This window comes from Schistocerca cancellata, chromosome 2 (assembly GCF_023864275.1).
Source record: "Schistocerca cancellata isolate TAMUIC-IGC-003103 chromosome 2, iqSchCanc2.1, whole genome shotgun sequence".
Lineage (NCBI taxonomy): Eukaryota > Metazoa > Arthropoda > Insecta > Orthoptera > Acrididae > Schistocerca > Schistocerca cancellata.
In genome coordinates, this window is record NC_064627.1 from 600,210,858 (window position 1) to 600,325,063 (window position 114,206).

Here is a 114,206-nt window from a genome sequence, read left to right on the forward strand (position 1 = left end):
TTTTAATAGTTTAATTCATCATCAGAGTGTACTGCGATGATTTTAAATGTTCTTTTAATTCTTTTCTGTTTTTAAGTTTCCAGTCCTCTAGATTCCATTTAATTCTCAATGATAATCAATACCATAACAAAGGAAGCTTCTCGAAAAAGTTCTTCACTGAGTACTGGATGTATCAAACATATCTGTAAATACTCCATTACGAGTATGTCACCAATAGTCGTTTCAGGTTAAATAACACTCACACTGACGCTATCTTCAAGAGAGTGGAATGTTTTTCCTCATCTTGATGAACACCAGTATGTCATTTTTGATATCTTTGTTTGTTTGCGAGATACGTAGATATCCAGCCCAGTCGTTTGCTGTTACTCTGCAAGGAACCAAGTGTTGATTACAATGTGGCTTAAAGAACTAGTACATTTCACGGTGGTACTCTGCTTAATCCTGGTCGTCATAAAAGTAAGTAAATTTATTCCAAAACGTAGATTACGCTTTATTGCGCAAATGAGTTTATTTTTTTCGTGTAATGTATAAAATTTAGATAACACAGTTTTACCTAAGGACGATTTATCGATGGGATGTGAACGATATCATACGAATTTTCATACGATTAAAGGCATTTTAGAAAAAAACGTAGAGTAGGATGCTGGCTGCAGTGAATTTTCGTTTCATTACAACTACAAAACAAAAATTCACGAAAGAAACAAACAAAAATTACTGCTTTACTTTCCGCATGCCGATATCTAGACGTAATAAATTAAACTGAACTAGCTCAAGTGGCTTCGTCAGAACAATCAACGTTTCTTTTTCATCGATATGTAACAACGTAGCGTTGCCTAGTTTTGTCTTTTCGAGAAGCCCCATCGATATGTATTATTTTCGAAATCTTCTAGCTTTTCCAGATATACTTTTTCGTCAAGTAATCCGTTAAACAAGCCTGATTTGTTTCATCTGTCTCGTGGTACCATAGCCAATTGTTAAGAATACGAATACCATAATTAACAGCTGTGTAGTATACGCCTTTATATTTCGTGAATTTGTCTGGAAATGAACATAATATGCATAACAAATCGTGCGACGAGCAACAATGCATAAGAATAACACAACTTAGACATAACTATCTACTTTTGTCGTATAAAAAGCTGTGTTCATCTCTAGTTCTTCTACCACCATCTTCTTTCCAATAGCTACAGTTAGAAAAGTTAAAGTATTGTCATAACATGCAACGGAACTAAACGAATGGCGGTAAGTAATTCCTACCCAGCGAGTATTTTTATTAGCTGCAGTTCTTCGACGTCGAAGCCACTGGACACGCAATACTTTAAGATTATTAGTGCGTGTAATTATTCTTCACTTTTTTTTACATTTCCATTTTCAGTTTCTCACCAATAGCTACCGTGCATGTTTCCTTATCATTACACAACAATAATTCAGAAAACATTGCCAATTTTAGAATTAACATTCGTTAACTTCGATACCTCATCATTTTCCATCCTAGCCGGCCGCGGTGGCGGTGCGGTTCTGGCGCTGCAGTCCGGAACCGCGGGACTGCTACGGTCGCAGGTTCGATTCCTGCCTCGGGCATGGGTGTGTGTGATGTCCTTAGGTTAGTTAGGTTTAAGTAGTTCTAAGTTCTAGGGGACTTACGACCTAAGATGTTGAGTCCCATAGTGCTCAGAGCCATTTGAACCATTTTCCATCCTAGTTGGGCTACTTCGCTGGTTTTGGTTTTATTTTCCGTCTTCTCCAGGAAATTCAATGGCTTATGCTTGGAGTTTTATTTGTTACATTCCTTTGATTATGACTCACCTCCAGAGTCAAGTGAATAAATGTATTTCGCTTCCACTTACTCTGGAAGCAGACGGCACATAACTTTCGCCGTTCTCTACATAGAAGGGAATATACAAGCACACCACGTGAGTTCTTGCCCTTCACGCAAGCGCGCACACTCGGCCTTCGGGGAAAGCCCCGTGACAGGTGTCCACCCACCAGCCTACCCCAGCCCTTGAGCGGTCGGCTAACCGCCGCGAGCTCTCAGACCACCCACCACTGCCTCTCGCTGCACGACTTCACGAGCAAGCTTCTCTTAATGCCACGATGTCGGGTCTCACCGTGAATCGATTTAGGGAAATCACGGATAACCTTAATCAGGATGGCCGGACGAAGGTTTGAGCCGTCGTCCTCCGGAATGCGAGTCCAGTGTGCCTGTGTACAGATTTCATCCTTGATGTAACCTAAGTTTCGACATATACAGTATACACCGTTTCTCCTTGGAATCTGATTGAACCAACTGAAAATTTTCGGAATAACGAATTGTAAGAAGACTTTAATGAAAACTAAACAGATTCTTGTTTTATGGGGAACAGGAACGTCGAAAAAAGTTGGAGTCACTATTGTGTACTTGTAACGTTGTGTTAAAACATCCATTGAAAGCATTCCCAATCAATAGAAAAGCTAATCCCATCTTCCATTAAGAAAGTCTATTAATGTCACATGTGTGAACAATTCCTAAGTTATCTGAACAGGAGTAGGTTATCAACTCTTGATAGTATTACGTGGCCTGTCAACGTTCGCACCAAGCCATCAGCAGTAGGCATTGTGTTGCATTTTATTTAGAAATAATCTTGTTATTATAGGACGCTAAAATACACACTGGCAATATGATCGGTGAACCAGTGTCGAGCCTCCATCGGAGCGTGTTTCGTTCAAAGGCAGAAGCTTTTCAGTATTGGAAATGTGTGCCTCTAGCAACTGTACGTGTGTTGCAGTTTGTATGTGGCACTCCTACTATTCTTTACAACAATTAATATGCTTCTGCACTGTATATTACATCAGTTCTTACTCTTTTCATTACAACAGATGATTTTATGAATTACGTTTTGTGAGTGGTCTCAGGAACAGATGATTCCATTTCTGATGCATGTTAGACGCCACATCCTAATTACAGAAATAGTGGCTCACATTCTCCCGACTATCCATTTTAACATTATTTCTGATTAATGCTTCTTTGTTGATTTTCTGTCTTTTCAATGTTACCATTATTTCCTGCGTTATTTTCGATGGGGAAATTGATTTGCGGGTCCGTAACTGATGCAGTAGAAGTTGCACAGCTGAACTCCATATTTTTATTTTACATGTTGATATTTAATTCTTTGCTGCTGGTTTCAGACTCGCAGGTCCATTACCAAGCACCCGGTCTTTATTGCTGATTACACGAATAGACGATTGATAAGGGTTGCGACTCTGAAATAAGCCGAATAGTTTTAAATATAGTATAATAAAATAAAAGCAGCAAAAAATACTTATTTTAAGAGTCTCAGTTACAAATTGTCACAAATGATCATTTTTAGCTACTTGCAACTGATGCCCTTTTGTGGCATTTCTCATGACAAAATGACTTCTGTTACCAAAAGCAATGAACTGTGGGCGTGGAATTGCTGCTTCCAGAGAAAACTCAGTGTTTAATTATTCAGGGTCAGTCGGCCTTTCCACGTGTGGTTATGACACCCACTTCTGATCCAAGTGTCCTGATCCTTAAGTGTGCCTGTTATTGTTTTCGTCCTACGCACATTTATAGTAAATATAATGTTACTTTTCTTTCTGTTCCTTACAGGGTCAGGAATATGTGACAGTAGACACAGAAGAAGGCACTGTGAGGGGTCTGATTTCGCAAACATATACAGGCAAAACGATATACAGGTTTGAAGGAATACCTTATGCGGAAGCACCTGTTGGTGATCTTCGATTCCAGGCAAGTAATTATTTTAATTGCCCTGTCTAATTAACTACCGAAAAAAGGAAGCGGGACAGAAGGAAGAAAAAGAAAGTGCGGCAGCCCTGTTACCCTGCTGTAAATACTTCTCAGTTTCAACACAGTGAGCTGAAGTCACAAATTTTTTCACTATTTCGGTGCGACCTGGACAACTAATTACAGTATCTTTGAAACACAATGAATAATAACTAAAATATTGTTTACCAACAGGAACATAATATCTGCAATCTACCTAGTGTTAAAAGTTTATTAAACGGTCTATGGGCAAGTTTCAGAAGCCACCATAAATACAAGCACGTAAATCGACAAAAACCAATACATTCGCGAGTACCATATTTATCTTCCACTATTGCGCCTCATTTTGTAGTCGGGATGTAGCATAAAAATTTCAGTATGTTTCAAACAAATGTTCGTCAATCACACGTGGTCTGGGGGATAGCGTCTTTGATTAGTAATCAAAACATCCTCGGTCTCTGGTTCGAAATGCGTCAGCACTTAAATTTTGAATAAAAATCTTCAGCAACGGTGGTCGAAGACTTCCGGCATAAGAAGTCACCTTCATTCAACCAGTGGCCTTGTCAAAGAGGACGAAGAAGCGAATAGAATTTCAGGGCATTCTCTTGTCCTTGGGGTGCGGAACTCCTCCTAAAGTCGGATGAATCAGCAATGATCAACGTCATAAGAATGCATAAGGCAATGGAAATCACTGCATGAAAGACACACAACGTGTATCCACAGGACATGTGACCTGTAATTGAAAAAATGTCATTATGATCTCTCCATTGGCAAAAGATTCCCGTACAGTCCCCCATTCAGATCTCCAGGAGGGGACTGCCAAGGGGGAGGTGACCATGAGAAAAAGATTCAATAACCATCGAAAGGACAACGTACTACGAGTCGGTGCGTGGAATGTCAGAAATTTGAACGTGGTAGGGAAGCTAGAAAATCTGACAAGGGAAATGCAAAGGCTCAAGCTAGATATAATAGGAGCCAGTGAAGCGAAATGGAAAGAAGACAAGGATTTCTCAGATAAGTGTACGATAACACCAACAGCAGCACAAAATGGTATAACGGGAGTAGGATTCCTTATGAATAGGAAGGTAGGGCAGAGAGTGTGTTACTGCGAACAATTCACTGATAGGGTTGTTCTTATCAGGATCGAGAGCAAAGCAACACCGACAACAAGCTGAAGATGAAGAAATAGAGAAAGTATATGAGGATATTGAAAGGGTGATACGGTAAGTAAAGGGAGATGAAAATTTGATAGTAATGGGGGACTGGAATGCAATAGTGGGGGAACAAGCAGAAACAAAGGTTACTGGTGAATATGGGTTTCGGACAAGGAATGAGAGAAAAGGAAGACTAATTGAGTTCTGTAGTAAACTTCAGCTAGTAAGAGGGAATACTCTGTTCAAGAATCACAAGAGGAGGAAATATACTTTCAAAAGGCCGGGTAATACGAGAAGATTTCGGTTATATTACACTATGGTCAGACAGAGATTCCGAAATCAGATTCTAGATAGTAAGGTGTGTCCAGGAGCAGATATAGACTCAGATCAAAATGCAGTAGTAATGAAGAGAAGGATGAAGTATAAGAGATTAGTCAGGAACAATCAATACGCAAAGAAGTGGGATAAGGACTTACTAAGGAATGACGAGGTACGCTTGAAGTTCTCTAAGGCTATAGATGCAGCAATAAATAATAGCTCAGTAGGCAGTACAGTTGAAGAGTTAAGGATATCTCTAAAACGGGCAATCACAGAAGTTTGAAAGAAAAACATAGGTACAAAGAAGGTAACTACGAAGAAACTGGATAAGCAGCTGCAGCAGCAAGTCGTATACTCCTAGCTCACTCATTTGTTACATAGTTTAATTCTTAATTTCTTTGCGTGTTTTTGGTACTTGCATTGTTTAATTCATAAATTTCTGGCGTATTATAGTATTTGAGAGTTGTAGCATCGCGTTTTAGTACCTGAATAGTGTAAAATCGCGTAGTCTCCTTCCGCCGCCGAGCAGTGTGTCAGCAGTGCGCAAGTAGCAGCATTACTGCATATACTAGGCAATCTTGTATTTTAATAACCGTTTAAATTTTGTGTCGATTAGTTTGCGCTCTCTGTAGATTAGTTCAGACGTTCTTTGCACAACAGTTTTTAGCATGGATAGGGACTGCAACTGCTGTGTTCGGATGCAGGCTGAGTTGGCATCCCTTCGCTCCCAGCTTCAGGCAGTGTTGGCTTCGGTCACACAGCTTGAGGCTGTTGCCAATGGGCATCACTGTGGGGGTCCGGAAGGGGGTTTGTCGGGGACGGCCAGCTCGTCCCACGCATCCCCCGATCGGACTACGACTGTGGTTGCCCAGGATACTGCCCGCATTGAGGCTGATCCCTCACCTGTGGTAGAGTGGGAGGTCGTCTCAAGGTGTGGCAGGGAGCGAAAGACATTCCGGAGGGCTGAACGGAAGGCCTCTTCAGTTTGTCTGACGAACCAGTTTCAGGCTCTGTCTCAGGCTGATACTGATCTTCGGCCTGACATGGCTGCTTGTCCTGTTCCAGAGGTTGCCCCTCAGTCTGCAAGATCCGGGCAGTCGCAGAGGGTGGGCTTACTGGTAGTTGGGAGCTCCAATGTCAGGCGCGTAATGGGGCCCCTTAGGGATATGGCAGCAAGAGAGGGGAAGAAAACCAATGTGCACTCCGTGTGCATACTGGGGGGAGTCATTCCAGATGTGGAAAGGGTCCTTCCGGATGCCATGAAGGGTACAGGGTGCACCCATCTGCAGGTGGTCGCTCATGTCGGCACCAATGATGTGTGTCGCTATGGATCGGAGGAAATCCTCTCTGGCTTCCGGCGGCTATCTGATTTGGTGAAGACTGCCAGTCTCGCTAGCGGGATGAAAGCAGAGCTCACCATCTGCAGCATCGTCGACAGGACTGACTGCGGACCTTTGGTACAGAGCCGAGTGGAGGGTCTGAATCAGAGGCTGAGACGGTTCTGCGACCGTGTGGGTTGCAGATTCCTCGACCTGCGCCATAGGGTGGTGGGGTTTCGGGTTCCGCTGGATAGGTCAGGAGTCCACTACACGCAACAAGCGGCTACACGGGTAGCAGGGGTTGTGTGGCGTGGGCTGGGCGGTTTTTTAGGTTAGATGGCCTTGGGCAAGTACAGAAAGGGCAACAGCCTCAACGGATGCGGGGCAAAGTCAGGACATGCGGGGACCAAGCAGCAATCGGTATTGTAATTGTAAACTGTCGAAGCTGCGTTGGTAAAGTACCGGAACTTCAAGCGCTGATAGAAAGCACCGAAGCTGAAATCGTTATACGTACAGAAAGCTGGCTGAAGCCAGAGATAAATTCTGCTGAAATTTTTACAAAGGCACAGACGGTGTTTAGAAAGGATAGGTTGCATGCAACCGGTGGTGGAGTGTTCGTCGCTGTTAGTAGTAGTTTATCCTGTAGTGAAGTAGAAGTGGATAGTTCCTGTGAATTATTATGGGTGGAGGTTACACTCAACAACCGAGCTAGGTTAATAATTGGCTCCTTTTACCGACCTCCCGACTCAGCAGCATTAGTGGCAGAACAACTGAGAGAAAATTTGGAATACATTTCATATAAATGTTCTCAGCATGTTATAGTCTTAGGTGGAGATTTCAATTTACCAGATGTAGAAGGGGACACTCAGATGTTTAGGACGGGTGGTAGGGACAGAGCATCGAGTGACATTATACTGAGTGCACTATCCGAAAATTACCTCGAGCAATTAAACAGAGAACCGACTCGTGGAGATAACATCTTGGACCTACTGATAACAAACAGACCCGAACTTTTCGAGTCTGTATGTGCAGAACAGGGAATCAGTGATCATAAGGCCGTTGCAGCATCCCTGAATATGGAAGTTAATAGGAATATAAAAAAAAGGGAGGAAGGTTTATCTGTTTAGCAAGAGTAATAGAAGGCAGATTTCAGACTACCTAACAGATCAAAACGAAAATTTCTGTTCCGACACTGACAATGTTGAGTGTTTATAGAAAAAGTTCAAGGCAATCGTAAAATGCGTTTTAGACAGGTACGTGCCGAGTAAAACTGTGAGGGAAGGGAAAAACCCACCGTGGTACAACAACAAAGTTAGGAAACTACTGCGAAAGCAAAGAGAGCTTCACTCCAAGTTTAAACGCAGCCAAAACCTCTCAGACAAACAGAAGCTAAACGATGTCAAAGTTAGCGTAAGGAGGGCTATGCGTGAAGCGTTCAGTGAATTCGAAAGTAAAATTCTATGTACCGACTTGACAGAAAATCCTAGGAAGTTCTGGTCTTACGTTAAATCAGTAAGTGGATCCAAACAGCATATCCAGACACTCCGGGATGATGAAGGCATTGAAACAGAGGATGACACGCGTAAAGCTGAAACACTAAACACTTTTTTCCAAAGCTGTTTCACAGAGGAGGACCGCACTGCAGTTCCTCCTCTAAATCCTCGCACAAACGAAAAAATGGCTGACATCGAAATAAGTGTCCAAGGAATAGAAAAGCAACTGGAATCACTCAACAGAGGAAAGTCCACTGGACCTGACGGGATACCAATTCGATTCTACACAGAGTACGCGAAAGAACTTGCCCCCCTTCTAACAGCTGTGTACCGCAAGTCTCTAGAGGAACGGAAGGTTCCAAATGATTGGAAAAGAGCACAGGTAGTTCCAGTCTTCAAGAAGGGTCGTCGAGCAGATGCGCAAAACTATAGACCTATATCTCTGACGTCGATCTGTTGTAGAATTTTAGAACATGTTTTTTGCTCCAGTATCATGTCGTTTTTGGAAACCCAGAATCTACTATGTAGGAATCAACATGGATTCCGGAAACAGCGATCGTGTGAGACCCAACTCGCTTTATTTGTTCATGAGACCCAGAAAATATTAGATACAGGCTCCCAGGTAGATGCTATTTTTCTTGACTTCCGGAAGGCGTTCGATACAGTTCCTCACTGTCGCCTGATAAACAAAATAAGAGCCTACGGAATATCAGACCAGCTGTGTGGCTGGATTGAAGAGTTTTTAGCAAACAGAACACAGCATGTTGTTATCAATGGAGAGACGTCTACAGACGTTAAAGTAACCTCTGGCGTGCCACAGGGGACTGTTATGGGACCATTGCTTTTCACAATATATATAAATGACCTAGTAGATAGTGTCGGAAGTTCCATGCGGCTTTTCGCGGATGATGCTGTAGTATACAGAGAAGTTGCAGCATTAGAAAATTGTAGCGAAATGCAGGAAGATCTGCAGCGGATAGGCACTTGGTGCAGGGAGTGGCAACTGACCCTTAACATAGACAAATGTAATGTATTGCGAATACATAGAAAGAAGGATCCTTTATTGTATGATTATATGATAGCGGAACAAACACTGGTAGCAGTTACTTCTGTAAAATATCTGGGAGTATGCGTGCGGAACGATTTGCAGTGGAATGATCATATAAAATTAATTGTTGGTAAGGCGGGTACCAGGTTGAGATTCATTGGGAGAGTCCTTAGAAAATGTAGTCCATCAACAAAGGAGGTGGCTTACAAAACACTCGTTCGACTTATACTTGAGTATTGCTCATCAGTGTGGGATCCGTACCAGATCGGGTTGGCGGAGGAGATAGAGAAGATCCAAAGAAGAGCGGCGCGTTTCGTCACAGGGTTATTTGGTAACCGTGATAGCGTTACGGAGATGTTTAACAAACTCAAGTGGCAGACTCTGCAAGAGAGGCGCTCTGCATCGCGGTGTAGTTTGCTCGCCAGGTTTCGAGAGAGTGCGTTTCTGGATGAGGTATCGAATATATTGCTTCCCCCTACTTATACCTCCCGAGGAGATCACGAATGTAAAATTAGAGAGATTAGAGCGCGCACGGAGGCTTTCAGACAGTCGTTCTTCCCGCGAACCATACGCGACTGGAACAAGAAAGGGAGGTAATGACAGTGGCACGTAAAGTGCCCTCCGCCACACACCGTTGGGTGGCTTGCGGAGTATAAATGTAGATGTAGATGTAGATGTAAACCATGGGCAAGAGACAAAATACTTCTGTTGATTGATGAAAGAAGATAGTATAAAAATGCTCAGGGAAATTCAGGAATACCGAAATACAAGTCGCTGAGGAATGAAAGAACTAGGAAGTGAAGGGAAGACAATGTGAAGTGGTTGCATGAAAAATGTGAAGGAATCGAAAAAGAAATGATTGTTGGAAGGACTGAGATAACATATAGGATAGTCAAAACAATTTTGGGTGAAATTAAAAGCGAAAGTGGTAACATTAAGAGTGCAACGGGAATTCCACTGTTAAACGCAGAGGACAGAACAGTTAGGTGTAACGAATACATTGAAGTCTCTATGGGGGGCGGGAGGGGGGGGGAGGGGGAGATTTGTCTGATGTGTGAGAACAAGAAACAGGAGTCGATTTAGAAGAGATAGGGGATCCAGTATTAGAATTAGAATTCAAGAGAGTTTTGTAGGACGTAAAATCAAATGAGGCATGAGGCACAAGAAATAGATAACATTCCACCAGAATTTCTAAAATCATTGGGAGAAGTGGCAGCAAAACGACTATTTACGATGGTGAATAGACTGTATGAGTCTGTCGACGTACTATTTGACTTTAGAAAAAATATCATCCACATATTTCCGAAGACTGCAAGACCTGAGAAGTGCGAGAATTATTGCACAATCAGCTTAACAGCTCATGCATACAAGTTGCTTACAAGTATGATACACAGAAGAATGGAAAAGAAAACTGAGGATGTGTTAGATGACAATCTGTTTGGCTTTAGGAAAGATAGAGGTACCAGAGAGGCAATTCTGCGGTTGATAATGGAAGCAAGACTAAACAAAAATCAACACATTCATAGGGTTTGTCGTTTTGGAAAAACCGTTCGACATTGTAAAATGGTGCAAGATGTTCGAAATTCTCAAGGGAGAGACGGATAATATACAATATCTACAAGAGCCAAGAGAGAATAATAACAATGGACGACCACGAACGAAGTGCTTGGGTTAAAAGGGTGTAAGACAGGGAAGCAGTTTTTCGCCCCTCCTGTTCAATCTGTACATCGCAGAAGCAATCATGGAAATAAAGGAAAGTTACAGGAGTGTAATTAAAATTCAAGGTGAAAGTGTATCAATGATCCGATTCGTTGATGACATTGCTATCCTGAGTGAAAGTGAAGAAGAATTACATGGTCTCCTGAATGTAATGAACAGTCTAACGAGTACAGAATATGGACTGAGAGTAAATTGAAAAAAGACGAAAGTAATGAAAAGAAGCAGAAATGAGAACAATGAGAAACTTAACAGCAGGATTAATGACGTTAAGGAATTCTACAACCTAGGCAGTGAAATAATCAATGACGGACGGAGCAAACAGGAGATCAAAAGCCTATTAGCACTGGCGAAAAGGGCGTACTCGGCCAAGAGAAGTCTACGAGTATCAAATATTGGCCTTAATTCGAGGAAGAAATTTCTGTGAATGTACCACTGGAACACAGCGTTGTGTAGTAGTGGAACGTGGTGAACTGTGTGAAAACCGGAAGAGGAACGAAGCATTTGAGATGTGGTGCCACAGATGAATGTTGAAAATTATGTTGACTGATAAGGTATGGAATCAGAAGGTTCTGCGCAGAACAGGAGAGGAAAGCATATGTGGAAAATACTGACATGGAGAAGGGAGAGGATAATAGAACGTCTGACTTCCGTGGTACAACGGGGAACTGTAGAGGGCGAAAACTGCAGAAGAAGGCAGACATTTGAATATATCCAGCAAATAATTGAGGTTGTAGGTTGCAAGTGCTACTCTGAGATGAAGAGGTCGGCGCAGGAGAGGAATTCGTGGTGGGCCGCATCCAACCGGTCAGAAGACTGATGTTACTATAAAGTGTTACGTTCCGTAGGTACGTAGTGGCCAAAACCTGGTATGCGATTTCTGGAGCAGTGCCCAGCGGAGCACCAGAGTGGTGGACCAGAAACCACGCCAATTTAATTCCTACGATCGCCTCGAGATACTCTTAACATTTCAGAACAGTTAGGGCTGGTGTCCAAACTGTGCTATATGAAGTAACATCCGCAGAGCGTACGTGGTCCGGGTCTGGGCTAACAGGGATTGAAATGAAATGCGCAAAAAGAGGCAAAAGAGGAAGAATCAAGTGAGATTTGTTCTTTGATTTTCTCTGTTTTGGAGGAGTGACGTGCGCAGTCCTCTCTTCCACAGTTTCCCTATGGTAACACAATGACCGAATAGCAGGAGATGACAAACATTTTTTATTGTTTTATTTTTTTTAGTTGCAACGGACGTGAGTCTGCTTCCTAAGGTTGGTAGATACAAGAAGGACAGACTGAGCAATCGTGAAGGTGTTTTCGTTAGGTGACGTCATACCAATTCTTTTTCGCGGAAGTCTGCCACAAGGTCACTTAGCGTGACAGTAATTCCGTGCATGCCCTGGAGTGCCAGAGTAAGACAAGGTTTCTGTAGTGAACTGTCCACCATCTTCGTCAGAGTCTTAAGTAGTTGAAAGTGACATTATATCTGTACAGAAACCCTTAAGATGGTTCTCCAGTGCATACTGATACGGCTAGTCGAATTATGATCTTTCAATTGTCATCAATTTGTATGCATTCTTAATTAATCACTTCATCAAAGGTTTAATACAAGTGATTTCTTTCACATCATTCCTCAATCACTCCTTAATTTCCGTTCATGGTTCTTTCTCTGTTTTTCAGAGAAATGAAGCTTCATGATGTGTGGCTCCCATCGCGTCTCATAGGTTAGTTTAGGTTAGGTTAGGTTAGATTAGATTAGGTCTCAGACTCGCTCACCTGAGGGAGCTCCCGTTATTCTGTGACTCGTGACATTGTTCAAGAGTGAGGCGAGCTATACATCAAAACGACGACATGATCCCTACAACATTTAGGTTTGGTTATAGTGTTAGCTGAAGCTGAAGGCCAAATAATTATATCTTTCAGTGATTCATAAGGAAAAAATAAATAAAAAAGAGAGTACCTCAAAGAATGCCAGTATTTTATGCAAGTAAATAATTTTTATGAAATATTGACTGAGGCAGGTTGACATAGGGATGATACTACCGGAAACATAAAAGGAAAATTTACCATCGTATTACCAATATAAATGATACAGTCATTTTTGGAAGGATCTTACTCCAGAATCATAAGTTTTCCGGGACGAAGGAAAATATTCTTCGAGAGAGTATATGGAATGTAATGGAGGGGTTTTCCAATTTTTAAAGAAGGGGATGAAACTGATATTTTGTCGATACTGTAGTTGTTAAGCGCTGCAATCTTTTTGAAAAAAAAGTTAGTCAAATATATTGGAATAAGGTCCTTTTCTTGAGGACGTAATTATTACAGATGGTCCAGTTTTGTTTTTAGTAATGTTTTAAATTGTTACTTTTTTACTCGCACATTTTCGCTCTAACTCTAATCAAAGTACATACAAAATGGTTTCATTCATCATCATCATCATCATCAACAGCAGCAGCAGCGTTACTTACAGGTCATTTCACAAATCATCTTAGATATACTTACACTATATTCAAGCGGAATATATTCGAGTAAACGTAAAATGTCCTGGTTTTCTTCCTGTTAACAGTTACTGTTCCAGTGTAAGCCTTTTAAAAATTAAAAACAATAGACATTTTCGGAAATAAAAGATTGAATTTGTGCTCCTGTAATCCTTTTATCCCCCCCCCCCCCCCCCATGATCCATGGACCTTGCCGATGGTGGGGAGGCTTGAGTGCCTCAGCTATATAGATTAGCCGTACCGTAGGTGCAACCACAACGGAGGGGTATATGTTGACAGGTCAGACAAACGTGTGCTTCCTGAAGAGGGGCACCAACCTTTTCAGTAGTTGCAGGGGCAACAGTCTGAATGATTGACTGATCTGGCCTAGTAACACTAACCAAAACGGCCTTGCTGTGCTGGTACTGCGAACGGCTGAAAGCAAGGGGAAACTACAGCCGTAATTTTTCCCGAGGGCATGCAGCTTTACTGTATGGTTAAATGATGATGACGTCCTCTTGGGTAAAATATTTCAGAGGTAAAATAGTCCCTCATTTGGATCTCCGAGCGGGGACTACTCAGGAGGACGTCGTTCTCAGGAGAAAGAAAACTGGCGTTCTGCGGATCGGCGCGTGGAATGTCAGATCCCTTAATCGCGTAGGTAGGTTAGAAAATTTGAAAAGGGAAATGGATAGGTTAAAGTTAGATATAGTGGGAATTCGTGAAGTTCGGTGGCAGGAGGAACAAGACTTCTGGTCAGGTGAATACAAGGTTATAAACACAAGATCAAATAGGGGTAATGCAGGAGTAGGTTTAATAATGAATAATGCAATAGGAGTGCGGGTAAGCTACTACAAACAGCATAGCGAACGCATTACTGAGGCCAAGATAGACACGAAGCCCACGCCTACCACAGTAGTACAAGTTTTTATGCCAACTAGCTCCGCAGATGACGAACAGATTAATGGAATGTATGATGAGATAAAAGAAATTATTCAGATAGTAGAGAGAGATGAAAATTTAATAGTCATGGGTGACTGGAATTCGATAGCAGGGAGAGGAAGAGAAGGAAACTTAGTAGGTGAATATGGAATGGGGTAAGGAATGATAGAGGAAGCCACCTGGTAGAATTTTACTTAGAGCATAACTTACCATTGCTAACACTTGGTTCAGGAATCATGAAAGAAGGTTGTACACATGAAAGAGGCCTGGTGATACAGGAAGGTTTCAGACAGATTATATAATGGCAAGACAGAGATTTATGTACCAGGTTTTAAAATGTAAGACATTTACAAGGGTAGATGTGGACTCTGACCACAATCTATAGGTTATGACCTGTAGATTAAAACTGAAGAAACTCCAAAAAGGTGGGAATTTAAGGAGATGGGACCTGGATAAACTGACAGAAGTAGAGGTTGCAGAGAGTTTCAGGGAAAACATTAGGGAAAGGAAACAAAAGAAAAATTCGGTGTAGGAATTAAAATCCATGGAGAAGAAATAAAAACTTTGAGGTTCGCCGATGACATTGTAATTCTGTCAGAGACAGTAAAGGACCTGGAACATCAGTTGAACGGAATGGACAGTGTCTTGAAAGGAGGATATAAGATGAACATCAACAAAATCAAAATCGAGGATAATGGAATGTAGTCGAATTAAATCGGATGATGCTGAGGGAAATAGATTAGGAAATCAGACACTTAAAGTTGTAAATGAGTTTCGCTATTTGGGGAGCAAGATAACTGATGATGGTCGAAGTAGAGAGGATATAAAATGCAGACTGGCAATGGCAAGGAAAGAGTTTCTGAAGGAGAGAAATTTATTAACATTGAGTATAGATTTAGGAGTCAGGAAGTCGTTTCTGAAACTATTTGTATGGAGTGTAACCATGTACGGAAGTGAAACGTGGACGATAAATAGTTTGGACAAGACGAGAAAGAATCTTTAGAAATGTGTTGCTACAGGAGAATGCTGAAGACCAGATGGTTAGTTCACATAACTAATGAGAAGGTAGTGAATAGAATTGGAGAGTAGAGAAATTTGTAGCACAACTTGAGTAGAAGAAGGGATCGGTTGGTAGGACATCAAGGGATCACCAATTTAGTATTGGAGGGCAGCGTGGAGTGTAAAAATCGTAGAGGGAGGCCAAGAGATGAATGTATTCAGAATCCACAACATCTGACTGTAATTTACTACGTTCAAAATGTATATAGGACCATGGCTCAAACCTAAATTTCTAACATTCTGGAGCATGTCTGCTTTATGATTCGTTCGAGAAGCTGCTACAAAGAGAAACTGTTGATGTCTTCAGTTTCAATTAGCTTTATAGTGAACTTAAAGATTTTTGGCAACATTGGCATCATTTTTTGATATTCTTTTACCACATACACTATCAGCTCTCCTGGTTACCAGTTTCATAATGGAAATTTTCCTATCACATACGTTATACGAATGTCCACGAGAAGGAACAAAACTGTCTCACTTTATCAAAACGGTCAGGTCCTGCAAATACGCACACATTCGAATCATAAAGTGATTCTTGTTTTGCGCAACGCAACCACCGAAAAAAAGTACTTCTCTGACGTCTCCAGGAACATATTCTCTGATATAGTCAAATAGGAAGGAGCACACTTCATTTGCTCCTTTCTCCGCATGCCTTCTTGGCATATATACACTACTAGCTATTAAAACTGCTACACCACGAAGATGACGTGCTACAGAGGCAAAATTTAACCGACAGGAAGAAGATACTGTGATATGCAAATGATTAGCTTTTCAGAGCATTCACACAAGTTTGGCACCGGTGGCGACACCTACAACGTGCTGACATGAGGAAAGTTCCCAACCGATTTCTCATACACAAACAGCAGTTGACCGGTGTTTCCTGGTGAAACGTTGTTGTGATGCCTCGTGTAAGGAGGAGAAATGCGTACCATCACGTTTCCGACTTTGATAAAGGTCGCATTGTAGCCTATCGCGATTGCGGTTTATCGTATCGCGACATTGCTGCTCGAGTTAGTCGAGATCCAATGACTGTTAGCAGAATATGGAATTGGTGGGTTCAGGAGGGTAATACGGAACGCCGTGCTGGATCCCAACGGCCTCGTATCACTAGCAGTCGAGATGACAGGCATCTTATCCGCATAGCTGTAACGGATCGTGCAGCCACGTCGTGATCCCTGAGTCAACAGATGGGGACCATCTGCACGAACAGCTCGACGACGTTTACAGCAGCATGGACTATCAGCTCGGAGACCGTGGCTACGGTTTCCCATGACGCTGCATCACAGACAGGAGCGCCTGTGATGGTGTACTCAACGACGAACCTGGGTGCACGAATGGCAAAACGTCATTTTTTCGGATGAATCCAGGTTCTGTTTACAGTATCATGATGGTCGCATCCGTGTATGGCGACATCGCGGCGAACGCACATTGGAAGCGTGTATTCGTCATCGCCATACTGGCGTATCACCTGACGTGATGGTATAGGGTACCATTGGTTACACGTCTCGGTCACCTCTTCTTCGCATTGACGGCACTTTGAGTAGTGGACGCTACATTTCAGATGTGTTACGATCCGTGGCTCTACTCTTCATTCGATCCCTGCGGGCCTTTGTGGATACAGAAAATGTTCGACTGCTTCCCTGGCCAGCACATTCTCCAGGTCTCTCACCAGTTGAAAACGTCTGGTCAATGGTGGTCGAGCAACTGGCTCGTCACAATACGCCAGTCACTACTCTTGATGAACTGTGGTATCGTGTTGAAACTGCATGGGCTGCTGTATCTGAACACGCCATCCAAGCTGTGTTTGACTCAATGCCCAGGCATATCAAGGCCGTTATTATGGCCAGAGGTGGTTGTTCTGGGTACTGGTTTCTCAGGATCGATGCACCCAAATTGCGAGAAAATGTAATCAGATGTCAGTTCTGGTATACTATATGTGTCCAAGGAATACCCGTTTATCACATGCATTTATTCTTGGTGTAGCAATTTTAATGGCCAGTGGTGTGCATTATAGAATCATTACACTTCATACAAAATACATTTATCGACAGCTGCCGAATATAAAATACTTGTTATACAGGCAGTTTTGGCAGAGGCAGATTTTGCTTTATGTCAAAGCGTATACCACTAAGCGAATCACTATGCTTGCATTCTTTCTCAGTAATTTTCATGCTCCTGCCCGGCTCCGCAGAAGCTACCCAAAGCAGTATCGTTCAGTGTGGGGCTTTTCGCTTTTAATGTGTGTTCTTCGTATTTCATGCATGGGTCAGTTACTGGTGGACCGAATGACAAATTAAAATGTTCTGTGAAGTATTTGGCATAGTATTTGTTTGTAATGCCAGAATTGCGATGTTTTGCTTAAACAAGTCGTACATACGAGCACAGTGACACTTGCACAGGAAATTAGTCTGTGTAATCATGAAAGAGTTTCACAGATACAGTTGTCATAACACGGTCCTTATTACCAATTCCCCGCATACCTTGTGGATCCTTCTTCTGAAGCATTAATGACTGAAGTCTCGGTACTCGTTTCACTGATATACCAGATCGAGAAACGAATGCTGTACTGCACACTTCACGTCGTTCCGTGATTACTGGCACAAAAAAATCATAGGAATATGTCCGTCACTGTTTCCTAGTAGCCTTCTCTCCTGTGCCCGTGATTCTTCTGTGTACTCATTTTGCTGCAAGAAAACCATTTAACCCTTTCACGCCGGCGCCGTGACTGTTGCATCGTGTGCTGTGGCCGAGCGCCGGTCCAGCCCTGCCGTGCCCGCAGTACGGCGCACTTTTCGCGCTCCCCGCGGCGCTACCCTTTCCTGCTTTCACACTCGTAGTGCTATCGCAATTATTGGACTTTATACTATATATTTATTCGGGAAAATATTTATAAAAATCACATATGTTTATGATATTGTGTGTCATGTCTGTGCACAAATCCAAGTCTGACGACATCAGTGGATCAGCTGGAGAAGCACGTGTACCTGACGAAGAAGCAGCGGCAATAGGTGTTTCATGTCCATCGTCAGATTCGGACGATGATTCGCTTTCAGCTTCAAAGTCACTACCTAGTATGAGAGAAAGAGCTTCCTCCACAGTATATCGCTCCCCTTTAGTAGAAACGAACTGAGGTTAACAACACGTCACTTCAGATTAGAAACAAGGCGGAAAATGAGCAGTTGAGCACGTTGAACGAACTCGCTAGATGGTGCGTTGGTCAAACTTCGGCACAAGTCGAGTGTAGTGAATCGGAGAAATATGACGCGAGGCGGAGCTGCTACAGCAGTTCACCGGCTGGGCGGCACATTCGCTCCCGACTTCCACTCAAGTTCACCGTAGCGATAGGGTACAAAATACGTCCTGTTCATTTGTCGGGTTAAATTCCCGAGAGCGCCGCAGTATATCAATTACTTTCTGCGAGCTCTTCAAAACACTTGTCACGGCAACTAGAAGGAAGCAAAAGAAAGAATACATTACTTCGTCATTCTGTTTTCAGGCGCAGTATGTATCGTGATACAGCGATAAAAGCACTGTACTGACTTGTGTCATTCACCAATTCTTCTTACTGCAACATGTTTTCCTTTATGGATAGTATACTCATGGCCTTTCACACTGTTCTTATAACACTCTGTTCGTAATTTCCAACATTACGTTCTCCTTTCGTTCTTTTCTTGGTACTGTCAGTATGTTCAAACTGAATACTAAGCGCCATTTTATTTCTCACAACACATGTTCCGAAATATAGCAGTGGAACTAGAGAAGCGAAATGTAGCACATGGTACACTAGATATACGATAGACGGAATGCGAAAATGATCACTACTGAGAAGGCATTACTGCAGGAGTAAAGCCCTTTTAAAAATGACGTCGCTCTAACGAAGTCGCTAAAACACGTTTACAGAGTGTGGAATAAAGTTCTTTTCATGCAGGAAGATATCTCTATCTGTATAGAATTTGGTACCGTTCTTAGCTAATTTTTTCAGAATTTGGATTACGGCCGTTTCAAAAATGGCTGTATCAAATACTAAATGGAATTTCGTAATCGTGCATATCAAATCGCGCCTCTTGAATAACGGAAGGTTAATCTGTAATTATGCTTTCTCTAGACAAAATGCTTGCAAATGTTTTAACTGATTAGCTTTAATTAAAATATGATTTTTATAAAAAACTAGACTTCAGCATCAATGTTCCTCCTGCTGTGAGGTAGGCATTATTTGAAAGGCGCCTTTTCCAAAGTGATCTAAACCTAAGTGAGGCATTGCTCAGGTGATGGCAACTGAGCTTCCCTCTCGTCACTTGAAGAAAAGGAGAGAGAGAGAGAGAGAGAGAGAGAGAGAGAGTACTTCACAAACCAAACTAGCGCCTTGCGTCGTCAAACGGATAGACGTTCGAGTTGCGACGGTACCTAACGATAACCTGCTGCTGAGTAGTAGCTCTCTAATGAGAAGTCTATACGAGCAAACCAATTGCGACTTTACTTGATGTTGCTCGTACGTAAGGTACTTGGGCTAACCACAGATTTGTTTAAAAACGAATAGGCCGATGTACTCGTATTCATAGGGTCGAGCCATGCAGGTCTGCTTTCATATCCAGCAGCTAACTCGCTGTAAATCATAATATATATGTGTCATCCTGATATGTCATCCTGATATGTACTGGCTAGAATTACGATTTAATAAAACACACAGAAATATAAAATAAAAGATAAAAGAATAATTTAATAAAAAGTTTTCTGTTCTTAAGTCTCTAATTGATGTAGACGACAGACAATTACGTTGAATAATATTCATTCAAGAACGGATATCTCAAGTAAACGGAAAGTGGTCCTACGATACTCAAATAAAATACAAACAGAAAATAACCTTACAAAATGCAGTAAAGCTGCATTGAGACCATTGTGAGAATGGTAGTAAAATCCCTAAACTAAATAGTTATCAAAGATACGCAGAAATGAAGACCATTTCGCGATCACAATGCACGAAATTTTCACCACTCAAAGTACACTACTGGCCATTAAAATTGCTACACCAAGAAGAAATGCAGATGATAAACGGGTATTCATTGGACAAATATATTATACTATAACTGACATGTGAGTACATTTTCACGCAATGTGGGTGCGTAGATCCTGAGAAATCAGTACCCAGAACAACCACCTCTGGCCGCAATAACGGCCTTGATACCCCTGGGCATTGAGTCAAACAGAGCTTGGATGGCGTGTACAGGTACAGCTGCCCATGCAGATTCAACGCGATACCACAGTTCATCAAGAGTAGTGACTGGCCTATTGACATGAGCCAGTTGCTCGGCCACCATTGACCAGACGTTTTCAATTGGTGAGAAATCTGGAGAATATGCTGGTCAGGGCAGCAGTCGAACATTTTCTGTATCCAGAAAGGCCCGTACAGGACCTGCAACATGCGGTCGTGCATTATTCTGCTGAAATGTAGGGTTTCCCAGGGATTGAATGAAGAGTAGAGCCACGGGTCGCAACACATCTGCAATGTAACGTCCACTGTTCAAAGTGCCGTCAATGCGTACAAGAGGTGACCGAGACGTGTAACCAATGGCACCCCGTACCATTACGCCGGATGATACGCCACTATGGCGAAGACGAATACGCGCTTCCAATGTGCGTTCACCGCGATGTCGCCAAACACGAATGCGACCATATGGGGCTGTAAACAGAACCTGGGTTCATCCGAAAAAATGACGTTTTGCCATTCGTGCACCCAGGTTCGTCGTTGAGTACACCATCACAGGCGCTCCTGTCTGTAATGCAGCGTCAAGGGTAACTGCAGCCATGGTCTCCAAGCTGATAGTCCATGCTGCTGTAAACGTCGTCGAACTGTTCGTGCAGATGGTTATTGTCTTGCAAATGTCCCCATATGTTGACTCAGAGATCGAGACGTGGCTTCACGATCCGTTACAGCCGTGCGGATAAGATGCCTGTCATCTCGACTGCTAGTGATACGAGGCCGTTGGGATCCAGCACGGCGTTCCGTATTACCCTCCTGAACCCACCAATTCCATATTCTGCTAACAGTCATTGGATCTCGACCAATGCGAGCAGCAATGTCGCGATACGATAAACCGCAATCGTGATAGGCTACAATCCGACCTTTATCAAAGTCGGAAACGTGATGGTGCTCATTTCTCCTACTTACACGAGGCATCACGACAACGTTTCACCAGGCAACGCCGGTCAATTGCTGTTTATGTATGAGAAACCGGTTGGAAACTTTCCTCATGTCATCACGTCGTAGGTGTCGCCACCGGCGCCAACCTTATGTGAATGCTCTGAAAAGCTAATCAGTTGCATATCACAGTATCTTATTCCGGTCGGTTAAATTTCGCGTCTGTAGCACGTCATCTTCGTGGTGTAGCAATTTTAATGGCCAGTAGTGTAGTTCAGAGTTGATCATGACGATTTACAAATTATTAAAAACTAGATAACGGGTGGACATGGCTACTTTGTCTATCCTCTGCTCCGTAATGCAATGGGAAATGTTAGAATATCGTAGTGGCCGTTCACTGGTGAGAATCTATCAGTGTCACTACTGGAGATCAGATTACCCACAATGAGGTCTGACTTCCACCAGATCTCAACCTAAAGTGGCTTCTTCAAGATATAAACGTAAAGCGTCCAGAAAGTTAAAGTTTTGTAGCAGCCATTCACCGCCCAAAATCTATCACCTGCACAATCATATACCACATGATACCACAGGAAGGCCTGCCTTCTTTTTTAGAACAATCGCTCCCTTGAATTCTTCACTCAAAAAGTCTCAGTCTTCAATTGATCCCATAGTGTTCTGCTACTGACTGCTTTTCCATTGGCTGAAGGCTACTGTCACAAAAAATACACGTTCTTACGTTCTAGAGTCATGACTCAACGTAGCTTAATCACTTCCCACACTAAACTAATATGTTACAACAGATTTTAAATAGAGAAATGTTGTAAAAATTCGGCCACACCCACAACATGCACAATAAATATAAATAAAGATTTATTTATAAATAAATAATCCATGATTCTTGTGTCAGGGTGCTCATGTTAAACGACAAAAGATTGACGCTAAATATGGTTTACACAATTTTTTATACTTGCTTGACAGAAGTGTCTTTATGGTCTCTTTTCAATAATGCTGTCAGCTAACACGTGCGATTGACCCCTTCTTAAATTACTGCTAAATATGTGAGGAGCAATACACGCAGGAGGTGGCTACATGGGTAGCAGGGGCTGTCTGGCGTGGAGGGTTGGTTAGAGGGTCTCATGGAAACACAAAAAGGGTTCCAGTCACAAATGGTGCAGGTCGAACATTGGAAGAACATAGATCTAGGAACCATCGGTTAACAGTTGTAAATTGTCGAAGCTGTGTTAGAAAAGTCCCAGAGCTCCAAGCGCTAATAGAAAGCACTGATGCTCAAATCGTTTTACGCACTGAAAGTTGACTAAAGCCGGAGGTAAATTAGCTGGAATTTTTGCGGGCGACCTAACTGTGTACCGAAAGGATAGGCTAAACACAGTTAACGGTGGCGTGTTTGTTGCTGTAAGAAGTAGTTTATCTTGTAGCAAAACTGAAGTAGATACACTCCTGGAAATGGAAAAAAGAACACATTGACACCGGTGTGTCAGACCCACCATACTTGCTCCGGACACTGCAAGAGGGCTGTACAAGCAATGATCACACGCACGGCACAGCGGACACACCAGGAACCGCGGTGTTGGCCGTCGAATGGCGCTAGCTGCGCAGCATTTGTGCACCGCCGCCGTCAGTGTCAGCCAGTTTGCCGTGGCATACGGAGCTCCATCGCAGTCTTTAACACTGGTAGCATGCCGCGACAGCGTGGACGTGAACCGTATGTGCAGTTGACGGACTTTGAGCGAGGGCGTACAGTGGGCATGCGGGAGACCGGGTGGACGTACCGCCGAATTGCTCAACACGTGGGGCGTGAGGTCTCCACAGTACATCGATGTTGTCGCCAGTGGTCGGCGGAAGGTGCACGTGCCCGTCGACCTGGGACCGGACCGAAGCGACGCACGGATGCACGCCAAGGCCGTAGGATCCTACGCAGTGGCGTAGGGGACCGCACCGCCACTTCCCAGCAAATTAGGGACACTGTTGCTCCTGGGGTATCGGCGAGGACCATTCGCAACCGTCTCCATGAAGCTGGGCTACGGTCCCGCACACCGTTAGGCCGTCTTCCGCTCACGCCCCAACATCGTGCAGCCCGCCTCCAGTGGTGTCGCGACAGGCGTGAATGGAGGGACGAATGGAGACGTGTCGTCTTCAGCGATGAGAGTCGCTTCTGCCTTGGTGCCAATGATGGTCGTATGCGTGTTTGGCGCCGTGCAGGTGAGCGCCACAATCAGGACTGCATACGACCGAGGCACACAGGGCCAACACCCGGCATCATGGTGTGGGGAGCGATCTCCTACACTGGCCGTACACCACTGGTGATCGACGAGTGGACACTGAATAGTGCACGGTACATCCAAACCGTCATCGAACCCATCGTTCTACCATTCCTAGACCGGCAAGGGAACTTGTTGTTCCAACAGGACAATGCACGTCCGCATGTATCCCGTGCCACCCAACGTGCTCTAGAAGGTGTAAGTCAACTACCCTGGCCAGCAAGATCTCCGGATCTGTCCCCTACTGAGCATGTTTGGGACTGGATGAAGCGTCGTCTCACGCGGTCTGCACGTTGCATGGGTGCTTAATTAAAATAAAGATATACAAGAATGCAATGCAAATACTTTTTAATTTTCTGTCGCTGTATGTCCGATTACGCTGTTTCGTAAACGGCTGGCCCTGACTAGTTTTTGTACGCAATCTGACTGCATGTAACAACCACAAAGAATGAAATGAAAATTTCAGTTAATACAATTAATTAATTAAGTCCCCAGCAACTATAAAACCTACGAAACCAACAAAGCACAAGTGTAGCTGTTCTGTATGTGGTAGTATGACTCAACGCACATCTGGCACGGTTCTTCTTCAACAAGACAAGAATTTTTAAATACCAATTATACTGACGTGATAAAAGAAAATTACAAATACTATAATTGTGCAAGAAAACCAAAATTACACTCTAATACAAGAACACACGCCAGATGCTTTGTTGACTGAACCTGTAATGACACATTATTCAGGTCACTGAAAGAATAAAAGAAAATACCTCCATATATATTGACGAAATGCACTCTGACCATTACAATATCTCCATTAGAACATCATCATCTCTCCCATCAAACCACTGCATAAAACATGGAACAACACTCTCCACTACCGCATCTCACTCTGACTTCAGCTACAAGCAGTGTCCACCACAACTTCTCAGCAAGAACTGCTTGCCGCTACGTCTCAATAATCACTGCCAGTGGAGGCGGCGGAACAATACTCTCTGGCGCGATTTCTGGCGCTGTGGCTCAGTGTAGCCACCTTTCATATGCCCTTCCTCCACGGGCTAGAATTTGATGGTATTTTTGCCAGCATTGGTGGTGAAAATACCACCAAATTCGTCAAAAAAAAATACAGACAAAAATAAAAGATAATATTAATACGTAAGTATCATATAACTAGATAAAATTTTGGCTTTGGACTGACCGTACAATAGCCTAATATATAAAATACAGTAAGGAATACAAATTCTTTCATACATATGACTTTACATAATAGTTTACACAAATATCATGTGGTTAAACAATTCAATCGATAGCGTCAGCAATGACGAATATGAGCAGGTAAGAGTCTTATAACTTTTCACAAACAGTAATACACAAAAAATCAGTTTATACAAATATTCACATAAAATGTTTTCATAACAAGTGGTTGACAGTTCCAGCAGTAGCACCCAGCAATGTTGAGTAGGTGCAGACACCATCAGGTGACATCATTTCAGTAGAAGCAGTCCATCAGTGGCACCCAGCATTGTGGAACAGGTGCAGACTCCAACAGGTGACATCATTTCAGTAGAAGCAGTCCATCAGTGGCACCCAGCAATGTTGAAGAGGTACAGACAGCAAGAAGTAACATCATTTCAGTAGAAGCAGTTCCATTTGTGGTACCCAGCAATGTTTAAGAGGTACAGACAGCAAGAAGTAACATCATTTCAGTAGAAGCAGTTCCATTTGTGGTACCCAGCAATGTTGAAGAGGTACACACAGCAACAAGTCACATTTCTCAGTAGAAGCAGTTCATCAATGGCACCCAGCATTGTTGAGTAGGTGCAGACACCGACAAATGACATCATTTCCATAGAAGTAGCTCCATCTGTGGCAGCCAGCATTGTGGTGAAGGTGCAGACTCCAACAGGTGACATCATTTCAGTAGAAGCAGTCCATCAGTGGCACCCAGCATTGTGGAACAGGTGCAGACTCCAACAGGTCACATCATTTCAGTAGAAGCAGTCCATCAGTGGCACCCAGCAATGTTGAGTAGGTGCAGACAGCAGTCCATAATATTCACTATCACTGATCACACAGTTCATCAGCAGAAATTAAACATGTCCTAGTGACACCAATCATGTAGAAAAAGTACAAGTAACAGTCCATAATATTTACTATCACTAATCAGACAGTTCAAGCATGAACAGTAGTTTGAATGCACATACAAATGCTTTTACAATGCTCTTACACTAAACATACAAATCATAACAAACACACAAATGATATCAGATAATTGTCATATTACTATTACAAATACACAAACATCATTGAACCTATAATATTTATGGGTGTCAGTGCAAGCCACTACAAACAAATAAAATAATATTTAGGAGATAGGTGGGTAGGATTAGGAAAGGAAAACACACAAAACACACTCACTCATCTTTCATCCACATTAAGTACTACTGTGTAATTGAATAGTGTTAACTGTGTGAATCCACTTCTGTCAAAATTTAATGTTCATCATGTGTATCAAGTAGTAGTGACAGCAATGTATAACAGTCAATAATAGTTAAGTCAACGCCATAGTCATCATGTCAAGACCAATGTTTGCCAAGCCAGATCAAAATGTACGGTTGCTGAACAACTGTCAGTGTGCCAAGATATGCAACTTCCTCTCTCCAAAAAAAAAAGTACATACTGCTTAGTGATTTAACAAAGTGTGTGTAGACAATCTTCCTTCCATTTTAGTGTTCTAGTCTGCTATCTTCATCCTCCTTGTTCCATATAGACCAACAACAAAAAAAAATATGCACCTCACTTATTTTACCTCTTATACACCATAACTCCAATCAACTTCATATAATCTCAATACCTCAATAATACCTCTTCAATACGTCGATACATATAAACCTTATTGCCAGTATCATTTCACTTCCATAACAACTCTTTCCTCTAGTCAGTCTCCTCGATCGAGTACAGATAAAATCCTAATGCAAACCTCCTCATCCCATACAATCCGAAGACACACTGTCAACACACAACCTCTGTGTAATCCATCTGACCAAAATCTTCTCCTCATTATGAATTATAAACAAAGAATGCATACATGACCGCTAACAGACTTAGTTCGAATAACTCTCAGTAATTAAGTACGATTACGGAGTGTGAATGATCCTAATATTTCACAGTGTGTACACCACTTCAAGAATTATGGCAAACAGAAGCAAACATGTGGAGTATTTCTTGTGTCAAGTGTCACTTCCTATTTCAATTGCTCACGAAAAATGCAGTGTAATAACTGTGTTGGTATGTCATGTCGTTAGCTTCCTTCCTATTGGCATACATTTATACAGCTTTCATAAAACCTCCAGCTCATGTGACTTCTATGAAGTTTCTTGTACTAATGTCGTTCGTCGAATTATATCAGTTCATTTTCTTATCTTAAAAATATAAGGCACTGAGCGTAAGCAAGGCAAGCAATAGCGAGTAAATATACCAGTAGTGAACAGAATGTCAACAAGTGGATGCAGCACAATTCTTACAACGAGGCTCTGCCAAGCGAACAATCTGTAACTAGTACCATAGTGTAACCTAAACTCTATGTTTGTACACTGTACATCAGCATTGCTATATACCAAATTAAAGTATAGTTATGACAACAAGCAGAAATGTGTAAATGTGCAATCCATACGCATAGCAGTAAACATATATCTTACGTGCTAAACAGGTCATTAGCAACGTATCTTAATAAGTAAACATGAAGGCGCAAGCACATAAATCACAAAGTCTAACTTACATACCTAACCACATCAGCACAATTAATCAGGTGACAATTATAATTTTAATAAATAAGCACAGCAGGCACATAATAAAAAAATATAACATCAGTGAAAACGCAGTGCAGTCAATCGATGCATAATATACACAAGTTACAACCCAGTTCATTAATAATCATTGTCAAAATCAGTTAACGTATGCAAGCACGTCGCTTCACAAGTAATTTCATTGAACATGTATTTAGCACAAAGTATGAATCACGTAATCGCGAGCAGCAAATTACGTCTAAAGTACGTACCTAAGTGGAAATATGTTACCTGAAAAATAAACTCAATTAATAATTACCTTTTTAGTTTATTACTTTCTTCTTCGAAATGACATTTTTCCTGAAATTTTCTCGATAGCAAGTCGTCTTAACGTCGGACACGCACAGAATTTACCTGAAGTTCTTAAATATTTTATAGAACCGTATCCTGAAAAATACTGAATGTTAATAACAGAATTCATCAAGTCACTATAGCTTTATACTGAATTTAGTCAGAGAAATTAGACTGTGTATTTATTTACGGCTGTCAGTGCATTCGCACTGAGCGCTCGATCAGCTGTAGGCGCGTGACGTAGGAAGCAATTGTTTGCGGTCAACGACTGCCCTGTGCGGCGCGCAGACTTGACTGTTGCTTTGAGTATATGCCGCCGCCAAAACACAGCGCGGTATCCTTGTACTCTCCGTGTGTTTACATACAACTGTTAGTTTCTCAAAAGTATGTCATTCCTAAAAAAATTTTCAAAAGTATATCATTCCACAAAAATTTTAACGTTAGATATATGATGTATTCCCTTAGAGCGTCGTGATTTAAGAGTTTCTACTTCGACAGTGTTATCATGAATAATTTTGCGAATTCTATATGGACCGTTATAAAGCAGAAAAAATTTCCGACACAGGCCTTTTCCTTTGTGAGACAAACGATGAGCCTTAATTAACACCTTCTGACCAACTGACAAGATTTTTAAACGACCAGGACGCTTAGCTGATTTCTCTCTTCTAGCAGCCGCAGATGCAATATTGTGTAGAGCCAGGTTGACAACTTCAGAATGCCGCAGTTTCCGTGAAGGCGGAAAAGGAACGATTTCAGAAATGCGATTTGTTGGTGCTTTGTTTTTTAATATCAGTATAGGCGGTAAAGAAATTGAGTCATTAGGAAGTTCATTCAGAATGTTTTGAAAAATATGAAGATACTGATCCCACGTTCTGTGATTCTGATGACAATAAAGACGACACAATTTATTGATTTCCTTCATCCATCTCTCTGAAGCGTTGGATTGGGGGTGAAAAAGTGAAATGTAGATTGGTTTAATTTTACGACGCCGTAGAGTACGAAGCCAAATTTTAGAACGAAACTGTGATCCATTATCTGATATAACCTTATCAACATGACCAACTTCTTTAAGAAAATGGTTAATGAAAGCATTAGATGCTGAACGAGCTGTTGCTTTTTTGCGTAACGGTGTAAAACACACATATTTTGATGTCAACTCCACTGCTACAAAAATGTACGCAAAACCATTAGTAGATCGAACCACTGGACCGAACAAATCGACTGCAGCCATGTCCTTTAATTTCGCTGGAATGATAGGAAACAACGGTGCTCTGTGAGAAACTGTTGGCGGCTTAGCCTTTTGACATAATTTGCATTTGGCAAGAACAAATCGAATACGTTTTTCCATATTATTGAAGTAGCAATTTTCTCGTAATTTATGAAAGCATTTTCTGGGACCAAAGTGTGCATAACTGAAATGTGTATACCAAATCAGCTTATTAACCCACTTATCAGGAATACAAACTAACCAAACAGAGTTGTCGACCGATTTTCGTTTAAAAAGAATGTCATTGCGAAATAATTAATGCTGTCTAATCGCTACGCTTTCCTTTCTCCTCCACTTCTCCTTAATGTCCTTCCAGATTGGATCCTTATTTTGCTCCTTAGCAATGTCCTGGAGCGAAGATGAAATAAAGTTCTCAAACGCAACACCTTGAATATACATCAAACAATAATTGTTTTCCTTGCAGTCCTCTTCAGCACTTTGTTTCAAACCCATAGGTGCACGTGATAAAGCATCAGCAACAATATTTGAAGAACCCTGTATGTAAACAATACTAAAATCAAATTCCTGTAGGTACAACGCCCATCGTGACAATCTGCCATGAGCTAATTTTGTCGACATAAGAAATTCCAGAGCTCGATGATCGGTGTAAACCTTAGTATGTCTGCCAAACAAGAATGTCCGAAATTTTGTAAAAGCCCAAACAACAGCCAAAGCTTCAAGTTCCGTAATCGAATAGTTCTTTTCAGATTTAGAGAGAACACGACTTCCAAATACAATAGTCTTTTGTACTACAACGCCGTTTTCTTCTATCTCTTGAAATAAATGTGCACCTAGCCCTTTGTATGATGAGTCCGTTGCCAAACAAAAATCTTTAGATAAATCCGGATGTGAAAGAAGTGGAGCACCAACTAAAGCATCACGAAGTTGTTCAAATTCTGACTGAGCTTCCTCATCCCAACACCAATTAGATTTCTTTCCAGATAGTTCACATAAACGAGGTGTGGCCAAATCGTCCAATCTAACAAAGCGTCTAAGAAAATTACAGACACCAAGAAAACTACGAACATCACGTTTTGTGGTAGGAACAGCATAATTACGAATAGCGTCTAATTTTTCTGGATCAGGAAGAATACCTTCTGTAGAAATAATGTGACCGAGAAATTTCACCTGAGAACGACCAAATTCAGATTTTTCTAAGTTCACCGTAATGCCAACTCTTGCAAAAATACGTAATAATGAATCCAAAATTTTGTTGTGCTCACTCCAAGAACGTTTAGCAATAAGAATATCGTCAACATATGAAGTAATATTGTCACGAAGATAAACAGGTAAAATTTCATTTAAGCTACGAATGAATGCTGCCGAAGATACAGTAAGTCCAAACGGTAATTTCCGAAACTGGTAACAGTTACCAAAGGCTAAAAAGGCAGTATATTTTCTACAATCAGGGTGGAGTTCTATTTGCCAAAAACTTGCGCGCATGTCAATCGTGGATAAAACTTTAATTCCATGGAAATGTTGAAGAAGTTCATCTAAATTTTGTGGGCGGTCAGTTTCAGGAATGATGATATTATTTATCTGTCTGGAATCCAGAACCAAACGAATTGACCCATCCTTTTTAAGAACAACGTGTAATGGGCTAGTATAAGGACTGACTGCAGGCTCAATAATGCCCTGATCTAACATGTACTGAAGTTCATTCTTAACCTTGTCTCTGTAAGCCAAAGGAATAGCGTACGTTTTCCCGCGAAATGGTGTGTGTTCTTTTACTTTAAATAAATATTGTAAACCTTGTATAGTTCCCGTGTGATGACTAAACACTGTAGCATGTGAAGTCAAAATTTGGTGCAGCTCTTCTCTTGCAACGTCATCTGGCACTTCAGCTTTCTTAACCTTTTCATTAATCAGTTCTTCGCTATTAATTATATCATCCATCGCGTCTCTGTATATATTGTCATTGTCATGAATAAACACATTGTCGTCATAATGCTCAACGAAAACATCAGAAGTAAGAAACCTTAAACATTTTGTATCTGACTCAGATCTTGTTAAACACTCGAAAAATTTCAAACATTTCGGCATTCCGGCAACAGTCAAATTCACACTTCCTTCCTTAAAGTTCAAAATTGCCTTATGTGCGTTAAGAAACTCCATACCTAATATAATTTGTGTACTGAGTAATGGAACAATAATAAAATTAGCAGAAAATTCGTATCCTTGACAATTGAAATTTAGGTTGGTCTGTTGTTTAACTTCTACACCTTTTCCAGAAATCGCTCCTCGAATTGTAGTTTTAGAAATAGGTAACACAGGACAGGCAATAGTCCTTTCACATATACGAAAAACTGATTCACTAATGACGTTCAATGGGCTCCCAGAATCTAAAACTGCAGTGAACTTATTCTTACCCACACATACTTCAATAACAGGATGTAAAAATGCGTCTACATTATTTTCCTTTTCGTCTAACAAAATGTCTCTCATGTCTTCCAGGCGTACGTAGTGTAAAGCCGTAGTGTCATTACTTTCTGAACCGTCTATATTGCTGCCAGAAGCCGAAGCTGCTAGTCATTGTCGATTGTTTGCGTCACGTCTTTGATTATTCGCGTCATTTCGCGGATCCATTTCTACGATTTGCACTTGTCTCTCTGAAGTTCTGTCACGTGGAGGATGCCAAATTAGGTCCCTCCTGTCTGTTAGATACAAATTCTTGGTTGTGTCTGTTATTAAAATTTCTGTTTTCCTGTCTGTCTGCATAACTATTTCTTGTGTAATTTCGATTGTCACTTCTGAAATTATCGTTGTATCTACTACCCTGGTTATTTCTGTAGTAAGAATTTCTATTACTGTATGAATAATTTCTGTCTTGATGATACCGATTACTGTTTCCGTATGATTGATCATTCCGGTAGGAATTACCGTTATTATAATTGTCTGTGTAATTTCTGTTAGAACGTCTGTTATTGTCATAAGGCTGGTATCTATTGTCCTGTTTGTTACGTCTGTCATTCTCAAAGTTACCCATATAACGCCCGTTCCGATCACTATCCCTTTTCTCTGAAAATCTATTGTAATTACTGTTACTGAAAAAGTTACAAGAAGTCCCGTCGTCGTTGTCGTACTCAAGTTCTTGCAACAAAGTCTTAAAAGTCTCGATGTCGTCTTTACATCTCCCAGCTAAAGCAATTTGTCTTATGGATTGTGGCAGCTTAGTTAAACAAATGCGAATTAATTCAGTCGGGCTATAAGGGTTGGAAAGGAACTGATTCTTTCGAATCATGTCTTCAAAATATTCCGCTGGCGTGCGGAACTCAGACTGTTTGAAATTACGCTGCATAATAAGACTGTGTTTGACTCTGTCTTGCGTGTTTTCGGAACAATATGCCGATAGAAATGCATGATAAAAATCATTCAAATTATTACAATCTCTAATGAGTGCGCGCATCCGCGTCGCCGGTTCGTTTTCTAAATATCCACACATAAATTCCAGTTTGTGACTTAGTGGCCAATTTGGTGGAAGTGCGTACGTAAATTGATCTAACCATGCACATGGATGTATGTCATTCTTAGAATTGCGGAAGATCTTAAATTTCCGAACAGTCAAAAAGCCTCGTGGCGACAAAGACCTACCGCGTCTGTCCCAGTCCCAATGCCGATTATTGTCAAGTTCGCGCGCCTGGCGCTCTCTTGTTGCATCTCGTAAATGAAACAAATTATTTTCTTCAAACCCCTCTGGTATCTATGGTTCTAAATTTCTTTTGCCGTCTTTTCCTACGATTTCGCCTTCAATTTGTTTGACTTGCTTTTTTAATGCCTCAAATTCCCTTTTCACGCGTTCATTAAATTTTCCCTGATTTTCAACATGTTTACTTATGCTCTGGTACTCTTCGGTTTCTGAAAATGGCAATGGAGCTGTGTCATCTGAATCTCTGTCCCCATTTAAACTAAGATTTGTCAATTTATCTGAAATCTCCTCCACTCTTTCCGATAAGTCACCAATTTGTTCTTTCTGTTTATTTACGTCTTCCGTAAGTGTCGCGACTCGCGTTTCAGTATTAACGCATTTAGTAGTTAACTGTTCATACTGTTGTGTTAGGTTATTTAATCTGTCATTTGGTACGGATTCCTCGATTCTCTCAAATATTTCTTCCTTATCTTTTGCACGTTGTAAATTTAACTCTGAAAATTTCTGTACTATCACGCGATCTCTTTCTTCCTGTTCTCTATCCTGTTCCCTTTGTCTAATCTCTACTGCAATTAATCTATTATTGTGAGAATTCAAAATCGGTTGTACTTCTTCTCTGATTTCTTTCTTTAATTCATCTTTCATATTTTTGAAACATGTCCCTATTCGTGAGTCTAACCTTGTTTCCATTGTTCCCATCTGTGTTTTTAATTCAGATCTAAACTGTGTTTCCATTGTTCCCATATCATTTTTTAATTCAGATCCCAATGTTCCCATCTCAGTTTTAATTGTTCCTATCTCTGTTTTTAATTCAGATCGAAACTGCTCCATTGTTCCCCTATCTGTTTTTAATTCAGATCGTAAATTTAATATTGCACTCATCAACTGCTCCAGATTAACTTGTTCGAAATTCTTTTCGCCCCTAACATTTCCCGTAAAACTAACTTCCTTCGTCATAGCAGTAAAGCTATCTGAGTTCGATACTATTCCAGAATCTTCTGTCGTTAATCTCGGATTCTGTGAATTTTCTGATTGAGAAAAATTTTGAAATGGTTCCAGACTATTTTCCCGACTTATTACATTGTTTTCCACTTCATTATCCATCATACTGTTTTCCTCTGTTGGCGAGTTCGCCATGTTAACAATTTCGTCATTCTCACTATTCATCATTTTTGCCTTTTTCATCGATCGCGTAATCATTTACAAAACATACAAAACTCGTCGCTATATGAAAATTACACACAATGACTCTTTATCTTCAACAATACCATTCACACGAAATATTTCCCTCAAACAAGATTAATCGAACAATTGAAATAATTGCACCAAATCGTCAAACGCGTATACAAGGCAATAAAAATTAAATTTTGAAAAATACCATTAGAAGAATGCCAATTACCAAATCTACACATGCAAAATAGACTACAATTACTAAACTACAAATTACTACAACAATACTACTGTCTACTATTTTTACAATCAGAAGAATTCCAAGGGAAGATCCTGGCAGGGTCGCCACGTGCATGGGTGCTTAATTAAAATAAAGATATATAAGAATGCAATGCAAATACTTTTTAATTTTCTGTCGCTGTATGTCCGATTACGCTGTTTCGTAAACGGCTGGCCCTGACTAGTTTTTGTACGCAATCTGACTGCATGTAACAACCACAAAGAATGAAATGAAAATTTCAGTTAATACAATTAATTAATTAAGTCCCCAGCAACTATAAAACCTACGAAACCAACAAAGCACAAGTGTAGCTGTTCTGTATGTGGTAGTATGACTCAACGCACATCTGGCACGGTTCTTCTTCAACAAGACAAGAATTTTTAAATACCAATTATACTGATGTGATAAAAGAAAATTACAAATACTATAATTGTGCAAGAAAACCAAAATTACACTCTAATACAAGAACACACGCCAGATGCTTTGTTGACTGAACCTGTAATGACACATTATTCAGGTCACTGAAAGAATAAAAGAATAAAAGAAAATACCTCCATATATATTGACGAAATGCACTCTGACCATTACAATATCTCCATTAGAACATCATCATCTCTCCCATCAAACCACTGCATAAAACATGGAACAACACTCTCCACTACAGCATCTGACTCTGACTTCAGCTACAAGCAGTGTCCACCACAACTTCTCGGCAAGAACTGCTTGCCGCTACGTCTCAATAATCACTGCCAGTGGAGGCGGCGGAACAATACTCTCTGGCGCGATTTCTGGCGCTGTGGCTCAGTGTAGCCACCTTTCAACGTCCAGCACGAACGCTGGTCCAACTGAGGCGCCAGGTGGAAATGGCATGGCAAGCCGTTCCACAGGACTACATCCAGCATCTCTACGATCGTCTCCATGGGAGAATAGCAGCCTGCATTGCTGCGAAAGGTGGATATACACTGTACTAGTGCTGACATTGTGCATGCTCTGTTGCCTGTGTCTATGTGCCTGTGGTTCTGTCAGTGTGATCATGTGATGTATCTGACCCCAGGAATGTGTCAATAAAGTTTCCCCTTCCTGGGACAATGAATTCACGGTGTTCTTATTTCAATTTCCAGGAGTGTAGTTCTTGTGAGATAGTATGGGTAGAGGCCATTCTTGGCAACTGGAATACAATAATAATTGGATCCTTTCACCGACTTCCCAACTCAGGTGATACAGCTTTTGAAAGGTTAAAAGAAAACTGGAGTCTAATTTCAAACACGTTACTCACTCGTACAATTATAATTGGTGGTGACTTCAATTTACAATGGTTAAGTTGGCGAAAATACATGTTAAAGTTCGGAGATACGCATGAAACGTCATCCGAAATTGTGCTAAACGTATTCTCTCAAAATTATTTTGCGCAATCAGCTCCTGAGCCCACTCAAATACTAAACGTTTGTGAAAACACACTTGACTTTTTAGCCACAAGTAATCCTGAGCTAATAACGAGTATCGAAACGGATAGAGGGATTACTGAACACAGGGTTGTCGTAGAGGACTGAGTGACGTAACTCCCAAAGCCTCCAAAAATAAACGAAAAATACACCTATTCAAAAAAGGAGATGTAAACTCGCTTGACGCTTTCCTGAGAGACAATCTCCAGTCCTTCAAAATTAACAATGTAAGTGTAGACTAGATGTGGCTTGACTTCAAAGAAATACTATCGATAGCAATTGAGAGATTTATACAAAATAAATTAACAAACTAGTTACGGAACTGATCCCCCTTGGTACACAAAACTAGTCAAAACACTGTTGCAGAGACAACGAAAAAAACGTGCCAAATTTAAAGGAACGGTAAAACCCCAGGATTGGCCATCTTTTACAGAAGCACGAAGCTTAGCGCGGACTTAAATGCGAGGTGCTTATAATAGTTCCCCCAACGAAACTTTGTCTTGAAACCTAGCAGAAAATCAAAAGAGATTCTGGTCGTATGTAAAATACGCTAGGGGCGAAAACAGTCAGTGTCTTCTCTGGGAACACAGCCGAGATATCCTCGGAGTAGTGAAGCAACAAACACTTAATACGAGCAAGTCTTCTGGTACAGAAGCTACACCAGTTATGTTCCTTTCAGAGTATGCTGATGCAGTAACTCCGTATTTAACAATCGTATACAACCGCTCGCTCGACGAAAGATCTGTACCTAAGGACTGGAAAGTTGCATAAGTCACACCAATATTCAAGAAAGGTAGTAGAATTAATGCAGTAAGTTACAGGCCCATATCATTAACGTCGATATGCAGCAGGATTTTGGAACATATATTGTGTTCGAACAATATGAATCACCTCGCACGGAACTGTCTATTGACACAGTATACACGGATTTACAAATTTAGAAAACATCGTTCTTGTGACACACAACTAGCTCTTTCCCACACTAGGTGTTGAGTGCTGTTGACAAGGGATTTCAAACTGATTTCGTATTTCTAGATTTCCAGAAGGCTTTTGACCATGTACCTCACGAGCGGCTGGTAATCAAATTGCTTGCTTATGGAATATCGTTTCTGTTACGCGACTGGATTCTTGATGCCCTGTCAGAGAGGTCACAGCTGGTAGTAACTGACGGAAATTCATCTAGTAAAACAGAAGTGATTTCTGCCGTTCACCTAGGTAGTGTTATAAGCCCTCTGCTGTTCCTTATCTACGTAAACGATTTAGGAAGCAATCTGAGCAGTCGTCTTAGGTTATTTTCAGATGATGCTGTCGTTTATCTTCTGATAAAGTCATCAGAAGATCAAAACAATTGCAAAAAGATTTAGAAACGATATATATATGGTGCGAAAATTGACAATTGGTCCTAAATAATGAGAAGTGTGAGGTCATTCACATGAGCGTTAAAAGGTATCCGTTAAACTTCGGTTCCCCGATAAATCAGTCAGATCTAAAGGCCATAAATTCAACTTGATACCTATTATATACAATTACGAACAACATGAAATGGAACGAACACACAGAAAGTGTTGTGGGGAAGGCGAAGCAAAGACTGCGTTTTATTGGTAGAACGCTTAGAAGATGCAACACATCTACTATAGAGACTGCCTACTGTAATGGTCGCCTGGTCGTAGATATAGCTAATTGCTATAATCGCACTATTTCACTCCCATTTACGGAGCTTGTAAGCACTTGATGTTAGGTTGGCGCCATTAAAATGCATTGTGTTGTAGTAATCGCTGCTACTTGCTGGATCGCTGCTGTCTCTCGATGCTGATGCTGGCTCTACATCTGGTTGTCTAGGGTTAAAAACATGAGGTCCCGTGTTTTTTATGTGCTTTTGATGATAAAGAACGAGCGAAACCAACAAATATGTAAACTTCAAATATTGATTACTCTGGTGGCCATCTTAATTCCACTGTCCACCAAAGACCATGACTCAACACAAAGTAGTACTTCCGTTAGATGTTCTTTGCATTGTTTATCCACCTCAAACAAAAACACACAAACAAACTTTACCAAAGTGACATTCCGACTGCCTCCCGACCGTTCTTGCTGCTTGTATTTATAACATTGTCAAAGAACTACTAAAAAGAGATATAGTTTACAAGTCACATGTACATCTGTTATCATAATTTGTGCAGAAAAGTTATTAATTTGCATCGAGTGACATAATTTAACATGTTATTAAAATGACAGACAGATTTGTTGACTTGACAGAATAATTCTTTGTTACAAAAAGGCCGTTTTTTAGAAGTTTGTCAATTGACTTCTCTAATTTGCATAAATAAGTAAATAACATGAATTATTAAGAATTACATTGGTTTTCGTCTAAAATGGGATTGATTTCGTGAATACTGAGTGAAAACGCTCCTAGTGAACAAATAGGTTTCACTGGGTGATTTTTATTTAAGGAGATCCAAAATACCTAAGTTGGCCACTATTTTTCGTACTTCATATTAATTATTTAAGATGAACTTAGTGTTTTTACATGATGACATTTGCTGTATCAGTGATCAAGTGATATAAACTTTTGTGTGGGTCAGTTACTCAGTATAGTTTAATGGGTTGACTGTTTATGCAGACATGTTATGCAATCATTGTTAACATACACAATAACTTTTCTATAATCATAAATACTCGTTGAACTGGTTGAATTTGGAGGGTATCGCATACTTCGGTACAGTAAAGCCTTTAATATGTTCCGTTACACTACACTATGCTTGTCTGTCCTCTTTTGGATTACTATTGCGCAGTGTGGGACCTTCACCAGGTAGGATTAATGGAGTACATCCAAAAAGTTCAAAGAAGAGTAGCACGTTCCGTATCGTCGAGAAATAGGGGAGAGTGTGTCGCAGACATGATACAGGAGTTGGGGTGGATGTCATTAAAAGAAAGGCGTTTTCCGTTGCGGCGGAATTTTCTCACGGAGTTTCAATCAGCAGTTTTCTTCTCCAAATGCGAAAATATTTTGTTGATGACGATCTACATAGGGAGAAACAAACATCATAATAAAGTAAGGGAAACGAGAGTTCGCACGGAAAGATATAGTTGTTTGTTTTCTCTGCGTGCTGTTTGAGATATATTTGTTGGAATCGCATGAAGCACTTAAAATTTGTTGATTCAGGTTGATTCTGAAAATGTTTAGTCACTGTAAAACCTTAACTTCTGCAGTATCAATGATAATGAGACAGCAGATGTATTCAGATTTGCTTTAATACTTGACTATGAATTATCGAATTTTAAAGAGCTGTAAGAAGCCATCTTTCAGATTGACTGACACTCCGCCATTTCTTGGAACTCTGGCTGTTCTCTTAAGCGACCGACGGTTGTCAAATTTCTCCGTAGTGAAATTTACCCATTTCCTGTTGCTCGCTCCACATCTTCGCGTCTGGGGACGACCCAGCAAAGGTCGCCTCGGCTGGCACCACAGCGCCGTGCTGTCGGTTTCGCCGCACCGGCCAGCCATCTGCCGCACAACCAAACTCGCCTCCCCTCATACCAACTCCAGGAAGACAAATCGCTCACCTACATGCACCTAACGTTCAACAGTCCGGTTTCATTATTATGACAGCAGGAACACTTAGTGGATATTGTGTGGAGCAACAGTACCCCGAGACATTTTTCACTAAATCTCAAAATATCACCGTGAAACTAACATCACCAGTCCTTGCTGCCCCCACCCACCTCCCTCCTCCACTGACGCCTTCCTCAGACACTGGGTACGTTCTTGTATAGTACGAAATTTGAAGAGTTGGCATTCGTTGCATTTTGCCATAAGGACCACTCGCACCAAGTTAATCTCACAGGAAATTCATGAGGCGACGGGGCGTCTGGAAATTTACTGTTTTCTACTGGTAATTAATTTTTTTTGAGTCACCAGTCTCTTGACTACTTTGATGGGGTCCACCATGAATTCGTCTCCTGTGCCAAACATTTTAATCTCAGAGTAACATTTGCATCCTACATCCTCAATTATTTGTTGGATGTATTCCAATCTCTGTCTTACTGTACAGTTTTTACCCTCTACAGCTCCCTCTAGCGCCATGGAAATCATTCCCGATGTCTTAACAGACGTCCTACTATCCTCTTCCTTCTTCTTGTCGATGTTTTCCATATATTCCTTTCCTCGCCGATACTAAGGAGAAACTCCTCATTACTTTCCATAACAGTCCACCTAATTTTCAACATTCTTCTGTAGCATCACATCTCAAATGCCCCGATTCTCTTGTGTTCCGGTCTTCCCACAGCCCGTGTCCCGGTGCTGTGCTCCACAGGTACATTTCATAAATTTCTTCCTAAAATTAAGACGTATGTTTGATAATAGCAGACTTCCACTGGCCAGAAATACCCTTCTTGCCTGTGTTAGTCTGCTTTTTATGTTCTCTTTGCTCCTTCCGTCATGGGTTATCTTACTGCCCAGGTAGCAGAATTACTTAACTTTATCCACCTCCCGATAACCAATTGTGGTTTCTCGCTGTCTCAATCCATATTCTGAACTCATTAGACTCTTCATTCCGTTCAACAGATTCTGTAATTCTTCTTCACTGTCACTGAGCATAGCAATGTCAGCAGCGAATCTTAACATTGGTAACCTTTCACCTACAAATTTAACCCCACTTTTGAAACTTCCTTTTATTTCCGTCATTGCTTCTTCGACGTACAGTCTGAACAGTAGGGGAGAAAGACTACATCCTTGTCTTACACCCTTTGTAATATGTGCACTTCGTTCTTGGTCTTCCACTCTTTGATACTGGCACACTTCTCTTGGTCAGGAATGCCCTTTTCGCCAGATCTAGACTGCTTTTTATGTCCTCCTTGCTCCGTCCGTCATCTATTACATGCCACGTGTAGAAGTATGAAATCGGAATTTGGTTGCAATAATTACACTCCTGTTGTTTGAAACTGATAAACAATATTTTATTCAAAATAATCTCCATTTCTATTTATACATTTCTACCACCTCTTCACCAGGCTATGAATGCCGCGCAAAAAAAAAAAAAAAAAAATAAATAAATAAAAAACAGTTCTTCATTCAAAGCGAACCAGTCAGCGAGCCATTTTCATACGAACTGAAGCGTTGCTCAGCGATAGACAGTCCGAGTGATGCAAATAGATGATAACTGGAGGGAGCCAAGCCTGGAGATTAGCCGCATGCCCCGTAGTGTTTTCCAACTGCAGCCTCGATCGTTTCCCTGAGCCGTTTTGATGCGTGTGATGAGACATTATCACGGAGAAATATGAGTTTGTGTTGCTTTTTTCCGTATTCTGGTCGTTTTTCACGTAATCTCGATTTAAATCGATCTTTTGCTGTTCGTAGGTATCAACGTTAACGGTTTCACCAGGTTTTAGCAGTTCGTAATAGATGACTCCCTTCTGATCCCACCAAACACAGAGGATTGTCTTCTTTGCAAATTGATTTGATATCCCTTTCGATGTCGATGGTTTGCGTGGATTCAAAAAATGTTCAAATGTGTGTGAAATCTTATGGGACTTAACTGCTAAGGTCATCAGCCCCTAAGCTTACACACTACTTAACCTAAATTATCCTAAAGACAAACACACACACCCATGCCCGAGGGAGGACTCGAACCTCCGCCGGGACCAGCTGCACAGTCCATGACTGCAGCGCCCTAGACCGCTCGGCTAAACCTGCGCGGCTGCCTGGATTCACCCACGATTTACGACGCTTAGGATTCTCAAAATATATTCATTTTTCATCACCTGTCATTTTTCGATGGGGAAACGACTTTCTTTTGTATCTTGCGAACAGCAATTCACACGTGGTCTTTCTATTTGCTTGCTGCTTTCATTCAGTTCATGCAGAATACATTTTCCGACTTTCTGCACCTCTCCTACAGCTTTCAATCGAAGAGAAACAGCTTTCTGCATCACATGCAATGATTCCGCGAGTTCCTGTTGAGTGTGAGTACCATCCTCGACCAATAAGGTCTGCAATTCGTTGTCTTCGAACTTTTTCTGTGGTTTCTCACGTCAAAATCATAACTTTTAAATGTTTAAACCACTCTAAACACTGTGTTTTCCAAAGAACATGTTCGCCGAAAGCTTCGAAAAGCATTCGATGCGATTCTGCAGTAGTTTTCTTCAAATGATAATAGAACGCCAATGCTGTCCGCAAATCGTAGTTAGTAGGCACAAAGTCGACATGTGTACCTGTTTGAAACAGATACCGATGTATGGAACTTGGGTTACAGTATGCTGACATTCGTCGTAGCCGTTATAGGAAGCCGATGGCACTGCAGACTCGCTCTCACGGGCCCTACACTGACGGCTCGCATCATCTACAGGGAAATTCCGGTTTCATAGGTCTACATCTTGTACTCAGTTGTCTTTTCCATTCTTCTGTATGCTGTGCTCGTAAGTAACTTGGAAGCATGCGCTGTTTGCTGATTATGCGACAAATCTCGATCTTGTCATCTCTTGCAATTTGGGAATTGTGTGAATGATATTTCTCTCGAAAGTCAGATGGTATACCACCGGTTTCATAGATTCTACACACCAACATGAATAACCGTTTAGTTGCCACTTCCCGGAATGATTTTAGACATTCCGAGAATGTTATCTATCCGTTCTGCCTTATTTGATTTTAAGCTTTCCACAGCTCACCTACATTCTGATACTAATGCTTAATGCCTTACATCTTCCCTATTGACTCCTGTTTTTTCTTCTATCACGTAATGGAATAAGTCCTTCCCCTCTTAGATGCCACCCTCAATGTACTCTTTTTGCCTATCCACTCTCTCCTCTGCATTTAAGAGTGGAATTCCAATTGCACTCTTAATGCAGCCGCTCTTGCTTTTAATTCCACCGAACGTTGTTTTGACTTTTCTATGCGCTGAGTCAGTTTTTCCGACAATAATTTCTTTTTCGATTTCTTCGCACTTTTAATGTAACCTGGCATTAGTTTCCCGGCATTTCCTATTTATTTCATTCCTAGGTGACTTGTATTTCTGTATTCCTGAATTTCTATAAACAAATTCGTACTTCCTCCTTTCTTCATAATTACCTACCCTGTACCAAAGTTTTTCTATCCAACTTCTGTGATCGTCCTTTTTAAAGATGTCCATTCCTCTTCAACTGAACTGCTCACTTAACTGTTTATTATCGTAATATCTGTAGCCTCAGAGAACTTAAAGCTTATCGATTCACTCCTTAGTTCCTCCGTATTCCACATCTTTCCGCATTGTTTCTTTCTTACTAGTCTCTTAAACTTCATCCTACTCTAAACTGTGATCTGAGTCTACACCTGCTCCTTGGTACACCTTACTATTCAGTATCTGATTTCGGTATCTCTGCCTGACCATGATGTAGCCTAATTGAAATCTTGCTGTTTCTCTCGGCCTTTTCCAGGTTTACCTTTTCCTTTAGTGATTGTTGAATAGAGTGTCTGTTATTACGAGTTTAAATTTATTGCAGAACTGAAGTAGCTTTCCTCCTCTCTCATTCCTACTAACAAGTCCACATTCTTCCGTAACCCTTTCTTCCGCTCCTTCCCCTACAACGGTGTTCCAATTCCCCCCGTGATTATTACATTTTCATCGCATTTTACGTACTGAATTACCCTCATATGCATTTTCTATGTCTTCATCTTTTCTTATGATGTCAGCATATACATCTGAGCTTTTGTTGTGGATCTTGGTTTGCTGCTGATTCTGATGAGAACAACCACTTCACTACACTGTTCACAGTAAGTCACTCTCTGGCCTTCCTTGATATGGGCCATGGAGACAGCGGGAAGCAATAATCAACGAATGGCATCCACGAAGACGCTATGGAGATATCCTGCGAATGTTCGTCGGTAAATGTGTCAGTGTACTTTGTGTGCTCACAATCCGATTCCAGAAGTCGAGATTTGCATGTGGATTACTGCGAAAGAGGAATTCTAAAGACTGTCCTTGAAATCAGATGAGTGCGTTGTTTTTATCAAGAGGATCGTGTGAGGTCTGGCCTCCAGAAGGAGTGGTGGGAACACCATGTGCGTTAGGACCGAAAGGAGGCACGGGTGTCGAACGTGATGGAAGGCACTTGTAAAATCAATGGAGACAAGTGCTGTGCAGAGCTGACAGACGGCAGCTATTACGATGAGATAAAGACATCCTACCAAAGCCTTTTGAAGGGTAGCCCCATAGCCATGTGCAGTCTGTTCTCGTGAGAGTACCGGAGGTAGGACCTTGTATATGCGCGCTGCTAGGAGGCGCGCTTACATTTTATAATTCGCATTCATTAATGTATGGGGGCAGTATGCGAAGACATTTGTTCCTCTTGATGGCTTCACCACCAGTGAAAGAACGCCAGTTACAAGTTCGGGTGGTATGTGCAAGGATGGAGTAAAGAATTCCTGTAGTACCTCCGATCAGCATTAAGGTAGTGAACGCGTGGTAGATCTCCAAGGGAAGACCATCTCGTCCATGCGACTTATTCTTCATCCTCTTCTCACTTGCCACCTTGCCGCAGTGATCGCAGACATTCTAGGTGTCTATCTCGCAGTGATGAGCGTCCGTTCAGGAGCGGCACAGAGGCCGTTAGAAAGTGACACCACCACTGGAGCGTCGTCGTAAAAGTGGTGGCAGTGGTTGTCGAAGGCAGGTGCCACCGTAACTCGCAGTGGGTGAAGAGTACCATCAGAGGTGGTGCGGGTAGAGGCGGAAAGGCGACGCCGACGACGATAGTCAGACCGTTGACCGTGGACGATCATTCCTCGTGTAGAAGGTCCTGTCGTCTTGAATGTACCATGACGCTGTACAATTTGCCACTTTGGAAATTGAGAAGATAGACTTTAGTACACTGGCATTCCTTAAGGACATCAGGTGATGGGGGAGTACGTCACGTCGTGCTGGGAAAGGATAGTGTAGCAAAAATTTGTAGTGTCCCAATGCCTCACTGCTGCTTCCTTCTCACACTGTATGAAGAACTTTGTGATTGCAGGTTTTGCCCCCCCCCCCCCCCCCAGCCACCAATGCAGTGTGGACCTCTACTGTGCGTGGCGCTTTTCGTAGGATGCCCATGTAGTGGCAATATTTTGTCAGTAGTGCAGTGTCAAGTAGGGAAGTGTTAGGTTCCAGAACTCTTTGCTGCTCCAGAACGACTGAGTTGGTAGAGTGAGTGTAGAGATGATGGCGCAATGTTCCGAAAACGCAAGGAGCCATTTTTCTGCTTGGGAGACATTTTCAAGGTGGACAGACACATGAAACTGGTCGAGTCTGGTTGCAGGCAGTACTGTGGAACTGGTATAGCAATAGGCGTCGCCATGAAACTTCTCCTAAACGTCAACGAGATGAAAGTCATCGAACGAGGTATCCAGTGTCAGGTAGGACTTACAACCAGATGTCTGATCCTAGAGGACTGATTTGAAATCTCTGCCCACAAAGAAGCAATCATAGCGTCCAGAAAACAGGAGGGCGATGTTGTCTGTGAAGAACGTGGTCTGCTACCGACTATTCGTGGAGACAGACAGGGCATAGGTACTGACGTCACCAATTTCGAAGTTGGTTACAGCCTTGCCGCGGCTGGAAAGGAAGAGCGTCATGTCCATGATTGGGATCCCTTTGTATATGTAAAAGGCCACTTCACACCCCTACAGACGTGTACAAGTCATAGCCAAAAACTGGTGGTAGCGTAGCAACATGAAATTCGTGAAGAAGGGTGACGTCAACGTCAGAGGGCCGAAGCATATCAATGCGGAGCTGCAGCTTTGGCGGTGTCGACGATATTGAGTTGTAGTATCTGTGCTAGCAGTGGTGGATGCACATCTACCATCGCTTGGGGGTGCTGTGGGGCAGCGACTGCAAGGAGGGCCTGTCCCGTTGGCTGCTGTCCATCAACTAAGTCCTCTACTTCCGTCACCCCACGCTTCTGTGCCGAGGGTCTATCCAAAGTCATGAAGCGTTGGTAGGAAGATGGACGTCTCAAGGTGTGCACCAGTCGGTACTATATATCTGGCAGCCTCCACTGGTTGCCCTTCTTCAAAACGTGTTGGTCCGCCGACATCTGCACGGGACTGTCTGCTGGTTGGGCGGCTTCTCCATCATCTTGGACAAGAGTTCGTGAGGACCGTGGGCAAACGGCGACGACGTTTGCGTCAACGGAGCGAGCGTCGCTTTCGCGCGTGTTCCTCAGTGTCGGACGAGAGCAAGGAGGAGCGTCAACTAGGTTCAAATGGCTCTGTGCACTATGGGACTTAACTTCTGAGGTCATCAGTCCCCTAGAACTTAGAACTACTTAAACCTAAGTAACCTAAGGACATCACACACATCCATGCCTGATGCAGGATTCGAACCTACGACCGTAGCGGTCGCGAAGTTCCAGACTGTAGCGCCTACAACTGCTCGGCCACTTCGGCTGGCAGCGTCGACTAGGTTCGAAGTCCTCGGCTGGTACACAAGTTGAGCGTATGTTGTGGAGAGGTGCCCGTCTCCGTGGTGTGCGTCTCGATGGTCCTGTTGGCGGTCATGTCGTTGGGTGGAGCGACAACACCGTCCAAAGGGTGATGGGATGACAGAAGGTGTCGATCGGAGAGACCATACTGTGAAGAGGGCGAAGCCTCAGGCGTGGCGAGGACTGCCACGTAAGTTATTGGTAGGGCGGTCAGTGTGATGACACAGACACTTCTGACAACGGGAGCTGCGCGGCACGTTGTCGGACGCATTGAGGCTGCAAATGACCGTCCTTTCCGCAATCGGAACAGCTGCGGGCTGACCATCGCTCGGCAATATGTTCCAGGACGTTGCCGTAGAGTCGGAGCGCCGCAGTGACGGCGTCGGCAGGTAGTTCGAACGGCAGTCCGAATATCCGTATCGATCGTAGGTCGAGATCGCTGTGATCGACGGTAAAGGTCTCTATGTCACTGTTGGAACGATAGAAACGTAGGTCACGTTTGGCCTCCTGTAGCGCACTGTCGCAAGCTGTGCTGTTAATCATCTGGACGTACACGGTACAACTATGCACAGGTGGATTCCAACAAGATCTTGTGATGGTATTTTAACGGCGTCGCGAAGAAACCGTTCGATGTCAAGCGCTTCGAGCGGGTGAAGACTGAACAAAAGGTGAAACGTGATGTCGTTTCGCGATAGCTGTGCGCCATGTTGATCTACACTGGTGCCCAAAATTAAAACAACAAATCACTGTTTCTCCGTCCTGTTTCCAATTCACGACATAATATTCACGATGTTTGACGGGTAGTTCCACATCTACAATCGCTGCGTACACAGTTACAGACAGTGCAGTATGGCACAGAGAAGACGCCTACCGAACTCCCTGCGGTGGAGGGCCATGGGAAGAATGGAAACAGGGCAGTCGCAAACTGATGGGGACCGATGGCTTAATGTGAATCGTTCTGTTGTTTTTCGGGTATGGCGACTGTTTATAGAGATCGAAACTGCATCCAAAAGAGCAGGGCGGGCAGACCACGTGTAACATCAGAAAGAGAGAACCGTAATTTGGCTGTAAGGGCAAGACGGTACCGCCTCAGTATTGCACGGCATCTGACGTCTCAGCATCCACTGGACGTGTTGTAGCGAGGAAAACGGTGTACAGAAGGCTTCGGCATAGTAGCCTTTATTGTCGGAGATGTACTTTGTATGTACCTCTGACACGTCTTCACAGATGGGAACGTCTAGAGTGGAGCTGTCAACATGGCACCACGACGGTCAAATAGCGGGCCAGTATTCGTTTCATAGATGAATTCCGATTTGGTCTGGATAGGGATTCTCGATGGATTCGCACCTGGAGGGAACCTCGGAATACGATTTAGGGACCCAATCATTGTGGAAAGAGACTGATATCAAGGATGATCCCTGATGGTGTGGGCTGATATTATGTTGACCAGTCGAACACCTCTTTATGAAACTGTACGGCTAAATCTTCAAGATTTAAGTGACGAGATTTTGGGACATCATGTGCTGTTATTGTGACATACTGTGGGCCCAGACTTCGTATTGCTGAAAGACAATGGTCGACCTCACAGAGCTCGTTGGTTGGTGTTATCTTGGAAACGGAGGGCACGCATGTTGTGGCCTGCTCGCTCCCCCAATTTGAATCCCATAGAGCACGTCGGGTGCACTAAGGACACGAGTTGCATCACGTCAGCATCCACCAACCACCCTCCGAGACTTGAGAGCAGTGCTGCAGTAAGAATAGGCGTTAGTTCCTCAACATGATAGTGATGGCATCATTCACAGCCCGCCGTTGATCAGACCTGTATTGCTGCCAGAGGTGACCACACACCATACTGAGCGCATTAACCAGTTATTGCAATGTGTATGTAAATTCGTTAAGTTGAAAAAAAAACGAAGAATATTTCTGTCTACCGTTATGCATGTTGCAGCTGTTTACGTTCTGTATTCTTTATGTTGTTTCTACTTTAGTAGCGCCTGTTTATACTGTTTTGTGGCAAAATAAACGCAACCTAGCATCATTTCGGTCTGTTGCCTTAATGTGGACACCAGTGAATAAGGAAAAAGGCACTTAGCAGCAGCCGAAGTAAACACAACACGCTACACGTGCCTCGCTTGCGGAGCTCTGACGAGCGACCAGTCCGTACCACTGCCGGCGGCAGTCTGATCCTTGACCACGGGTTCTGGCTTATGGTAACAAAATGTAATTTATCTTGAGCTCTGTGGCTTAGTGAGACATGACGAAACGCAACATATTCTGTTTAAGTTTAGGTCAAGTACTTTATACATGAACAGTTTCAGAACAGATCAGGATGGGACGTGGCTTGCAAAGAAGGAGACCTAGTGTAAGTCGGCTGTTTATGTTTTCTTATTGGCAACGTTACGTAGCGCTCTGTATGAAAATCACTGGCTGTGCTGTGTGCAGTCTGTGGCTAGTTTGCATTGTTGTCTGCCATTGTAGTGTTGGGCAGCGGCAGCTGGATGTGAACAGCGCGTAGCGTTGCGCAGTTTGAGGTGAGCCGCCAGCAGTGGTGGATGTGAGGAGAGAGATGGCGGAGTTTTGAAATTTGTAATACTGGATATTATGAACTGCTATGTATATTATGATTTTTCAACACTATTAAGGTAAATACATTGTTTGTTCTCTATCAAAATCTTTCATTTGCTAACTATGCCTATCAGTAGTTAGTGCCTTCCGTAGTTTGAATATTTTATTTAGCTGGCAGTAGTGGCGCTCGCTGTATTGCAGTAGTTCGAGTAACCAAGGTTTTTGGGAGGTAAGCGATTTGTGAAACGCATAGGTTAATGTTAGTCAGGGCCATTCTTTTGTAGGGATTTCTGAAAGTCAGATTGCGTTGCGCTAAAATATTGTGTGTCAGTTTAAGCACAGTCATGTATAAATTTTTCTAAGGGGACGTTTCATATGTCGACCCTTAGCCGAGGATACCTCACTGGAATCTTCTGATTTTTTCTTGTAGTTTGTGTAATTAGTGTAGATTTTGTTTATTGCTAGCGCGTAATTGTAGAGAGAATCTCCTTTGTAGTTGCAGCCTTTCATTGTTGTACAGTAAAACAGTTGTGGCATGAATGTAGATTTGCACCAAGTATTTCGCAGTTGCGCTTGCAATTAACGAGATATTATTTTCAGTGCTATGTTAATGTGTTCTCTTATTGTTGCTCTTCAAATTGTGTTTTTCTGTGTTATCGTGTGAAATATTGTGACAATAATGGCGTGTGAAAAACGTAATACTAGGCTCCAAAGTAAACTGAGAAATAACAGTGAAGCCGAAAGCAGTGTGTTAACGCCACCATGTAATGAATTAACAAATATTCAAAGTAGTAATTTGGTAACTGTGCATAGGGAAATGGAGCGGGCGTCAAATAATGGTGTAGACAGTGAAACAGGTAGTGAACAGGGAAGCATTATCGATCGATCGGTTGGCGGCAGCTCGCCTCAGGAATCGGGAATGACAGAACACAATATTGCAAATACTGTAGACTCAGGTTTTGGGTTCTCACCGTTTTCTCAAATGAGTCAAGACACATTTTCCGCTTGTCAAAATGTGAATGTTGCCGGTGCAAATTCACTGCCGAAAAGCACTGAGGAACATGTTTCAGACACCAGTGCACTGTTATTACAGTTAATGCAACAAATGGGACAAAGGCTACAAAAGTTAGACACAATGCTTGAACAAAATCAGAAACAAATGGGACAAAATCTTCAAAAGTTAGACACAATGGAGCAAAATCAGAGACAAACACAGCAAAAGTTAGACACAATGGAACAAAATCTTCAAAAGTTAGACACAATGGAACAAAATCAGAGACAAACACAGCAAAAGCTTCAAAAGTTAGACACCACGCTTGAACAAACACGTGAAGATTTAACTACTGAGTTACATAACATCGAATCGAAATCGATTTGTGAAACGCATAGGTTAATGTTAGTCAGGGCCATTCTTTTGTAGGGATTTCTGAAAGTCAGATTGCGTTGCGCTAAAAATATTGTGTGTCAGTTTAAGCACAGTCATGTATAAATTTTTCTAAGGGGACGTTTCACTAGGATTTGTTTAAACTTCACCAATCAAATTTCTTTTCAATTCCAACAGAAAACAAAATCGACTTGGGGCAGTCAATACTCTAAACATGACAATAATCTGCGCTGATAGTAAGATTAACCGAATCAAACAATTGCGTGGAATGTAAATGTAATTCAGTTGCATCGTATCATGAGCATAGGGAAGGAAACATCTTTATTCATAAGGAAAAAAATTAAATACGAAATCAAACACTCCATCACTCAAACGAAAATAGATTTAACAGGAGAGTAGCTACCACACCACCGTATCTACTGAAACTGCTGGAGACTGGGTAGAGAAGCAAGTTATCACAACGAACAGGTACGAAAACTGCAAAAGTTCATTAAGTTGAGGAAAATGAAATTTGGTAAAGTACATTACATACAACGAATATAGGTACTCGTTCTGCATCAAAGGTCAGAACAATCGATTACACAAGGATATAGCTCGCACCAGCATAATATGATGAGCCCAAGGACGATTGGAACAATCACGTAATAAAATCACGAAAACACATTACATCATAAATCATGAAAAGAGACAAAATTTAGCTATTTAAGTGGGTATCGGTATTCGTTTTATGAAGAAAATTCAGCACAATTCAGTGGAGAATACGAAGTGGTACCTCAATATAATTTAATCAGCACGAGGTTGAACACTGACGGACGCACGAAATACGAAACCCTACTATTTTGCAACAAAAATCATGTCTTAGGGAAAACATCATCCACGCTCTAGACAAGCACTGACGATGTGAACATTTATGAAATACACTCCTGGAAATGGAAAAAAGAACACATTGACACTGGTGTGTCAGACCCACCATACTTGCTCCGGACACTGCGAGAGGGCTGTACAAGCAATGATCACACGCACGGCACAGCGGACACACCAGGAACCGCGGTGTTGGCCGTCGAATGGCGCTAGCTGCGCAGCATTTGTGCACCGCCGCCGTCAGTGTCAGCCAGTTTGCCGTGGCATACGGAGCTCCATCGCAGTCTTTAACACTGGTAGCATGCCGCGACAGCGTGGACGTGAACCGTATGTGCAGTTGACGGACTTTGAGCGAGGGCGTATAGTGGGCATGCGGGAGGCCGGGTGGACATACCGCCGAATTGCTCAACACGTGGGGCGTGAGGTCTCCACAGTACATCGATGTTGTCGCCAGTGGTCGGCGGAAGGTGCACGTGCCCGTCGACCTGGGACCGGACCGCAGCGACGCACGGATGCACGCCAAGACCGTAGGATCCTACGCAGTGCCGTAGGGGACCGCACCGCCACTTCCCAGCAAATTAGGGACACTGTTGCTCCTGGGGTATCGGCGAGGACCATTCGCAACCGTCTCCATGAAGCTGGGCTACGGTCCCGCACACCGTTAGGCCGTCTTCCGCTCACGCCCCAACATCGTGCAGCCCGCCTCGAGTGGTGTCGCGACAGGCGTGAATGGAGGGACGAATGGAGACGTGTCGTCTTCAGCGATGAGAGTCGCTTCTGCCTTGGTGCCAATGATGGTCGTATGCGTGTTTGGCGCCGTGCAGGTGAGCACCACAATCAGGACTGCATACGACCAATGCACACAGGGCCAACACCCGGCATCATGGTGTGGGGAGCGATCTCCTACACTGGCCGTACACCACTGGTGATCGTCGAGGGGACACTGAATAGTGCACGGTACATCCAAACCGTCATCGAACCCATCGTTCTACCATTCCTAGACCGGCAAGGGAACTTGCTGTTCCAACAGGACAATGCACGTCCGCATGTATCCCGTGCCACCCAACGTGCTCTAGAAGGTGTAAGTCAACTACCCTGGCCAGCAAGATCTCCGGATCTGTCCCCCATTGAGCATGTTTGGGACTGGATGAAGCGTCGTCTCACGCGGTCTGCACGTCCAGCACGAACGCTGGTCCAACTGAGGCGCCAGGTGGAAATGGCATGGCAAGCCGTTCCACAGGACTACATCCAGCATCTCTACGATCGTCTCCATGGGAGAATAGCAGCCTGCATTGCTGCGAAAGGTGGATATACACTGTACTAGTGCCGACATTGTGCATGCTCTGTTGCCTGTGTCTATGTGCCTGTGGTTCTGTCAGTGTGATCATGTGATGTATCTGCCCCAGGAATGTGTCAGTAAAGTTTCCCCTTCCTGGGACAATGAATTCACGGTGTTCTTATTTCAATTTCCAGGAGTGTAGTACACAAGGAAAGACATCGGTACTACCACATTATCATAAGAAAACGTGCCTGAAACAAAGAACCTATTACAAAATCCGTTAAAAATCTGGAAATTTATGATTCAAAAATCATATTAATCGTAAACAGACCCCTCTGATTTATCTAAAGCATTGAGGATGAAACATCTTGACAAAATACTTGACTAAACGTGGTTTCTTTGGCATTCCACCCCACGTGGTAGGCTTAAAATCTAAAAACAAGGTACTACTTACGTAAAAATTAGAACTACTCGCGCACATGTGAAATTATATTCAAAAAGAATAATGTAATTTTCCTCCTAATATTCTAAGCTTGAAACATCACTACAAAATAAAACTGAAGTATACCAAATCCATTCCGATACCTGTACTCACACCTCGGAGAGTCTACGAGAGACACAGCCTGATTTACAGTCACCTCAAACAGGAGTTTTCTGCAGTTAGATTGACTAGAGCTCGCCACGTTCAGGTACCAGAACGGGAGTGAGCGCTACACGAAAGACCACTGGTACCTGATACCAAACCTTGTCTACAGCTGTTGATAAATCTCTCTGCCCTTTTGCCTGACCATCCCCTCTTGCCGAAACTACTCTCCCAGTTACGAGGAAACCCTCTCGTCTCTCACACTGACCCCAGACATACTGAATCAAAACACAGGACATGGGAAAAAGGATTAGGATAACGAAACATTCATACAAGATTGAAAGAAAAAATAAACATTGCACGTTGTATTCTTTGAGGTTTGGTCCCTTCATATACAGAAAGCTAGAGGCATCGAAACACAACAAAGTGACACAAACGTATGAAATGGATGTGACGGACCTCTTTCACTCGTGTCCATAGTAAGTGGCTCAGTTGAAGATTTTGTCCTGACAGCATTTTTCTGGCAACTCTCTTCTTGTGCTGATTGTAGATGATTTATCCAACATGAGGAACAGCGTCCTTCTCGTCGGAGTTGGTGCTTCTTGACCACATTCCACTGTCCGTTAGGACAAAATATTTGTGTTCGCTTACAGGTCGATGGGTACTTTTGAATGTTTTCCTGCCTGAACACTGACGTTCTATCTTGCTTGAGAAAAAGAACCCGCCACCAATAATTTTCCATGTGGCAAACTATAAATAAAATTAATTACTGTGAGCTCGTTACTAAACCAAATTAATTGTTTCCTACACCAACTGTAATTAAAATTTTGCCATTGGTCTGGTTGTGCTGGGTGTGTATTCAGTAGGTACAAAGAGCGCGTTACGATGCTGGTAGTGTCTCACTGGCAGCTGAGTCAAGCGGGCCGTTCACCGGAAACAGTGGCTTTGTGCCAACTAACTACACACCTGTCACAACAGTGCGTGATCCCTCTATAGCCACTGAAACAGACACGCAAATCATACATCAGCTCCTGTTGACTGTCGCATAACTCGAAAACGAAGCGTGACAGCACTAGTGTTGACATGGACAGTTCTTCTTATTTTGACGTGAGGAGCGAAATCCCTGTGTATCGGTCGTCAGTCTCTGTAAACCCTTTTTTGAAATGATCCGTTATCTATCCTGTGTGAAACGATCCGTTGTAAGTGAACCACTCTTGAGCGTCCTATTCAGCATGACAGAAGGTGGCATTTTAGGGAGGCAATAACGCAGTTTGATTGAGTAATTGTGCTGTCGAACAGTAACTTCGCACCTCTACGTAGATGCCCTCTTCTTCGTGAGGATTTTGTTTTCCTCGAGGCGCACTTACCCGGGCGGTGCCAGGCAGATGTTACCACCCACACTCATTGTGAGTGCGTGTCTTTTGGACTACACCTACTTTATTGAATATATAGAGCTCTCTGTGTTCCTCGTGTGACCAGTTCCAGGTGTTAGACGACATGCAATAAGACTCAAGAGCGTATTCCACTACAATACTCATCCTAAAAAGGCACGCTCGAGGCCCACAGCTACGACTCATAATACAATCATACCTGTGTTAGGTAACGACTAGAGCACAAGCACTCAGAATGCTCATGACTGGATTCCCCTACATCACTGACTGAAATACTAGTATAATATGTTTACCTCTTTGTAGAAATTTGCTTGCTCTTCAGGTTCTTGCGTATGTTGTAAAAGTTTACATCCTTCCAAAATACAAATCAAAACCATGTTATTTGAGCTGAGATATGTAAACTGAATAAGAAAATCTCAATCTCGCAAACATTACAGATTCGGTAATACCGTTTTGATACATTTTGGTCAGAAGATGGAACGTGGATACATTCCGGATTGACGAAGTGCAGTATTATTTTTATTCCGAAGGAAACAAATTTTCTCAATCATTTGCAAGAATCTGACAGAAGTAGGTGTCTAATATGAAGTAAATATATGTGTTTTCAATGCCTGGAAGAAGTAGTCAATATAGATGACAGACAGTGTGAGATAACCACTCTGAAGTGAAGTTTTCTTCTTACTAAAAAGTGTGCTAAGAAAAAAACATTATTGCAAAATGCAGGCTTTATAAAATTACCTCCTGTACTACACAAAGAAGACAGCGTACGAGAAACCAAATGTGCCCTTAAGGTAGGCCGGCCGGTGTGGCCGTGCCGGTTCTAGGCGCTTCAGTCCGGAACCGCTACGGTCGCATGCTCGAATGCTGCCTCGGGTATGGATGTGTGTAATGTCCTTAGGTTAGTTAGGTTTAAGTAGTTCTAAGTTCTAGGGGACTGATGACCACAGCAGTTAAGTCCCATAGTGCTCAGAGCCATTTTGTCCTTAACGTATTCCTTTTGGAGGAACTGTCAGTGAAATTGGTCACTTTTATGCCATCTGTCTGTATCTGTTTATCTAACGATACTTATTTCTTTACCATGAAAAAGGTATAACATTGATGGTCTCTCAACAGCATGAAATATGTATGGGATATAGTGAAAAAAGAGAAACTGTGTTTTGCTCAAGGCGGGCTATTTAAATATTTTATATTGTTCGTTATTTCGTAATACACCACAGGTATACAATTATAATAGACAACCATAACCCCATTTTTTTCTATAGAGAAGTGCTTTTCAGAGAGAGAAAGTTAACAGTAATGTACGCACATTTGTTGCGTAAAGTTCTACTTTTTCATTGGAGACGATAGCGCGACGACTCAAGGTACGGAAGTCCTGGCAGCAGGCTGATTATCCCCTCCCTTCAGCATACGCCGTGGCTAGCCAGGTGTCTTGCACTCAGTGCTCCAGGCGAGGAAAGTCGCTTACCCCTACATCTATCCATAATGCCAAATTGAAATACATGTAATAATGATAACAGAAAGCAGATAAGTGAAATGTAAACTTAAGATGTCGATCTTGCGAGAGATATCACGACTTGTCTCCATTTATTTGGAAATCTCAGAAACTCAATCCAGTAGAGCACATTTGGTTCCTTAGTATGAAGGACTACTTAACGAATGAAACATATGAATAGATGTCTACAAGTTCCAGTAGCTTAAGATTTACCTAGATGACCAATAACTTGATCGTTACGATTGTATCAAACGCAGAAAGTTTTTTCAACGCGTGTCCTTGACACATACAGTGCACGTATCCGTAGAATCCAACATTTCACTATACGTCAATTACATTTTGTTCACAGGCATCTATATACTCAAATGCTGATTGGTTTTTTGCGTAACATCCGCAGGTGCCCGCAGACTGATCAGTTTGGGTGTGTTTTGTGTGAGTTGGAAGTGTCATGTCTTTTAGTTACATATTATTCATATGTACTCTCAATTCTTAGTTATGGAATTCTTTTTTGGGGAACAAATGCACAAAATATAAACACAATTTTCAAACTCCAGAAAAGAGCCATAAGAATAATAACGGAAAATACTAGTCGAGCTCATTGTAAAGATCTGTTCAGAACACTGGGGATTTTAACTGCTCCATGTGAATACATTTACCAGTCAGTTATACACATCAAAAATAACATTGGTAATTACTGCACAATCAACTCTGTCCATGACCATGCAACAATAGAGAGACTCAACATACATTTATCAAGAAAAAAATAAACAAACTCAAAACAGCATTTTCTACGAAGGAATAAAACAGTAGAATAAATTACCAAAAGAGATGAAGGAAATTGCAAAAATACACTTATTTAAAAGGGCAGCTAAAAAGTACCTGTTATGGAATACGTTTTATACATTGAAGGATTACTTAGCTAAAATAGAATAGGGGTTTGATAAAAAATGTTATACAAATAAATAATAATAATAATAATAATGATTATAAAATATCCAACAATCCACATAACACCTTCACTTTATGTTTTTTCCTTCTTTTTTTCCTTTCCAGAAATACTTACCCCAAGCTATGCATAGCACAATACTAACACCTCTTCCTCTTTCTGTGCTCAACATCTCACTCATTATGGAGGGATGATGACTCAATTTTTCAGGATAGCAAATGGGAAGTTGAGGCACAGAAATTCGCCCAGAGATATCACCAGTGTGTGTGTGTGTGTGTGTGTAGTGAGTGAAGTATTATGAAACAATGTGTCTATAGTGTGTGCAGAGACTGATAGTGAGATATGAGTGAACAATGTGGCATTATATTATTTAATAAGTTATTTGTAAAAAATTATTATATACCAGGAGTAAATCTAATGATTGTCTCTAACTAGAAGTCTGTAAATATACGTGTATACGAATTAGCTTATTTTGTAAATACTTTGACGTGTCCTATATCCTTGTAAAAAGAGACCTACGTATGAATAAAGCTACTACTACTACTACTATTACTACTACTACTACTGCAAAACTTCTCTTTTCGCAGCCGCCAGTAACAAAAACCGCGTGGTCAGGCGTTCTGGACGCAGTCCAGAAGCCGCCAAAATGTCCACAGTATGGAACTGGCGACGAGGACTGCCTCTACCTCAATGTCTTCGGCCCCGAGGTTTGTATCCTACGATATCTAGTTCGTGAATGATGCGTAGTCTATCAGTAGGATTATGTGGAGTACTTGGTTACATTTTTGACTGGCTGCTACATTCTGGCTTGTCTCTAAACTTGTGCAGAGGCCGTCAGAGAACGGGACGCTCAAAACTGTCATGGTGTGGATCCATGGTGGGTGCTTCACTGGAGGAACTGGCAGCGACGCCATACCGGAGTACTTTGTGGACCAGGACGTGGTTTTCGTGAACATAAATTATCGCCTGGGATTGCTTGGTAACAATTATAAAATTACGCTTAACTTTGTACTCCATTCCAGCCAGAGATCTAGAAAAAGGTTTTGTTAATATCGATTGGAATGTACTCTTTGGAATCGTGAAGTTATCAAGGATGAAATACAGGGAGTGGAAGGTGATCTGCAGTTCATAGGGAGACCAGCTGCACTTTTAAGAGACTAACGACAAGAAAAGGATGCAGTAGTATTATTCATTCTGTACTTTGAGATTGTAGTAAAGGCAGCCAAGGAGATATTTGGAAAAGAAAATGGAGAAGAAATGAAAATTTTAAGATTTGCTGATGACATTGTGATTCTGTCACAGACGGCAAAGAACCTGGGAAATTAGTTGAGCGGAACAGATAATGGCTTAAAAATAGTTTATTAGGCGAATATTAACAAAAGTTAAACAAGAAAATTGAGCTATAATGAATGAAGTTAAGTGATGCTTGAGGGAATTAGATAGAGAAATGAGACACTGAAGGTAGTAGACAAGCTTTGCTATTTAGGCACCAAAATAAGTGACGAAGGCAGAATTAAAGAGGGTATAAGATGAGGACCGGCAATAGCAAGGAACGATTTCTTGAAAAAGAGAAATACGACAACATAGAGTCTAATATTTAAGTCTTCGTTGACGAAAAGAAGGAATAAATTGATAAAACACAGCCTGGGACACCAAGGAATAGTTAATATAGGACTGGAGGAAAGAAGACGTGTGTGTGTGTGTGTGTGTGTGTGTGTGTGTGTGTGTGTGGTTAAGGGCGTAAGAAGTGGGGGTTGTTGCAGAGGATGGAGGTATGAGATTTGCACAAAAAGACTAGCGCCAAGAACTGAGTCAAACTGGTCTTCGCACTAATGAGTTCAACAACATTTCAGCCCATTTTTACAACAGTTTTCTTGAGACTGTAGCACAAAAATTGGTACAATAGGAAAGCAAGAAATTTAATTTCAATTGAAATCCAAATTAAACAAGGAATGTAACTGCAAGAAATGCATTTATCACTACAACTAAAATTCTCTGTAAATACTTCTGCACTTCGTGACACGACTCACAGTGTCAACGTATGTGTTACACTTGTACTGTCTGTTGCTTTACCTTGACCCTTAATCCCTACATCACTGATACTGTTTGTGGGAATTGATGGCGCAGTTATTGCATTGGTATATTTTATTTGTCTTCAATGCAGATCGGCCTGACAAGAGGTCAGACTAGCAAAGAACAGGTGCGCAGAGGAAAAAGATAACAATTTTGGAAACTTGTTTTTGACTGTTACCATGAAATATCACCAGGAGATTGCTAAAGAAACCATATGATTCTTCCTCGTTTACTTTCCTGTCAGCCGATGGACAACGCTGCTGAAAGAATTCAGTCTCCATAACGATTACCCTCTGGCGTATTTCGTATACGGACGCCATTGTAACCATAGTAAAGAGAAATCTTAGAAAAACGTTATACCGATGCGGAAGACGTTCCCTGGAATCATAATTCCACTGACCAACAGTTCGCTAATACCCTCCAGCTATTAGCGAAAAAAACACTGACAAGGAGAGGTCCCCAGCCGTGAAAGCACCTTTTTGAAGCAATCTAAGCGGTATCGTAGGCTAAGGTCTCAGGTATGACATCCTGCAGTCATGGTGGGCATTCGTTTGCAAGTAGTCGACAAAAAAACTTTGGAATTTCGCATAATGCTCCACATCTTTAAATAACCATCTTTTATGGATGTATTGTGTAGGGTAATGGTTATAGTACAAACTTCGTAAGCAAGAGGATGTGGATTCAAATTTATTAAGTGTTATAAAGATGTTTATTTTTAATTCTTTATCGAAATGACTTTGATCATTATTTTTATTCAATTAATGGATTTAAATGTAATTTCTATTCCTTTGTCTCCATATTTTAGCCAACGTATTAAGTATTCCAGTTGCTCTCATTTCTTCTTCCCGTCATTATTTTTCTAGTTGGAATCTTCGTGTATGTGAATTTAATTACACATTTATTTTTGTTTATCTATTATAATATTTAAACATTTGAAAATGCCAATCTAACGGCTAAAAACAGAAGGAGGAAATAATCTATTTATATATGCAATGGTTTCAAAAATGCAATTTTCATTACAAGATGTACACTTCCTCGGGTGGTAATGGTCATATAAACATTCAGGACATACTTTCTTATTGTGCTATGGACAAAATAACGCAGATGAAGGATTAAACGAAAGCTTCATTTATAACTACGACGAAATTAAAATATAGGAATAATGAATGCAATAACGTGATCGAAAATACACGATGATGAAATGAAAGAAATTAAAACTATGTTAATGAATGGAAATAATCACACTGACAAAAATGCAAAGTTGGAAAAGAATTATAGGAAGGCAAACATGAGAGAAATTGATAAAGTTAATGTGATCAAAATTGTGTGACAAAGGAATAGAAATAAAAAAATACATTTAAACTAAATAACTGAATAAAAATAGTGAGCAAACTCATTTCGATAAAGATTTAAAACTAGAAAATTTCAGTAGACCCGAAGAGCTTCGAACCCACAATCTCATGCATCTCAGGCTTGTACTATATCCACTACAATACACCACCACTCCATGTAACAGTTCCTTATTAAAACTTTAACGCATCACGCATAATTCTGAAATTTTTTATTTCGTTGATTACTCGCAACCGAGGGCCCACCAAAGTGAGTGACTGCAGGGTATAGTATCAGGAACCTTAACCTACATCACTGTATGGATGGTTTCAAAAGTCGTTTCCACCGCTTGGGGACCGTTCCTTGTAAGTGCAATTTTTAAGGAACATAGTGGTCTTTCTTTCAGTGTAACACTGTATAGGGAGCGTCAGCAGCTTGTGGCCTTCTTATTAGCATTGCTGACTCTCGATCATGGAACCACTGGTTGGATTCCCGGCTGGGTGGCGGATTCTCTCAGCTCGGGCTGGATGTGGATGTCTCGCGGCGGAAACGCCGTTTGCCTACAGGGATAGGCAACCCTTCAAACACTGAAGTATCAGGTGTTTGCATAAGTACAGGGCTTTGTCTACCCGGATGGCGTCGATCACAACAAAGACGACAGACTGCAGGACTAAGCTACCAGAGGTCCTCCGTGCCAGGGACTAATTTCCTCCGCTGTGTCACGTGTACGGAAGTGGACCGCGCAAGCCAGCACGTTGGCAGTTCGCTCCGTCGGAGGTCTGGACGAAGTCATGCACCGGCTCTTAATTCATCTGTCAGAGCCCTGCCGGAAGCCACGGCAGCGGGACCTACGACTCACCAGCGATATCCCGTGACGTACGTGTCGGATAATTACGCCGAACCCTCAACTTCCGTCGCTGGGGATTATCAGTGGCATGGGCTTCACGTCCCACTACGTTTAGTCACAGTGTGTGCTAGTTGTGTGCCTGTTAGTGTCTGAGAAGTTGTATTATCTTTCATTGACAACAGTTTTCCTTTGTTATTAAACATCTTTATTGTGGTCGTAATAAACCTTTGTTCCTGTTTACCTCTGACTTATTGTTTCTTATCGAGCATATTTAATCTTTTGTATAAAGACCCTCAAATATTGTTTTTTTCTGGTACAATAACTGCATTATTTTCTGAGTTTAAGTCTGTCTTTTTTCACTATTATACACGAATACAGTATGTATGAGAATACTATGATGATTTCGTTGTGGTAATAACGTTCCTCTGTCCGATGATGCCTATACCTAGGACTGGTCGGAAAAATTAACTGATCTTACACTAGCTGTAAAAAGTAATCAGTTAAAAGGAAATCATTGCTATCGTTTCCGCTTATGGTTTTAGGATTAACTTTATCTTCTAGAATGAAACTGGCACAGATTGTTTATACAGAGGCTATAGACCTGTAAACGGATGGATCATTACAAAAGCCATTTTTAGGAAATATAAATCTAAGTGTTACGTCTGATCTTCAAGAATGACTGGCTAAAATGTGAATTTTTTGTAGGTTTCCTTAGCACAGGCGACGATGTTGTGCCCGGAAATATGGGTCTTAAGGACCAGATGGAGGCACTGCGATGGGTACAGAGGAACATAGCAGCGTTTGGTGGCGATCCCCAGCAAGTAACCATCTTCGGCGAGAGTGCAGGGGGAGCGTCGATTCATTACCACATACTGTCTCCCCTGAGCAAAGGTATTATCAAAAGTACTCTTCCCAAGATAGAATATCAAAGACGTTATGTTGGAATGCAGGCTTTCTCGGATACTTTCGTTAATGGAATCTTTTCGGGTTATGAGGCGAGTCGTCGCGTCGGTTTGTCGCAACGATATGACGAGTTTCCTATTCATCATCTTCAGGCATCTGAAAATGACGTGTAGGAAATAGGTCAAAATGTTGCGACAAGACGAGGCCACGACTGGCCTCAAAACCCGAGAAGATTTCCTCTCTGTCACTCATGTCTGAAACGTCTTCTGCCTTGATAATTTGTTTTAATGAAATTTTTGCATACAAGTATCATTTTTACAACAACGGTTCGCATGTTCAACAACTGTGCACTTCAGATGCTGATAGTATTGGTCATTCGCCAACAGAATTCTATGAAATATGAGGCTTGTCGCAACTTTTTAATATTTTTTAATGAAAGAGGCAGTCAAGTGAAAACCGAACACCAACCACAACGGGACTGTGGAACGGTTCCATTAAAAAATAGTCACCACACGCGGTAAGAGATTTTCCCAGTCGGAGAGGAGACGTTCAATTTCTGCTTCGTAGAATGCGGTCTGCCGCTGGTGAATCCACCACCGCACCCATTCTTGCACTTCCTAGTCCGAATGAAACCGACTTCCTCGCACGTCTTTCTTCAGGAAGAGAAAGCTGTGAAAACCACGCGGTGACAGATTCTGGCTGTACGGAGGAAGCTGCATTGTTTCCTAGTCAAATCGCTGAAACGTAACCTTGGTCCCATTGGCAGTGTGGGGGCGGGCGTTATCGTGCAATAGGGTGCTTCCCGTGCTCGTCGTGGTTCCTTGAGCATGGAACCACAATTAATGTGTAGGGCTGTGAAGACACTTTTCAGGAACTACGACGCGGCATAAAGGCAAAAGGGCCAGGAATGCCGTCGGACGGAATCATCCCGTTGCGCGATAACGCTCGCACCCACACTGCCAGTGGGACAAAGGTTACGCTTCAGCGGTGTGATTGGGAAAACCTGCAGCATCTTCCATACAGCCCGGATCTTTCACCTCATGATTTTCACACCTTTGACGACCTGAAGAAAGACGTGCGTGGCCGTCGGTTTCACTCGGACGACGAAGAGCAACAGTGAGTGCGGTCGTTGATCCGTTAAAAGACGATGTCGTTCTACGATACAGGAATTGATCATCCCGTCTCAAAGTGGGATATCTGTCTTAACATATGTTCTGATTATTTTTTAATGGAACCATTCGATGGTCCTGTTGTGGCAGGTGTTCGGTTTCCTTTGACTGCCCTTCACATATGTGTTAAACATGGTAGTTACAACGTACGGCTGTCAAAAATTGTTATTTACTGTGCACGCAATTTCGAGTAGCCTTCATTTCACGGGAAAAAATAAAAAAATGAAAATGTGGATACAGGCGTAAATATAACCGCTATTCCGAACTTCAAGATAGTACCAACTGTGTCCAAGTCACACAATAAGTTATTTATTGTACAAATATTAGGCGCTGAGAATTTATTATTAAGTATTTCTTTTTGTTCATTGAACAGGTGTAAGTGGTATTTCGCAAGAGAGAGGTTTGAAATATCAATGTTGGTGTAGTATGTGATCAACACAACTGACGCGCACTTTCCATTTCGTCAGGCCTGTTCCAGAAAGCGATAGCGATGAGTGGCACAGCACTGAGCCCGTGGGCGTTCTCCAGGAACGCCTCGGACAGGGCGCTCCGGTTCGCCAGACACCTCGGCTACACAGGGACGGGCTCAGCCGACCTGGTGAACTTCCTCAAGACTGTGGACGCCTACACGCTCGTGGATGACATGGGCAGCGCCCTCTCGGAAGAGGTACGTATCGTTTCCCTGTGACTGGAAATGAGGCAACGTGTCAAGCTTCGTTATCAGACTACCGTTTAACAAGGTTTCTCATTGCCGCGGTAATTTGAAGATGTGCTTTACTAAAATTATTCACAAGCTCTGATAAGTAATGATATGTGAAGGTACAAAATTAGTGGGTAATCCAGCAGTTTCAGTTGAAGCCTCTATAGCTACGTTATTCCAGAACGTGTGTAACTTCCCTTGAATCAGTCATGCCACATGAATGCGGAAAAAGAAAATATCTTAAATGACGTGAACACTAAAGGCACTGGAACTGCAATTTGTAGAAACCGCAGTGAGGAAAATTTTAAAAAATATGAGATTAATTGTATGTTTGCACATGGTCTACACGCAGTCTACAACTCGCTTTCACTTAACGTGGACTAATCGGAGGTGTTTCTGCTAAGGTTTTCCAGCCTATTCGCACTAGACTCCTTCACGAATTCCTACCAGCTTTTACCTGACATTGACGAAAGGCACTACTGTCAGTCACAATGTACTGCAATTCAGGGCTAGGTCTGTGTATTGCCACACTGTCAATAATCAGAGTTACTAAAATCAGAGTCTGAAAATTACATAGTAGCTGCGGTAGAGATAATCCCAACTAAGGTGTGTCAAGGAGTAGCATTTTCGTTTACTGCATTTAAGCCATTGTGCTTCTTAGCAGTTTGTAAATGAACAGCATGTAGACATGTAGGCTCACAGAAATACGAAACTGGTATTCCTTTCAGTGGGGAATTCAATCCGGCTCGCAACCAGCATCAGAATGGTAATTAGTTGGTCTGTCTGATGTGGACTGTTGCTCATCACCGCAGCCAAACTATGGTCAAGAAATATAAAAAAGAAACGGAACGAATTACGGCTGCGACTCTATATCCCTCGAATAGTTCAAATGGTTCAAATGGCTCTGAGCACTGTGGGACTTAACTTCTGAGGTCATCAGTCCCCTAGAACTTAGAACTACTTAAACCTAACTAACCTAAAGACACCACACACATCCATGCCAGAGGCAGGATTCGAAACTGCGACCGTAGCGGTCGCGCGGTTCCAGACTGTAGCGCTTAGAACCGCTCGGCCATGCTGGCCGGCCTCGAATAGTGTAGTCTCCAATCATCGTTTCCGCTCAAAATGTTTTTGCAGTATTATCCCCGTTGACACCTCACGTCAGCACCTTATGCAGAGTCTTGGTATACGTTTATTGCATCCTGTCAACCGTAATGACCGAGTACAATTCTTTTCCGAGCCTTCTCCCGTCTAATGACAGACGCGAAGTATGTTAACCCAGCTGTCTTCTTCCCTGTGAGCAAAACACTGGTGTAATATTTTTTTTTCCTTTTTGTCATCAATATTCTGACTTGTTTTATATGACCCTCCACGATTGCCTCTCTTGGGTCAACCTCTTCATCTCAGTTATTTGCTGGATGTGTTCGAATCTCTGTCTTCCCTTACAGGTTTTACCCTCTACAAGTTCCATGGAAGTTATTACCTGAAGTTATTTCCTGATGCCTTAGCACATGTCCTGTCTTGTTGTCCCTGCTTCTTTTCAGTGCTTTCCATGATCCTTTCTTCGCTGATTCTCGGGAGAAACTCCTCATTACTGATCAGTCCACCTGATTTTTGTTCTTCGGCAGAATCACATCGTAAACTCTTCCATTTTCTTCTGTTTAGATTTTTCCACAGTCCATGTCTCACCACTACTCAATGCCGTGCTCAAACCGTACATCCTCAGAAATGTTTCCCCCAAATTACAGTATGTATTTGATAGCAATAGAGTTCTCTTGGTCAGGAATGCCATCTTTGCCCAGCTAGTCTGATTTTTGTGTGTTGCTTGCTTTGTCAGTTATAGGTTATTTTGCCACCAAGTTAGCAGAATTCATGAACTACGTCTACTCCGTGACCATCAGTTTTCATGTTAAGTTCTCGCTATTCCCATTTGTGATACTTCTCATTACTTTTGTCTTTTTCTGGTTTACTCTCAGTCCATGTTCTCCACTCATTCTGTTCAAAAGATACTGCAGTTCTTCTTCACTTTCTCTGAGGATAGCAATGTCGTCAGAACTCCTATCACTGACACCCTTTTAACCTTACCTGTCTCACTCTTGGCCACATCTTTTATTTCCGTCATTGGTTCTTCGATGCATAGACTGAGCAGTAGGAGCTAAAGACTGCATCCCTGTCTTACACGCTTTTTAATCCCTGCAGTTCGTTCTGGAACTTCCAGTCATATTGTTCGCTCTTGGCTCTTGTAAGTATTGTATATCACCCGTTTTCCCCATAAGTTACTACTATTTTTCTCTAAATTTCAAATATTCTGCATCATTTTATATTATCAAACTCGTTTTCTAGGTTCCACAATGTTTATTTTTACGAACCGGTATCGGCTGTTACGTGTCGTATCTTTTGTACCCGACGATAGCTGACACCCGAAAAACGGTGTTTAAAGCAACAAAAATTGTAGAATATTACACCACTGTCGTATGATTTGTCATTCATAAAGAAGACATTTGCTATAGAACAGGGCACCAATGACCAACCCATAAATTTATGTTTCATGGTAGATGTTAAACTGATAATGAAACTGAAAATTATTTCGTGCCTTTAACATGGAACGGTTACCGCCTATGAAGTTCGAGGAATACAATGTGCAAGGTCGCTTCTTGATTATACACTGATATTTCTACAAATGCAGGCTAAGACACGCAAAAGTTGGCAACCCAGTTGAGAACTTACGGGACATTATGGACACTGCCCTCCAACCATCTCGGGATTTGGCCATCTAACGCGGCAAATGGACGGAGTTTGCTCCATATTCCTCAGGAGGAAATCCAATAACTCCATCAATAAGTGCCAAGCCGAATAACTGCTTGCATAACGGCCAGAGCTGGACCAGCGCCTTGATGACTTGCTGACTTTGTAAAGTTTTTCTCTCGAATAAGTCCAATTTTCTGAAATTTCCAGCATTTGTTGGTTTGTACATGTACATAACACCCCCCGATTACGTCCCATTTGGATAATTTATTCGTGGTGCATGGTCTTTTTATGTTGGAGTGTATTTTTCACTGTCGCACTGATCTATCGGTTGGTACAATACTCACCTAATGATAATGCTTCTGATTTTTTATTATAGGTAGTTTCCTAGATGTGACATTATTTACCAATAATTTCATGTTCCTGGTAAATTACACAACTGAAAGTAACCAGTAGTGTACACAGGAAATTTGTTTAATCACAGTTCCAATGAATATAGCTTACTTTCCATTTGATTGCCTGTAGCATTAATAACTTACAGAACATAATAACAAAACGTTTACGGGACAACTCTAAAGCTAACGATACATAAGAATCACCGACATTCTCTTAAAAGGAGTAAAAAGATAATATTTGTAGAAGTCAGAATACAGTTAATTGCTCTTCCTGCCCTATTGTTAGTAAAATGAAGGAAAACGCCGCAGAAACCAGCGTAACAGGTCAATGTAGCCAACCTTGCGGTATATAAAATTATACCACCATTAAAAGTGGTTATTTTTCAACCAGGTCTGTCATTTTTGTCTATTTTCAAATTTTAATCATTTACGTCATGCCTTGCTGAAGCTCATTTTGGAGGTCGGGTCCGTGTGTCCTTAAGAAAGTGTGTTGGGGAAACAACCGAAAAGCCACACGTATATCACCTAACGTCCCAAATCTATGGCTGTTAAAGTGGCACGATATGGCGTGGCTTATTATTATTCAGGAGTTTGTGTTGAGCACACTATATTAGTCGAGGGGCGCAATGAAAACAACAGCAGAAATAGAAATACGATGTAGATGATTCTATACATATGTTTTTTATGTTGCTAATTAGTGTGCGTCACGAATGGGACATCTGAGTGGCAGCTAAGGTTTTTTACCACACAGGACAGCGTGAGTCTGTTCACCTGCATCTGGGCGCCCAGCATTGAACCGCAGAGCGAGTCAGCGGTGCTGAATGAAGAGCCGTGGACGCTGGTGGCCGAGGGTCGCTACACTTACGTCCCTTTCATGGCGGGAAGCTGCGACCTTGAGTCGCTTAAATCAACACAAAGTGAGTAGCTTAACATCCGTATTAGTTAGTGGCTCTAACGAACAACAATCGGTCTGTAATTTTAAGAAAAAGAAATAATATTTTATTATTAAGTACCATAAATAAATCGATAAAATGGTGAATAACAAAAGATAACACAGCCGGTCTCCGACAGCGCCGTATTCACTTGCACGATTTCGGGTTACACAAAAATGATATCAAAAAATCCCGTGAACTGCTCACAGAAACAGGGTTGTGACAAAACTTCTGACATAAACCTGCTTATCTATGTGACAGGTGCTTAGCAGCTTTCATTTATTAATTTATGGTACATAAAATGACGCAGATGGACTAAAACAAAACGACACTATAATATCCTTGCTTTTTGTCGAGATCCAGCGGAGAAAAGAATGGAAGATCCTCCACGAGAATTTTTATACGTCAGTAGAAATGTAACACAATATCGGATAGAAGGATGGGAAACAAATCGACCCAGTCTTTTCGAAAATACTTTCCCAGCAATTGATTTAACAAAGTTAAGGAAAACAGGACTTAACATCCTGTCAACGAAGAGGCCATTCGAAAATCAGGGAAAACATATGTGAATGACGGAATGGAGTGTTTATTCCGCTTCTCCCCAATGCGCGGCCAATATTGTAACCATTTCTCTCCGTTCACAGTGCTACGAACTTAATGAAGAATTGCAGAAAACGAACACAAACATAGTTGTCATAGTTAAACCGGAAAAGGAACTTGAGGCATCTTAATGGTTATGGAACTGATTCGTTCTGGAGCAGACCAAAGTACGAGAGAATGTTATGGAGTAGGGATTCTCGGGGCCCAAAAATTAGTCACTGCAAAATAGTCTTCCGATATCTACTTAAATCTAACGATATCAAAGTTTTTCAAGCAAGACTGGAATCTGTCCCAACAAACATATACACTCCTGGAAATGGAAAAAAGAACACATTGACACCGGTGTGTCAGACCCACCATACTTGCTCCGGACACTGCGAGAGGGCTGTACAAGCAATGATCACACGCACGGCACAGCGGACACACCAGGAACCGCGGTGTTGGCCGTCGAATGGCGCTAGCTGCGCAGCATTTGTGCACCGCCGCCGTCAGCGTCAGCCAGTTTGCCGTGGCATACGGAGCTCCATCGCAGTCTTTAACACTGGTAGCATGCCGCGACAGCGTGGACGTGAACCGTATGTGCAGTTGACGGACTTTGAGCGAGGGCGTATAGTGGGCATGCGGGAGGCCGGGTGGACGTACCGCCGAATTGCTCAACACGTGGGGCGTGAGGTCTCCACAGTACATCGATGTTGTCGCCAGTGGTCGGCGGAAGGTGCACGTGCCCGTCGACCTGGGACCGGACCGCAGCGACGCACGGATGCACGCCAAGACCGTAGGATCCTACGCAGTGCCGTAGGGGACCGCACCGCCACTTCCCAGCAAATTAGGGACACTGTTGCTCCTGGGGTATCGGCGAGGACCATTCGCAACCGTCTCCATGAAGCTGGGCTACGGTCCCGCACACCGTTAGGCCGTCTTCCGCTCACGCCCCAACATCGTGCAGCCCGCCTCCAGTGGTGTCGCGACAGGCGTGAATGGAGGGACGAATGTCGTCTTCAGTGATGAGAGTCGCTTCTGCCTTGGTGCCAATGATGGTCGTATGCGTGTTTGGCGCCGTGCAGGTGAGCGCCACAATCAGGACTGCATACGACCGAGGCACACAGGGCCAACACCCGGCATCATGGTGTGGGGAGCGATCTCCTACACTGGCCGTACACCACTGGTGATCGTCGAGGGGACACTGAATAGTGCACGGTACATCCAAACCGTCATCGAACCCATCGTTCTACCATTCCTAGACCGGCAAGGGAACTTGCTGTTCCAACAGGACAATGCACGTCCGCATGTATCCCGTGCCACCCAACGTGCTCTAGAAGGTGTAAGTCAGCTACCCTGGCCAGCAAGATTTCCGGATCTGTCCCCCATTGAGCATGTTTGGGACTGGATGAAGCGTCGTCTCACGCGGTCTGCACGTCCAGCACGAACGCTGGTCCAACTGAGGCGCCAGGTGGAAATGGCATGGCAAGCCGTTCCACAGGACTACATCCAGCATCTCTACGATCGTCTCCATGGGAGAATAGCAGCCTGCATTGCTGCGAAAGGTGGATATACACTGTACTAGTGCCGACATTGTGCATGCTCTGTTGCCTGTGTCTATGTGCCTGTGGTTCTGTCAGTGTGATCATGTGATGTAACTGACCCCAGGAATGTGTCAATAAAGTTTCCCCTTCCTGGGACAATGAATTCACGGTGTTCTTATTTCAATTTCCAGGAGTGTATTTTAAACTGAGTTAGTGCTTCATCCCTACTGGCCAGGTGGTTCAACAGAAACTTATACACTAACGAAGCATGTTATGTATTTAAAATACATACGAACGCTTTTAATTGGGATACCTTCTATTAAGTGGCACCCATATAGAGAATTTTCAAAGAAACCCGCCAGGACAGCCGAGAGCGCTAACGCGCTGCTTCCTGTACTCGGGTACGCGCATCGGCCCCGGATCGATTGCGCCCGGCGGATTAACGACGACGGCTGGTGTGCCAGCCACCCTGGATGTGGTTTTTATGCGGTTTTCCACCTACTACTAGGTGGATACCGGGCTGTTCCCCACGTCCCGCCTCAGTTACACGACTCGCAGACATTTGAAACACGTTCACACTCTTTCACGATTTACACTTGTCGCAGACAGTTGGGGTACACTAATTCCGTCCCGGGGGGGTACGGGGTGGCGGCAGGAAGGGCATCCGGCCACCCCTTCAAATTAACCACGCCAATTCCGTACTTAACCCTGCCGACCCTGCGCACAATACGGTATAAAGGCAGTAGCAAAAGAAAAGAAAGATAGAGAATTAGCAAAGAACTACCTTAGGCATATTATCTGAGGTACAAAGCTAAACGTTTCTGGTTACACGGTATGCCAGCGAATAAAACCTGCAAAAAAACGATATTTGTTATAAATACACCTAGCGCATGAATACTGTCCAGAGCCGATGATTTAAATCCTCGCCAAGATACTTGGGAGGCAATTTCGTAACAGCATGTCCAGTGCAGGTTATAAACGCACAGAAAAATTGCCGTCGTGAATGTGTTTGAAAAACATTCCATGATCTGACACTCTCAAAAACTCACAAGGCAAAAGGAAACATTTAATTTCTAGTATTATACACATATAAAAAGTAGTTACTGTGGTAAGATGGAGTGAAAGACGGAAGTCGGAAGAAATACTTCGATATCGATGAAATCAGCGCCACATGTAAGTAGCTCAGTGGGTTTGTCTTAAAGCTGGAAGACAGATGCTTGTTGCACAGGATGGTCTCAATCCACCGAAGACGAATTTTAATCTCTTACTCTTTTAATTAGTGCGTTCTATAGAGAATATGAAATTAAGAAAGTGGAAAGACTATTTTGGATCCAGAAAAGACACAGCACATGGTTTCTTCACCTTATCCCGCCCAAAGGCATTCGACTACAATGGCCATCATTCTGTGAGGAAGGGAGTCCATGATGTGAGCATCAGCTGTCAGTTCCTCTTAAGTGGTGTAACATCCCGTATGTCGCCTCTAATCGTCTGTTTAGTTCCGCGTCTGCGTGTTGGTAGGGTTTAGGTGTGGAGCAGAAGATGAGTAATCTCGTTCTGTTCTAAAATCTGCCCCTGTAGGATTTTTGACGGGTCCCCTGGTGACAGTTTTAAACGTATTAGGGTTATTATTTCCAGGATAAAGTTGTCGCGATAATGGGATCATGGTACAAGTATACTGGGCAACATCAGACTGATTGTTTTCTAAAGACACGTCCATGGAAAGAATGTCAGCCCACAGACACACGGCTACTGCTTGACTGCTCGCGGATGTACACTGAATGGGGGAAAAAATCGCAACACCAAAAAGGAGTTGCGCGACATAAATAGAAGTTAGTAGGCGTAATTCTACATCTGAAAGATGATGTCTATTCAGATTCCGCGCCAATCGCATGAGAGTGGCGCTGGTAGCGCCACTGTGAGGATGCAAATCAGGTTTGCTTTAAATACACGCTGTAACGGTCGTGAGCGTTAGTTACCTTTGAGAGTGGATGTGGCGAATTGATGTTAGTCAAGAATGTCTCAAAGGCGACAGAGACGCCATAATCAACACCTCACTGAGCTTGAACGTAATCGTGGAATAGGGTAGAAGAAGCGGGATGTTCCTTGTGCGATATCGCAGAAAGACTTGGCAGCAATGTAGGCACTGTAGAAGATTGCTGTTAGCGGAGGTCACGAGAATATACGATCGCAAGATGAGCGGACTCTTGATGGTCACGTGACGTTAGTGAAAGGGAAGATCACATGTTTGGCGTGTGGCTCTGGTACATCGTATTGCATCTGAGGCAGCAATCTGAGCAGCACTTGGCACCCCAGTGATACAAAGAACTGTTACAAGTCGTTTACTTCAAAGAAAGCACCAAGCCAGACGTCCTGTAGCGTGCATTCCACTGCCCAGTAACCATCGCCATTTGCGACTTCAATGGTGGCAAACGAGGGCTTATCAAAGGGAAATGCGCAGGTCTGTAGTGTTTTCTGATGAAAGTTGGTTCAGCCTTGGTGCCAGTGATGGCCGTATGTTGGCCAGGAAGAGGACAGCTTAGCGCCTGCAACCAACCTGTCTGCAGGCTAGATGCACTGGACTTATACCTTTGGAGCTATAATCGAGAGTGCGATTTCGTACGACAGAAGGAGCACTCCCATGACTATCCCATTTACCCTGACTCTAAATTTGTTCATCAATCAGGTGATTCTACCTGTCTGCTGCCATTCATGAACAGCATTCCAGCAGGTGTTTTCCAGCAGGATACCGCTCGACCACATACCGCTGTTGTAACCCAACATGCTCTACAGAGTGTCGACAGGTTTCATTGGCCTGCTCAATCGCCGGACGACAACTCCAGCATCATCCGCAACCGGCACTGACCGTTCCTGTATTGCACAAACTGACATCCGGCACCTCTACAACACAATGCATGCGCGACTGCATGCTTGCATTCAATATTCTGACGGTTACACCGGTTATTAATGTACCAGCATTTCACATTTTCCATCGCTTATCTCGCACTTACATTAATCTGTGATACGGCAAATTTAAATATGTCATCTAGACAACTGTACTCACAAAATTTCTTTACTGTGCATCAATTACTTTTCGGTGTTGCGATTTTGTTCCGTTAATTTATATGGCTTCGAAAGGAACAGCTTTTTCGACGGGACGTTAGACCTTATCAAAATCTCTCATACTGTACACTAGCATCATAGGGTATTTAGCGACGAGAAACGACGATTCATCTGAATATTTAGTATTTAGCCAGTTTTTTTATGTTTCCCTCGGCAAGATTCGGCCGGTATCGTTAATGCCTATCACGACGCATGTGTCAAACGGTTATATGTTTGCTTTACAGCCATGCCTCCCAAAGCCGGAAACGAACAATATTCACAGATCCGGGAAATATTCTACGTGTCCCAAGATCACTGTATCATTAGATGACACTGGGTTTGGCGCATCCTTTATTTGAGGGAGAGCTCTCTTGCGGTTGTGGTGTACTAGTCTCAGGGCACCAGTAATAACAGGCATGTCCCCAGTTTTCTGTGTCCAGGCCTCTGTATTTCAGCTTCCTCTGAGCCTTCTTCGAAATGACACATCAATTAGGAGACGCGATCTTCTTTCTTCTGGTCATATAAGAGTATTTAGTTTTGTGGCTCTTAGAGAACAGTCAGTACGTCTCGGTTAACCTTACAAAAGGCTGATATGCCCAGCAGTTACTAATGTAGGTGAGTATTTGTACCATTTATTGAAGACGTCTTATACTCCAAGGGCTCTGTATATCCGACGGTGAGGATATTAACAAAATTTGCTCTTCCCATTTATTTCACTCTCAGCCAAGATTGAGCAGCTTAAGATCATGTGGTCAGTAGTTTAGAAGTCATCAAATATCATCCATAGACATTTTCCCTAATTGCACTGTCGAAGGTCTTAACTACACTCCTGGAAATTGAAATAAGAACACCGTGAATTCATTGTCCCAGGAAGGGGAAACTTTATTGACACATTCCTGGAATCAGATACATCACATGATCACACTGACAGAACCACAGGCACATAGACACAGGCAACAGAGCATGCACAATGTCGGCACTAGTACAGTGTATATCCACCTTTCGCAGCAATGCAGGCTGCTATTCTCCCATGGAGACGATCGTAGAGATGCTGGATGTAGTCCTGTGGAACGGCTTGCCATGCCATTTCCACCTGGCGCCTCAGTTGGACCAGCGTTCGTGCTGGACGTGCAGACCGCGTGAGACGACGCTTCATCCAGTCCCAAACATGCTCAATGGAGGACAGATCCGGAGATCTTGCTGGCCAGGGTAGTTGACTTACACCTTCTAGAGCACGGTGGGTGGCACGGGATACATGCGGACGTGCATTGTCCTGTTGGAACAGCAAGTTCCCTTGCCGGTCTAGGAATGGTAGAACGATGGGTTCTGATGACGGTTTGGATGTACCGTGCACTATTCAGTGTCCCCTCGACGATCACCAGTGGTGTACGGCCAGTGTAGGAGATCGCTCCCCACACCATGATGCCGGGTGTTGGCCCTGTGTGCCTCGGTCGTATGCATTCCTGATTGTGGCGCTCACCTGCACGGCGCCAAACACGCATACAACCATCATTGGCACCAAGGCAGAAGCGACTCTCATCGCTGAAGACGACACGTCTCCATTCGTCCCTCCATTCACGCCTGTCGCGACACCACTGGAGGCAGGCTGCACGATGTTGGGGCGTGAGCGGAAGACGGCCTAACGGTGTGCGGGACCGTAGCCCAGCTTCATGGAGACGGTTGCGAATGGTCCTCGCCGATACCCCAGGAGCAACAGTGTCCCTAATTTGCTGGGAAGTGGCGGTGCGGTCCCCTACGGCACTGCGTAGGATCCTACGGTCTTGGCATGCATCCGTGCGTCGCTGCGGTCCGGTCCCAGGTCGACGGGCACGTGCACCTTCCGCCGACCGCTGGCGACAACATCGATGTACTGTGGAGACCTCACGCCCCACGTGTTGAGCAATTCGGCGGTACGTCCACCCGGCCTCCCGCATGCCCACTATACGCCCTCGCTCAAAGTCCGTCAACTGCACATGCGGTTCACGTCCACGCTGTCGCGGCATGCTACCAGTGTTAAAGACTGCGATGGAGCTCCGTATGCCACGGCAAACTGGCTGACACTGACGGCGGCGGTGCACAAATGCTGCGCAGCTAGCGCCATTCGACGGCCAACACCGCGGTTCCTGGTGTGTCCGCTGTGCCGTGCGTGTGATCATTGCTTGTACAGCCCTCTCGCAGTGTCCGGAGCAAGTATGGTGGGTCTGACACACCGGTGTCAATGTGTTCTTTTTTCCATTTCCAGGAGTGTATTATTCTCGTTCAGTCTGCAAAGAGTGATTAGAAATACCTGGGGTATTATAGGACCAGTTGTCATTGAGAAGGTAACAAATGCTACGCACTAAGAGATGACAACCCGTGTAGGAACGCGCCAATAGAGTAGGAGAACAAATAGGGGCTCAGAGGTGTTTTTGAAAGCACACTCAAGGAGAACACGCGGGCCTATGGCACCTGCTTGTTTCAGAGATGTTTGTGGTACCTGACGGTAATGGTGTTCAGTTATTTATGGGTAGCGTTAAATTATTTTCAAACGAAGTCGCACTTCTTTTGTTGTCAGTCGTTGTCCAGCTACAATTTGACTAGTCTCTTTCCAGATGGCCTATTGTATGTGAAGGAGAGCATGGAGCTCAATGTGTCAGACCAACTTGCGTGAGTAAAGAGTGGCTCTTGTAGCTACTAACAGAGTACGACCTGTCTCTGGTAAATTAAAGCAGAGTGCCTAACCAGGCTGGATACGAAATTTGATGTCGAAACAGGTTTGAAGGAGCTTGCGAAAATCAGTGACTGCTTACTTTCAGGGTTACATGTTGGGCCACCTTTTCTCTTATTTAATAACTCCTTCCTGTCATCAGGTGGAGGAACACTGTCTACAGAAGAACAAGTGAGTAACCTGAACGAAAACTTTGAGGAAATTGTTGCCTGTGACATACGACTACCGACGAGGGAAGAACAGTTGGCTGCCGCTCGTTCCGTCAAAGAATTCTACTACAACGGCAGCGACATCACCTTGCAGGAGAACTACACCACAGCTCTGGTAGGTCATAAACACTGAAACTTCGCATCATCTTTTAAGACTTATACGGTATGTCCCAGAAATTTTGTGACAAACTGCGACGGGTTGCAGAAGGTGTCTTGAGGAAAAAATAGAGGATATTTTAAAGGATATCATATTCGCCTTTGGCTGTAGAAATTCTATAGTCAATGGCTGATTGGCCTATGATGTCCTTCAAAAAATTCTACATGACCATGAACCTCGACCGTGAGAAGTTACTCAGACAGAAGTTAATAAGACAATTCAGTGTCCGGAAACGTCATCCAACGACTCTACAGAGCGTCGAAGTTACAGGTGCCAGCGCCTGCCCTAAGGCCACCCCTTCAGCAGCAAACGTGATTTTGTACGCTTAAGGACCGTAGATGGAACATCTTGCAATGTTGTTTGTTATCCAGCGAGCGCTACCGATTACCACGATCGCCATTGTAGAAGATGAAGTTAGCTGCTGCACAGGTAGGCATTCTCTCATGCGAATACGATGCTCTCTTGCGTTGGTGGATGACGGTTACGGGCAATGGTTTTCACCTGTAGTTTATTTTTCTCCTGTACAGCCTAAATCATTGGAGATTTTAGAGGGTAGATATTTAGGGGTAGCCTGGTGACAGCTTTGTAGCGTTGTTTGATGCTATCTTCGATTTGTTCCGTAAAACACTCTGTACGACCCCTCTAAGTTCCTAGCAACATTTGCGGAACACCCTGCGTATGCTGTCGTACTACCAAGGCTCTTCAGTCAGTATTACATAAAGGAAACTGAAAGTAAAAACATAGAAGGCAGGAAGAACATCCAGCAGATGGATAACATTTCTGTTGTCCCAGATCAAGTAACTTTTCTATAAAAATTTCGAAAAAGTTGAAAAAGTGGAAATTATATGAACTAAGAGCCTTATCTAGAAAGCCAAGACAATATTTCTGAAACACTGTGTTTGAAGTATGATTCGAACGTATGTTTCTTTACTTTCCGGAATTGCGGTTTATGGTACAGTCGTCGAAGTATTGCACTTGATCTATTACACTTTATCAGCGTCTCTCAAAGTGCATCATCACAAAGTTTTTCGGCCCAGGCATTCCTTCTGCTTTGAAAATAAGTGAATGACACTTCTTGTCACACGTTCCAAAATTTCTCGTAAGGAATTCAGCTACATTTCATGCAAGCTATGCACGTTGTCCAGTGACGTGTTGATCTGCACTAAACTAACTATTCGCGACAGCATTTCTCTCCATAACTGCAGGCACAATGCGTCAGCCACGTTCTTCATCGGACCATGGAAAAGTTAATTGATCATTTTACAGCATGACGTGATGGAAAACACAGAAGAACTTTAGGGAGATTAGTCTTTGCCAATTATTTCATTTTCAAAAAACAGCCGCCATCATACGCATGAATAATATTTCTCAGCAAAAAGAACTATCAAGAAGAAATAAATATGATCATCAGCATAGCACAAAGCAACAACAAGCTACAAAGGAAAGTACGCTCAGAAGACAGCAAAATTAAAAACATTTCATAAATATCAACACATAGCAATAATATATAATACACATTCATAGCAGAAATACATCCATCAACACAAAATGGCAAACCATAACATACCACAACCATTTCACATGCAAGGTTAGTAACATCTTCAAAAATATAAAATTAGTACATACTTAAAGACAAATAACACAATACAATAGAAACTAAAAATTGTGAAACAAAAGGAAGAGAAATATAACAGTTCTAGAATGTATGAGTTAGCGTCTAGGAACGCTATTCGGAAATTAAGGAACGATCGGTCGCGAAATGGAAACCACATTGAATTTCCAATGAAGCTTTATGCAGATGTATTGGGTTGTGTCTCTAGTATGCCTGTAGATAGCGTCACTACGCTCTTCTCAGTTTAGAGCGCACAGTGAGTCTAGATAATAGAACCCGGCAAGCATGGGTTCCTCTGACGCAATACTTTTTCTTATTTATGACAATTCTCGACCAAACACTACAGGGGCAATAGGGACTTTCCTGCAGCATTTTCGATGGGAAGTGCTTGGTCACTCACCGTAAAGCTCGAATTTACCTCCCTCTGATTTTCACCTCTGCTCACATGAACCGCTAGCTTTGAGGACAGAATTTTGGCACAGAAAACGATCTTAAGTCCAGCGTGAACTGTCGGAAAACACAGGCAGCTGCCTTGTATGACGAGGGTATTGAAAAGTTGGTGTAACTCTAAGTCGGAGTGCCGACTACGTAGAGACGCAGCTGGAGAGCGCAGCTAACTGTTGCACATAGAACGGTTTTGGATTTCACTATGATTTTCATTTAGAGACCTATCATTCCTTCCTTTCCGAATAGCCTTCGTAATAGCCACGACTCTTAATGTATTGGTATGATACAAGAATTTTTAACACCAGGTACAGAGAAAGTATAAAGGGATTGAAGAATGTATGTATGTATCCACTCCACATATGCAGAACATCTAATAAAAGACGATCGCATCACAATAGGATAAAAACAAATACGTCTATATTATGCCGTAAGAACAAAAGAAAGGGAATGCTCACTCTATGGGAAAAACATTTCACACAGAAGGAAATCAATAAAAATGAAAATTTTCTTAGTGACCAAGAGAGAAATAACAGAAGAACAATATTCAAACTAATTCACAGCTTACCATAAAAAACTACACAAACACACACACACACACACACACACACACACACACACACACACAAACACACACACACTCACACACTCACCCACACGGACACAAGGTGTCCCACCGCCCACCTTCCTTCCATCCTCACCCCAACACTCCATTCCATTCCATTCTCTCCGTCTACAGCTCCCATGATCCCTTTTAAACAAGTAATGTGCAAAGAAGTGTTCAAATGTGAAATATCAATTGGAAGAAAAATGTTTTATGTGCATTTAGTACATGTACGTGTAGAACTATTTATGTGTGCATAAATAGGACACAAAAAATGAAAGTAAGTAAAAAAACCTTATAGTTGTAAATAGAAATGGCTATATTGAAATGAGCTGCCAAGAATCACTACAAATCTCATATTCCAAACTGTAGGTTAACAATTAAATAATTTTGTTTGTGTTATAGACCAATGAAGACTCCTAGCATGAATAGGCGGAACATGTTTGGTACACACAAATAAATTTGAGTGTAAAAGGCGGAATGTTTCTAATTTAAATGTTAAAACATAACTGAAATTAGCAACTAGGAAGAAATTTCTGCAAATATTACCAAAATTGTTATAGAGAAGTCCGTAAATACTGATCAGTGACAAATCTCGGCTTTCATGACAATGTCACTGTTCAGAAGTCATTAACAAGAACCAATAGACGTTGATCTTTAGGCCCACAGTGGCCAAGATGCGTCATTGTACTTCTATAAGACAGTATGTGAAGACTTAATGGAGAGTTGAACTTAGATTCTAATCCCCCTTTATATCCAGTGTTGAGGGGGATCATGTGGCGCTTACCTGGTCCCATATCTTTTGATCTGCGACCGTACCTTCAGTTTTGATCGATGACAGAATTGGTGAGGTTATTGATGAACAACTGCGACAACAGAGTTCTTCCATCGCTGTGACAACTGTCTGAAATCGTAATTTTTCTAAATTAGCTTGATAATGGCTCTGCCAAAAATTTAAAGAAAACTATGTCATGGCTTAAGTAAATGTGGTGTATTTCGAAAACTGCCTTTCCCAAAGAGCCGAGGTGAATCTCACAGACCAACTTCAAAATGAATTACAGTAATTACAGTGTCTGTTATATGGCATGTAAATATACCGAGAAATCCAGCATCAGCTATTAGCGTTATTTTAAGAAGAAATTAATCGAATCCTATATTCAGAGTATCTGAACTTAGTACATACGTTCAGCAAAAATATGTACCTCTTATTCGAAACCCGTAATTGTCTCCCATTACGACGCATACGTTAGAAATTTAACCAAAAGGAGCCTAAAACTTTCCTCCGTAATGGTGCAAAAGCCTGGCGCCCTGCGCCTTCACCCTTGCGCTCGGAAACGCTTCAAATAGCAAGGTGTCGACACATGCGAAAAAATGGCTTCAGCTAAGAAGTTCATGTGAGGATGTGAGGTAGATTAATCACGTCACATTGGCGCAAAATTTCATCAAAATTCTGCCCAGTATCATAGTGGTCGTGTCACAGGAAGAGAAGATCATTACCCCTCTTACCAACATTTCACCCCATCTTTCGATGTCTCTGCTATAGAGGTCAGAATTGCGACTCACAGCGTTGAAATAATGCGATGTTCTTATGGGTGGCCCACTCGTTTTGTGCTCTACTGTGACTTGATCACAGGCTGGCAGGGCAGGGTGTGTGTGTATGTGTGTGGGAGGTCAACATTGACGTGTTTGTGAATAAAACGGAAAAGGGTAGCTCTAAGACCCCCTTGTTTAGCAACACCCTTGCTGCCACCTACGTAACTTTCATGAGCACGTTAAAAATGTAGCTACCTGGTACTTCGCCATCCTTTCAGGTAAGAGGTGCCTTGAAGCTGCTATAGTGTCTGAGGGCAGGCAATCCCACCTAATGGTTGTCGAACGGGTTGCTTCCATTCAGGCGCTAGAGCAGCTGTATGAGGGACCCTCTTCCGATTTACTCTTCACACGCATGTCAATGTTGTCCCACCTTCTTCCCTCCCCCAACCCCGGATCCGTGGTCACGCCACAGGAGGGCTGAAAACGCATAAACACATTTAAGTTTCGACGAATCGTTGTAATTGGCCATTAGGTGTTCCGTCCTGTATCCCAGAGCAAAAACTGTGGTCGCACTATGCTCCAAATAGGTCAGATCATGTTCAGTGGTGTTTCAGTCCCATGTTGTCCATAGAGTTGGGTTCAATCGTCCATGGGGCGTCAAGATTGTCGCTCTGTTGCTCAGCGCACTGCGAACTGTCGCTTTCTATAGCGAAATGTGTAGGAGTCGACGCCCAAAGGGAAATGGTCCTTTCATTGGCGCATTTTATGCCACATCCTGATGGCTTTCGTGTCTATTCTGAGCGGGGTGACGATCTTCTCATCATGTGACACGATCATGGTGGCGGCGTTGGGCAGATCTGTGACGAAATTTTGAGCCAATGTGACGTTATTAGCCCGCCATACAGCACACACATGAAGTTCTGAGCTATGACTTTTCTTTCTGTTTTTGCGACACCTTGATGATTGAAGCGTTGCCGAGTCAGTTTCAAACCAATACATCACAGTGGGAGACAATTAAGGGGTTCCGAAAAAGTGGTATCTGCTTCCCTTTGGGCCGTGTAGCTCTCCACAGAGATCTATAATTATAGGACAATGAGTTCCGCACGCTATTACTAGTAAGGATGTTCTCTACTGGACGAATAGCTATGGTTCTCCAGAGAATTTGGACACTCCGAGGATGTAAACATATTCGCAGCCCCACATTGTAGTGACACACTGTCAAATCACGTTAATGTGACCACTTGTCAAAAGCCTGAATAACCATCTTTTGCAGCGAGTACCGCTACAAGAAGTGCGGGAAGAGTAAGTGAGGTTCTGGAGAGAACGGACAGTGACGTAGAGGCATGTCCATTCCAGTACCATGGCCAGTTATGCTAGGTTTCTCTGTTGAGGATCCATCGCTCAAATAACCCGATCGAAGTGGTCCAACAGATTCTCGATTGTGGTTAAATCCGGGGAGTATGGTGACTAGGGAAGTACGATAAAATCATCATTGTGCTCATGGAACAACGCGCGTCCACCGGAAGTTGTGAAACACGTTGCATTGTTCAGCTGGTAGGTACCATCGTGCCGAGGAGAAACAAACTGCATGTAGGTTTGGACGTTGACCACATGTATAGATGCTACCTATGTTGATCCATTGTGTCTTAGAGAATGACGAGATCACCAAGGGAATGCTGCGAAAATATTTCCCAGATGCGCCAACTGCCATCTGTCTGATGGAGTATAAAACATGGTTCATCTACGAAGGCAACCTGTGCCTACTAAGTGGCAGTTCAGTTACGGTACTGGCGTGCGAATTCCAGCCTTCGTCAGTGACGAACTGCAGTCAGCATGGGTTCATGAACAATGCGCCTGATGCGGATGCCCATACGCAGCAGCGTTCGCTGAACGGCCGTTGAGAAGACATGTTGTTAGACTCCTGGTTTATCTGCGCGGTCAGCTGCGCAACAGTGGCACATCTATTCGCCCGTATACATCTCCGCAGCCGTCGTTCACCGCTGACATCTATGGCGCGTTGTCCACCACAGCTGCCTCGGCGCCTGTTTTGGGTAGCGCCATTTTGTATGCACCGTATACGTTAATGAAGGCGGAATACGAACCGTTACAAACTTAGCCGTTTAGAAAATGCTTCTACCCTTGTTCCGAAAGCCAATGATCATGCACTTTTGGAGATCAGGAAAATTTCTCCATTTCTGTATTACGACAACGACTGCAGTGTTTCTCCGCACCCCCCCCCCCCCACTCTCCCCCGAGACACTTTATATACCCTCCACTGCTAGTGGTGTCACATGCCGTATGATGTGAGTGGTTATTGCACGTGAACTTCAAACACACGCGGTGGTAGCATTAGTGTGACTCGATTTCGTAATAGAATAAAATTCTTCTCGTTTCAGCATGTACTTCTGGGAGTAATTACGTTAGATTTAGTAACAAAATCAAATTATTCTCGTTTCAGCATGGACTTCTGGGAGTTATTACGTTATTAATACGAGGTGTTCAAAAAGTCTCTCCGCAGTCCCGTATGATTGTTAGCCGCGTATGCCGTTCCAAAGGCTCTGAGCACTATGGGACTTAACATCTGAGGTCACCAGTACTCTAGAACTTAGAGCTACTAACCTAAGGATATCATAAACATCCATGGCCGAGGCAGGATTCGAACGTGCGACCGCAGCGGTCTGCGGTTCCAGACTGAAGCGCCTAGAACCGCTCGGCCATTGCGGCCGCCTCACGTGCCGTACGCCGCAGTGAATACACCGAAATTAATCTCAGTGATATACAAGTTATTAATTTATTGAATATTCATTTTTACTAATAAATTTTCACATTAAATGTTGAAAGTGTCCCCCCTGTTGTTGAATACACAATTCAGTTCATACAATCATGTTCCAAACACAGGGTGTAACATTTCTTCTGTAACAGAAGCAGTGAAAGTGTATATTGCAGTTTTCAATTCATCGATGGATTTTGGACGGTTTTTATAGACAGTTGCTTTCGCTGCAACCCAGACGAAAAAGTCAGGTGGTGTTAGGTCAGGCGATCGTGGAGGCCAAAGTCCCTGTGAAATTATGCGATCACCAAAAACATCAGCAAGCAGTGACATTGAAACACGAGCTATATTCGCGGTTGCACCATCTTGTTGAAAATAACCATTCAGTATTTCACTTAGCACAAATACTACTATGAATGAGTACAAAATATCACTGCAGTATCGTTGTGCATTTATTGTTTCGTTGAAAAAGATGGGACCCACAATCCGACGTCTAGAAATTGCAATCCAGACACCTATTTTCACAGAATGAAGTGGTTCCTCATGAAAACACAATGGATTTGCAGTACTTCACATATGAGAATTTTGCGAGTTTATATACCCGGATAATTGAAACCAGCCGGCGGTGGTGGCCGAGCGGTTCTAGGCGCTACAGTCTGTAACCGCGAGACCGCTACGGTCGCAGGTTCGAATCCTGCAGCCGGTCGGAGTGGCCGAGCGGTTCTGGGCGCTACAGTCTGGAACCGCGTGACCGCTACGGTCGCAGGTTCGAATCCTGCCTCGGGCATGGGTGTGTGTGATGTCCTTAGGTTAGTTAAGTTTAAGTAGTTCTAAGTTCTAGGGGACTGATGACCAGAGCAGTCCCATAGTCCCATAGTGCTCAGAGCCATTTTTCGAATCCTACCTCGGGCATGGATGTGTGTGATGTTCTTAGGTTAGTTAGGTTTAAGTAGTTCTAAGTTCTAGGGGACTGATGACCTCAGAGTCCCATAGTGCTCAGAGCCATTTGAACCATTTAAATGAAACCACGATTCATCAGCGGAAAACGTTTCATTAAGAATATCCCTTCCATTTTGTTGAACGAAATTTTTGAACCATTGACAATAATGCAGTCTCTTGCCATGATCAGTATTTTTCAGTTCTTGCACGACTGTCACTTTGTCTGGGAAAAGTTCTAATTTTTTTCTTTACAACTGTGTGGTCCGTTCCGACACTAACATCGATTTCCTGGGCGAGTTTTCTTACTGACTTGTTCGGACTCATGGATATTTTATCGGAAATATCGAGTAGTTTATCATCAGAGAAAACGCTTTTCGGTGTATCTGTCACTGAACCCGTACTTCGAAATTCGTTAATCAAATCTCGCACAGTATCGCGATGTGAGAGTGTCGTCTCCGGCAAAACTGACATAAATGTTTGACGAACTGAAACTGTGTATTTACCGCCAGCTTTGACCACTTGTTCGACTAAAAACACACGTTCTTCAGTGGTTAGCATTTTAACAGTGACAAAAACGAAACATACGAACAAAGGAACTAAACTTAAACGTTCACATCAACACGTAACAACACACACCAACGATACTACTGACGCGGCTGAGATAAACGAAAGAGTGGAATGTTGGGAGAGTCCACTTGAAGGAAGTAACTGAGGCAGGCGAACAATTACACGGCACGCGCGGCTAATAATCATACGGCACTGCGGAGAGACTTTTTGAATACCCCGTATATAACCACTGTATAAGCAGGCAAACTTCTTTTTCATCAACCGTGACACCGTAAGCGATCGTAGCGGATACCGCCAATGCGAGCTAGTGCTCTGGTGACAGACTCTGAGGAAGCCGGCTTGAGTACCAATGATGGAGTAACTGTGTATCACGAGTGTTCGGACGGCTGCAATGTTTTAAATTTACCTTCTTTTTTCATCCGTGCAAACCACTGAACATTTCCTATAGATGACAGATTGGTAGTGAACCATCAAAATGGTGTCTATCGATGACACTATTTGCTAGAACTTGCTAGGATGCGGAAAAAGAAGCGATGGTGAACATCGATAAGGATTTGTATGGTAATGACATAGTTAAGTGTAGTAGTGTTGGGTGATGACAAAGATAGTTAAAACGCCATGAAAAGTAGTAATTGAGCTCAATGATCGGAATGTCTTATCACAGCCACTGCTCGCGACATCGTGAACGGCGCGGACGCCATTATTCATGCAGGCAGACACAACACAACTCGGCAATTGGCTCTGCTGCTTTTGGTGAGCATTGGATGTCTTGAATATTCAGAGAAATATTCGAGATGGGTTCCACGAATGCTCACATAAGAACTCAAGATTCAAGAGAAACTGTTTCATCTGAACTGTTGGAGCAGTTTAAGATTAATGGAGAGACCTTTCTGCCACGCATCGTTACAGGTAACGAAACCTGGGTGCATCACTGGGCTGGAAACAAGAGCAGTCTCTGGAACGACGTCACACCCATTTCCCAAGAAAGAAGCAAATTCAAGGCAGTTTCCTCTGCTGACAATGTCCTGATGACTGTTTTGGGACAGTGATGGTCATTTTCTCAAGGATTTATTGCCAAAAGGATCACTCATTTATTGAGAGACATGACTAGACGCTGAAAAAAACTCACGAATCGTTTCCGACGTCTACTGTCTGAGAAGAATTCAAAAGAAATGTTGCTCCTGGGAATCCACGCTCGGACACAAGTCTCAGAAGCCAGGAACATAACGCCAAATTGGATTCGACATCACTGGCGCATCCACCCTACAGCCCAGACTTGGCACAATTGCTCTTCATTCTCTATGTGAAACACACTTAGAAGATGATGATGAGCGTGAATGATTCTGTAAAAACTAAGATATGGGCACAGGACGCGAACTTTTACGAACAGCAAAAACCAGATCTTAGACAAAATTGGTGTAAGGCCTTAGAATGTGGTGGAGACCATGTCACGAAAAAAAAAAAATATTCCGGGTTATTATTTACTGAACTGACCTCGTATCAGTGTCAGTGGCATTATTCTTTCGAGATGTATTTTTTGGCTTCGGGCTGCTGTACAACCATAAAAATGGAGTTTAGTTGCCGATATATAGTTCACATAGATGTGAAATTCAGACACGATATGCAATCGAATTTCTCTCTAATACCTGAGAAGGAACTTTAATTAATAGTCCGTGCAGCTGGCATTAGACTTCCATTCTCACTGTCAGTTAAATTCCTTGACCCTGTGTTGTAAACATTAAATTTAGCTCTTACGTTATTTTCCAATTCATAACGTCTTCTGTTGAAGTGGTTGGGTACGCGCGACTACTGTGAAATCTACCTGATATAATACCGAATGTTATGGACACCTACAGCCACAGTTTATAAACACTCAATTAATTCTGTGCGTTGAGTCATTCAGAACGGAAAGATGTATATGAGGCTGACTCATTGGGCCTCCCGTTATTTACATTTAGACATGTAGTTTGATGTCTGGAGAGTTTTGCTTGCCTAGTATATCACCTACAAAGTTCAATTACATTAAGCTGATAAGATTATATTTTATTCAATAATAAGTATATTGTGTTTGTCTTTCCAACGTTTACGTTTTTCAGTTCAATTCACACCTTTTCTTCGTGGAAGGGGTGGACACCGTTACCAGAAGCATGGCCCGCTATTCCTCGGAGCCGGTGTTCTACTACGAGTTTGCGTTCAACGGCGCTCTCAGCCAGTATCCTGGAGGTCCAGGTAGGAGAAGCATCCATTACTGCGGCACTACACTGAGGCGACAAAACTTATGGCATACCTTCTAATATAATGTTGGACATTCTTTTGCCAGGCATGGTGCAGCAGCTCGACGTGGCATGGACTCAACAAGTCCTTGGAAGTCCCCTGCAGAAATATTGAGCCATGCTGCCTCTACAGCCGTCTACTACTGCGAAAGCGTTGCCGACGCAGGAGTCTGTGCACGAACAGACCTCTCGATTGTGTCTCATAAATGTTCGATGGAATGCATGTCGGGAGATATGGGTGGCCAGATCGTTCTCTTGAAATGTCCAAACCAACTGAGAACAATTGTGATTCGCTAACATAGCGCATTGTCATCCATAAAAATTCCATCGTTCTTTCGAAACATGAAGTACATACAGGGTGTTTCAAAAATGACCGGTATATTTGAAACGGCAATAAAAACTAAACGAACAGCGATAGAAATACACCGTTTGTTGCAATATGCTTGGGACAACAGTACATTTTCAGGCAGACAAACTTTCGAAATTACAGTAGTTACAATTTTCAACAACAGCTGGCGCTGCAAGTGATGTGAAAGATATAGAAGGCAACGCAGTCTGTGGGTGCGCCATTCTGTACGTCGTCTTTCTGCTGTAAGCGTGTGCTGTTCACAACGTGCAAGTGTGCTGTAGACAACATGGTTTATTCCTTAGAACAGAGGATTTTTCTGGTGTTGGAATTCCACCGCCTAGAACACAGTGTTGTTGCAACAAGACGAAGTTTTCAACGGAGGTTTAATGTAACCAAAGGACCGAAAAGTGATACATTAAAGGATCTGTTTGAAAAATTTCAACGGACTGGGAACGTGACGGATGAACGTGCTGGAAAGGTAGGGCGACTGCGTACAGCAACCACAGAGGGCAACGCGCAGCTAGTGCAGCAGGTGATCCAACAGCGGCCTCGGGTTTCCGTTCGCCGTGTTGCAGCTGCGGTCCAAATGACGTCAACGTCCACGTATCGTCTCATGCGCCAGAGTTTACACCTCTATCCATACAAAATTCAAACGCGGCAACCCCTCAGCGCTGCTACCATTGCTGCACGAGAGACATTCGCTAACGATATAGTGCACAGGATTGATGACGGCGATATGCATGTGGGCAGCATTTGGTTTACTGACGAAGCTTATTTTTACCTGGACAGCTTCGTCAATAAACAGAACTGGCGCATATGGGGAACCGAAAAGCCCCATGTTGCAGTCCCCACGTCCCTGCATCCTCAAAAAGTACTGGTCTGGGCCGCCATTTCTTCCAAACGAATCATTGGCCCATTTTTCAGATCCGAAACGGTTACTGCATCACGCTATCTGGACATTCTTCGTGAATTTGTGGCGGTACAAACTGCCTTAGACGACACTGCGAACACCTCGTGGTTTATGCAAGATGGTGCCCAGCCACATCGCAGGGCCGACGTCTTTAATTTCCTGAATGAATATTTCGATGATCGTGTGATTGCTTTGGGCTATCCGAAACATATAGGAGGCGGCGAGGTTTGGCCTCCCTATTCGCCAGACATGAACTCCTGTGACTTCTTTCTGTGGGGACACTTGAAAGACCAGGTGTACCGCCAGAATCCAGAAACAATTGAACAGCTGAAGCAGTACATCTCATCTGCATGTGAAGCCATTCCGCCAGACACGTTGTCAAAGGTTTCGGGTAATTTCATTCAGAGACTACGCCATATTATTGCTACGCATGGTGCATATGTGGAAAATATCGTACTATAGAGTTTTCCAGACCGCAGCGCCATCTGTTGTTGACAATTGTAACTACTGTAATTTCGAAAGTTTGTCTGCCTGAAAATGTACTGTAGTCCCAAGCATATTGCAACAAACGGTGTATTTCTATCGCTGCTCGTTTAGTCTGTATTGCCGTTTCAAATATACCGGTTATTTTTGAAACACCCTGTAAATGTCTACAAATGGTCAGCACGTAGCCGAACATAACTATTTCCAGTCAGTGATCGGTTCTGTTGGACAAGAGGACCCGGCCCATTCCATATAAACACAGCCCCACAGCATTATGGAGCCAGTACCAGCTTGCACTGTGACTTCTCGATAATTTGCGTCCGTGGCTTCACGTGGTCAGCGCGACACTCGAACCCTATCATCAACTCTTATCAAATAAAATCGGGACTCAACTGACCAGGCTATGGTTTGCCAGTCGTCTAGGGTCCAGCCCGTGTTATCGCGAACCCATGAGAGGAGCTGCAGGCGACGTCGCGTTGTTCTCAAACGTACTCGCCCCTCGGTCGTCTGCTACCACAGCCCATTAACGCCAAATTTCTCCATACTGTCCCGAGGGATACGTTCATCGTAAGTTCTACACTGATTTCTGCGGTTATTTCGCGCAGTGTTGCTTGTCTAATCGTATGGACGGCTCCACGCAAACGCCGCTACTCTCGATTGTTAAGTGAAGACTGTCGGACATTGCGTTGTACGTGGTCAGAGATAATACCTGAAATTTGGTATTCTCGGCGCACTCTTGATACTGTGGGTCTCGGAATATTGAATTAGCTTACGAGTTTCGAAAGTGAGTGTCCCATGCGTCTAGCTCCGACTACCGTTCCGCGTTCAAAGTCTGCTAATTTCCGTCGTGCAGCTATAATCACATAAGAAACCTTTCCACGTGAATCAGCTGAGTACAAATGATGTAGTAGTAGTAGTAGTAGCTTTATTCATCCGTAGATCTCTTTTTACAAGGATATAGGTCATGTCGAATGACTGATCCACCAGTGTACTGCCCTTTTATACCTTGTGTACACAATACAGGGTGATTCAAAAAGAATACCACAACTTTAAAAATGTGTATTTAATGAAAGAAACATAATATAACCTTCTGTTGTAGATCATTACTAAAATTACTTAATTACTAAATTACATTTAAAAAGGTTTTTTTTCACTCAAAAACAAGTTCAGAGATGTTCAATATGGCCCCCTCCAGACACTCGAGCAATATCAACCCGATACTCCAACTCGTTCCACACTCTCTGTAGCATATCAGGCGTAACAGTTTGGATAGCTGCTGTTATTTCTCGTTTCAAATCATCAATGGTGGCTGGGAGAGGTGGCCGAAACACCATATCCTTAACATACCCCTATAAGAAAAAATCGCAGGGGGTAAGATCAGGGCTTCTTGGAGGCCACTGATGAAGTGCTGGCGGCCGATCCATCGCCTCAGGTAGTTGACGTTCAGGTAGTTACGGACAGATAAGTGCCAATGTGGTGGCGCTCCATCCTGCTGAAATATGAATTGTTGTGCTTCTTGTTCGAGCTGAGGGAACAGCCAATTCTGTAACATCTCCAGATACTGTAGTCCAGTTACAGTAGCACCTTCGAAGAAAAAGGGACCAAAAACTTTATTGGCTGAAATGGCACAGAAAACGTTCACCTATCAGGAGGTTTAACACCATACTTCGTTCGAAATGCACGCTGAACAACTGTCGTCGATTCACTTCTGCCGTACTCAATAACACAAAAAGCTTTCTGTTGAGCGGTCGCCATCTTAGCATCAACTGACGCTGACGCCTAGTCAACAGCGCCTCAAGCGAACAAATGTACAACTAAATGAAACTTTGTAGCTCCCTTAATTCGCCGACAGATAGTGCTTAGCTCTGCCTTTTGTCGTTGCAGTTTTAAATTCCTAAAGTTGTGGTATTCTTTTTGAATCACCCTGTATTATCGCCATCTGTGTATGTGCATATCTCTATCCCATGACTACCGTCATCATAGTGTATTTTGTGAACTACTGTTTACCTGTGTGATCGCGTTTTAATCATAAAAAGAGCCAAATATCTTGTAAACAAAGAAAAGATGCAGCTAGCAGGAGATAGGTGCCCAGGCGTAATAAAGCTGTAGCAACATTTCCAGCGAAATCGAGATGGGGACTATACAATGGCGGCTAATATAACACGGACCTTCGGCATTTCAACGTATTTCTGAAACCTGTGTCACAACAATTACTGACTTTTTCCTTTGTTTCTTACTTGCACCGTACCTCTGGGCTTGTTCTGAGCTGCCAGCGAGCCTTTGATCACTGTGGAGCCGCGAAGATCTACCGCTATATCCACTCTCACAGATTTCCAACGGCGGCAAACTGCCGACGCTGATGGAACAGTCCTGAATCTAGTAGATAAATCTTCAGCTTCTGTATCTATTGCTGTGACAGAATATTTAAATCATGCAGCACCTTATTCTACTGATCAGAAAATAGAAGAAAAGCTTACTAGTACAGGTATAAAAGGGTATTAAAGAGGATTTTGATTCTATGTATCTTGAAACTGAGAGAGTCAAAATTTTTCATTCTTGGTTCGATTTCTACGTTTATTGCAGGAAATAGCAGCAATAAAAGACCAAAAATAGGTTATTTCAGAAATAGGTTATTTTGAACGGTTTTAACAGTCAGGTTAAACTGGTGCTAAAACAAACCGATGCAACCGAACTCAGGTTGTTTCAGCGATAACCGCCATCTCTACTTTGAAGTAGAGAATATTGATTAGATTATACTATTTCACTTTGTGAGGCATCTTAGTTGGTTATTTTCAATGATTATTCACTTACCCTGTTACTTATTTCCTCTTTTCTTAATTGTGCTTAACTTATTAACATTAGCGCTTACCCGACGTAAGCACATTGAAATCAATGATTTGACTGTTCCGTGCTTTGTGTTATTTCAGGGGCGTCTCATGGTGATGATACACTGTACCTGTTTCCAGCATCCCAACCCGATCCAAAATCGGATAGTGCTCTTATCAGAGACCAGATGACAGCTATGTTTGCCAATTTCGCTAAATACAAGTAAGTAACGCCTCTCATGCAGCTTTGATACGTCTTAGGCTTCCTAAACTACAAAGAATGCCTCTCCTAAAAGGAAAAAAAAAGGTGTTTGACTAAAACCTAATAACCATTGCATGAGTTGGTGATTCTAGAAGGAAGTAATTAAAAGTAAAAGACATACCGACCCACACGTTACTAGCTTAGTATCGTTTGATATCTGTAGCTACTTGCAGTTTTGGTTATAGTGCCACTTCGTGCATCTGGGATCCAAGTCCACTTAGTCAAAAATGGCAAGCACAGCTTACTGGTATTTCAAAGGTACTGCCGGCTGATAATTATACAGTCTTGGACAGGACACAAGATAGAATTATAGGGAAAAGTTCAAACGTGACATTCTCGTGCACGCATGTGCACAACGCACTTTGTGTATGGACTGCTGGGAGCTGCGTCACTGTTACATTTTAGCTGTCTTGATAATGCAATAAATAACTGTTGTTCGGCGAGTATTTTATACACCAGACACAGAAAAAGGTTTCATGCATCTTAAGGCAGGCAATACAACTTACATCATCGGCCACAGCTTGGGATGCTTAAGTTGAGATGCTTGTCAGTTGGGTTGCTTGTCTTAAATCGCAAAAATTTTCTTCTGGGCTTGTTGTATTTTGCCCACCATGTATTAAATAGCGCTAAAACGGTGACATCACAGTTTTGAAATATTAATTCTTGTGAGATGCACCATTTATTATTTCCGTTCAAACAGTAATAACCAATACCCCTTTCAGATAACAACTCAGTTGTATTGTAATTACTGTTGAGTGTGGCGAGCATTGTAACGGTCATCAATGGATAGCTATAGCATACAGCATCTAACTGGCTGAGCATTGCTGAAGCTGCAGACCACAAAACTGAAGGCATGCTAGGCTTCCATCGGCAGTTAGGTCGTAGAGACGGAGCTCAAGTTGCGCGCGACTATGTCGCAGCTGGCAAGACTAGATTTTTTTGTTAAATTTCGTTAGCCAGTTCTCAGAAAATAAATTCTACACCAGCGATGCACAGACCGCTGCCCATATCCTCCTGCGGCCAGCCAACTGAACTGATGCCTCTCGCACCTCACCGTTAGTTCTTGTAAATTCTTTTTAACCATCTTACATTCCATCCGGAAAGGGGATTCCGAGTCCTTGTAGAACTTAGTTATTTTGACCAATGTCAGTGTAAATGTCTTTGGGGCTGCGGAATTCCAGTTCCGAGTAATAACGTGTCTTATGACACGTTACTTTTGAACTTGCACAACAATCGAGTCACGACGACAGATGTTCATGGGGCTGCGGGGAACGACACGGCTTGGTCGTCAGTGGTTTGTGTATTCTGTAGTACTTACCTTGCGTCAGTGAGCTTCAGCAGCCTGCATGTGTTTCCGTGAACCAATAAGCATTTATTCAATAACAATAATAATAATAACAATAGTAATAGTAACAGTAATAATACTGTGTAAGAAAGGTTTATACAGTAAACGTTTTTTGTGGAATACCTGATGCAAACTAATTGTGTGTATACTGTCCTTTTTTGTAGCCTTTACGTAGCCACAGTGAGGGGTTTGTGGCCCGTACAACCCTGTGCATATAGACGCTTCTGGCTAGTCGTCTCGTATTTACCTTCAATAGTACAGTCTAAGACAACTAAAATTAAAAAAAAGATGAACCACGAAGGCATTACACTAATGAGTGGAAATCATTAGATGAGATGTACTACAGAGAAACAAATAATTACACTTACAGAAAAACTGGCTGTTTTATTCAAGAGGAGGAACCTCACAAACTGAGCAAGCCAATAACGCATTGGTCGACCTCTGGTCCGCATGCAAGCAGTTATTCGGCTTGGCGTTGATAAAGTTGTTGGACCTCCTGCTGAGGGATATAGTGCCATATTCTGTCCATTTAGTGTGTTAGATCCTAAAAACTCCGAGGTAGTTGGAGGAGACGCCCATAATGCTCCAAATGTTCTCTGTTTGGAGAGCAGTAGGAACTCTCGCCGTGTGCGGGCGGTAAACATCTTGCTGAAGTATGAGCCCAGGAGGGCTTGCCATGAAGGGCAGAAAGACGGGCTGTAGAATATTGTCGACATGAGGGTGCCCCAGACTACAGCCAAAGGGGTCCTGCTATGAAACGAAATGACACCCCGTCACTCCTGGTTGTCTTCGGCCTGGAATCTCTTTGACTGGAGTCCGCAGCTCGTGGTGTCGCGGTCGCGTTCTCGCTTCCCGAGCACGGGGTCCTGGTTCGATTCCCGGCGGGGTCAGGGATTTTCACCTGCCTCGAGATGACTGGATGTTTGTGTTGTCCTCATAATTTCATCATCATTCATGAAAGTGGCGAGTTTCGAATGAGCAAAGGTTGGGAATGTGTACGGGCGCTGATAATTGCGCAGTTGAGCACTCCACAAACCAAAACATCATCATCACATCATCTTTGACTGGAGTAGAATTGTCTTCAGTTATGAGCCCCGCTTTGAATTGAACACCAATCACTAGCGAAGACTCGTATGAGACGCTCCAAACAGCGGTGAGATACCAACCCGACTGTCGCCCCCCTTACTGCCCCAGAACCAAGAGTGATGGTCTGGGGTGCCACTTCACTTCACAACAGAGCCCCATTGGTTGTCATCAGCGCCATCCTTACAGCATAGCGGTATGTCGACGATGTTTTACGCCCAGCTTTGTTGTCTTTCATGGTAAGCCATCCTCGGCTTACATATCTGCAAGATAATGCTCACCCGCACAAGGTAAGAGTTTCTATTGCTTGTCTTCGTGCTCGCCAAATACTACCCTGGTCAGCCAAGTTCGCCGAACCCCTTCCCAACTGAGAATGTTTGGAGAATTCTGGGGTCCGCCGACTAACTCGGGACTTTTGACGATCTAACGCTCCAGGTGGACAGAATTTGTCACGAATTCCATAGCGAGGAGATTCAACAAGTCTATCAATCAATGCTTGCATAAGGATCAGAGGAATGCCGCAAACCAAAATGGTTGATATGGCTCTGAGCACTATGGGACTTAACATCTGAGGTAATCAGTCCCCCAGAACTTAGAACTACTTAAGCCTAAGTAACCTAAGGACATCACACACATCCATGCTCGAGGCAGGATTATAACCTGCGACCGTAGCGGTCGCGCGGTTCCGGACTGAAGCGCTTAGAACCGCTCGGCCACAGCGGCCGGCTGCCGCGAATCAGCTCGGGATTTTGACGACGTAACGCGCCAGCTGGAATTAGACGCGATTGTCTCAGAAGGAGATCGAAAACTCTGCCAATCAGTGCCAGACCAGAGGGGGACCATCGCGTTATTGACTTGGGCAATTTATGAAGCTCTTTCTCTGGAATAAAACATCAAAGTTTTTCTGAAACTATAATCTTTTTTTGTCTGTATACGTACATCACATCTACCGATTTCCGTCCCGTTCGGACATTTCCTTCATTGTGCGTCGTTTCTTTTTTTAGTGTGCACATATTTTCTCCATTATTGTTCGATAATAGAGGGACAGAATATAAAGAGTTCGCAATTTGGGTATTGATGTGAACCGTTAATTCTGCGAAAACCAAAAACAGAAAAAACTGGATACATGTGGGAAGTGGTAATACCGAACAATGTTAAGAGATTGCTTAACAGATAAAATACCATTCTCGTGGATCATCAAGAAGTGGATCAAGTGCTATCTCATAAATTTAGTATGAAAGAGGAGGGAATGTGCTTGTCTTCACTTGCCGATTTACATTCCCTGTGTCACTATCCCGAAAATGTCACACATATTGCCGAAATGTCCGACTGAGTGAGAATATGTGACATTTTTTTAATGGTGATCCATCTTTTCCATCAGGATTTTAAGGTCGGCAGCCCCTTTTTATTATCAGAGAGAAGTCGGCAATGTGCCCCGCAGGATTTCATCTTCTGCCTTGTTTCATTCTGCGCTCGTCTACAAGACCAGAAACACAATAGTGCACGAACACTTGTCACAGTTACAAACTCGACGTACGTTCATACTGCACAAGTCGGAAGGAGGACTGCCAACCAGCTTAACGAAGCTTTGAAGAGTCTCAGTTTGGTATTCCAGCGTTGTTCCCTGGGTATAGACAGATTTTTTAAAAACATTGGAGGTAAGTTCTTTACGTGTAGCTATTGACAGAGAGAAGGCTTAATAAGTAATTTGCTAAGACACGCTGCGTACCGTATGTTGTTGTTGTGGTCTTCAGTTCGAAGACGGGTTTGAACCTGTGCAACCTCTTTATCTCTCAACAAGTGCTATGACTTACATCCATTTGAATCTGCTTACTTTAATCTACCTTTGCGCTCTCTTTACAGATTTTATCGCCAGACTCTCCCTACAGTTACTAAATTGATACCTCACGATGTGTTGTACTAAGCGATCCATTTTTGTTGTGCCGTATATCGCTTTTGTGCCCAATTGAAATCAATACCTCCTCTTCAGTTACCCGATACACCCACCCAGAATTCAGCATTTTGTAGTACCACATTTCTAAAGCTTCAGCTCTCTTCTTGTTGATTGTTTATCGTCCTGGTTTCACTTCTGTATAGGGCTACAATGTAGTTAAGTACCGTCAGAAAAGATTTCCTAACTTGTAAATTTATATTAGATGTTAACAAACTCCTATTTTTCAGAAATTTTTGTTTTTGCTGTTTTCAATGTATATTTTGTATCATGTGTATTTCGGCCATCATCAATCGTTTTGCAGTGCAAATAGCAAAACTCATCTATTAATTTTAGTGTCTCATCTCCTAATGTTATTCCGTTAACATTTACTGATTTGATTCGAGTGCATTCCATTTCACTTGTTTTAATTTCATTGATTTTAAGATACATCTTCATCTATAGCAGTACTCGTAACGAACTGTGGCGGAAGGTACTTCTGGTGCACCAACTGACTCCCCCTTTCCTGTTCCACTGGGGGCTGGCGTGTGGGAAGAAGGATTGTCGGTATGCTTCTGTATTAGCTCTAAATTCTTGAATATTCTCGGCGTGGTCACTTCGCGAATGGATGTGGAAGGTAGTAATACGTTTTCTGGTTCTGCCCCAAAAGCGGCCCCTCGAAATTTCAGTAGCAAACCTCCCCGAGATGCACAAAGCCTCTCTTGTGTGCTAGTGGAGAGTGTTCAGCATCTCTGTAACGCTATAGCGCAGGTTAAACCATCCGGTGACGGAACTCGCTACTACTCGTTGGATCTCTGCTGTCTTTTTCTATACGCTCCGTTCCAGTGTTCTTCCAAGACCTTTTTAGTGACAGAATGGGCAACGTCAAAGTTTTTATTTCTTCACCCTGAACTATAATTTTAGTTCCAAATTACTCGTTGCTGTGCACAGACAGAACAACAGTGGCAATAGGCTAAATCATGTAGTACCTACTAACTTTGAAGTGGAAAGCGCTGTAGATGGAGAAGGTTAGTAAACCAAGATTACAATATTAATAGAGAATTTATCGAGTAGTTGCGTATGTATAAAGAAAAATTAGGACAAAGTAGGAAGATACGGATTATGATGTTTAACCCGTTAAAAGACTGCTGACATGAAAAGGTAAAATTTCTCATTCATTAATTATATTTTTTACTAACGTTATGCTTGGATTTTACAGGATATTTTGGTCATATAACTTAACCACAAACAAAAATATTTTGATAAAGAATTATATTTTTTCACAGTGAACTGTCATCTAGAATCATTATAAATTACATTTAACCGTAAGTACCTAATTTGTATGTAAGTATGATTCAGTTGGCATTTGGATCTACAATGCACTAAATCTTAGCTACTCATTCCTATTTTACAGATTCCGCCTGTGTTTACTACTGATTTCACATGTACGTTATTGAAATGTAACTCTTATTTAATCACGCAGGATATCTCTTATATACGTACAGGATGTCTCAGAATCACACAGATAGTGGAGAATGCTACGCTGATTGCTCTGTCATAAGAAGCCCGCTGTCTCATTCAAATATTTCAGGAGATGCGAGCTCTTGAGTCAACAACGTGAATGAAGAACGTGTTAGCAAAACTGTTTATCTTTTTTAGTATTGTAAATATTTTCCTGCCTAATTGACGATGATGGTTCTTCAGTGGAGAAAATTCACAATCAACTGCGACATGTCCGCGGCAGCGTCCACCATTATTCACAATTTATACACTCCTGGAAATGGAAAATAGAACACATTGACACCGGTGTGTCAGACCCACCATACTTGCTCCGGACACTGCGAGAGGGCTGTACAAGCAATGATCACACGCACGGCACAGCGGACACACCAGGAACCGCGGTGTTGGCCGTCGAATGGCGCTAGCTGCGCAGCATTTGTGCACCGCCGCCGTCAGTGTCAGCCAGTTTGCCGTGGCATACGGAGCTCCATCGCAGTCTTTAACACTGGTAGCATGCCGCGACAGCGTGGACGTGAACCGTATGTGCAGTTGACGGACTTTGAGCGAGGGCGTATAGTGGGCATGCGGGAGGCCGGGTGGACGTACCGCCGAATTGCTCAACACGTGGGGCGTGAGGTCTCCACAGTACATCGATGTTGTCGCCAGTGGTCGGCGGAAGGTGCACGTGCCCGTCGACCTGGGACCGGACCGCAGCGACGCACGGATGCACGCCAAGACCGTAGGATCCTACGCAGTGCCGTAGGGGCCCGCACCGCCACTTCCCAGCAAATTAGGGACACTGTTGCTCCTGGGGTATCGGCGAGGACCATTCGCAACCGTCTCCATGAAGCTGGGCTACGGTCCCGCACACCGTTAGGCCGTCTTCCGCTCACGCCCCAACATCGTGCAGCCCGCCTCCAGTGGTGTCGCGACAGGCGTGAATGGAGGGACGAATGGAGACGTGTCGTCTTCAGCGATGAGAGTCGCTTCTGCCTTGGTGCCAATGATGGTCGTATGCGTGTTTGGCGCCGTGCAGGTGAGCGCCACAATCAGGACTGCATACGACCGAGGCACACAGGGCCAACACCCGGCATCATGGTGTGGGGAGCGATCTCCTACACTGGCCGTACACCACTGGTGATCGTCGAGGGGACACTGAATAGTGCACGGTACGTCCAAACCGTCATCGAACCCATCGTTCTACCATTCCTAGACCGGCAAGAGAACTTGCTGTTCCAACAGGACAATGCACGTCCGCATGTATCCCGTGCCACCCAACGTGCTCTAGAATGTGTAAGTCAACTACCCTGGCCAGCAAGATCTCCGGATCTGTCCCCCATTGAGCATGTTTGGGACTGGATGAAGCGTCGTCTCACGCAGTCTGCACGTCCAGCACGAACGCTGGTCCAACTGAGGCGCCAGGTGGAAATGGTATGGCAAGCCGTTCCACAGGACTACATCCAGCATCTCTACGATCGTCTCCATGGGAGAATAGCAGCCTGCATTGCTGCGAAAGGTGGATATACACTGTACTAGTGCCGACATTGTGCATGCTCTGTTGCCTGTGTCTATGTGCCTGTGGTTCTGTCAGTGTGATCATGTGATGTATCTGACCCCAGAAATGTGTCAATAAAGTTTCCCCTTCGTGGGACAATGAATTCACGGTGTTCTTATTTCAATTTCCAGGAGTGTAATTCGTTATCGAAGACTGGGCGTTACTTGTTGCAGGAATTGCACTTAATATAAGGTGCACCAGGATATAGTTCTCGGAAATCAGAACGAGCCTATAGAGAAAAGTTTTGCTACAGGCATAATCGTAATTGGCTGTACCTAATCGTCGTGGACAGAAAACTGCGCGAGACTGAGACCTGGATACGATCGCACAGAAGAATATGAGAGCGTGTAGTTGGAGTATGTCGGGGAGGTTTCATCAACAAGCACCCGTCAACTTGCCCCTGATACGCACCCACTAATGAATACTACAATTTGGAGAGTATTAGTGTAACAGCGATTACAGCCCTATCATAAGTAATGGGCCTAGTGATTCTGAAACTAGACTACAGGTCTGCCACTACTGCAGTACCAAACTTTATACAGTTTGCATTATTCTGAGAGCCAAAAAAATGTCTATATGGAATAAGTTGTTTATGTAAACAGGAAGCCAAATATTCACTTCCGACCACTAGTTTCTTATCTCAGAGAAACTTAGTTTAGGATCCTCTGCCATCAGTGTAATTTTGACGCTTAACGTTTCTGACACCCTCTGTACTTTACGACTTCTAGACTAAAGAAAAATCGCCGCAGTCGCAGGACACAAAAAAAAAAAAAATGGTTCAAATGGCTCTGAGCGTTATGGGACTTAACTTCTGAGGTCATCAGTCCCCTAGAACTTAAAACTACTTAAACCTAACTAACCCACGGACATCACACACATCCATGCCCGAGGCAGGATTCGAACCTGCGACCGTAGCGGTCGCGCGGTTCCAGACTGAAGCGCCTAGAACCGCTCGGCCACTGAGGACACAACAATTGCCTTTGATTATTGTTTGTGATAGCGCTGCTCAAAGGTCATCATTAGCGAATGATCCTTCTGTTTGACATAGCAGTTTTCAAAGATACAATGTTTTATACCAGATGAGGTAAGGTGCATGACGTTTTTTTCCACTCCAGATTTACTGTACCCATACTGTACGTGCCTAATGCGCAGCCGACCGTCCATTTCGCACTTGCTCTCCATGTATGGCTCATTAATCATAATGCTGATGGTGGAGGCACTATCGCAACACTGCTACGGCCGGTCAGGATTGTTACACTCACTGCCTACGTCTACCTCTATTAGTAGGAAACAAGAAAGAAGTATTCGAAATGAACAGCGGGAAATACTCGAGAAGCGCCTGTAGAAATCTGTAACATCTCCAAATGTTTACAAAAACTTGTGAACAATGATGTAACAATGAAATTACAATGAAATCCAGATCATTAGCTGCTTACAGGGGTTAATAAATATCAACGAGGCGAGTTGAAAATGTGTGCCCCGACCGCAACTCGAGCCCAGGATCTCTTGTCCACATGGCAGACGCTCTATCAGATTTTTTTTTAAACTCATTTTGTTCGGTATTGTTTGTTCAGTGCGGACGTCCCATGACACCCGGTCAAGTTCATCATTGACTCATTATCTCTGTTTGTTTATCACAGAGGGCAGATAACCCTCTGACCGAACACGCTGAGCTACCGCGCCGGTGAATCCGACTGAGCCACCGAGGGCACGGAGGATAGTGCGACTGCAGGGACTTATCTCTGGCAAGCTCCCCATGAGGCCCACACTTCCAGCTTACTGTCCACACACTACATTTGTAGTGCCAGTGCCCACTATACTCATTGCTCGCGGCAGTCAATCGACCGACTCACGTAAGAGTTTGAGCAATGTGAGTGCATCTGCACTGCAAATGTAGTGTGTGGACAGTAAGCTGGAAATGTGGGCCTCATGGGGAGCGTGCCAGAGATAAGTCCCTGCAGTCGCACTATCCTCCGTGTCCTCGGTGGCTCAGTCGGATTCACCGGCACGGTAGCTCATAGTGTTCGGTCAGAGGGTTATCTGCCCTCTGTGATAAAAAAAAAAACAGAGTTAATGAGTCAATGATGAACTTGAACAAGCGTCATGGGACGTCCGCCCCGAACAACTAGAATATAATGAACAAAATGATGTAAAAAAACGATAGAGCATCTGCCATGTAAGCAGGAGATCACGGGTTCGAGTTCCAGTAGGGACACACATTTTCAATTGTCCCCGTTGATACTTATCAACGCCTGTAAGCAGCTAATCGTCGTAATTGCATTCTCCGAGAGCTGCAAGATCACCAATGGTATCTGTATACGCCCGAAAGAAGAGATACCGTCTTCATATATATAAAGTAACTAAGTCGCAGCTCCTGTAAAACACTGGATATACATTCCAGTCCCAATAACACTTCTTAGGGTAGTTAATTCTGTTTCAAATATCACCATTTACGAAAGACTTGTCAGACTTCTAATACCTTACCTGAAACTGTTGTGTCTCAAAATACGCTGAACACGAACATAAAATCTCTGCGTCGAACTGTCAAGGAAATAACTTAATTGGCTTTCAAAACCAGATGATAAGCTCATATCAACCTAATGACTGGTGAAAATCATACTGTGTCCTAAATATTGTTTAGGTAACTGTACCCATAAAACACTTTCTGTTCATGGCGGCTGTTGCACTGAGAATAGCGTGTAGGCAGGAATTCGCTAGGCATATCGTTGACACTGATGCCTGTCTGTCCCAGTACCATTAAAATATTGATCTATAAATTAATATCAGTTTGTGATTTCTAGCAATTTTGACAAAGTCAAGGACTGCAATATTAATCACATGCATGGCACTGTCCATTTACAAAGTCATAGTGCAAGATTGGAAAGACAAGTAGTACAAAGCTCTGTTTAGTGTAATCGTCAAATCTGACCAGTAGGGGGGAAACATTTCAGAAACACTCCGACATTTGTTTACACGTTATAGGCATTTAAAAACCAATTACAACTGTATTATTTTACCTTAATGGTACGAATAGCGTAGTCAAAGTTTTAATGCTAGTTTAATACACCAAACGCGTATTTCTAAAACCGACGTCACGAACGCAAGACAGAGAAGTAGTTGTGCCATGCTCTGCGTGCACCACATTTAAGCAGTTGTCGTTTGTAAGGAGATAAATTTACATTTGCAAAGATTTCTCAGTGTTGTAACTTACTTACTGCTTTCTACCAGCGCTGACAGTAATATACATATTGTATGCGCGTTTTATCTGAGACCTTTAACATAAACGAAATTTATTTACGTAAGTAGTAAGAATTTTGTTATTGACCACACACCCAAAATTGGATTAAAACCCATTTATCGATCGACGTTTGGTCGTCTGAGAATACACGCTACAGTTCTGATAGAATTACTCTATCGTAGATCGCTGTATAACGGAGAACATTTTCCATCATATGGATGACTAACTATTCGTATAAAAAATAACAATTGGATAGTTAACTGACTGAATAGCTACAACTTTACATTTATTTCATAGGAAAGGAATTAGAAATGGCGAGGGTCTGTGCAAAAAAAAAAAAAAAAGAATCACATGAATTCCAATTTGCTAAACTTAATGAAAGAAAAATGTATGATGAAATAAAAGAAATTATTCAGATAGTGAAGGGAGACGAAAATTTAATAGTCATGGGTGACTGGAATTCGTCAGTAGGAAAAGGGAGTGAAGGAAACATAGTAGGTGAATATGGATTGGGGGTAACAAACGAAAGAGGAAGCCGCCTGGTAGAATTTTGCACAGAGCACAACTTAATCATAGCTAACACTTGGTTCAAGAATCATAAAAGAAGATTGTATGCATGGAAGAAGCCTGGAGATACTGACAGGTTTCAGATAGATTATATAATGGTATGACAGAGATTTAGGAACCAGGTTATAAATTGTAAGACATTTCCAGGGGCAGATGTGGACTCTGACCACAATCTATTGGTTATGAACTGTAGATTAAAACTGAAGAAACTGAAAAAAGGTGGGAATTTAAGAAGATGGGACCTGGATAAACTGAAAGAACCAGAGGTTGTACAGAGTTTCAGGGACAGCATAAGGGGACAATTGACAGGAATGGGGGAAAGAAATACACTAGAAGACGAATGGGTAGCTCTGAGGGATGAAGTAGTGAAGGCAGCAGAGGATCAAGTAGGTAAAAAGACGAGGACTAGTGGAAATCCTTGGGTAACAGAAGAAATATTGAATTTAATTGATGAAAGGAGAAAATATAAAAATGCAGTAAATGAATCAGGCAAAAAGGAATACAAACGTCTCAAAAATGAGATCGACAAGAAGTGCAAAATGGCTAAGCAGGGATGGCTAGATGACAAATGTAAGGATGTAGAGGCTTATCTCACTAGGGGTAAGATAGATACTGCCTACAGGAAAATTAAAGAGACCTTTGGAGAAAAGAGAACCACTTGTATGAATATCAAGAGCTCAGATGGAAACCCAGTTCTAAGCAAAGAAGGGAAAGCAGAAAGGTGGAAGGAGTATATAGAGGGTCTATACAAGGGCGATGTACTTGAGGACAATATTATGGAAATGGAAGAGGATGTAGATGAAGACGAAATTTGAGGTATGATACTGCGTGAAGAGTTTGGCAGAGCACTGAAAGACCTGAGTCGAAACAAAGCTTCAGGAGTAGACAACATTCCATTAGAACTACTGACAGCCTTGGGAGAGCCAGTCCTGTCAAAACTCTACCATCTGGTGAGCAAGATGTACGAGACAGGCGAAATACCCTCAGACTTCAAGAAGAATATAATAATTCCAATCCCAAAGAAAGCAGGTGTTGACAGATGTTAAAATTACCGAACTATCTGTTTAATAAGTCACAGCTGCAAAATACTAACGCGAATTCTTTACAGACGAATGGAAAAACTAGTAGAAGCTGACCTCGGAGAAGATCAGTTTGGATTCCGTAGAAATATCGAAACACGTGAGGCAATACTGACCCTACGACTTATCTTAGAAGCTAGATTAAGGAAAGGCAAACCTACGTTTCTAGCATTCGTACACTTAGAGAAAGCTTTTGACAATGTTGACTGGACTACTCTCTTTCAAATTCTGAATGTGGCAGGGGTAAAATACATGGAGCTAAAAGCTAGTTACAATTTGTACAGAAAGGAGATGGCAGTTACAAGAGTCGAGGGACATGAAAGGGAAGCAGTGGTTGGGAATGGAGTGAGACAGGGTTGTAGCCTATCCCCGATGTTAATCAATCTGTATATTGAGCAAGCAGTGAAGGAAACAAAAGAAAAATTTGGAGTAGGCATTAAAATCCATGGAGAAGAAATAAAAACTTTGAGGTTCGCCGATGACATTGTAATTCTGTCAGAGACAGCAAAGGACTTGGAAGAGCAGTTGAACGGAATGGACAGTTTCTAGAAAGGAGGATATAAGATGAACATCAACAAAAGCAAAACGAGGATAATGGAATGTAGTCGAATTAAATCGGGTGATGCTGAGAGAATTAGATTAGGTAACGAGAGACTTATAGTAGTAAAGGAGTTTTGCTATTTGGGGAGCAAATTAACTGATGACTGTCGAAGTAGAGAGGATATAAAATGTAGACTGGCAATGGCAAGGAAAGCATTTCTGAAGAAGAGGAATTTGTTAACATCCAGTATTGATTTAAGTGTCAGGAAGTCGTTTCTGAAAGTATTTTTATGGAGTGTAGCCATGTATGGAAGTGAAACATGGACGATACATAGTTTGGACAAGAAGAGAATAGAAGCTTTCGAAATGTGGTGGTACAGAAGAATGCTGAAGATTAGATGGGTAGATCACATAACTAATGAGGATGTATTGAATATGATTGGGGAGAAGAGAAATTTGTGGCACAACTTGACTAGAAGAAGGGATCGGTTGGTAGGACATGTTCTGAGGCATCAAGGGATCACCAATTTAGTATTGGAGGGCAACGTGGAGGGTAAAAATCGTAGAGGGAGACCAAGAGATGGATACACTAAGCAGATTCAGAAGGATGTAGGTTGCAGTAGGTACTGGGAGATGAAGAAGCTTGCACAGGATAGAGTAGCATGGAGAGCTGCATCAAACCAGTCTCTGGACTAAAGACCACAACAACAACAACAACAACAATGAAAGGAAGTAGGAAGAATTCAGCGCTTTCGGCTCTTACATAAAAAAACCATAGACACAAATGTTTCGTACAATACGGATGTTGTTAAATATTTTCACTCATAAAAGTATGAGAAATATAGGTATCATTTTTCATTCATGTTACAACGCTAGATAATTTTTGGAAATCTATTAGAGTGTGACGGTGGAAAGTTGTTGTTGTTTGCAAGTAGATTAGTTTACGGTTGAAAAGATTTCTGTGTTATACCTATCATTCAACGTTATTTTTAACTTTCTAAATTTATATACGTTACAAAAATGGGCGTATGTGTGTTTCTATGATTGTATAAGGGACAATCAAAATGTTTCCATTTGAAGACGCTACAGTTCAGAATAGGTATGCAAATTAAGCAAAATCTTCGGTAGCACTCTGGCAATCATCCCCTCGACACCTAGGTTGAAGATAAGATACGTGTTTGTTGAAACACTGTGCCCCACTGCGTGAAGAAGTGCGTGGCTGCCTGCTGCACATCCTCGTCCGACAAGAATCGTGGATCCTTCAAGGTATTTTTTAAGGAACCGAGGGCGTGGTAATCGCATGAGGAGAGATTAAGACTATAGGACGGGCGCTCAAGTGTCTCCTACTTGAGTTACCGTAAATTGTGAGTTACGACATTTGTGATATGGGGACGTGCATTATCATGAAGCTGCAGCACCAATTATCGCAGTTCTCCCATACTTTTCGTCTTAATTGCACGCCGTAATTTCTGCAGTGTTGCACAGTACCATACCTCTAGTTACAGACACACCACGTTCCTTGAAGTCAGTAAGTAATGGGTCCAATAATCAAAGAACGGGCTGAGCATCAACTTTTCAGCAGATGGCTGGCTCTTGAACTTCTTGGGACTAAGGGTCGATGGATGACACCATTGCATTGTTGGCGCATTCTACTCCGGCTCCCAGTGGTGGCCTAAGCTTTCGTTGCCCGCAGCAACGCGCTCAAGGAACGTGTTGCCTTGATACTTGTCATATATAATTTTGGTATATGAATTTTTGGTATCTGAATCGATTGTGAGCGAGCAGCGACATTGTAAGCTGTATCGTAGAAATTGAGTGAGTGTCTGTGAGCTGAGCGAGGGCGCAGTAGAGCAGACTCCGTTTACCTTTGATGGAGATAGAGAATCGGAATTCAGCTGTAATAGAGTTAGGCTGATAATGTGGAGCAGTATTAGTGAGGAAGCTATGGAAATATTATGAGTCAAATTTAATGTCTCAGTTTATCATATTTTCAATCGACATGATTGTGAAACTGGTTTGCGAAGGAAGAAATCTAATGGAATGTCAGATAAATACAATAATGATGTTACTTGTTTTCACTGTTGCTGCGCCTTCGAACTAACTTTGTTACTGTACTGAAAGTTGTTAAATATGAGAGATAGGAAAGTGTATTGTTTGGGATGTTGAGAGGTTCATTAAATTTAAAATCTGCCTTGAGCTCTTTTTCTCAACACACACACAAAAAATTGTGTTGTCATTTTTGCGCATATTTCATTTTCTTACCAACCTTTCGCTTACAATACTTTTTTATGAATTATCCAACCAAGTATGTTCGATAAACTGTTCGATTTGTAGTTAACAGAGAACTCATTCCACCTCTCGAGTGTATCTGCGTAGATACAGTAATTTGCAGCTTTAGCATAGCGGCGCACAAAAGAGAGCAGTACTGGAACGCGTTATCCAGATCTGCACAGAACAGAGGTAAACAGGAATAATTATGATTTTTTATTTATTCAATCAGGGCCAACAGTTAATCAAATTTTGCAAAGCCAGTTACTCTAGGTTTCATGGCCAAGTTAATTATTCAGGCAGTTTACACTGTTCAAAATTCTTGCAGTCAGATTGCTAACTCTTACTGAATGAAATTTTTCCCTTTTCATTACATTAATTACTTTAACAGTACAGCTTGCCTTTCATATTACATTACAAGTTTCATTACGACAGTTCATTATCACAGCTCTGGCCTACAATCATAAACAGAGTACTTCAGCCCATATTTTTATTATTTAAAGAGAACTTTCAGCCTTCAACGCTGAAACGCATCATGTGCTTCAGGGAAACAGCCACCCGGTTACCTTCTTCTCTGGTATTCAGCGCCTATGTATTTACTAGTTGCAGACTTTACAGCAGCCTGATTGTTCTCGGATAATGTGTTCCACGCTACCGAAGCTGATGTCCAGAACCCCTGCTAGCGCTCGAATGGTTATGCGCTCTCAAACGGAACTTTTTGATCGCCCCTTATATGTTCCACACCTCCTCTTAGACCATTGGATTGATTACTACCAAACTTGGTGCACATACAACATACTGCCAGGAAAAAAATAGTAGCAAGAACTGCCGACTTCCTACTTGGGTTGCAGGTGGTGGTGGAAAAGGTAATAAGGAGATGGACAGTGAGAGTGAGGGGGGAGGAGTTGGACAGAGGTGCGGTAGGAAAAAAATGGTTCAAATGGCTCTGAGCACTATGGGACTTAACATCTGTGGTCGTCAGTCCCCTAGAACTTAGAACTACTTAAACCTAATCAACTTAAGGACATCACACACATCCATGCCCGAGGCAGGATTCGAACCTGCGACCGTAGCGGCCACGCGGTTCCAGACTGAAGCGCCTAGAACCGCACGGCCACACCGGCTGGCAGTGCGGTAGGGGTTGGACAGAGGTGCGGTAGGAGTTGGACAGAGAGATGGGCGAGCTGTAGAGACAGATGAAGAGGGCTAGTGTGCAGGTGGAGAATGGAAGAGAATTTGAGAAGGCAGGTGGAAGAGAGGGAGTGTGTTAGGAGGAATAGGGATAGGGTGTGAAAAGCCTAGTGGAAGAGGGACAGGTTGCGAGGAGATATGTGTAAGAGGTACAGGATGGGAGGAGGCAGGTGGAATAGGGACAGGGTGTCATGAGGCAGGTGGTAGAGTTAAGAGAGAAATAGAAGGGGAAGGTAGATTAGAGGAGATATTCAAATTTTTCCTGATTATTTTGATGAAAGTGCAGTTAATATCTAGAATGGTGTAGGCAACCAGCGTAGGTCCTCTCATGTCTCTCTGTGCAGTTTATTGGGATGATGTAGTAGAAAGGAGAGGGGCGGGGAAGAGGGGTGTGGGTAGAAGGGGGGCGGACAGTGTGAAGACAGTGGCAAAGCAGTCCATCGCCGTAACGCCTGAATCAATTTCTACCAATATTGGCACATTTATCTCTTGCAGTCAGGAAATAAATCTATATGGGATAGAAGAAATTATTTTTTACTTATTAATCCGATTTAAAAATGTGATATGCTTGCACAGGATACAGAAGGATGGAGAGCTGCATCCTGTCAGTCTCTGGACTGAAGACAACAACAACAACTTTTTAAAAATATTTAAACAATAATTATTTTCTACTTTTTAGTCTTTATGTGAGTGAAATTTTCAATCATTTTCAAACATTTTGAGAGATTATAAACGAGCCAAGTGGTAAATTTGAGGTTTATTTCACTTCCTCTTCACCTATCTTAACAAATCTACTGCTTCCTGCAAAATTTGTACTGAACAAACAGGCAGACAAGAAAGGGACCTAATAAAAATGTGTTATTAAAACTGACTTACAGGTATCTGAAGCAGAGATCAATGGGTAGACACACGCTCCATGTGTGAAGTTCTGTAGGATCCAGAGGGACATTCAAAACTTAACAAAGAGCTCAGTCCTACCTTCCTTGCACCTAGACAACTCTCTTGTGGTAACCTGCAAACAGCGTTCCTAATGTAGTTTCCATACTTTTACACAACGCCCTAAGGCAAAGTCTTCTGGGAAAAGAAACAAACAAATAAATAAATAAATCTACTGATGTGTACAGGTTGAATATCGCGTTCAGTTGATAAACGAAGATCTTGCATAACTGTCTTCAGGGAAAGTATTTATTATACTTATGAGACAAGCCTTACTGGTACTTTAGATAGTAATAAGAATGAATTTAAGATGAACTGTGAAATTCTAAACCGGAATGGCCTATAAGAAAAAATAATTTCAGCCTAGGCTATGTATTCCGATCTTGGATTCTCAATGGAGTTCTTTATTCTGTTGAAAAATTCTACAGCAGGATGCCGGTTGAAATTATACAGGAGAAAGAAACTCCCAGATATTAAAAAATCAAGTAAAAGTGTATCTTGTTAGCCACTCCTTCCAGAATTTGGACTCACGGATCAAAATTACAGTTAACTCCACTCTTCGTATTAAAAAGACTTTGACTCTGTCACAATAAAAGCAGCTGGCAGTGTTGTGCGTGAAGTTATGTAAATGCTAATATGAAGAAGTGAGAGAAAAAAACCGAAGCTGAGTAGGGAAAGAGAAGGAGCAGTGACCTTGTTAAGGGGCTAGTTTTCTGCTAACACACATACATCGAATACTCTGGGAGTAAATATTGTAAAGATTAGTGTGGGGTAGATTAACATTAGTCACAGTTTAGTATTAGTATACTATACTATACTGTACTGCAGTGGCTGCTCCTGCCTGTTGCTGCATAATTGGACAGTTCTACGTCCCAGAAGGCTTTCCTTCGCAGTGAACTACAGAAACACAGTGTGTGAATGGACGAAGTGAAAACCCTGAATTGCATTTACAAATGAAATGCGATGAATGGGCTGTGTTAGATATTTGACACTTCCATGCCTTGAGTTGTTTTTCTGCTAATTTGTGTGATCTAAATGTAAATAGATTAGATTTTCTGCTGAAGTTCTAGATCCCACTGCTTTTAAAATGACTTCTGTTTAGTATCTTATTATTTTGATCTTTTATCTATTATTATTACTAGTGTTTTTTATGCAGCAAAATTGTATTGCAGAAAGAAATTGAGAATTTGCCAACAAACCAATTGAAATATATCTCCAGATATTACTGATTAGGAGGAGCCTTGCGCCCAATCGTGTGATTGGTGCTGTTGTTGATTTTGCAGTAACCCTACCCCTGAGTTGGAGGCCCTGGTGACGGAGGCGTGGCCAGAGTACGACGAGTCCTTACGCAGCTACCTGGTGCTGGCGGAGCCTCTGAGAACGGCCAGCGACATGTTTGGCCCCTACATGACCTTCTGGCATGACTTGCTGCCTTAGCTAATAATCCTTCAACCAACCAAGCGTGCAAAATGATACGCTGTCACTTGTCAGTACATAATAGTGACACAATTGCTGTTTTTTATTTTATAATATATTTCTATGACCTTCCGTTGTGCACACAGATAGCAACAATAACCATTTTTGGTATAACACGAGTATACACTTATTTTAATAAATGGACAGTAAGAGAAAAACTACTGTATTATGAAATTATCAGTGAACAGGTGTTCTTCTAAACAGTCATTTTCCAACGAACAAATGACATTTCGTCTATGAATTGTATTGGAATGCCAACCATGCGGCGAAAATATCTCATTACAAAAATTCAAACTTGGTGGCTGTAGAGTCAAATAAGATATACAAAACCTCACACATTTCTAGCCCGTACCATTTTAAGCGGAGACAGATGGACATGAAGTAATCCTTCCTGTTACTCAAACAACAGTAATTGTATAATAAAGTTTCTTGATTTAACTGTGATAATTCTTACTTTATTTTTCGGTGATAGAATCATAATACTAATTGGGTTAGATAGAGCAGCATTCAGTCGTAGAATTAAGTTGCCTTAATATGACATTTATAGTCACAACGCAGATCAGATTTCGACCTCTGTCAGGTCATTATCAATGCAGTGCGGAATTGTAACAGTTGTTCGTGCTCAAGTGAATGCTTACACAGTTCAACGACGTTGACCTGACAGGTCGAAATCTGATCTGCGTTGTGACTATAAATGTCATATTAAAGCAACTTAATTCTACGACTGATTGCTGCTCTATCTAACCCAATATAACCACAGCCGTTGCGTGCACCCACCCCATGGAGGGCAACCTGATGAATAATGCTAATTTCTTTATAATAAAACAATCCCAACCGCATAAAGATGCTTATTTATTTACTGTTGGCAGGTTTCGACACCTGTCCTGGTCATCATCAGATCGCTTACTTCATTGGGAGTCTGCTAACGCTGGCGAGGAGCAGGTGCCACTCTAGGAAGTATGTACTTACTGGAGCAGTGCTTGTATGCCTCCTATAGTGGTCCCTGCTCCTCGCCATCGTCAGCACGCTCCCAATGTAGTAAGCGGTCTGGTAATGTCCAGAACAATGGTCGACTCTGTTCACTAATAAGAAACATCTTTATCCGGCTGGGACCGTTTTATTATAAAAATTTTAACATTTGTCACAACCGCTGACTATCCAATTCAAAGTGTGGTATCAACGTTCGATACCACACTTATTACGGGTCCGTATTAGTATCGGATCCACAAGTCGCGAGCAGCGACGCAAGCACCGCTCCGCGATTTCTATCGAGTTTCTAGCGAGCTCTCGTCCACTCTTGCTCGGGACGTCAAGTAGTAGTAAAGTAGCATAGCCTTCAGCTGATAGGAAGCAACCTCTAACAAGGCGCTTTGTAACGTGTGGCCTAAGTGAGGCCTCAATAGCTATTTGTTTATAATTATACAGGGTGATTCAAAAAGAATACCACAACTTTAAAAATGTGTGTTTAATGAAACAAACATAATATAACCTTCTGTTATACATCATTACAAAGAGTATTTAAAAAGTTTTTTTTCACTCAAAAACAAGTTCAGAGATGTTCAATATCGCCCCCTCCAGACACTCGAGCAATATCAACCCGATACTCCAACTCGTTCCACACTCTCTGTAGCATATCAGGCGTAACAGTTTGGATAGCTGCTGTTATTTCTCGTTTCAAATCATCAATGGTGGCTGGGAGATGTGGCCGAAACACCATATCCTTAACATACCCCCGTAAGAAAAAATCGCAGGGGGTAAGATCAGGGCTTCTTGGAGGCCAGTGATGAAGTGCTCTGTCACGGGCTGCCTGGCGGCCGATCCATCGCCTCGGGTAGTTGACGTTCAGGTATTTACGGACATATAAGTGCCAATGTGGTGGCGCTCCATCCTGCTGAAATATGAATTGTTGTGCTTCTTGTTCGAGCTGAGGGAACAGCCAATTCTCTAACATCTCCAGATACTGTAGTCCAGTTACTGTAGCACCTTCGAAGAAAAAGGGACCAAAAACTTTATTGGCTGAAATGGCACAGAAAACGTTCACCTTAGGCGAGTCACGTTCATACTGAGTTGTTTCCCGCGGATTCTCGTCGATTCACTTCTGCCGTACTCAATAACACAAAAAGCTTTCTGTTGAGCGGTCGCCATCTTAGCATCAACTGACGCTGACGCCTAATCAACAGCGCCTCAAGCGAACAAATGTACAACTAAATGAAACTTTATAGCTCCCTTAATTCGCCGACAGATAGTGCTTAGCTCTGCCTTTTCTCGTTGCAGAGTTTTAAATTCCTAAAGTTGTGGTATTCTTTTTGAATCACCCTGTATGTATGCAGCCAAGAAGAATCCTGTACAAACAGTTAAGTACAATATATATCATTTTTTACCCACGACTTCTAATTATTTTGTCGTTGCAGATCCAGACCATGCAGCCAGCACCGTATCGACGTCACTGACAAACCTGCTGTGATTTATATGTTTCTGTTTAGCATTGGCCACCAGTCAACTTAGGCGACGACTCGTTCGTCGACATCATAACACAAAGTAAAGTGTTTCGAAAAATTTTGAATTATGAAGCTGTTTCCGTGGAAAGATGCTTTCCGCATCACTTTAACGTAGACGCGTAGGATTGGTAATTTTTGCAACGTTACTCTAACAATGAATTGAGTCTGTTGCATCTTACGTCCCATGCACTGGTTATCAATTTTTGGCAAAGATCTGGAACTGAAGTCCAAAATTTGATACTCGACAAGTCTAAGTTTCGTATAATGGCCTCGCAACGCGTCTTAACAGTAAACACTAAAGCAGATTAGATGGTTTTTAAAAAGTCACGAAAATTTTATTCCGCATTGTACGCTGTGCATGCATAGCTGCGTAACTTCCTAATACACATCTGTCTCCATTTATAATAAATAACAGAGCTGTAAAAAACGTTTACAACCATAGTTTATTTGCCGAATAATGCTCTAGAAGCGTCGTTACGACAAATTTCACGACATTTGTTACAGTTCGAAAAGTAATGCGCACACAAATATTGAAGATAGAGAGCACACGGTACTATCAGATTTGTCAAGCTGTATAGGGAACATTACGATATAACAGTTAACTACTTACGGTATAATTTTACAATATACGAAAGCGTGTTGAAAAGTAATGTCGCCGAATTTTTACGTGAAAACTGTTAATATTATTAAAATAAAACAAACTTCATTAACATTCTACATCTTTTTTCTTCATGTGTACATATTTATTTCTCAAACATAGTCGACCGGGGGACGAATACATTTCTACCATGATTGTACAATCTAACCTCTGCTTGCACGGCTTCATCTCTATCACACTGAAGTCCTCGAAGGATTTCTTATGTTTTTAAACAGATGAAAATCGGGTAAGACCTAGTCGAGACGGTACGGAGGATGTTCGATCACAGTGAACCCAAAGCGTCGGATTACTGCAGATGTGGCTGAGCTTGTGTGTGGTCTGGCATTGTCATGCTGGAAGAGAGCGTGCTGCATGTATGGACCCACTCACAGCACGTTGTTTTTCACGCAGCGACATAGTTACGTTACACACCGCCATGTCTACACTCTACAATTCGGAGCCCTCTATCGGCAGAGCAGCGCAACTTGCGACAGCGAAGCGGGAAAGTCAACCGAGTAACATGCGTTCCATGTAGCATCTCAATCTATATTGAGAACAGAATAAAAAATTCGGAGAAATTACTTTTCAGTACGCCCTTGTATAAGTAGATACACATATATATGTTATCTGCCGAAGAATCCAATGCCTTAACACTGCGCCACGTCACTAGGTCAAAACGGACAAGTCAAAACTACAACTCAAATTAATTATAATTAATATTCACCCCAAGTAATGAGATTTGTGTCTTCCACTTAGTTTCAATAATTGCATTTATTTCTCAGAAAAAGAAATGCGTAGTGTTTTTTTTTATTCTT

The 114,206-nt window shown here is 42.6% G+C and overlaps 1 protein-coding gene across 1 annotated transcript; it reads left to right on the forward strand.

Annotated features, from left to right (window-relative positions):
* Positions 1 to 365: 365 nt before the first annotated feature.
* LOC126147195 (venom carboxylesterase-6-like) lies at positions 366 to 110,734 on the forward strand. Its single transcript, XM_049915675.1, has 11 exons — positions 366 to 456; positions 3,611 to 3,748; positions 57,177 to 57,296; positions 57,418 to 57,568; positions 61,544 to 61,729; positions 63,378 to 63,577; positions 67,502 to 67,667; positions 75,754 to 75,935; positions 86,543 to 86,675; positions 91,389 to 91,509; positions 110,064 to 110,734. The coding sequence occupies exons 1-11, from the start codon at positions 394 to 396 to the stop codon at positions 110,215 to 110,217; spliced, it is 1,614 nt and encodes a 537-aa protein (XP_049771632.1). The 5' UTR covers positions 366 to 393; the 3' UTR covers positions 110,218 to 110,734.
* Positions 110,735 to 114,206: the final 3,472 nt, after the last annotated feature.

What these genes read in the sequence shown, in the direction of transcription:
- LOC126147195 (XM_049915675.1), top strand. Translation starts at nt 394, where the DNA reads ATGTGGCTTAAAGAACTAGTACATTTCACGGTGGTACTCTGCTTAATC. An exon ending in ACTGTCTCCCCTGAGCAAAG is followed by an intron (nt 61,730 to 63,377) that starts GTATTATCAAAA and finishes CCATTTCGTCAG; the next exon opens with GCCTGTTCCAGAAAGCGATA. An exon ending in GCAGCGCCCTCTCGGAAGAG is followed by an intron (nt 63,578 to 67,501) that starts GTACGTATCGTT and finishes TTTACCACACAG; the next exon opens with GACAGCGTGAGTCTGTTCAC.